We start from the raw sequence: 142218 nt of genomic DNA on the forward strand, positions 1-142218 counted from the left end.
AGAAATGCTCACGCCCACGAAACTCTATCCACTCATGAACATGTGAACGAAGAATTAAAGAGGGGATGGTGGGTAGGTGCACATAGTTAAATAAGACAATGACTTCCTTTTTTTTTTTGTTCCTTCATCAATAAGAGAAGCATTAAGCACAGAGATATTGCTTTACGTCTTAGAACATGCTTCTTGGGCTCCTGGAGTCACTTCAGGTCTGCAGAGAGTTGTTTGCATTTGACTGTCCCAAAATGACCTGAAGTGAATTTCCGCTTGAGAAGGAACTAGGCTCAATAATATGTAAAACGCTTTCTCCTGGTGGGAACTTGAAGCCACTTTGATGCAATTAGTTCCATGTATTTGCCAAGTAATATAATAATTAGTTATCTATCAATACAAAAATTAAACAAAACCATTTCTCACCCAAAGAAAAACGTTCTAGGCATATATGTGCACGTAAACAAAAACATAGACAACTTCTTTCTAGCCACAACCTTGCATCCAAGTTAGTTAGAACCCAAATTCAAGTAAAGAAAAAATTATAGTAACTCTAAATTTTACATATGGTCACTATGGAGACTGAGACAGTTTTAGCGAAGAACCGTTATGATAACGTTAATGGCGGCCTGGTTTCTTTGGCTGATTCGTACCTTGGAGATCCCGTGAAGGATGATTAATGAGCGCGAGGTAGTACGACACATCGTCCGACCAAAATAGACAGATTAGATGGTTGAAGAAATCTATTGCAGGATATTTGGGATTTGCGCGGTCATAACTGGCCGTGGCCGTTTTGAATTGCATAGATTCAAACCAGCACACGTGAAGGACGCATGCAATTAATTTCAAATGGATTCCTGTCGAAACACTACGATGTTAAAAGATAAATATTATAATAGCTGTTATAATGAAAAATAACAAACAATAACAAAACGTTAACAACATTAGTATCCATCAAACTATTCATCTAATTAACAAAGTAATTCTTAAAGGGGAAATTAGTGGAAAAATTGAAAGGATTACATAATGATCGACTGTTATTTAAATATATAATGTATAATACGACGGATACCACCACGCAGTGCCGTTCGCCTCACAGAATCGATCCGCTGAAAGGCATGAAGCCCGAGTCCACCGTCCGAACCCCCCGCACCCCCTCGAGCCACGACAAAAATTCCACTTATTTATTACTCAGAAAGGCGAACCACCAACTCATCCGTATAATAACTAGCTAATAATTAAAGAAGGTCAATATTCTGATAACGTGGATTCCCTCTTTTCTCTGTAGTTTGAAATAATATAAATACCCTTCCCTCCTCCTCCTCTTTTTACTATTCTTTCTCTCCTCTTCATTTCAAAACAAGAGCAAACGAGAAAGATAATAGATAGAGAGGGAGAGAGAGAGAGAGGTGCAATGGCGAGCAATGGAAGCAGTAGTAGGCTTAAGCAGCGACTCGTTCGCATGTTTAAACCTTCTTCTCTTCTCCGCTCCTCCTGCAACGGTTCCACCTCCGGTGCCACCATCCTGAGCTCCACCGGCTCGAGCCGGACCCTTTTGCGCGACGTCGCCCCTGCGCCCGTCTTTGTCCCCCGCCACCACCGACACCGAGGTGTTGACGATGATGATGATGGTATGTTCTTAACCCATGACAGCCTCGGCCGATCTCTATCCTCCTCGATCGCCAATGATCGTCGTCGCCATGCGGCTCCCGTCTTGCCGCTCTCCATAGATTGTGGAGGTTGCCGGCCCACCCGAGACAGGCCTCCTCTCGTTGCCAAGCGTGAGAAGGGGAGACACGGGAAGAATAAGAAGAGGGAGAGGAGAGTGAGAGAGACGGGTGGGTTCTACGAGACCGGAGAGGGGGAGGGGAGGATGTGCCCTCCGGCCTCCCCTTCCTCTCCGTCGAAGAGTTCTTGTTACTACTACTGCTTCGATGAAGTGGAGAAAAAAGAGAAAAAGGAGGAGAAGAATAAAAAGAAACAGAAGAAGAAGAAGTTGCTGTCCAATAGCTATGGATTCAGTAGCACTTCTTCTGCGGACAGTGTTGACGGGTTCGAGTTCTTTACTAGTGAAGAGCGAGAGGTTAAGGAGGAGACCGAGGCATTCTTCTCGTCGAGAAGCTTCTCCTCCGACTCCTCCGAGTTCTACCAACGCCCCAACAACAAGAAGAAGAAGAACAAGAAGAAGCCGTCTCGGTGTCCGCCGAGAAGAAGAACGAAGAATCACGAAAATCGCATTGCCAGCGAGGGGTTTCAGCCCTTGGTTTCGATAGCCTCGAGGGAGAAGAAGGCGAGAAAGTTGGAGGAGGAGGAGAAGAGCGTGTTTGCGGTGGTGAAACGGTCGAGGGATCCTTATGGTGACTTCCGGAGCTCGATGGTGGAGATGATCATGGAGAGGCAAATCTTCGGGGCAGAGGATTTGGAGAAGCTCCTCCATTATTACCTCGCTTTAAACTCTCCACACCACCACCCAAACATCCTCCATGCTTTCTCTGAGATATTGGTAGTCATCTTCGGTAACTGATGTATCAAAGCTGATGGAAGCTTTTGGTGTTTCTCTTATTGTTGGAATGATCATTGTTAATTAACTAGGTATTGGTTACTGACTGTAATATTAGTCCGGTTTTTGCGTGTTATCCTTCTAATTAATATCTTAGCTTGGTTACTTTTTATCATCATTGTTGTACTCGTTGTTCTTCGCATTAGCTTCTCCTCTTCGCTTGTGGAATGGAAATAGTAGTTGTAGGAGTGTTTTTCTATTGGGAAGGTCAGGAGGAATTAAGCTATAGGTTGCAAGTTGCACCACTACCTTGGGATTCGAGCTGCGATTTCTTTCTTTACTCCTTTTAAAAACTGAAAGAGAAGAAAAAGGCTAGAGGTATTGGAACCTTGAGGAGGAGTTCTCGTTACCAAAGTCATGAGGATAAAAGAAAAGATACTTTCGTTTGAACTTTGAATTCGCTCTTCTCTCCATGTGGATGTTTTGTTGATAAAGTATATAGGATTAGGTATATGGCGCTGCGTTTCCAATAAAGTAATGCAAAACCCAAGATCAGCACTGCCCAAATCTTTCGCTATCTTTAGCTTAAAGCAAGCTAGATTCTCTCCCCTCTGCGGGACGTAGCTTCTGGGTTCGGCGAGAAGCTCTCCTTTCTAATGTGACCTCATTCTTCTCACCTTCACTCTGACGCCTCGCAGCACTGCTGCAGAAGTCAATGCTGGCTTTAGCCCTGGGTGCAGGCACTCTGAGCGCTTGGTGAAAAGCCGCATTGCTCCCAATCTAATGTTCTCTTTTCTCCTCTGTGTACAGGACAGTTCATTAACAGCAGCAGTGGTCCTGTAACTTGCTTCGATCAAAAAATATTAGATCCCAATCTAAACCAATAAATGTTTTGATAACATGCAATTTATTGCATACGTGCATATATAAGCACAAATTATGCGTAAATAAGATTTCATAAATGTTAGCATGCATGCATGCATGCTCCTTGGTTCTTAATTGCATTTGGCTGGCATTCAAGTTCTCTCAAATTTTTGGGATGGGCAATTGTCTTGGTAGGTTTGTTTGTTGGGTGGTTGAAACTTCAATTTGGGCTTCTGGCTTGCTGCCTTGTCTAAATGTTAAAATGATTGTTGATGCTCGTGGAGTAGGTTTTGGGATAGTTTAAGACTCGTTGGTTCACAAAAAGAGGATTGAGAAGAATGTGGTCAACAAAAAAAATAAAGAAATGCCTCATCTTTGGCTAGAGTTTTCAAATAAGAGACCTTTTTTATAGAAATAAGATTTCGGCATTTCATAGAAAAGAAAAGTCCATATGAGATATAAAAAAGTTCAATTTGCAGAAAGTTAGAGATTTTTTTTTTTCAAAAATGCCCTTAAGCTTTTAGATGAAATAGGATAAGATTTTTTTCTTTATTAAGGGCATAGCAGTTATTTTACATAATTTTTCTAAAAAAGTAGATGCTCAACCAAAGTTAAGCCATTTTAGATTATGCTACTTTTTTACGGTCAACCAAATATGTAAAAAAAACTAGTTAGGCATCATATACCAAGTATCAATATCTTAGGTAAAATATTTTAGTGAGAGAATTCTTCTGGCAAACCAAATAAGTTCTTAATAGTTATGGACTACTTTAATCACTGAGAGAGTGCAATAAAATTTTAAAAAAAAGTTTAAAAACAAATAGTTATACAAAAGACCATGATAATTGATTTTGAATATTAATTATATAATTAGATGGAAACTATATACAATTATGTCAGAAGAAATAAAAATGAACTACTAATAGATTATATTCTTGTGAAAAAATTGATTAGCTTCACTAATACCGGTCTAGTATATATTGATAAGAGAAATATCAGAGTTAGATGTTGAAGATTCGGATCTAATATCAATGAATAATAATTTTTTTGAAGTATATCGTAAATATATCGAATCATAACAAATTAAAACTAGAATGAGTACACAAGAAAAAACTTGCATCAACAAATCCAAGAAAACAATAAATTTATTGGGATTTGGATTCAATATTTGCTATAGCCGACCAAATCTGATCGGGCCGATTTGCACCCTAACCCGGGGAAAACACAACCAGAACTTGACAAGGTAGGAACCAAGATCGAAAACGACCAATCAAAGGCCGGTATGCTATTTTTGCTCACGGAGGAGGCCGGGTGGCAGAGGAGGGGATAATAACCGCAAGTAGATAAAGGTGGCATGCATGCAGTACTGGTATCTAATTGTCAGCTTCTGGTGCGCTGCGAGGATAGGAACTTTTCATTGAATACATATATTGGCACATATCTATAGGTATAAAAGTTTTAGGCTTTTTATCGAGCCAGATCTAAAAATGGTTTTAGACCCCCCCCCCCCCCCCCCTCCCTCTTTTATTATTATTATTATTATTATTATTATTATTATTTGAGAGAGAGAGAGAGAGGGAGGGAGGGATGGAGTGACAGAGGAGAGAGAATTCGGTACCAGCGGGAGGCTATATTAAGAAAATCTAGGAGAAAGAGAATTCCTTTCGTGCATGCATTAATATGCGAAGCATCTGTGTGTATCTAGTGGGTTGGTGCAGGGGAGATTTAATGGAAGGGATCGATGCTTGGCCAGACATCCCATCAAACAGCCCTCTTTCGCTTCTGTTTCTGTTACCTTCCTCTCGTATCACCTCGGTTCCTGAGCTATTTCAAAAGGACCTCTCTCTCTCTCTCTCTTATATGAGTGAATGTATGATAGTATTTTGGCGGTAACCGTCGTGTCTGATGCTATTCTGGCGTCTGTTGGCGCTACGCAGAGGCATTGAAAGCGATCTATGGAGCTCTTCGGGAGCTATGATGTATGGTTTCTTTGGATCTGGTGCGGTTAGCGCAGTTCAAATTGAACATGCGGGATTCCAGTATGTTATAAGATGGTTTAAACCAATACTCAGTTGAATTGGTACCGAGATCTACAGGAATTGGTGTTTAGTACATATCAATATCGGTTCGAATCAAGTTGAATCGGTCGGAACCATTCAGTTTCGTCCGATTCTAGTCGAAACCAAACAGATTTTCGATTCGGACTGAACCAGCCGATTTGACTCAGTTCGGCTTTTTTGGGTTTAGACCATATTGCTAGAGAGGTATGGGCTTCGTCCTAGATCAATTAATAACTATGAAGCTCTGTTGTGGTATCTTACATATCTGCAATGCAGGCGGGAAGAGGGGCATGCATTTTTTTTTTCCTCTTCGTTCTTCTATATAAAAGGTTAACCATGAAACGCATGTTAATGCACTTGGTGTAAGTTTTTGATTAGCTCTGCTGTAAATCATTAATAGTGCCTGGGCTTCAGTATATGGAGCAGTAAACTGCTAGCTATATGCCATTGTGAACCAAAGTAATGACAGCCAAACAGTTGCTTTGGATCATCATACAAGAAAGTTGCATCCATTTGCCAGCGAGAGGACTCTTAGTGCTTGGGCTTCGGGTGCGCTTGCACTCTTCAACAATGATTTTGGGCCCAAATTCTGAATTCTTAGCATTCAAAATCTGTGCCTTCATAGTAAGAGATACCCCCCCTCCCAACTTGGAAGAATTAAAGTTGAATAGAGTAACTACAAAAAAAATCGAACATTGCCGACGCTTTTTATTATGTACACCAAAGCGTTAATTTTATTAGCAATACTTTAAAAAGCATCGGCAATGTGAACATTTGAAAAAGAAATTGCCAACGTTTGGAGCCAAAATCACTGACACTTCTATCTAGCATCGGCATGTATATGTTGCCATTGTCCCCATTTCTTGTAGTGAGTATGGAGAGGTTCCCACGTCTAACCTAGAAGAAGAAAGCCATGCTCTCTATATGCATAGTGAAGCACATTTCTCGATCAACTGGCTATCTAAAATATCTCAATTTTATCCCAGTTTGGATTGTATGCTGAGTTTAGAATATGCCTATGGAGCTCCTAATTGACCTAATAGTTTTGCATTTGAGGACACGTTTAGTCGTGTTTAAACACCTAAAGTAATTAATTAACTTAAGCTGTAACCAGGCACAGGGTTATTAGATGAAATAATGTTGGTTATATAGATAAAATCTTATAATATATTGTCAACCAAACTGAACTAAGGATGACTACAATCATCGTTCTTCACCTTCATCGGTCTGCAAGTCTCGGTGTGGTATTAAGAACCATAGGTAGCCGACTACCCTTGGCTGGTAGCCCGGTCCATTTGCATCCCAAGTTCCGAGATAAGGTTGTCAAGAGACCAGGCCTAATTCCAGCCCAGCCCAATTTTTTTAGAGAACAGGCCAGGCCGAGGGCATAACGCAAGTCAACGTCGGCCAGCCAACTCAGACCTCTCTGGGGTCCGACTTCAAATTCAAAGTCACCGCCTCCCGTTGGTGGCCATCTTGCTGGGTTCGTCTGTAATAATTTATAACTTTTTTTTACATACATATCTCTCTAAATATTAAAATTTACATAAAATTTTTTTTGAAATTTATATTTACATATATATCCTTATCAAACACATGTTTGTATATATATTTTTTGTGTGTATGTATGTAGCCATACCATCTAATACTGTTAAGAAGTTAGTGGCTTAAAATTAAAATGACAAAAATATTAATAATGGGTAAACATGCAAAAAAAAAATGTTTATAAGGGTACACTTGCAAATAACAATTTTGGAGGATATTCATATAATTTCATATATTTAGGAAGGTATACACATAAAAAATTCTTGGATTTTTGCACAAATATCCTTCTAAATATTGAAATTTGTATGAATGCCCTCTATGTTAATATTTACATGCATGTCCTTACAAAACATTATTTTTATATGAATACTTTTGATATAGCGATTCAGTTAACGTAATTAACCAAAATCATATTTATTTTAATTAAAATTTAATTAAAATTATGAAAGTAACTTTTTATTCTTGAAGTGGGTAACAAGTTAACAAGTCTCATTAGAATTAATATATTTACCTCTTTTGAGAAATTTTTCGATTTCTCTTTACCTTTTATTTACTTCTATGTTTGAAATCAAAATCATTTCCTCGACTCTTTTCTTCATCATAGGCAACCCTTTATTGTATTTTTTTAATATGAAGATGGTTAGGTCCTGCTTTAGTTTTATGAATTATTTAAAAAATAGTATTGTGTGAGATCAACATTTATCTTTTAGTATATGAGATTTGCAACGTTTATCTTTTAGAGTCAGAAAATTTCTTATGTGCAGGCTGGTGGCTGATTAAAAATTACGGTGACAAGATGGACTTTATACACTAGATCTTTTCTTCTAAAAAATTGAAGCAAAAAAAAAATAGCTTAAGGTACACAACGTAAGGAGTAATCTTCTACCACATAGCCACGGAGGTTGTTAATAAGTCTATAAAGGGTTTGAAGTCCTTTAATAAATTTGCTTATGAATGACTGATGCTATTCTTCCACCCCTGAGCATAGCAATAGCAAGGAAACTTCATCATTGTAATCTATCGCGTGTCTTTAAGAAACTTTAATCATTTCTTATATTCTAATGCATGCCTTCGTATATGCATCCATAACAATAAATATTATAAGCTATGTTTCGATGTGGTTGCTATAAATAAAGAAGAATAAAGTAGAATAATCTCATGGTTAGTAAAAGAACTTTCATAATTCTTTTTGTTATTTAATTGCCGAATCAATTATTTTCTTAAATAATATTTTTATGAAAAATATTAAGAAGCAGACAAATAAAACTTTCTAAATATAAAAAATTATATGAATATCCTTATAAAGTATTATTTACATATATATATATATATATATATATATATATATATATATATATATCTTTATGAAATATTTTTTTATATATCTGTCAGTATTCCAATTATTTGAAATTTTAAACCGTTAATTTTTTAGCAGCGCTGCTGGTATGGGCATATGTGTAAAAACACAGACACAAAAAATAAATATTATATATATATAGATTAATTTCATTAAAAAGATATTTATGCAAATTTCATTAGAAGGATGTGTACGCCAAAAAAACCTAATTTATATACCGCGTTCGCCGACGCCTTTCTTTCTCTCCAGTTTCTCCTCTATTTCTTCATTTGTCTGGTTGCTGGTTGATCGGTCTGGGCCGTATGGGAACGCCGGAGACGTCGCGCGAGCCGTGCCCGGACCGGATCCTGGACGACGTCGGCGGGGCGTTCGGGATGGGGGCGGTGGGAGGGTCGGCCTTCCACTTCATCAAGGGCCTCTACAACTCGCCCAACGGCGAGCGGCTCGCCGGCGGCGCCCAGGCCGTCCGCATGAACGCCCCCCGCGTCGGCGGCAGCTTCGCCGTCTGGGGTGGCCTCTTCTCCGCCTTCGACTGCTCCATGGTCTACCTCCGCCAGAAGGAGGACCCCTGGAACTCCATTGTCGCCGGCGCCGCCACCGGCGGGTTCCTCCAGATGCGCCAGGGTGCCGGCCCCGCCGCCCGCTCCGCCCTCTTCGGAGGCATCCTACTCGCCCTCATCGAGGGCGCCGGCATCATGCTCAACCGATTCGTCAGCGCCCCCCAGAACATCCCCGACCCTGCCCTCATGATGCCGCCGCCCAACGTCCCCGCCATGGCCGGCGCTGGAGGCGGCATCCCCCAGATGGGATACCAATCTACTGTCTCGATGGCTGACGATACCACCGGCTCCTCTTCCTCCTCCTCCTCTTCTTGGTTTGGAGGGTGGTTTGGAGACGGGAAGAAGCAGGATGATGGGAAGAGTGGACGTGGAGGAAGCAAAACGGAGATTCTGGAGAGTTTTGATACGCCGAGCACTCCGATCCCGACTTTCGAGTACAAGTAGAACAAAGGAACGGGAATTATATTTGTGTATGAGGTAAAATTGAGATCTTTGTTGATACGAAGTTCTATTAGGCATATCTAATCAGTTGGTGGTAAACTTATTTTAATCCTATAAATCACTGTACGTGCAAAGCTTATCGAAGACTGAATGATGTCTTCAATTTCCGTTTCTGGCCGATGAGTTCTTTTCTTGCAATCATCTGACTGATTTGCTTTATTAAGAAGTGATGTATGTTGGAGTTGAGTACAAATATTTATCTTATGCTTTCATTTTTGCTTTTTGTTTATTCTGAACAATTTCTCATATGCGTACTGTATTGTGCTACACAAATTGTTTGCTTAACTAACATTGAAGTAATAACAATGATCAGTTGTGGCCATTGCATTTTAAGCATCCTAAAAGGCATTTATCACAGAACGAGATTAGATTCTTGGCCTCTGCAAACAATTAGTATAAATTCTTGACTATAGGATGAAACAAGTCACATAAGCTATTAGCCTGTCTTGCAAATTAGCAATAGTGGATAGACTGCTTTACGAAAAGCTTATTTTAAATATAAGGATGGGCTATTATCCCCAGAGAGCTTATCAAATAAGCTTGTCAATGGATCGAGGTTTTTCTACATTGAAACATAGATTAGAAGACTTGAACACACTTTAGAAGGTTGCTTAGACTTGAAAAAAATAATGAACTGATGCAACTAACAAAGACATCAGCTAGGGGCATGCTTGGAACTAGTACATATTGATCTAATGCTTTATTCACATGCAGCACTAGGATGCTGTTGACCATGCGCCAACATTTGGCATGTTTCTGTGCTAGTGCATGCCAAGTGCTAGCATGACGCAATATGTATTGTGTCAGATGTGGGTCGGCACACTAGAACATGAGACTGAAATCTTTTCTTTGCCTTGCCTTTTTCATGTCATACGCGTTTTACATGGGAGTTTAGCATTAGTTCGATAACATTTTTAGGCCTTTTTGGTTACCTTAGTGTGAAGCAGGAATAGATGGATGTGAATTCAAGGGTCCAGATCTAGAAGGCTTTTTGCTCTGTAGTTTCTTCTCCTTGCAATCTCTATATAAGGAGTATTACATGGTTGGAGAGTAGGTTTAGATTTAGAAGGCCTTTTGCTCTGTAGTTTCTTCTCCTTGCAATCTCTTTATAAGGACTATTACATGGTTGGAGTAAGGAAGTAAAAAAACATTAGGCTGTGTCATTCTACCTTCTCCATGTTTTCATAGCTCAAGAGGAAAAAAATGTGTTAGCTCTTATCATTCATAATGATCTTAATTTAAAGAGGACCCATGTCCATCAAGATGAATTATTCTTCCATGCATCATAAAGTCTTCATTGGAAGAATTGCAGAAAGATGCAAGTTTCTGAGGAACATATTACAGACTTACACTGGAGAATTTCTTCAAATTTGTAGATCTATGGCAAGATTCCAAACTTGTGGTTGATGATGTCTCTTTTATGCCTTGAGACCCTTACCTTAAACTCGTATATTCCTCCTCATCGTCTAGAAGAATATAAAGACCCTTTTGATGAGGGGAATATAATGCAAGTCTCCCGTGCATCATAGACATGATCCCTTGCAAGATAACATGGTTTAATAAAGTGATGCAACTTAAAAGAGGTGTGGTGGAGGCGTAATAAATTTGTCTGATCTTCACAATGAAATGACATCAGCAAGGATCTTGGTTGTTGGAGATTAGGCCTGTCAAAGTACTGAGTTTTGACAAGATTGGGTTAATACTTTTAACCTACATGATCTGATAATGACCCGATACGATAACCCAAATATTAATTTGACTGTATTTGAGTTGCAGTCAACTCGATCTAGTAATGACCCTACTTGATTTATGGTATGATTTAACAACTGCATATAATATTATTTACAAAAGGTGAAAACCCTAGTTGTCTAGTATCCACCGTCACTAGCACTCTCAAATCCCAACTAACCCTCATTTCTTTCACCTTTACCCCTCTACCCTTGGCCTCCTCTGCTGACCACTAACCACCTATATCGCCCTTTTTCTCTCACACATACATTACTTCTCTTTACCCTCACCCCAACCTTTCACCCATCCCCATTCTGCTGTAAACTCCATATGTTGCCTTCTTCTGTCTCATTCCCATCACTTACTTCTGAATCTTAAGCCTAATATGAAGTTGGATTGTCTTGGGTTTCCAAATTGATCATTCGAATCTTTAATCTAGTTGGATTTCGGTTATTCTTTAGTTGATTGGTTATCTGATTAAATTGGGTCAAGTTATCAGGAGACAATGGGTTATACTTATCGTACTCCTTAATTTTGACAAATCATTCTTTAGTTATTGTTTAGGTTGAGAAGTTATTTAGTATGGAATATGATTTTATTTTGTTGATTCTAGGGTCTTGCAATTTCAAGGTTAGCTCGAGGCTTTTGAGGTTCTGTAGCATATTATGCAACTTTGAATACAAGAAAAATAAGCTGAGGTGAAGAAGAAGTCGCATATTAGTCTTAGGAACAACCAGCGAAAGTAGGTCATAGTTTGTCCTTAAACAAGAACTGTTGCTTCATCAAGAAGTGAATGTTTAGATATGCTGAAGATTCTAGCATTATTGGTAGCTAAAATGCTTTTCAAATTGGCTTTCCAACGTTGAATCATTTGAATCAGAGTTTAAGGAAGTATGGGAAGATTACTAAAGGTTGCATGCACCTAGACATCTACCCCAAATTCACACAAAATTTCTCTCATCTTTTAATCATCTTGCTTCCATAATGAAAAATTAAGGAAAGTTTTAAACTTTTCAGCCTTCACTAGTCCTGAGATTTTGCACATTCTCTTATAGAGTTGCAGTCCAATTAAATCCAAGAATTGATTACCTGCTTTCAGCCCTAATTCATCCATCATCTCTAGATAAGATTTATTTGAAAAATATAATAAGGTAGAAGATATTTATTTTTCCATACAATTAGGTTCTGCTACAATAATCTAAACCTCAGGCTTATCTCGGACTATACAAAATGGTTCCGAATCTTCTTGAAAATAAATACAAATATAGAGTATGCAATAATCTTTCCACGATCAGAAGATAAAAGATTGAAGGCTATGCATATTATTGTTTCCCTAGGCTTCTACTGGACACAATATGTTCCCTAAGCTTCTACTAGATAAATTCACCAAGTTGTCATTCTCTGCTGAACCTCATCTGTCTAGAAATATCTGGAACCAGAATTAGTAAGGGTCTAACAATATCATCTTTGAAGAAAAGTCTTTTTGATCTGGTATATGGAGGGGTGGGTTTGGTTTGGGTTGGTTAATGGACTTGAAAAATAAATGCAACCTCAGAGTATTTAAGAACCTTTTCCATGATTAAAAGATAACATGATTTGAAACTTGAAAGCTATGCATATAATTGTTTGCTTAAGCTTCTACTGCATGTATTTCACCAACTTGCCATGCTTTGCTAAACCTTATTTGTCTAGGAATATATGGAACTAAAATACATAAGGGTCCAATATATCTCCTTTCAAGAAAGGATCTTCACAATCTGGTATATAGAAGGGTGGGTTAATGGCACTTGAGATTTCAGAATCATATTAGAACCGTAATCTGCTGCAAATTTTAGGTTCTTACTGCCAGTTTATAAGGAAATCCCTTCACCTTTTTTTTATGGTTTTTGTAAAATTCATTAAGAAGCTCACTTTTTTTTGTGTGCAAGATTTCTACAATAATAACATTTAACAATACTTAACCCCATAAGATGTTTGATGTACTAATATAAAATTCATCAGCATCATGTTAATTCTCTTCGAGGTCATCAATGTTGGAATCTCAAGGTTTTCATATGAAGGAGGTAAGACAGTTATATCTCCATTTCTTATACAAGTCTGTAGGACTACTAAATCTTCAGGAAGAAGCCTTTTAATCATGGGAGATTGAGAAAAAGATGGCCGCACCTCATTGTTATGTGAAGAACTTTCAGAAGGCTCTGTAGCACCTCCTTACATATGAAGAGGGCTTCTTTATACAAGGCTATTGATTAGCATTATTTATGATATGGTGAAATGCTTTCCAAACTACCTATCCAAATATTCTTTTTCACTTTGGCTCTATGTGTGTAGTTTGTAGAAAACATCTCTGCTTGAGCCTAATAGAACAAATTTCCATTGCTCAAAGAAACCAGATTGCTCGCCCATCCAGAAAAAAAGGCGACTTGTTCTAATAATGCAAACCATGGGATAGCAATTGTACACTTCGTAATGATAAGCTTCACGGTTCAGTATTAGTAAGTAGAAGATGATAATTAGAGAGAGAGAGAGAGAGAAAAAAAAGAAGAATCTGGAATGAGAACAGTGGAGGAATGATATGGAGTCTACAATTTTTTCTTATAAAAAATTTCACTCTACTTGAACCCATATTCAAGAGTCAAGACACTATGAGGAAAACAGATATTTCTTAATCCTAAAACACTTGTCAACCATCTTGCATTAATATTCAGGCACTTTGAACATGATTCAGGACTCCTAGTCACTTTAAAACATGACTAAGATTTGACCTTACACATTAATTTGACTGTAAACAAACAATATAATAGCATTTAAAAATATCAAGAGTCCAATCTGATAATAATTCTGAAACAGTAAATCTAAGAAAATGATGGATAGTGACCCATCCCTCCTCTCTCTCTCTCCCCCCCCCCCCCCTCTCTTCCTAATGCTTCTTTGTACTAGGCATTTGTCTAGCAAAAGAACTTGGGTTGAGTGGTTTTATTGTTTATACTCTCTCATCTCCCTTCTGGAGATGATATTCTCATCCTTTTTAAGGCTAAAAATGAATATCTCTGGAAGTTTTGATTCTGAAGCAGTTTTGGTTATGTATGTTACTGAATGCATTTTTTTCATAGGGGTTGCATGTTGAGCAGAAGCATATCCATCATCCTGGTAATTAATTGTTTTGCTTTGTCTGTACTTCTCCATGGCCTTTAATTCGTCATTCAAATGCATCAACTTTACACATGAAATAAAAGATGCCCATTAAATACTTCTTTTTTTTGATCTGCAATTAAAACTTCTCATGGGGTCAATTTAAAAACTTCTTTTTTTTTCTTTTATCTGCAATTCTTCTTTAGTGGTAGAAAAAAATCCCATTCAAAGCTTTCCCATTAAATGGGGCCTGTTGTGGGCTCCAAGTTAAGAAAGGTCCAGGGAAGGACTGAGGAGATCCTTGCAACTGGATGTCAACAAAAAGTTAGCCCCCAAACTATGTTCTGCCCTTTGAGAAAGAATATCTTGCTCTATCTTGTCCAGCAAAAATTAGTAAGGAGGGGGCATGGCAGGTTTGCTTTCTCAATTGTAGGTATCTTCAAAAGTTATATTTTGTTCATGTGGGTGGTACACGAGTTCGAGATATGCCTCTATGTGTCCCTTTTCCAGCTGGCCCTGATACCTTTGATAGAGCAAAAGGAAATCACTTGGAATTTGTTTTTAAGAACTGTTTTGAAATTGAATATAGGGGTATGCCTTCTCATTGGAAGTCCCTTCACCTTTGGGTACTTTTAAGTCTAAATTTGTTTGCTGATCTTCTAGTAAACGCCCTTTCAGCTTTAGGGGGATGATTCTGAAGCATAATTTTGGCAAATTGTGGAGATTTTAGGATGTGCTGAAGCCTCTTGTTTTGAGCCTATTATTGTAACTGGGACATGCTAAAGATGGTATACCACATTGAAACTTCATCCTGATTCTTGATTGTGGGATATTTTTAACATGGGCATGTATTTCATTTACTCATAAGGGAGGTACTGGTGTACTCCCTTGGAGCAGCAAGAGATGACGCTAACATGAGAAACACTTTATTTACTTATTGAGGTTCAACTGTCCTTACACCTATTGATACTGTCATTTGGCTTATTCATACACATCATCAAAAAGAATAATGAGACAGGCTTGACAATATAGGCCATGACTATGATTCACAAGACTGTAGAAACAAGCAGTTAATCTTGGTTAGTTAAAGCTCAAGTATTGAAAGCTTTCCCACTTTTGATTAAACTATTTTTTCAGGAGCATATATTCAAATGACAAAATTTGAACTTGCCTCCAGTATTTTTTTCTTGATATACATTTCATCTTGATATAATGCTTTCAATCAGCTAAGTGTTTTAGTTCATTACTTTCATGTCATAAAAATTTTCAATTTTAGCAACATCGGTGTAGATCTGGTTTACAAGTGCAAATAAGGGATAGTGATGACCTATTTACTGCATGTTTTTTGAGGGTTGGTTCTGCAATCTCTCTCTCTCTCTCGGGCAACTTCCATGAATCTCTATGATTTAGCCTTGCATTTTATTGGAATTCAAGAAACATTTTGGGATTCTGGTGGTTTAGCACAGGGCCAATAACATTCATGGTTCAAGTAATTACTAGAGCATATATATTGATGTAGATGTCTGTATTTCTTGTGGTAATTTTTTATTTCAGTTTCTGTAAGAGGAGGATTAATTGTCCTCCTGATTTCATTTATGTTGGTTTTGTAGGGCATCTGATCCAAGATAATGAAACAGCTGTATTTGTCGAGGATCAGGCATCTGAAAAGAGATATTAGAACCAGATTAACTTAATATTACATAAACTATCCAAAAACAGATAATAGAAGCACTTTAACTTAATATTAAATTACATAAAATGAGCTGCCTCCTGCATCTCTACCTCTTAATATTTGTTTGTATGGTGGCTACATTTTTAATGTCCTTAGATACTCTTTAGGTTTAGCATATGTACAACAGTTTGTTATTTGTGTTGTATACTGGGAGGATAAACTAAAATTGAAGCTTTGTTTTTGCCTGTATCTGGATCCTATATAGTTAATATTCATTAAGGGCGAGTTTGCAAGTTCATAAGAGTGGCTCTGTTGTGTTCTGACCCCTCAAGTTCAATGGAAGTACCACTGCTGCTGCAACACCAAGAAGTTGTGAGATTCATCACTATTCTTGAGCTAACTTTCTTAGTGAGCAGGGACCCTTCGCCATTGGCATCAAATCGTGGGAAACCAAAATCTTGAAGAGCTAGCCTTTGAGCATGTGTGGTTTGTTCAAAAATAAAGGCGAATCTCACTGTACTATTTATATGCTTTGCACCTTTGTTTTGCATTGAATTGCCTATATGACTTGGGAGCAGAAATCTCTATCTGAAATGATAGTGGAGTCCTGTGTCACACTTTGAGATGCTTGGGTGATGAGCTACTTTGTTCGTCTATTATTAGAAGCAATATTCAAGGGTTGAAACCTAAGTTGTACAAAGTGGTAGTGGAATCCTGAGGCAGAACTGCTATGATAGTCTCAGAAATCTTTATTAGAATGACAAGGTGATCTAAATGAGCGGATGGTTCCTGAAAATATCTTGTGTTTCTTGTGGAGATGATCTTTCAACAAGAAGTCTGGCTCTTATCATTGCTTCTTTACCTACCCTACCGTCCTTAAAAAGGTTGGCCTTAATGAGGGGCATCCAACAAAAGTTCATGGAGGATTTTGGAATGAAGTTGATTTGGTGTATTATGACCATATTGAAACCCATGTCCACCGTTTCTTTTTCATGTTGCTGAGAGGCTGACATAGCTCTAGTATACGTAACTTCATTGGAACTGTCAAATCGCATGGGTTGATGCGAATTTCTGGAAATATCTTGACACAATGGCGTTGAAGGATGCTGAAGTAGGGCCTGACTCTGTTTTTGAGACCTTGATACAGTTGGTTTGCTTGCATGCGGCGTGAGAGTTTGAAGTAAGCCATCATCTGGTATCTTCTGGAAATTTATTAACAAGAATGATTTTTATCTCTGTCATTTTTTAATTTTTTTCTTGTTTAAGAGGTCATCACTCATCAGTGACCAAACAATTACATTCATCTAGTCACTGTCATGAAAAAAAATTGCAAGAGAAGCAGGAATTGATTGAAGGTGTTGGACTGAAGGATTTGAAATCTGCATTATTGTTTATGCGAGGTATAAGCATATTAATTACTAGATCTAGATGTATCGGTTGCCTTGATTTGTCAAGATCTATGGAAGAGGCTTCTATGGCCTAAAATGATGTGATAGATATACTGGAGGCAAGCAAAATTCTAGGCTTAGATGTTCATCATGAACTTGGTTGTGTTTATGGATACTGGACATAATCAGATTAAACCAGAACTCTTAAAGAAAGATTTTTTTTTTGATATAAAACTCTTAAACAAAGATAGACCAAATGAATTATCTCATTAACATCAATGTTCTTCCGACCAGTGATTGCTTACTGGTGTCCTCATTCGAGCGAAGCTCGGCACTAACAATTCTATTAGGACATCTATGTCACACCTTTTTTTCTTCTTCTTTTTCCAATTTTTGGGCAAATATGAGGTCTGTGCCTGTAGCCGAATCTAGTTCTAAAGAATGGAAGCCTCACCTAGACAACTTTTGCACCGAAGGACAAGCAGCTAGTATCAGCTGCTGGATCTAACCACCCCATACTTTGATATGCTTGTCTCTCCATAATCTTTTGTCAGGCTACATCTCACCGCTGGGCTTATATTTTGGCCCCCGAAACTCAATCTCCACTAGCTCTTGGAATCTTCTCAGACCTCTGCCATGAGGAGGATAACACCGACCTGCTACACTTTGTCCGCATCCAACTTGTTCCATGCTACTTAGCATGCAGAGTCGGCATTTATGCTGCATGAATCATGGTTGCTGGAACCTATGCTAAATTATGGCTGAGGCACCCATTAGAGAGAAGCATATAGGTTGGTACCAAGCCTATGCTCTTTTGATGATCTCCTTTGTAGCAACTGTGAAGATTCACATAGACTTGTGTTTAGTCCCACATCTGCTATGTACTGAATAGATTTTGGATATTTATACAGAATCAAAAAATCCAAATAACATTTTCTAGCTACTTTTTTTTGGGCGAGATTCTGTACTATTACAAATGATATTAGAGAAAACCAAACCCATGACCTGATGATACTGCAATTCATGTTTATGTGGGCTTTAAGGCTTAAATGCATGTCTATGGGGGCTTTAAGGCTTCAATGCATAGAGTACGTGAGAACTCATGCGGGTGTGTGTTTAGATATCTAAGTTCGTTTTTTTTTTGTTGCACGCATGCTCGGATAGGAGAAGCAGTTGTTAGTCGCCACATATGGTAGCTATCGGTGCTCCGAACCAAGAAAGTTTGTTAGATCGATCTGTAACCTAACTGAAGCTCCTTTTTATAAGCTGATTTCCATTTCTTAATTCCATCTGGTTTAAAAAGCGAATTTAGAAGATGTTGGTACAGAGATGCTCTAGCATTCATGAGATGTCAGCATCTTCTCCTTCAATGACAAATGAAACCTAAAGTGCTACCAGAATCGGTTAATAAAGAAATGTACACTTGCACGCATGGTCCTTGAACTAGTCACTAGTCCAGTACCTACACTCACCTTTCAACATGACCTCCTTTGATCTAAAAAGGACTAATATCTGTTACTGGTCTTCTAGGCTATTGACCAAGCTAGTACTTCAAAACTTGAGATCGATGAACTGGAATTAGAATCAGACACTACTACAAATTACATGAACTCCAAGCTTGAAAAAAAAAAGAAGTCTATGAAAGAACGGTTTTACAGGTAATGCCCATTAAGCAACCTCATGTTTGCTCTCATCTCTCTATAATCATTGAGATCTACAAAAAAATAATTGTACTGGTAGTACATATTTGACAACCTAGCCAGGTATGTATACTCTTATTTCTCCATAATTATTGAGATCCATTTCCACACTTGCATTCTCTACAATTATGGATTCTTTTTCTCATATATTTATTAGGGACGAGCATTTTCATCTCTCCATAATCATCATTGGCTTCTATCATTGTATAGATCTTATAGCTATTTCTAAAATTATAAGATTTGTATTTCTAGCTATCACATAAATTATGGAATTTGTGTTCTATAAAATTATATATATCCAGGGAAAAACAATAGAGATGGTCGAGCAATTATTTCTCTTTGCCACTCTTAGAATTTCTTGATTATTCTATATCTATTTAATCTCTTTCTTTATCCTCTTAGTTCCATTACAATAAACGGACCTGCTAGAATGACGTCAGTAAAGTCAGGACAACGTAACCATCCCCTTTGGGCCTGCCCACTGCCGACATAACCATGTCTGTGAGTCCTGATGTCATGCAAGACATCATGCCAAGGGAAGTCCTTGCAAGATGCCTACGTGGTCTGATCCATGGGGCAGAAATTTGAAGTGATTCCCGTCTGAAACCACTTAAAGGCAAGCTACTTTCTCATCATACTTTATGGGGAAGTCGTTTCTCTTTAAGGGCTACTTCCCCATCAAAAAAAAAATTATCAACCATTTCAACTAACACACTACATTATTTTGTAATTGAAGCAATTCATGATTCCATATATTCTTCTTGTTAACTTTGGATTGCTCTCAGGAAAAAAAAAATGAAAAATAGAAGGGAAGAAAAACTTCTTTGTTCTGGTGGCGATGAAGTCTATTTTAATTTCCAATGCATTCTCGCTCCAATGAAATAGATTATTTTGGTTTCCTTTCAGCCAAAGATTCTTGGGCGGACGCCTGTGGTGTTTGCATGCGCACTAACCTCCCTTCACACGAAAGCCATTACATATGCATCGATCTAAATCCCGCCCTTTGTAGTAGTTATTCTTTACGTGGCCATTTATATTTTGCTATAGTGGGATGGAGAGGTGCCAACCCTCTCCCACCATCTTAGTTTTAATTTCCTAGATATCTAAAGTTAGACTAACTTCTACCTAACAATGCTTTATTTTTATTTCGATCAATTGGAGCCTAATAGGTTCTTCCATCCTCTCATTCCACATCTAGAAGGAACCGCCTAAATCAAAATTAGTACAAGTGGAGTTGTTTTATTGTTTATCAGGTGTCTTTTATGGAGGAAGTACAAGTAGAATGTTCTCTGATTTTAGTGCTATACTTCCTCCTTAATTTTGCATCATGAAAAGGATATTGCCACAAAGCAGAAGCACTTACAAATCATGGAAAAGTCATGCCCCCCCATGACTCTAATCGTCCTTTCAATTCCTGTATTATAAGAACTTGACCCTCCGGGATCTACTCCTCTCGATCTCTTCCTTGCAAAAAGCTCACGAGAAGTGGAAGAAATGATGCAGAATGAATTCTATGTCCTACTTTTGCCATGAGGAGATATAAGAAGGGGGGGCAGAGAGAGAGAGGTAGGGATAAGAACGTTAGATTCTACTTTAAGTTTATCTGAATCTTTTCAGAATTCAGGCTCAACTTTATAAAGACTCCACACAGCTTGGTGATGTTTTACTACAACATAGCTTTCTCAACTTGACACATTGTTGAGAACAATTGATGTTCAAGGAACCTTGAAGTAATTTGATATTAGGAAAAGGTTTTAAGAAAGCTAACTTTCCACTAACTATATTGAAAGATATAACAATCATTGAAGTGATTACAGAACAATGCTTTCCTATGCATAAAACAAAAATTATTAATACAAAGGTGGGATTAGGATTTGAGGAATAATATATTTTAAATTTAACTAATGATTTCCTTAGGATAAGTGCTATAAAAAGAGATCTCCATTTAAGAAAGAGAAGGATCATTACTACTGATAATAATATTTTTCTTAATCTGTTGGGCTTGAATTGAAGTTATATTGCTTCACAAGTGGATCTAAGCATGGATAATTAATGGACTAAAGAATATGATGGCGCATTCTTGCTTCGCACCCATAGCATTCCAGTTTGGAAAGATCTGAAATTTTTTAAACTATACATATCCGACGATGAGGCAGATCAACTGCAGGGCACACTCATTTCGAGGAATGCTCATAGGGTCCTTCCAAAGAGCTTTGTTAAATCCCCTATTAAGGCCACCTATTTATTGGTGAACATATAGATCACCACTTCTTGAGTTATATGATCAGTCCTAGTGTTAGGGGAAGAAGAATAATGCAGAGAAAAGAAGATAAGTTGGTGATTTTGAAAATTTGATAGTAATTGTTTCAACAAAAAAAATTTGATGTCTCTTTGTAAATATGAAGGTTTTTAAGTTTGCTTAATTAGGTGCTAGTCAACTTTGGGAATTGTAACTGCATGATACACCATGCAATTTTCAATTGATGCGCATATCTGCATGCGATTTTGCTTCAGTTATAAGAGTTTATGCGAGAATTCTTTTTCTGAAATCTACAGTGAGGAATTTATTTTTTTTCACTTTGCTTAGATCCCCTAAAATTGTTCCACATTCTCTTTTATCTAGAAGAGATGGAACCAAAAATTGGCTTTTGATTGAGATTAAAAATTATACATACTAATCTAGTTGAGTTTGATGTTAGCAAGAGCTATTTATTATTTGCATGTACCTATCTTATTATTAATATTATTATTATTTTGAAAGTTTGATGTGCATTGTTTCTTCCCTTCAAGTTTCTTTTTTTTTTTTAATTTATTCCACGCCCATGTAAGTGCATACATACATACATACATACATATATAAAAGAGTAGGTCTAAATCCAATAGTTCAAATAAACATATTGCCAAATAAATATTTTGTCGTTTATATCTCGACAAAAAATGAATGCTCCAATGTCTAATATAAAATCAAACATCGACTTTTATTATTATTATTATTATTATTATTATTATTATTATTATTATTATTATTATTATTATTATTGTTATTGTTATGCTTTTTAATTTAAAAACATTGTCTACGGCCAACTAACTTATTGTACTTACAAAGGTCACCCACCCTATATATCCTGCAAACTAGGCCGTATACTAGCTTTGAGCTTAGCATCGGCCTCCATTTTTTAAAAAAAACTAAAGTTGGCTTCCATTACATACACGTATCATGCGTTTCACTTTTTTTAAGTGTACCGTACGAGCCTTTCTTCCAGCCAAGCAAGCACTTAAATCACCACTCTCTGATGAAACTGCATCATATCACAATATTTAAGTTCTTAGATCACGATATGGGCGATTGAGTTAATCTCTGGTTTCTGGCTACGCGATTTTATTTCAAGTTACCTCATTCTCCAGGCTACTTTGCCTGCGACTTATGTCAAGAGACGTTTAAGGAGATTGCCAGTAGTGAAAAGTACAAAAGCAAAATATGGAAGTTTGTTCAATGCAGAAAAGATAACAACTTGTTTCCAGCTGTGGTGATTTCTGCTTGTTGGCTAATTCCAATTAAGAATTTATGTTTTTATTCTATTGATGAGGCTTGGAGCAAATACTTATCTCTCTTGAATTTCCTTTGATTAGAAGATTAGTCATGTAAGTCTTTTCCATCCCAATTTGAAAAGTGATAAATATTATATAATAATATCAATGTCAATTATATCACTACTGGAGGTATATTTTTGAAGTGTTGGTGTACAATAATAGTAGTAATATGCTAAATAATGGCATTGTTAAATAGGGAGTATTGAGAGAATTATATAGTATAGTTTTTTCTCAAAAGCCACACACACACACACAAATCGGCTATATTCATCGGTCAATCATTCTTGATCAGCAAATCATTTGCAGCCCATTATCTACCATCCAGACACTTTGTAAGAAAATTGACATCAAGATATGACATGTTTTCTCTCACCCGGACCACTCAGTTTAAACTGCAAAAACTTTCTAAAGCTCTAGTAGTAAAAGATAAGGACTCTCTTTGATGTAAGTAAAACAAGTTAATTTTTTTTTTTAGTATAGTATTGCTACACAACTATTGTTGCTACTGCTGCTTTTATTGCTATTGCTGCTGCTGCTGCTATTGTTCACAAATATAGTAGAGATATCACCGTAAGACTTTGAATCCATTTAGATAAAGACATCAGAAGTGCACCCATCGCCGTATGAGCATGTCATTTAATGATCACTTTATGTTGTAGAAAAAAAATGGTACAACAGCAAAGTTGAAGCACCCTGCTGCAAAAGAACATACTAGCGATCCATAAGCTCCTTGAAACTTCTCTTAGCTACGAAGCACCCACCATGTCACCCGATCGGACGTGGCAATGAGATGGCATGGATGGACTCCAACGTGGCATAATCATGTCTCCATGGATTGGACCGGACGTCGGACAGGTAATTAAGTGAAGGGCGACCTGGTACGTGGGTCCTCCATAGTTTTACTTATGCAGACATGCCGGGAACAAGGATAAAGGACTCATCGGCACATCCCGCTCCGAGATGACATGCCATGCATCGCCGAGGGCTACGCTGCGGGCCACGCTTACGCCTCTGTACCTAACGCACTTGGTGCGGCTCCCCGGTAGTCCCAAAGAATGTTTTCGCTTTTGGGTGGATGCAAGGTATCTTCAAAGTTGGTCGCTTTCTTCATGCTTAAACTCGAGCATTCTAAAGCTCAAAGATTTCAAATTTTTTTGAGTTCACCCTGAACCTGAGGTTAAAAGAGAGAGAGAGAAAAAGGACAGACATTCTTTGGTTCGTGGTTCATCCAACCCACTCAGCCAAGTAGACAAAGGGAGTAGGCTTTTCCAAAAACCGTATATAGGTGTGGAAAGGTGCTCACTAGCCACTTCACCCTTCTATTTTACATTTCTTAGGCCACGAAGATGCTGTTGTTTAAGTCAAACATGATAACTTAGTTTGGTGGGGAGGAATGAAGAATTTGCTTTGTGATCACAGGGTGCAAAGGGGCATCTAACAAAACCCCAATAGCTCGTGGAAGTTCCTATCATAATCTAAACAAGCGCAGCTCATAGGTTGTTCAGCCTTTTCAGTCGTGGTGGCTTCTACTTCTTAAGGAGAGGGGGTGGCATTTTATAGTTGGGGAGCTTCATAGCAGATACTACCTTTTCCACTAGTGTCGGTATATCTTTGAGGGCCGGTTCAGTGCTGTCTTAGTTAAATGTTATCATATCAGTATGGCCTACACTCTTTAGTTAGGATTCGCTTTATTTGCGTAATTATTTAAATTGGTCTGAATAGTATATAAGTAAGCTTTGTTCGCTCTAGATAACTATCAATAGGGTAATGGAATGCGACTTTTTTCATCATCATCTCTCTGAAATTCACCATTTCATTCAATGAACTTACAATCTTTGGTGCTATATTTTTCACTAAACTAGTAAAAATCTAAGAAGCGCCGGACGTGCTTTAATGTGGCTGGGAACTTTTAAGCATCCAAATGGCTTTTTTTTTTTTCGTTTTTTTCTTTACCTTCATTGTTTTAAACAAGATATGCAGCACCATTCTAATTTTAAAGGTTGACGTAGTGCAATTAAAAATAAAAACAATACTGGCCGATGGCCACAGATATTCTTATCAACATGATGATTATGACCCTGAAAAGCCGGCCAGGTTCCAGTTGGTGTGACAATATAAATTGAGGTTAATATTCAACTATTTAGAACTGAAGCAAGAATTTGAAGTTAATTTTACATAGAAATTGATTGTTATGCAAAAATTCGTGCAGATGTGTGTTTAGTTCCATATCAACTATATACTACATATATCTTATGTACTTATACAGGGCTAAGAAATTTAAATAATATTTTCTAGCTAGCTTTTTGAGAAGAGAACCTGCATTGTAATAAATGGTATCAGAGCAGACTTGGACCATGGCCCATGTCAACTGGGGATATTCCAACATGGATCTATTTAGGTTCACCACAAGCTGATCATGGTATTTAATTAGAATTATGCATGTACTTGTAATTGGATTTGAATAGATTTGGATTCTTAATTTGACAAGGATGCCATGGCTTAAAAAAGGAAAATATATGAGAATCAGGCATGTGTTTAGATCCACAATGGTTGTGCAGTGGATAGACTTACTTACAGTTTGGGGAAACCTGAATATCACTTTAAAAATCATGCATATACTGTAGAATGAAATGCTTAGTTCTAAGAAAAAGATGGTAACATGGAATTCTGAAAATGAGTGATGTGGCTGGAGACAAAACTAAAGAAACTCTTCTCAAAGAAATCCCTCAATCATGGATTATCTAAATTTCCAAAGTATCTCGAAACATCAAAATTCATATAATCATACACGAGATTCTAAAAAATCATGCTTTGCAATAGAGAGAAAATTGTGATTTTGCACTAGATATAAATATTGCATTTTTGGGGTCACTTTTGTGATCTATTTGCTTTTGTGGCATATTCAAAAAACCATAAATCAACATAAATAATTGACAGCTCATTTCAATGTTTCAAAACCATACTCGTTATTTAGATGGTCGCAAGATATATTTGGCTGAGATTAAAATGATGAAGGTTTTGCTTCTAGGCTCTCTTTTTTTTTTTGATGGAAGTGGGAGGTGTGACCCACCCGGTAGTTTATTGGTGATGTAATTGTATTTGCAGAAGTTGGTAGTAGGCCATTTGACAAGGGTGGCCCCTGATATTTACAAAGGTGGTGTGACGTTACTCATGTAACATAATGAAGTTTGAGATGCATGTTTACATGCAAAGTTCTGGGTTTTTTTCTGTTTCTGTGTGAGGACTTCAGCTTCTTCTTGATTTCAGCTTGGGCTCTTTTGGTTTGTGTCTCAGCATCTCTTGTCCCCCTCTTTTTTTTTTTCATTCTTTCAGTGCATTTAGGACCTCTGATCGAAATCGGTTTCTTGCTTGCTCTGGAGTAGAGTTGTGTCCAACTCGAGAAGAGAAACAGTGCTTCCTCTAGAGCTATCATGGGAGCCCTAGCTTGGAATTGAAAAACTCTTTTGTTTCTTTCTATCCATATGCTTCAGTTTATCACGAGAATCAAGTAGTCATAAGTTGTTCTTAGTTCTTTCTCTTTTATTTGTTAATTTGATTTTTCAAAATTCTTTCTATACAGTTAGTGTCGCTCAATTCCGTTCGTGTTAGCTTTCTCGAGAGTCAATTGCATCAAAATGTCTCAAATTGTATGTCCGCGTGCGCGCGTGCAAAGAGCAAAATAATTTTTTGCTCTTATATAATAAACAACTAAAAGATCAAATAACAATACATATGGCGGCCATTCCAAGTTGAGAATTTTGCCAAAAAAAATTTGCAACTTTAGTTATAGAATGACGAGCAAATTCCAATCGTCATTAATTCTAATGCCTGTTATACATACAACTGTTATGAATTTATTAATTCAAGCCATGTTCACAATCCTAATCCAATCGTTTTCCTAAACAAAAATGAAATTCAAAATTCTGATCCGGTTGTATTGATCGTATGCCTTAGAGCAAGCGTTTATTTTGTGTGTATGTATGTGCATGAGAGAGAGAGAGAGAGAGAGAGAGAGAGAGAGAGAGAGAGAGAGAAACCTGCGCAAGGTGGGGTGTGACCGTGTGGGCGAGGCGCCGAGGGAGTTGGCGAGGAATTGGGGAGAAGTCGTCGAGGCCAACGGCTCTTGAAAAAAGAGCACATGCGCGCTATTAATTAGATCACGATGATCCTCTGGTGATTTATCGAGTCGTCCGTTGCTGCTTTCATGGATTTAGAGATTTTAGTTAGTTATGTCAGGCGTCTGTCTTCGCATAATAACGATCATCTGCTTCCATCCATCTTGCTCTTAATGCAATGCCATCATTGGTGACCCTTCCCATCTCTCTCTCTCTCTCTCTCCATATCTTTCTTATTAGAACTCATATCATTTGGTGGACCGCATGAATCTCCCGGACGATAGGACTCTCTCTTTTTCTCTCTCTATCCATTTCTACTGTTTCGGGGATTGGACAACTATTTCAAACTTGCTTGATTTATTTGATTTGCCAGTTTGTTGCCAAAGATTAGGGGAACAGTTTTACATGTCCCACTACTAGGGCACATAAGCATTGTGTGCACTCTAATCAAAGGACAATATTCATCAAAATTAATAGTGTTCATATATATGTTACCAACCAGAAAGAAATCTGAACATTAAAGGAAAAAATAAAGAGCAAAGATTCTCTCGGAACTCTCTTTCTCTCTCTGTCCGGCAACAAAAAAAACTTTAAAGGAATGGTTCCCGCGTATGCTCGATTTTATTCATCATATAATAATAATAAGAAGAAGAATAATAGATGTCACACCTACAACTCCACTTAGTACCCATGTGTATAAAGCTAGCAGGAGGAATAATATAACTAACCCAATCCCAGTACTCACTCACTCTCGGTTGCCCCCGCGCTTTCCCTCACTTTCCCCCACCCTTGGGGCTTGGCTCGCCCCCCTCTCCGCTTCCTCCTCCGCCGGAAATCACCCAAAAGGATAAGGCTTTCTATTCCCCTCCCGTTTCCCGCAAAACTAGGAGAACTTCCATGCTTCTCTCGTACCAGCCTAATCCACTTGTGGATAAGTGTCAACCAGGAGACCAAAGAGAACATTAAAAAAAAGAAGAAGAAAGGCAATGATTTCGGGATCTCTTCCCTCTTCCTTATCCACCCTCCCGATTAATACTGCTGCAACTACTAGTGCTCCATTCTAAAGAGATTAGGAGGTACTCGAAATTGATATTTCTTCATGGACTGCTGGAGGGAGGCAGAAGGCAAGCGAGTCCATGACCCCTTGTTCTACCAATACTACTCCGCGGGCGACTCTTACTGCGTGACGATGAAGCCCGCCGCCGCCGCCAAGGTCGAGAGGTGCGTCTGGGTCCCGGTTCCCATCATCGTCGGCGCCGGGCCGTCCGGGCTGGCCGTGGCCGCCTGCCTCAAAGAGAAGGGAGTCCCCAGCCTGATCCTGGAGCGCGCCAACTGCATCGCCTCCCTGTGGCAGCTCAAGTCGTACGACCGCCTCCGCCTCCACCTCCCCAAGCAGTTCTGCGAGCTCCCGCTGATGCCGTTCCCCAGGTGGTTCCCGACGTACCCCACCAAGCAGCAGTTCATCGCCTACCTCGAGGACTACGCGAAGCGATTCGACATCCGGCCGGCCTTCAATGAGACGGTGGTCAGCGCCGAGTACGACGCCGTGCTCGGGTTTTGGAGGGTGAGGACGGCGGCGACCAACAACAAGGAGGAGAGGACGGAGTACGTGTGCCGGTGGCTGGTGGTTGCCACCGGGGAGAATGCAGAAGCCGTCCTGCCGGAGATTGACGGCGTGCGGGAGTTTAAGGGGTCCATCATGCACACAAGCATGTACAGAAGTGGCGACGTGTTCCGGGGGAAGAGGGTGCTCGTCGTCGGGTGCGGCAACTCGGGGATGGAGGTCTGCTTGGACCTCTGCAATCACAATGCCTACCCTTCCATCGTCGTAAGAGATACGGTGAGCTCTTCTTCTCTGCATCGATATACATCAATTAATACACTTTTTCTTCCTCTTTCTTTCACACATTTAGACAAAAATGATTAGAAACGCAATGCGGTTTTATCCGCAAATCATTCAAAAGTGCATTCTCCTAGTGGAAGTCGGATGTAGCTTTCATTGCATGTCATTTTCGGAACCATGAGAAGAGCCCTCTATTGTTATTCTTCGATACTAGTCAAACAAAATTTTCTTTGGGTCCTAATTGCTTTCTTTTTATTTCTTTCGGGCGTAGGTAACTAACTGGATTTGCTTTTGGTACCTGATTAGTGTCATTTGTTTAAAAAATCATCATGGTGTTATAGTTGTGATTGCTGTTTTTAGTGCTAGTGCCATGACCACTCGTTAGGAGCAAAGCAAAACGATAGGTCGGCTCACGTGTTGCACTTCCCCTTGTATTTAAACTTGAAACGCAGTATTTTAAAATTTAAGGGAGAAAGCAAGGTTTTGGCATGCGAGGAAAGATAGATTCGCCATGGAAGTTGTCTTTTTCTTGTGAAAATGTCCACTACCATTCATTTCCAAGCCACAAATTCCAGTCGACCTTCCCTTTCTTGGGACTCATTCCCCGCGAGGAGCACTATTCCTCGATCAGAAACCACTCTATCTGCTCTCATCTTTTTCTTTCCGAAAGTTGATGCAAAAGCTGTACAAAATATCATGAAACATATATGCACAAATGCATGGGCCCCCATTGCCACAAGCAAAGCAACCTTTGTCATTTCAAATCCTAATAAATAAGAAGAACAAATTTCAAGCCATCATACTGGGTATCATAAAGAATGTGTTGGAGATAAGGGCATGAGTAGGCTGCACCAAAGTTGCATCCCAAAGATGTGCTACTGCTAGCAATATGACCAGGCCAGAGGTTGAGGTCAGGGTCCAGTTCATGCCCCAACTCTGATCTGTCCATCATATATATCCTTCGACAGCTCATTCGATCTCATCTCCATGCCCCTTTTTTGATCTCTTTCCCGTTATTTTATTGCCGCCAGGTGCACGTTCTCCCTCGGGAGATGCTCGGCGGCTCCACCTTCGGGTTGTCCATGCGGCTTCTCAAGTGGTTCCCAGTGCAGATGGTGGATCGCTTGCTCCTGCTCGTCGCCCGCCTCATGCTCGGCAACACAGCTCGCTTCGGTCTTGAGCGGCCCCAGGTTGGACCCCTCGAACTCAAGTCGCTCTCCGGCAAGACTCCCGTCCTCGACGTCGGCACCCTCGGGAAGATCAAATCCGGAGATGTCAAGGTCCATAGCAATGCCTCTCATGGGTTCCTGATCCCTCCCCTCCAATTACATCATTGGCTTTTGCTCACGATTGCCGGGACTTCTCTTTCTTGCACCACAGGTCTGCCCTGCGATAAAGAGATTCACAGGACATGGAGTGGAATTTGTAGATGGGAGATCGTCGGAGTTCGATGCTGTCGTCTTAGCCACCGGCTACAAGAGCAATGTGCCATCTTGGTTAAAGGTATACATCACAACGTCCTGCTGCATTTTATCGGCCTGGGTTACCCCTTTCTTTATAAAAGGAAGGATTTAAGATTTAGTTTATCATGAGGATACCGAAGGCTAATTGCCCTTTAAAAAATATTTTTAGATCAAGACTTTGGTGCTTTTTAACTTACAGTGTGATTGATATACCTGTGCCGCAGTTGATATTCACTGTTCTATTGATCAAAATTTCTATGGCTGTTTCTTTTATCAAATTCAGTATTGCTGTTTTATCTCGTATACTGGCCTAATTAGTTTGGTTCGGTCGGTTAAAATCAGTAGGCTTGTGCTGATGAACCTGCTATAAGTTTCTACTGTATATCTGCTCACTTGGGATATTGGTTTGGTTCGGCAGGAGAGGGAGTTCTTCTCGGAGAAGGATGGGCTACCGAGGAGGCCCTTTCCTAATGGATGGAAAGGGGAACGTGGGCTGTATGCTGTGGGGTTCACAAAACGTGGAATTCTTGGGGCGTCAATGGACGCAATGAGGATTGCTCAAGACGTTGAACAAAGGTGGAAAACAGAGGCTAAGCAGCTCATGGCTTTCCATCGCCCCTCGGAACCGAAGTGACGGCAGGAGAGTCTTATAGATTGAAGGAGAACACTGGGCGCCATTTCCTTTTTCCCCATCAAATCACCTTGGAGACATAGTGTCTCATCTCTGATGATGAGACAAGCAAGCTGGCTAGCTGCAGAATGGGAGTGAGTGGGGTTTGGCTTTTTTACTAGTAATTTGTATATGCTGTATATTGCCATTTTCCTAATTGGATTGACTGACGTAGAGAGAGAGAGAGAGAGAGAGAGAGAGGTGGGGCGTGCTTGTGGCTGGGGTTTGACACACTATCTATCAAAGCGAGAGTTATCTCAAATTTGTTCGTTTTCTAAGTGGTGATGCACCAAGTTAGGTGTGGGGGTGAGGGCGAGGAGCGAGCACAAGTTTGATCTCTTCCTTGCCCTCTCTCCATTTTGTTGTCTTCTTCTCATTTCTTATTGAAAGGGTCATGTGATACATTTTCTCCATTTGACATTGACCATTTGATAATGCTGCTTTTAGTCTAAGAGATAAATTGGAATGGAACAATGCTCCGATGACAAATTAATATTTGGCACTTGCTAACAAGGCATATCCGGTGGAATTCATGACATCCTTATCAATTCCAAATCAGTCTCTTGTCCATATCCGCCACTAAGGACCGCCACTACTCTCCTCGAGGATGATAGAAGGATCTATAGCCCACCTTTGAATCAATTCAAACGATAAGATTATAGCTCAAATGGTCAATTTCAATGACTACATGCATACACACTTGCAACTCTCTCTCTCCATGCCGATGAGTTGCCTGCTCCATTGAAAGCCTCTCGATTCCTCGTTCCTAGAAGCACTTTCTTCGGTGGCGAGGAAGGCAAGGAGACAAGCCTGGAAAAAGGAAAAGGACTGTTGCCCGCCATGTGCCACCTTTCCGAAGTTTTGTGTGCGCGAGGTGGGTGTTGTATTCTCTACCAAACGACACTTTGGACTCTTCCATGCCGGAGTTTGAGACAGGAATAGTCAGTCCCATACTTGGAGTTGGAGTCTTGGAGATGGAGAGAGAGAGCTAGGTTTGAAAATTTAATCTTGGTTTCATATTTTTTTCGTCATGTTTTTTCTTTATTAATTAGTTTTGAGAGAGAAAAAGAGAGAGACGTATCTTGACCTGCTGCATCCGCCATGGAATCAATTAATACCGCGTGAGCACAGGAAGCTGAATGATTGAGGAAAGAAGCTGGCATGGTCAAGTTGCGAGTGGCGGTCCCAAAGTACATGATATGTCACCCTTGGCTTGATGTTTATGCACATGCGTCCACTACACCATGAATTGGGTTACCTGACTCAGTTTGGGTGGGATCACGTTGTCAATTGGGTCCATGAGTGGTCCAATGGGCCCGTCAGGTTGTCTACGTTAACACAACTTTGTTGATCCTGTGACCCTCGTGGAAGCTATTCGTACATAGGACAAACCTAGGAACATAATGCATAGGAATTAACAGATATATAGGAAGGAATGACCACATAGGGGAATCCATCTAAGGGCCTTCTTGCATCGTAACCTAACGTTTCCATCTTCACCTCCACATGGAGAGAAGATCATCAAGCAGCTACAAGTTTGCTATAGAACCCCATTATTACCCATTAATTAGCAACAAAGTATCTCCGCGAACAGCGGCAAAATAGCCCTGACAGCCACGTAACACACACTAAGCCATGCAATGACTCGAGAGTGCGCACATGTGGCTGCATTAAGCCAAAAGTTTAGCCCAATAACCTCCATCTTTTTTAAATGGCCGGGTGGAATCATAATGTCCTCCATCCTTTTTCTAATGCGTGGAATCATGAGGCGGCTTGTCTTCTTTCTTGATCTCCTCTGATAAGGAAAAGAGTGTTTGGAAGTTTCTCTCCACTCCCAGTCACTCTCACCGCTTATCATTGCCCATCACTTCCCACATTCCTTGCTTTCCCTGTTCAACTATTATAACAATAGTTCAAGGTATGACCGAGGCCTAAAGTTTAGCGATGCCTGTGGAAGCCCACGGGGCCCGACCAGTGCAATTATTCGTGGCATCCTTGGTTGCCCTGATTGAGAGATCGGGCGGTCTCTCTCTTCTAACTCGTGCTCTCATCGCAACCAAGGAAGAAAGAAAGGAGAGTAGCCACTTTCATCTATTATTGTCTTTAGCCACTTTAGCTGTTTCCCATCTTATTCCCCCTTCCCCGGAGATGGAGGAATCTCGAAGGAATCCAGGATCTTCCCAATGATGAAGCCCTGCCGCCCATTGATTTGCACTCGGTTGTCCTGGATCTTACGCTTGGCCTTTTTCTCTCCCTCCCCGGTCTTTCACTATATCAGTCACTATCTGGCGACAAAAACCAAGCCCAACGGCTATCTACTTGATTTGCTGAAGAAAGCAAGCCAAGCTTTCGGAGTCTCCATGGCTTTCTCCCCTCCACTGGAATTGGCTTGGATCTTTTGGGGGTCCGACTCCGGATGAGGGACATGTGTCCGCATCCAGTGGTAGATCCTTGGGCCACTTTTGGCTTCGGCTTTCCCATTTTGGGGGTGTCACCAACCCCTGGTGGTCGGGCCAGAGCTCACTTAGGTGGAGATGGATAGGTCATGGGCTCTTGCCCGCTTTAAACATCATTTTGGGCCCCCTTACATGATCACGATGTTTTATATTATGCTGTCACAAAGTTTTGGTTGGCCTCCTGATGCTTTGAGAATTTTTGCATGAGGTCACGAACTTTAGGCTCTATTCCTTGCTCCTTGATCATGAACAATTGTATTATTGATAATCTTATGTTATTTATGGTTGCTATCATTGTTGGTTACTGCTATCATGCCTTTTGTATGAGGATCCGTGCGAGCATATGTTTAGTCCCACATTGGTTATTCGCTAATGCTAGGAGATTTTGGGTACTTATTATACGACTAAGAAACCTAAAAATTAAATACCTTCCAAGAAACATTTTTGGATGAAGTTTTGAGTTATGACATTTTGTATATTTGCATTTAGCACATTAATAATACATATTTTTCTTTTACTTTGTTGGTATTTTTTTTTCATTAGTTTTCAATCTTTTGTCACGTTTTTTAAATTTAAACATTCAATCTTATAGCAGATCCGATACAGAGTTGATGGCATCCATGTAGACTCTAGGTTATTAATATGTAAATTTCATTGGACGAACTTAGGATAAGAAGAGGGGTTTCCCTCGATCTACCTCGACCCAACAAGGTAACCTTTCCTCCTACCCAACCCTCAATGGTGTCTGACCCCCACGCCACACCTAGATGATTATTGGCCTATCGAGTTTGCTGAACTAGCTGGGTCAGTTCAAGTGTCCTCCAGACGTGATCAAACTAGGACTGGACTACTAGAGAAAATCTTTTTTTTTTTTTTGGAGAAGTAATGGTAGATGTGAAGAAACACTTCCCCCAAAATTTATTAATGATAAAGATTATGTACTAGGTACGTATAAAAAGTACAATAGGATGATTAATTAAGGAGATAACGTCAGTAGCGAGAGAGTGGATATGAGCTTCTTGTGGCCGGCCATATATCCCGCCACTTGACTTGGTCGATATTTTTCAAAGCCTAGAAGTGCGGAAATCTTCCAACAAAATGCAATCATTAGCTGATCCCAAGCTCTTCTGGTTGAGAGCTAGAATTTTCTTAATTCTCTAAGATCACCAAAGAGATTGAAGGCTAGCTGACCATCCTCTTAATTTGAGATAGATTTTAAGGAAGTAAAGAGATATTTGAGGAATAAATGATTTGTATTCTCCGTTTTGTGCTCCATGCTATGGGCATCCTGTGCTTAATTACTACCCAACTTCCTTGCTAATATTCTTCGGCATGTAATCTATTTTTTCAGAGCCAACCATATGAAGACTCTAGCCTTTTCGGTACTCCAACTTTCTAAATAAGATCATAAAATGGACGTAAATGCCTCCATTTTTAATGAATTTGTAATATTATTTCACTGTAAAGGCTCTAGCTCTACTTTTAGTGAGCTTCACACCGGCTGATCTGCATTCTTGTCCCACTAGAGAAAATCACACAATAGGTTTAGAAATCATTATGACCTGGTCCACGGGCCCGTTCTAGAATCTAAATGATATATATATATATATATATCGTTGAGAGACGGGCCTGATTTCTCAAGTCAAACGGTAGGATGTCAGGTCAAGCAACACAAAGAACTTCCAATTATAAAAGAAACGGTAAAATAAAATGATACCGGTATTGTAGGCTAGATTCTGTAAAATTTGATCTCGGTAGGAGCCTGACAGAATCGACATAGACACAAACCGGATCCTGATTTGCAAAGTCTATATATAATATATATGAGTGACGCGGCTCTCACGACGCATGCGATTAGGACGAGTAAATCCTTATCCAACCTGTACTAAACAACTCCACTCCTGAGTCATGCATGAAGTGAAGACCCTTGCGTCATGCTGTGCTCTCAAATGAAGACTTGACTTCCAATAAGCCTTCTTTCTTGAGCTGCCTGCTCGCCCAACCGAAAGGAGACTCGGCTTGACTAAACCTGCCAAGTGAAGGACCAGCTCTAACTTCAACCATGAGCTCTAGAGCCAACTTTAGAGGCCCACTTGTGGCCCTGCCATTTCCTTCCCCGAGGAGGAACTGTGCCATGAGGTCGGACCCTCGTGCCAAAGACCTTTTATAACCCGCCAGCATGACAAGTGGCACCAGGTACGAGAGTTGGGCCACGCAGCACTACGCTGATATTTAGTTCCTCTTCAACCGCCACATGATTGTTTTGTTTGGTAATCGAGTGAAAAGTGCCGGGTGCCACATTGTCCTCGTCCCGAAACAATGGTATCCAAAAGCCTCCAATCTGATACGGTATTGGATTGAAACCTTTTAGTATATTCCATTTTCCAGGATCTCATTCTTCCAGTCGATCGAGACAGTAGTACAATGTTGGAGATCTGCACTAATGATGGGGCTCATTCATTCGAATCCACTGGCCATTTGGCTTTCACTCTCCATGGCAAAGGTGGCGACGCATAGCTTTCCAACACCAACAGTCCCTCCAGTTGCTTCCAAGTTGCACCCGGCTGTAGTCTTGGAGGACAGCATGCTTGCCTCTGCCCACATGACCAGGTACCCCAGCTATTATGATGGCTTCACTTCAGTATTGCTCTTCCTCTCTCAGCCACTGCCACTCCCACTCCCAGCCTGTATTCCACAGCCATCAATAAGAGGGAATGGAATCTTTGGACATGGGAGCTCCATTGACCACCCGGGATCCCAAAGATCATCCACAAAAGGTGTTCTTCTTCTTGCCATGCATGTGGGCTGCTCCAGCTGCAAGCTCACACATGGGGGCCGTGTGCCAATGCCGGCCCTTGCTGGAATCCCGAAAAGCTAGCGTTGGATCTCGGATGGTGGTCGAGGACGAATCTTGGTGCCTGGATTTGCTTCTCCAGGATTGGAAGACACGGGACTTTTCAGAAGGGGAGGGATGACTTCTCCTCCTCGGGGGGATGTCATCACTTCCAACTCTCCGGAATCTCAGGGGCTCGTGGAAATGTTTCAGTGGCGATGCCACTCCCGTTGCTTTCGATCCATAATGGTGAATCACCGCCCGGACCGGAAGGAAACCATGTGGGTCGCCAGGCCCCACCAGGGTTCTGAAATCGAACGAGCGAACAGTGATGCAGGGGTCGTTTTGCTCGCGGATGCTTTGTCCTAGGTCAACCCAGCCGGTGGGTGGGCGGCTCGGGTAGGTCGGGACCGGGGAAGACTGGGTGGACCCATCGCCGGACGATTCGTTGGAGCAGGCCTGGGCCTTGTAGTATCTGGCCCATAGCATATAGGCATTGTGGGCCTTGTCCTTGGGCGGATCCTAATGTGTTCCGAGGAGGGTACCATGGGGGCATACCTAGCCTACCATATATGGTTGGATAGGAATGCCCGTCTCTTCAAGGATAGTGGGTTGGCTCCGAAGACAGTGGTGGACACGGCCTTTCGCCATGCTGTTGAGGTCACCACAACAGTTGCGTTAAGTTCCTCTGGGATGGCTTGGAACATGTAGGACACCCGCTCCGCTATTTTAGCGCTCAGATTTACCCTTTTCTCTTGGGTGCCCCCACCCCTCGGTCATCTCAAAGTTAACTTCGATGACAGCATGTCGGCGGATGGAGCATATGGAGGAGTGGAATTTGTAATCAGAGACCACCACGGCAAAGTGCAAACTGATTGGGGTAGGAGGTCGGTGATCCCCCGGCTTGACTATCATTGAGACAGAGCTTTGGGAAGCATAGGAGGGTACTTGATGTAGACATGATATACCTCGAGGGGGATTCTTCTACGGTGATCGATTGGATAAGGGGAGTTGGTCGATATGGAGATGGTTATTCACTTATTCTTAAGATTTATAGACTGGTTAGAAGGTTGGCTTCCTTCCAAGCAGCATATGTGTATCGGAAGACGAGCAGAGTCGCAGACTGAGTCGCCTCCTATGTTGCTTGGCACACTAGAGAGTTTTTTTGCATAGTGCCTCAGGAATTTCCTCTCCTTTGTATCATTTTATAGTTTCTAACTTGACAGGCTGTACTCGTGTAAGAGCTATATGAATACTGTTTTTTAACCACACAAAAAAAAAAAAAAATGTTCCAACTTCTAAGGCGCATCGATGCTGTTTTGACCTGGATTGTTTTGTTAGGTGGGGCAGTGGTATTATAAGCTTAGATGCAAAATTCTTGGTCTTAAATGTCGCATATAGACATTGACAATTTTCAGAGAAAGACAGTAGACAATCATTTGTAACCTTGTCTCTTTATAAATCGTTTGTAGCCTGGAGTACGGTTGCTTGTAAAACAGCCAGTGGGAACTCCAAGCATGCTTTATTAACTTGATTCTTAGGGACTCCAATACGACCCTGAATGGCTCGGCAAAAGCCGGCCAAGTCGTCGGTGCGGTTTTATAGTTTGGATTAGGTATTCAGGATCCAAACTGTTATCAGTATAACCTATAAGACCTGTTTATGATCAAATGAAGGAAAAACTACGATTCTCCTGCTTCTATGGGAAAGGTCGGTCGGCATCCACGGTGGTGGGGCAAGTCAAGGATGAAGAGTGCAACAGTTGACTAGGTGGGAGCTAGATGTGTATACTGGCTGCAACTTGCTATGACTCCTGGTAGTCGGTCATTCTTGCTTCTTGATCAAGGATATTTTATATGGGCCAAAAACCCGGCTACATTCTGAAACAGCTATGGGCCAGCCCGTTTACATTGCTGTTCTCAAGGATGGATAGTTGCAACAGCTAAAGCCCAGATGAGAGTTGCCCTGTTTTTAGCCCAGTTGTTGCATTTGGCTACTTGGCCTACTCTGCCCAGATGGGCTTGATTCGGAGCTTCCGAGGCTAGAAAACAGTAGATTATAAAATATAAAATTTGAGCCGAGAGAGAACTCAACAAATACCCATATAACACAGGCCAGATTTAGGATGGATTCCGGAGGCAAGTTGAATGCTCCAAGCCCATAAAATAATCAAGTTTAGTGTCAAGTTTTCCATATATATCTTTTGACCTATCAATATATATGCCAAATCAGCTGGAAATAATAGATCATATCCAACGACTTGAATTATTAACATCAGATCTTTATTGTTCTAATAAGATTGACTATATCCGACTTTAAATATGGTTGGCCGAATTTAATTAAATCCTAGCTAGACAGTGGGAGTCCAATACCGACGATCCAATTACCGGATGTGATTGATAATTTCTATGCTTCTTACAGACTAAAATTCATACAGTCTAGAACCCTAGTCAATATATTAAGTGGTCAACAGATGGATAGTTTAATCAGATTTTATACCTCTGTAATAAGTATGAGAAGGATCAATGAGCTTTCAATTTGTAAATTATTGATATTTATCATTAGCATGAAGCAACAAAACTTTGGGATGGTGGTCTCTCAAATTATTCTTTTTAAGGGGTTAGGGTTCAATAAAAAATTTACTACGTTGCGTTGAAGTCAGGTGTATGAAGCGGTCCATCCGTCCGGTCTGAGAACAGAATTTGCTCTCTTGCAAAGATAATATGGGTTACTTTGTTGCTCAACTGATTGCAGGAATGAATACAAATTTGGTGGAGCCCAATTGCCTGGTCATTTAAAGAACCTAACCCTACCAAGTCATGGTTGATAGAATCAGTGCCTCATGATTAAAGCTAAGACACGCCATTCTTGTTCCAGAAAACAAAGACTTGCACTCTAGCTCACGGGGCTTGTCCCAATTGACGTTAAAATATGGTTGCCTATAGTTTCATGAGGAGCGGTCATGCAGTAAAGAAAATTCAAATTAACAAAAAGGTTGCACAGCTGACTGCTACCCTCTCATTGTCACCATTTTAGTTGGCACCAAAAGATCAACACTTTAGCTATAGTTGATAGGGAAGAGAATCAATAACAAGGTCGGCATGCCATCAGTCCATCCTCGAGATAGGCAAGTTTAACTTTGAAATGGGCAACATGTCGCCCATTCAAGCAGCACTGGCTTTGGTGGTGCACGTGTTTAGAAGGGCTCAAGTTGTATCTCTCGTGAGAAAGAATAATTAATTGAACTTCTTTTACAACATCATTAACATTGAATCAATATTTTATGCCAGAAAGAAGGTGCATGATTCTTTTGCGTGAGTATACAACCCGAACACTATTTAGGATCTCGACTCGAATAAATAATTAGATGGAGAGAATTCGATCGAGCTTGCAATCTCCACACAGTTGAACTTTGTTACCGTGCTGAGTAACCAATTTACCCCAAAAATTGATGAGGAAAGGATCAAAAATATATGTACCAAACTTGACACTAACTTTGTACGTGAGAGAGATCGTGTGTTATGCCGACACTGCTCGTTCAGGAAATAGACGTGGCATGGGGAAGAAGAAGATATCCATGTGATAACCCAAGCCACCTAACACTAAACGCTATCCACAACCAGCAGCGATTGTGGGGGCCGGCAAGGGCAGCCGGGCAGCAGAATAATTGGATCTCGGGCCATACAATGCTCGCCACGTAACGCTCCATGCTATCCAGAAGCGGCAGCAACTGTGGGAGCAAGGGCAGTCGGGCAGCAGAATAATTGGATCTCAGCAGTGTAATTGGATCTCCTCCATGCCCTTGGATAGTTGGATCTCCTCCATAAATCCTTGCCAAAACTGCCGTTTCATGTGCACCAGCCTTCTCTACCTTCTCAGCTTTAGTGTTCAACTACTCTTGGTTTCCTCATCGATACATGCATGGCTCGCCTCCTAGTTTTTCTTTCTTTCTTTTTGGTGAGCGTAGCAGCTTTGGTTTCGTAGCTATCCGTTCCCTTGTTATCTATTTCTTACTTTATCCATGGTGTTCTAATCCAGGGAACAAAATTTTGTTTCAGCTTGCAGTTGGAGCATGTCATGCTGCTTTGCCCGCAGATCTCTACTGGAACGTAGTCTTTCCCAGCACTCCCATGCCAAGTGCCATCCGCGACGTGCTACGTCCTGGTCTCGATCTCTCATAATTCTACTCATCATAGTAGGATTGCCATTGATGACAAGAGCCTCATTAATGAACTAATGAAACTAAGATCGTGGCTCAAAATAATTTCAGCTGAGATGAAGAAATGTCTAACTGAAGCCTAACCTGACTAACTCCTTTATATTTATTTTTATAAAACTCAATTTTATTTATCAGTTAGCAAAAGTTTATTATGTCGTAGCTAGTTTTTTCATATCTCTACCAATCTAACAATTATGGAGTGTTTATTAACGATTTTCCTAGGACAGAAATATAAAGGAAGCGCTTAAACAACTAGTACATATTATGACAGCCCTTAAACTGGTATCTTATAATGGTTGATATTGATTAGAATCACATATCTAGAGAGAAGGGCAATGGATTATCCCAGCATAATCCCTTTCATTAAGTACATGAAAGTACAGCAGCAAAACATCACATACGCACAAAAGACAGATACTAGACAAAAGGAGACGAGAGAAGAAAAAGAGATAAGAAAAGAAACAGGGGAGATAGGACTGATTAGGAAGTGTGAAACAATACCAACCATATTTTAAAGAGGCTCAATCTTCAACTTAACAGCATCCAAGCATTGATAAGTCCAGTCCTTGAGCAAAAAGAGAATAGAGTTCAGGAGCATATCTGCTTCACTATCAAAATGGTGCATGGTTGAAGAGCCTGCACTTTCTGCAACCCCAAAAACCAACATATCACGAACATCCCAATCGCCACTCTGCTTTCATTATGGAGAAAGACCAATCGAACCATATTTGCTGAACAGAAATAACAAGTTTCTCCAATATTTATTCTTGCTAAAAACAAAACATACGTGTCATTAATTTAATCTGTGGGGCAGGTTATGTTTCATTTAATTTTTAGTTCCAGTTGCGTATATTTTAGAGACGCTCTTACCTGTTTGGTCTATGTTCTTTCTTTCTTGCTTTATACATGGGCAGCGACTCGAAATTAAATGACCATGGACCATAAAATTTTGGTTAAATTAGAAGTCCTTTTTTGGCTAAATTAAAAGTCAGGCCAGGTAATAGAAATTAATCTCCCCTTTAAAAAGAAGAAGAAAAAAATTCTGGGTACCTCATACTCTTGTCCGACCATCTAATCTAGTCGTTCACGAGCAGCTTAAGCTCAGCTGAAAGCCTGAAATCTAGTTTAGCTAAGCTCAAATTTTGCTCCAAATGTACACTTAATTAACAATTTCTACGTACTAACTGCATGCAGATGTGATAGCTAATGAAAAGAACGCTGCTGCGGAGCCCCAAGTCCAAGATGACCCTGCCGCTGCCCTCTTCTTCATAGAGAAGGACTTGCGCCCCGGAGCCAGGATGACGTTGCACTTCACCCGAACCACCTCGGCCGCCAACTTTCTTCCTCGCAAAGCAGCTGACTCCATCCCTTTCTCCTCCGCCAAGCTCCCGGCGGTCCTTGCCCGCCTCTCCATCGACCCCAACTCCGAGAAAGCCCAGGCGATGAAGAAGACCCTCCAAGAGTGCGAGGAGCAGGCCATCGACGGGGAGACCAAGCGCTGCGCCACCTCGCTCGAGTCCATGGTGGAATTCAGCACGTCGAGCCTCGGGACTCAAGATGTCCGGGCCCTGTCAACGACGGTGGAGAAGAAGAGCACGCCGAAGCAGCAGTACACCATCGCCAGCGTACAGAAGGTGGCCGGGCCTACTCTGGTGGCCTGCCATGCCGAGAGCTATGCGTATGCCGTGTTCCTCTGCCACACCACCGACGCTCGGGCATACACGGTGTCGATGGTGGGGAAGGACGGGACGAAGGTGGAGGCGGTGGCCGCATGCCATGCCGATGCTGCAGCACTCAGCCCGAAGGCCTTCGAGGTGCTCAAGGTGAAGCCCGGCACTGTTCCGGTCTGCCACTTCCTGCCCCAGAACGACCTCGTCTGGGGACCCAACAAGTAGAGGGCATGGCAGTCCTTTGGGTCGATGAAGCTTTGGTGGCCTACACAAAGCTTCTGCGATGGACATCCATGGCTAGCCTACACTATTCCAGTATTATCCTTGCATGCTTTTGTCTGGTGTGCTATAATAATGAGGTCGCTGTCCTTGTTTAGTGGCACCTTCCTGATGTTATGGCGATCTAAGCCAAATAAGCTACTCTGTTCTCCGGTTAAATCTCGTGCTTGTCCGAGTTTTTTTCATTTTGAGAACCAGGATGGGAAGAAAGTCTGCCAAAATTTAGGATGAGGATAGGATCCTTGGTACCCAACACCCAGAGACATATGGAAAAGGTAGTGGCAGCCACAAAATTGCCATGGCCTAAACAAATTAACAATCTTAGAAGAGTGGACCGGCAAAATCAAGCATCTATATATGCATGCAGGAAAAGGGAGCATAGTTAAGAATGAAGGAAGAAGTTTTTATTATTAATCACGGAATAAATACTGTAAAATTTATTTCTCACTGAATTTTATTTTTTGACTATATGATCAAATAATCAAATTAATGCACAAAAAGGCCCATAAACAGCAAGTGTACCGAGCCTGACACAATAGCAACGGACAAGGTGAGAATAAAATACCCATCAATGGACTATAATATAACTTGAGCTGTCATCTTACCTCTGCATGACACTATTAGGATTTTGAATAGAAATGCAGACAATCTGTTATATGTTTCCGTTTTATTTGCACTTCAGAAGAAGGAAACAGGACAGCCAAAATAGAGTCATGAGTCTTGATTCCAACAAGCATTATAACAAGAAAAAAGAGGAAAGATTAATTGAACCAATCCCAAGTCCTAGAGCTTCCTCTAGACAGCAGAGTATATTTCACAGGTGACAGAAATTTGATCCAACTGAATTCAAAGTCCTTCTTTTGTAAAATTGAAGTCCGGATACCTGAATCTCTTCAATTTTGTGCTACGGTAGGACATGCAGGAAGGCAGTTTGACCCACATATTGGAAGTAGAGCACGTGCAACCTTGACCTAACCTCATGCCTGCACTTATCAACATGATTCATGGTTCATGATTCAGGACTAGAGCCTATCTAAGTAGCCATAGGTCTCATTTGGCATTGCTTTTTGGAAGGCCAAAATATATTTCTTGGAAAGCTGGAAGTTCTTTTGGATAATTTTGATGTGTTTGATAAAAATTTTGAAATAACTTTTTAGCTTCTCCAAAAGTTTGAAAAATGTCTGGTAGAAAAAAAGCTCTACTTAACATGCCATAAACTAATAGCTATTGATAGTTAAATATTATAATAATATAATATAATAATATTTTAATATAATATTATATTATTATAGTATAATAATTATATTATTTTTATCATATAATACTAGTACAACAATATTATATTATTATATTTTTATAATAGATTTAAAATTTATTATCTATTATGTTATTTGGGTTAAATAATACTTTATAAATTAGGAATACAATAATAATATTTTCGGTAACACAAACAGTCGGACAATTGAAAGCACTATATAATTTTATAATAATAGTTTTCGATAATACAAACAATCGGACAATTGGAAGCACTATATAATGTTCTTTATTATATTTTCTAATACTAAAAGCATTTTTTCATCTGGTCATCATTGACGGATGTTAAGTTCTAGTTACAAAATTAAAAAAATATATATATATCAAAAGCTCTACTTAGGGGACTTTGAACAGTCTAAAATTTATAGATAAAAATTTTGCTACTTATAACAATGCCAAACAGAATCTTACAACAGAGAATGGGCCTGGATCAGCTCAGCTATGTCTGCTCACCCATCTTGGATGCAAGGAGGCCCGCACCAAGCAATCCATGATGTAAGGTGCGAATGGCATCAGTCAGATAAGACGTTCTAAAAGACTTAGAAAATTCTTATCATGCTTGCATGCAACTAATCTAATGTCAGTCCATGCGGATCGCACGAATGGACATAGATTCAAACTGATTGCCTTCGTATCGCCCCCATGACTAGCTTCAGTGTGGCAAGTGATCACACTCCAGTCTGGGGACGAACCTCTTCCAGTTTGCTCCGGCCTCGTTCCACACGCTTCCATAGCCCAATTAAATCTTCTTATTCCTTCTTTCAGAAATGCTGAGCCAATTAACATTAAACGTACCATACTATGAAAATGATGAACCCGTGGCTCTACCAGCCAGTTAGCTCCTACCACGTCCAACCCTAGAACGATGCTGACGACACGAGATAGCAGAGCCGCCAGCATACCAGTTTCAGAGACCAAGACATTAATTTGATCGATCGATGTAAACTTTATGATCCATTAGATTGTAACCACGTTTTCGGTCATTCGAGCAGAGTAATGAGAGAGCGAACCGATAATGCTCGTTAGCAGCAGCGGTGTACATCGAATGACAGCACCGGATAACCAAAACACTGTGACAGGTGCGACCAACATTTAATAGTGGAAGGATGGGCAGTTGGGCAGTGACTTCCGTGCCCATTTTCGTGTCAGAATCCGAATCCATCATGGTACTAAGAAAAATTTAAATGTTCAACATATGTTCAAATTTATAAAAAAATAAATATAAATATGAAACTATCTTGATTTATCATCAACTTAATAATATTTTTGATTCTATGACCGTAAATTTTATTAAATCTGATTTATATCCGTATTTATATATATAATTTTAGTATCTGTGTTGTATCTGTTTCTATTTAAAATAAATATGGATATATTTTTTTACATCAAAATAATATCCTAATCTACATGTACATTCGTCAAATAAAATAAATATAGATACAGCTACTTTTATTTGTTTTGGTTTCAGTTGTACGGAGCAGTAGAGGCAATGTGGGTCCTCCTAAGCCCACCGCCCATCTTCTATAAATACACTTGTTTGTATTGTTGCTTTGTGCAACTGAGTTCTAACCCCTCAAGATCCGAATATCCAACTCTCTGGTTCTTGCATCCATGGGACCTTTCCTGCCTCTCCTCCTCTTTGCGGTGAGAAAATTATTAGCCAATTTCAGATTCTTTTAAGTCTATCATATTGCGGGCTCTTAGGTTATATATATATATATATATATATATATATATATATATATATATATATATATATATATATATATATATATATATATATATATATATATATATATATATATATATCTATCTCTGACCCAAATAGGTATTTTGTTTCAGCTTGCACTTGGAGCAAGCCATGCGTCTTCGCCTGCCGAGGACTACTGGCACAAAGTGCTGCCCAACACTCCCATGCCAAGCGCCGTCACTGACCTCTTGCTCCATGGTCTCTCTCTCTCTCTCTCTCACATACATCTCTAACAGTAGGGTTGTCAGTAGAGCAAGGCAACAAGCCCTCGATGACGGCTTCTTTTCAGCTTAAATGACTTTTAAGATCTCATCTCAAGATAGCTCAGATCTGAGCCTAAGAAGTCTCTGCTCAACTCACCGTGCATGGAATATTGCTTGAGCTCGATATAATAATTAACTAATAAATTTATTATTCATGAGTAAGAAATCCCTTTTTTATAGTTATTTGTTTGATCCGTTACTTATCTAGTCGAACTGATGTCTAACAATTGAGAGCAACTTAAAGTTCATTATTTTCATGAAAATGAGTTAATCACCTTGTGCCTAGATTTCCCTAATAATAAAGAGAGGAGTTCAAATTATATACGTAGAAGATCTCGTGGGAACACGACCTCCCTGCAATTTCTCAAGCTAATTAAGCCATTCTAAAAACAACATGAGCTCTGCTTGAAATTAACAAGGCTGGCTCAAGCTCTGGAATTATAATCCAACCATGATTGCATGCCTCCTTAACAATTCCTGCTGGCTGTGCCCTTCTTTTACTTAAATAATTTGATAATGGATTACCCATGCATCGTCGCGTACTAACATGAATGATTACAATAATTCCTACTTAATTGTAGCTGTGGTGGCTGATGAGAAGTCGGGCACAGCCGCGAACGTCGGGAAGGGAGGGGTCAACGTTACGGGCAAGGACACCAGCGTGAGTGTCGGCTACCATGGGAGGCCGGTGAACGTCAACGTAAATCCCTACTACTCCGGCCCCTTCCTCTACAACTACGCCGCCACGAAGAGCCAAATCCAGGATCCCTCCGTAACCCTCTTCTTCCTGGAGGAGGACTTGCACCCGGGTGCCAAGATGACGTTGCACTTCATCCGGACCACCATCGGCGCTACCCTTCTTCCACGCCGAGCGGCCGACTCCATCCCGTTCTCCTCCGCGAAGCTCCCGGCGATCCTCTCCCGCCTCTCCATCGCGCCCAACTCCATCGAAGCCAAGGTCATGAACAAGACCCTTCACGAGTGCGAGGAGCCGGCGATTGACGGAGAGACCAAATACTGCGCCACCTCGGTCGAGTCCATGGTGGATTTCAGCACGTCGAGCCTTGGGACTCGTAACGTCCGAGCCCTGTCGACGGCAGTCGGTAGGGAGGGTACACCGAAACAAGTTTACGCCATATCCGACGTGCAGGAGCTGCCTAGCTCCAAGTTGGTGGTTTGCCACGGTGAGAATTACGCATACGCGGTGTTCTACTGCCACAAGACGAGCGCAGTGGCGTACAAGGTGTCGCTGGTCGGGAAGGATGGGACCAAGGTGGAGGCGGTGGCTACGTGCCACACCAACACCACCGGATTCAACCCCGAGCACGTTGCCTTCAAGGTGCTCGACGTCAAGCCCGGGACGGTGCCGGTCTGCCACTTCCTACCGCAGAACGATATTGTTTGGTCCCGCAACAAATAGAAGCATCTCGCCGTCGGAGATGAAGGTGCGATCGCCCCTAGAAAGCTTCTGTAGAAGATTTCTTTGCCTAGCCTATCCTACGTACATTCCTACTACAGTTTCCAGTTTCCGTTGTCCGGTGGCGCCTATCAGATGTTATGGTGATGTATAAAGTATCCATGTTGTATAAATAGAAGTAGAATTTTCTTTGTATATCGAGGCGCCGAACTCTTTCTGTGCCTTCTATCGTGATGTATATGTATGCCTCTTATATAAATAAAAGTAGAATTTGCATTGTAAGTATGTTAAGGGTGAACTTCTTTTTTATGGCTTTTATTTATTTGATGGAGCTCAAGTCGTTAGCATTTGGACAGAGGCGGACTCGCGTTGGCATAAACTTCTGCCGATCGTAAATGAACTTTGCCCACGCTTTCGAAGCTTGCTGGGCTTTGCGAGGGCTTTCCAACTACCTTTTTTTTTTTGGGACGAGGTCTTGAATTGTTACATGAATGGTCATAGATAACTACTGTATTCTTTATTCTTAAAAAAAACAGAAAGCCAAATTTTGAGAGGAGGTTGCCGCATGAGTTCAGCGGATCAGATTATATATTATTATACTTTTTCTGAATCAGCACACTGCTTAAACACGCCTGGTTAGTGGGGTGCAATGGATGAAAGTCACTTTTCCAAGCTTCACAAGGCAGGCCTTTGCCACAAATTTCGCACTTGTGTCTAATAGCCTATCTTATCTCTCTGCGTCACACAATTTGGGAGAGCAACCGACAAACATATTGCATGCTAGCCTCTCGCCTATCACTCTCCTTTGATTATCCCTCTTCTTCTTCTTTTAGTTCGTTGTTTTTTGCTTACTCTTGTGGTTGCACTTACGAAAGACTTTGAGGTCTCCCTCCCATTTATCCAAAAAAAGTCACTTTCCTAAAAGTGTTTTTGGTCCCATTGCGAGCATTTCACTAAAAGATGAAAGATGATATCTAATTAATCCCTAAAGAGACTTTATTTCAAAAAAAAAAAAAAACCAAGAAAGAGTTAAAGCAATGACTTTAAAACCACTCGAATCCAAAGTCACATGAAAGTGGAAAGGTCGATAAAAAAAAAAGTCTTTCACTTTGTCCCTCCTTTTTTTCATATTCTCAATTACATTTACAGTTTTAATAACAATAATATTAATATCCATTATCTACTTTTAATAATATATAATATTCAATGATTAATAATATTTACATGTAAATATTATTCAATTTTAATAATGCAATTTTATTCAATCATAGCTAATATTACTAATAATATATTATTATTTGTTATCTATGTACTATTACCAAGCAATCTATTAATGGTGGTATTACTAATTATTCAAATATTGTAATTAATAAAAAACAATATTATACACTTAACAATAAAATAAATATTATATTAAATAATGATTAGAACTTGATAAAAAATAATAAGTTATTAAGAAAAGTAGTAATGCTATATATGTAATAACAGGTATTATTCATCTACTGCCATGTGAGGTTATCATGAGGTTGATAGGAGATAAAATTATTGCAATGATTTTCAGCATTTTGTAAAAATGGTTGCTTTAAACTTTGATGTATGTGAAAAATGTTTTAAACTTTGATATGGCTAAATAGTCGAAGAATAAATTATCTATTTATTTGCAAAATAAACTTTGAACTATATTTATAAAATAGAAATAATTTATGCATACATGATTTGCTTTTGACTTGTTGATTATACTGTATTATGAAATACTTATTTTAAAATATCTATTATTTTTCTAAAATGATGCATTAACATAAAAACACTTATACTTGATTTAGTAAAGTATTAAAAGATTTACTTACTGAGCTATCTCACTCATTAACCTTTCTTTTTATTTTTCTCTCTCCAAACAAATAAAGTCGATAAAAACAAAAAATAGTCTAGACATAAAATTCGCACTAGCAAGCTTGGTGATCTATGTAACAGAACAAAATTTTAGTTCTACAAATGATTATGAAATTATAATTAGGGATTTTTCTGAATAGTAAGAATTATGGATTTTTGGTATTTAAATTTGGATTTAGATGCTCTGAACCAAAATTAATTTTTATTTAATAAATAATAAAATTAGACTCATATTTATTTTATTATATTTGAGATAGATTTGAAAACTAAATGTAATATTAGCTTCGTATTATCTTGGGTTGTACCTCTTGATAGTACGGCCATATCATGCTTCGAATCTAGAACACGATAAATCATGCTCCGGATCTCGGTCGTGAAATTTTTAATTCTATTGTATGCTCCACCATATTGCAAGCATTTCAACCAATATAGTAATTCTAAACAGAACCCATGCTCCAGTATCAACCACCAACATGTAGTTTATGCCAGCAGTTTCCATCTTTTCCAGAAAACCCAGTCAAATGGTTTTCCAAACTGCTTCAATATCTCTGCTTATGAAAAACGAAGTTTGTTAAGAGTTCATGTCTCAATTAGAACTTCTCCAAGCCACAAGTTTTCTGCAGCTACCATCGCAATCCCAAAAACGTTCTGACCAACTTCCCTCAAAATATGAAGCCGCTTCTTTTCTCTGTCCAGCATAACCAACAGCTAAGCGGTAAAGTGTTACTACAGGCATTGACATCCATGAAACACTAGCCATTTTTACATCTATCATAAGGCATTACTCGTCACTGCTACAAAAACAATTAAATGGAGCTAGAGCATCACAGCAATTATGCCAAAAAAAAAAAAAAAATCCCACAAGTTGCACACTGCTGATTGTCAAACACAATATCATTTTCGCTGCTAGCTTGCTATTGAGTGCACTTTGCCGTGCAACCAAAGTTTGTTTAGTTTTGGCTTCTCTACAATTTCTGATGTAGCCCGAGATCTTTCCCTATTCCCATTCAAACTACCTATAAACTTCAGCAGTCTTCCCTACACTCAACATGCAGAATTCAACTAGCTTGGATTTGGTTGCAAACACTTGAATACTGAAGACAATCAACTGAAAAGAACCTATGTCCATGAACATGCATCCATAAGATATAAACTTTTGCAAAATTCAGTTCTCCACACACATGAAACAAAATGGTTGGAGCTATATCTTGATTTCTTTCTTCATCAACTTGCCCTTTTGGCCCAAGTCTCACAATGATCTGCAATATCTGATTATATGATCCAACCTGGTTACCTCCCTCCCACACCACTACCCGATCAGTCATCTGTTTTGACATGGCGCACAGAATGGCTGAACGATGCTCAGGCCCACCTGAGAACCACCCACCCCGCATCCATTGCACCAATCATGGCTGCCACATGGGCCTCAGTAAACAAACAGGGAGGAGCAGTATTCTTATCAAAATTGCATGATGAAACACTTGTAGGCCCGTCAAAGAGAGTATTAAATTCACTAACCTTTTACCTCTCCTGTAAAACAGTATTGGGATGTGCTGCAGTGTGGCTCTTTGACTGATAGTCTGTGACTCAACATGAACGCAATTCCTATATCAGACCTTGCCTTCTTCCATCTTCCGGTAGGCACTTTCCAAGTGTAGGGAAAATTGGACCATTGTCTCCCAACATGAGCTTATGGGTAGGTCTACCTACCTGCCAACCAGTCTTATACGTTTCATGGCAGAACCTTTCTTAACCACAGCATTCCTTTGCCACAAAATTCAGAACCATTTAGAAGGTTGATGTCAGAATAAGAGCCAATTGCAGCACTTCCTTAAATTATGGTATAGCATATCTTGAAATTTGAAGCAAAGCACCCAGACAGATGGTCTAAGTGAGATGAGATTGTACCATGAGATAAGGCTGCAGGAGAAATCATCGACAATAAAACTATGGTCTCTACAAAATCCGAGGGGCGAAAAAAGGAGCTTTATGAGGTTATAATGTTTCAAGGGATATACCTTGAAATATAAACAGAATGCACATACATTTTATTGAAATTGATTTAGCCCAGATGGAAGCTTTTGTCGACATCTGAAAGCTCACAGGATCTTGTAGAAATGAGGTCAGTGGAACTTCTCCTGGACCAGGCATATAACATTCTGATGATCAGAACAAGTGTATGAGCCTTTCTTGCAAAGGTTACAATAATCATATCACTCAAAACATACTAAAGCATGTGAGCTCTAAAATAAATATAAGCAGTTAGAATAAAAGACAGAAGAAGAATTTAGTATACTTTCCATTGATAAACAACCTGTAAAATGATATAGCACTGTCCTTTAATGTAGAAAAATTTTGCTGGAATTCCAGTGACCAGATTAAGTGGCTCATTTCCTTAGGCAATCACAGAATGGATGATTATCGTAGTGAGTCGGCAGCAGAGCCCTAGGAAAGCGCCATGTGATTCTTTTAAATCATGGAAAGCACAATTAAAATGCAAACTAAATGCTCTTCTGCTAGCTGACAAATTGAGTTTACAGCTCGCCTCTGACATTTAGCCTCCTATTTGCGGTTTCCAAACTCTATTTTTGATAAAAGGCATTTCTTCCCATCAATGTTTCCATGTACCTGTAGTTAATATGTCAATGTAAAATAAAATTTATCTAATTCATGGCAAGCAAAGAAACATAAGTATAACAATTTGATGAAAGATGCTTGTAGTTCTGATAGACATAATGAAAATGATGCCATAATAATACAAATAATAATAATAACTATTGTTATTTAAAAACATCGAGCAATATGTTATTAATAATTATTTATGTAAAATATAACAATAACAATATTAAATGCCATGTACACAAATTTCACCTTGAAAAAGCAAAAATGAAAAAACAAGTAGCAACGGATATCGAGGAGGCAGTCAAAAAATAATATTTAATAGGAAAGCAAAATAATCTACAAATAAAGCTTCCCATGAGTTAGAATGAGATGCTATCAAAGGCTTATAGCCCATATTTACTTCAGAAACCAACTCATGTTTTTTGTTATTGCAACAAATTTCTAGCTTCTTCATGGTCCATATTCAGAATTTCATAAATCATTTGTTGCATGACGAACTCCATCTAAGAAGGATAAATATAAGTTCCACCCCATGACCAAACTTGAGATCATATTTTTTATTTTCCTTATGGGTTCAACCTAGCTTGGTTTTGTTTTTCATTCATAAGTTGTTTTTCATTTCTTAATAAAGAACTATAAATATGATAAATCATGGCTCCCTACATTGTTAAGTCTGGAGGAGCACAATATTTTATCGTAATTTTTAAATTTTATAGCTATCTTATGGTGAAGCCAAGAGAATTCAATTTCTAGATTAGACTATTGAACATATTCATAAATATACAGTGCTGATATACTTAATAGTGACCAGTGTGAAAGTGGAATACCACAAGCTAACAATGACAAGAAAATATTGAATGACTAGCACCAACAGAAGTGCAGATGAGCTAACACTTTAGGGTGACAAGATGCAACTGCTTCATGGAGCCAAGCAGAAACGCTAGGAAAAGATGCTTTGAGGCTTTGATTTTTCTTCTGCAGCTTCTTGTGAGCTGCATTCTAGTTGCCTCGCAAGGGATTTAGCTCCCATCCCGTACATGTTGCCATATATTGACCCTTTCATGTGCACCATCTCCTGAGAGCTAATGGCAGACTCCAGCTTACTTGTCCCTCTTGCAGCTATCATGATGAAAACATCACCATCTGGCTTGCTTAGAGGTTCAAGCAATGCAGAATCTTTGGAGAAATGAATCATCAATTGCAGTTCTATTTGGGAGTAGTCAGCTGTTAGCAGCAACCAGTTGTTCTGCCACAATGTAACAAAATATAATCCATACTTGTCCCATAGATTGATATAAATAGAAGTGGTGCTGATAAAAAAAAGTAAAGGAAGCATTACTTTTGTAGGGATAAAGAAGTGATGAGCATTAATCTGATGACGACTGACATCCAATACACTCAAGCTGTTTCCATCATAATGTTGGGTTGTGAAGATTACTAAATGCTCAACGTACTACAGAATCATCAATAAAAGATAAATATACATTTTAATCAATAAATTATTCATGTAGAACAGCAAAATAAACATATAAAACTATTAATAGAACAACCTGGAAAAAGGACGTCCTGTAGCTGTTGAGGTCTGAAAACAATGCCACTGTATTGTATGTTTTGGAACTTCATACACAACTGAGCCAGCTAACAAATTGATCCTGGTGTCCTGTTTAAAAGCTTTGTGAAGGTTCTGTGCTCTTTGATTACTGAAACGATTGAAACGATAAGCATATCTTAAGTTTGATAATAGTCAGGAAGGAGGATCAAAAGAGAGTTAAATACTGCGAATATCATTATTTTTCTGACCCCATCTTGTCCCATAATTTTAGCTATCCTTTTCCATTACTTGTAGCAACCACCCAGATGTCACATATATTTAGTTTGCCAGAAGTCCCCAGATCCTCTAAAAAATTGACATGGTGAATTTTCACAAAAGATGGCCAAGCCAACAACTCAGAACATGATGGAAGGTTGCAGTTCCAGTCATTTAAAGAAATGATCATCAAAACAAAATTCTCCAACAGCACCGCATTGACCTAAAAAGGAATCAAATCCTCCAGTAAAATTACTGGCATTAGCAGGGCCTTTATCAGATGTCTCCACTATTGTAGTTGGATTCATTTACTCTGCCCTTGTCTGCTCCCTCTGGATCATAACCTAAAGCTGCATCAGGAGCACCATTTTCACGGCCAGCTGCTGATTCTCGAATTGGAGAATCTCCTGACGTTCCCATATCATGTTGACTTAATTTATGAGAACCACTGGTTGCAGCAGAAGCTTTTACTAACTCTCAGGATCAATGCTGCTACAGTTATGTACAATCACAACTAATACTTGTGTTATCTGCATCTGGCTAAGCAGCAAGATGAGTGTCCCTCTCAGCTTCTGTTCCATCAAAGCATGATAAAGCATCTTAACCAGAAGAGGTAAAGTTATCTTGTCCAAAACTATCCTCATGATGGTAGAAATTAGAGGTCATGAAAACTAGGAAACATGAACTCCAAGTGATTTGAAAACAGAAAAGGCAGCAACTCTTGCTTCTTCTGCTTGATCAAGAATAATTTTACATGCACCATTTTTTATCTTCTTAGCTACTCCCAAATGCATGCGACGAAAGGCTGAATCATCTAGACATCCATCAGCAAATACTTAATTAGCAAAACAAGCTTATACAGGAACAAGCAAATGAGAAACTAAAATGAAACAACAGTACTGTCACTAAGGAAAACACAAATAAACTAAGATACTATCATGCAGAAAAGCAGAAAGCTTTAAAATCAATATTAGCTAGCACAGAAGGCTTCAGAATCAATTGTAGTTCGTCTATGTTGATAGCAATAATGTGCCTGCATAGAATAAATCAAGAAATATATATATGCACTAAAAAACATAAAAACGTCTGTCTAACTCACAATCCAAAGCCATGTGCTCGGATATTTCCAAATCTTTATGCCCGAGAGTTGGGCATGTTGCTGCAAATGTTAAATACCTAACTACAAAGTATTAACATATAAACGAAAACTATCATAACCTACATTATCAAGATACAAATATGAAGGAAAGCACCATACAAGAGCTGTCATATTCATTGATAGACTCACACAACAAGTAGGATTTAATGTCAAGATAGATTGAACCATTGGAGTGGAGTTTTTTCCCAGAACACCCAGTATTACCTCTCACTTTAGACCTCCCTTCCCGACCAAACTCGACACCATTCCACTCCCCTCTTTCTTCAATATCCTCCTTCCCCTCCCAACATTCCTCCTCCCTTCTTACCCACCATTCTTGTTGTCTCAAACATGGAGGAAGAGGGCAACAATGGAAGCAAGAGAGAGAGAAAGAGAGGGGCAGGATGTGAAAGATTGTAAGGAGAGGGGTGACTGAGAAGCATTGTTTTGGTTAAGAGATCCAACAAATTTGACCTTTTTAGACCCTGTAGGGCAATATGAAAAGATTTCTTCTCCACTAAAGAGAAGCACAGTTTCTCTCTCCCTCTCTCACTCACATAACCCTAGTAAATAATTCAGGATTTCGTCAAAAAAAAAAATATGCATCGATTAATTAGCATATTATGCATTGACAGCTATTGATGATGAGAAGAAAGAAAGAAAAGAACATAAGTGATGTAAATCAGAGAGAGAGAGAACCTTGACCAGCTATTGATAAATGAGAAGAATGAAAGAAAAAAATATAAGTCATGTAAATCACAGAGAGAGAGAACCTTGACCAGCCCATGCAGATGATTCAAAAAGAGCTTTTGCAATCTCAGAAATAGTTGCTTCAGCAATGGCAAGAGGAGTGCGCAAACCAGCCTTATAAAGTGCCCTTGCCCGTGAACCCTGTATCACAAGAAAGGCAAAAAAATGGCAAATTGCAAATATCAGCCAAACTGACGATCTAAAGTAAACATCAATCTGCAATGACATAAACCATACAATGAAACAATGGGAGGCAATATTACCTTAACATATGGAATCATAGTAAGCTCCGCAATCTCTGCTCTCACTCCAAATGAGACCCGATTTTGAAACTTGGCAACAAGGCCTTCTAAATCATACCAACCAAGTCTTTCGCAAAATAATGACACCATCAAAGCAAACCTGCCAGCATTTTCTTGTAAGGCCTGAATCATGCCTCTAGCAACTTTGAAAGCTTCACAAACATCAGGAATGGGGACCTCCTACAAAGAATAAGCATCAGAAATCCATATATAACTGTACAAATCAAAACAATGTACAATAAAAAATCAACAAGCTTGTATATAACTATAGTAAGCAGCAATGCAATAATATAAATTAATAACAAGACCAATAACAACAGCACAAATAAGACAGGAGAATTTGAAAGCATTCCGAAACCCACCAGCTGAGAGCATACACGCAGTTACACAAGTATTTCAGCTTAGATGATTTTCATAACCCTAAAGCAACCAACTCCTGAGTCTATTCAGTAATATATAGACTAAGTTTCCACCTGCTAACGCTTCATTAGCACACCCTTAAACATAGTATCCCCTACACTCCTCACTGCTATGATAACATAAGCCAGACTTCTTTCTTGTCTATTTTCATCGGCCTACTTCCCATCTTTGTAAGCTCTTTCAAATTAGTGAAATGTTATCCCGTTATTTCATCAATCAATTGGAAAAAAAAGAGATAAGATTTAAAATTTAAAAAGAGAAGGCCAGAAGTTTTCTTTACACATGAGGACACAAAGGTAATCTACATGCCATGATTGGCAGCAAGGTGAAATATTTGAATAGTATAGTACTTGCAGAGAAGAACTAATACTATCAATCAGCAAATAAATGATTTCACAAAAGCAGGAAAAAAGACACCAGGTTATATAGTCAGTCCAAACTTACAAATTAAGATAACCAAAAAAACAAACATATTTGGTTCATGTACTAAAATCACAGCATCATATGAACAAAAAATATTTTAGCGGTATTATTTAGAACAAGATGACCAAAAGTGTTAGCTGAGCAGAGTATCTGCTTTTTTATAGCTAAAAAATAACTGAATATGGACGCATCCCTCACGTGTAAAGTGGAAAAAGAAGAGAGAGAGGAACAGGGAGAGAGAAAAGTAGAACAGTAAGCAAAACTATATATAGCTAGAAGATAAGGATGACACCTGCACAAGTCTTGACAACATTAGCGCAACATAAAAGCGTTTGGAGACACGAAGTGTCTGTTCATTCAAAATTATGCTTGTGTCAGCGGCTACAGTCTGCGTTTGCCTTCTGCCATGCAGCACACTCTTTCTCCCCCTCAGTTTTTCTTGAAAAGCCATAGGTGCACCATGGGCCATGCGCATCAAGAAAGGTTCCACTACCCCAACTCGATTGCCAACTGACTGCAATTATCAGGTTTTAGAGAAAGTGTTAATGTCTCTTAGAAACACTGTGGACTTAGCAGTTATTAAAATCAACCAAATCAAATCAAATGCTAACACACATGTTTTAAGCTCAATAGAAGTCAGATTTGTGCTTCTGTCACGTGATAACAAGTAACAGGGACCAAATATTCCTCCTTGATCAAGAGTTTCAAAAATTTTCTTGGTCATTTAATGGTTTTTAGGGTAATTTGTAGATTGGTGGTACATCAGAATTCATCCTTAAAAGTTGAATATTTATAAAATTTAAGAATGATATGTTGCAGCATGATAACAAAACAAACAGCAAGTTAAATGCACTTCTACAATAACTCCACACATTATGGCCCTGTTTGGGATTGCTATTAGCAGTAAAACTTTCAGAAAATAGAGCTTTTAGAAGTAAAGTTTTTATTAAAAGCCACTTGCTGTTTGGTAACTACATTTCTAAAGTACTGTAAAACTTTAATATATGTTTGGTAACCAAAATGAGAAAATGCTTTTGGTATGATAAAATGATAATAAAAAATATTACATAATAGAGTATAATACAATATAATATTATATATTATTATATTATTATATATTAAAATATTATTATTTTGTATATTATTATTATAATATAGTGTAATATAATATTGAATACTACAGCATAATAATATAACATAATATGATATGATATGATATCGTAATGTATTATTAGTAGAACAATATTACTACAATGTAATACAATATTATTATAATTATAACATAATATATAATATAATATTATTATAATAAAGCATATAATAGAATATAATATAATGTGTTATAATCTAATATATTGTTTTTATATTATTAGTCGTATTATAATATTATTATTATAACAATATCGTATATTAACATAATATAACTATTATTATTATTATATAAAATTATGATTGTAATAATATATATATATGTCCATATATACATATATGGACATATATGTATATAAATATATATATATATATATATAAATATACATCCATACATAGATATATATCTATACATATATATAGATATATGTATGTACAAATATATTGATATATATATATATATATCTATGTATAATACCTATATATACGTATATATATCTATGTATAATACATATATATACGTATATATATCTGTATATATATATGTATGTATGTGTATATATATATGCGCGCGCGCACAGAAAGATATCTATATGGACACACACATATATATAAATATTATTACTATTATTAGTATTATTACTATTATTAGTATTATTATTATTTTTAGTATTATTTAATTTTTTAGTAATATTACTAATATTAGTATTAATACAATTATTAGTATTATTAGTATGATTACTATTTTTAGTATTATATAATTTTTTTAAATTATTATAATTTTTAGTATTATTACTACTTTTAGAACTATTACTATTATTAGTATTATTACTATTTTGTCATTATTACTATGATTAGTACTATTACTATTATTAGTAGTATTACTATTTTAGTATTATTGCTATGTTAGTATTATTTCTATAATTAGTATTATTACTATTATTACTATTATTAGTGCTATTACTATTATTAGTATTATTACTAGTATTGGTACTATTACTATTATTAGTATTATTACTATATTTAATATTATTTATATTTTAGAATTATTAGTATTATTACTATTTTTAGTATTATTACTATTTTTAGTATTATTACAATTATTACTGTTTTTAATATTATTATTGTTATTAGTACTATTACTATTATTAGAATTGTTACTATTATTAATATTATTATTAATATTAGTTTTATTATTATTATCAGCACTATTACTATTATTAGTATTATTACTAATATTGGTACTACTAATATTATCAGTATTATTGCTATTTTTAGTATTATTTCTATTTTAGAATTATTAGCGTTATTACTATTTTTAGTATTATTACTATTATTACAATTATTACTATCTTTAGTATTATTATTGTTATTAGTACTGTTACTATTACTAGTATTATTATTATCAATAATACGATATTACTACAATATAATATAATATTACTATAATTATAACATAATATATAATATAATTTAATAGAATAATAATCTAATATAATACAACAATAGAATATAGTATAACAGATTAGAATCTAATCTAATGACAGATTATATTATATTATTATTAAATATTATTATATATATTTAATAATAATAGAATATTATTATAATATAATCATATAATAGAATATAATGTAATGTAATATAATCTAATATATTATCTTTTATATTATTAATCGTATATTATAATCTTATTATAATAATAATATTGTATATTATGATAATATAAATATTATTATTATAATAACAATGTAAAGTTATGAATGTAATAAGATGTTATATTATGCTTATAATAAAATATAAGAATATGTTATATTATAAGTATGTATTACTACAATAATATAATATATTATACCATTATAATATAATAATATAATATAATACAATATAATATATTATTAATTCATTATTATATTATAGTATAGTATATTTATAGTAATAATAATATATTATAATATGATATGATATAAGATATAATAATGAGATTTGTTGGTGGGCATTCTGATCCTCAAAAAAATCATTAAAATCAAAACAACTTCCGATATTGGTCAGAAAGCACTTTTTGAGAGAAGCTCCCAAAAAGAGCTTTTCCCAAATAGACCTTTTCAGCTTTGTGGCAAAGCCAAAATAGCTTTCTGATTTTTTACCAAACGCAACTATATCATCCAAAAGTATTTTTGGGAGGCCAAAAAGTGCTTTCTAGCCCTCCAAGAGCTTTACCAAACGGGGCTATATATGCATAATGGTATAGTCTAAAAGTTATAATGTAATGTGGAAGCATGGATTGGAATGCTATAAAAATGCACTGAATCATTGACAAATATCAGTGGTCCAGCACATAAAAGATGAAGGCTATTACAGTGAATAAGAACAAGCTGGATTCGCAGAAACAATACAAAGATTCAGAGCCATGTGCATGGTGATATAATTAACTTCCTCTTCTCAAAGGAAATGAAACAATAGAGCCAGTGAACACATCTCATCTGTAAACATGACAACAGGTCATCATTACCGTAGCACACAGTACAGGGAATTACATGCTAGTACTTAAAACACAACCATTATTTACCTAATCCCCACCACTCCAACCATGCTAGCCACATCCAGAACAATAAAGTGTTTTGATAAAGGGCTTGAATATCCGTACCCAGCCCAATACTGGTTTGTCCCAGGATGGTGCAGTATCAGTATGTTGGGACAGATCAAAACAGTCAGTATTGACAAAAATAGGCTGTAGGTTTACAGCTGGTATGCACCAGTATGAACCAGTTCAAGAGAGACTTGGTATCCCGAACAAATATTGGTACCATTCTTATGTCGGAATGGTACAGTACTGGTGGTACCATACTGAACTGATGGTATTTAAATCCTTGGTTTTGATATCTTACATATGCAATTTTGGGGGAAAGAAAGACCATTTATTAAACTCTTTCCTGTTTTATTTTTCCACAGAATAGCTTTTTGATCACATCTGAATTTCGTGTAATAGAGTTTTAATTCTAAGTGAATAAAAGCTAATGAAGGAAAAGGATAGGGGGAAGGGAAAGTGAGGATCCTCACGAAATACTACCAAGCACCAGCCCTACCCAGGAGCAGAAATTAGTTTCAAAGTTTCATCCTAAAGACAAGCCAAATGAAAGATTACAGTGACTTATCAACACTTTATACAACTTTCATGGTATATATGCGAGAAAGAATGCACGCATGCAACCTTGGTAAGCTAGCAGAATATCAGGCTCTGAATCCACTCTAAAAATTACAAAGCAAGGTATGTAGAGTGAGATGATATAATTACTTGGTCAAGCGCAGATAATTCTATAAACCTTTCACAGTATAAAACCCAATCTGGTTCAACTTCAACATTCATGGGTGTTACCAGGTAAACTAAATGCAAATCAGATGCAAGAACAAATCCTTCTCTTGCTCTTGAAAGATCATCTAGGACGACCTACAGAAAAATAATATGCAAAGTCAAGCAAAAAAAAGAAGTAAATAAAGGAGATATTATACTATAAAATTGGAGAAAATACAAAACAAGATGAGTTGCACAATCCCTACAAGGGATTCTTCAGGTGTGAGAGAGCTGCCAAAAGCTGCACGCCCAAGAGGAGTTGTGCTGTACAACTTAGTCTCTTCATTCCATTCAAGAAATTTTTTATGGCATAACCACCGAAGGGAATCTTGAGCTGATTTTACAACTTTTTGAAATGGAACAGTAGAATTGAGGAGAGTGCATCTAACATATCGATGAATATCACTTGCAGTTTGAACAATCCCACCAGCAACAACCTCCAAGATTGCATGAGTCATCCCATTCTTATCTTCAGAAAGACAAGACTGCAAGGGGGGGCAGCTATCATTAAGAATAGCAGATATTCTTTTGACCTCATCAGGCTTGCATATAAGAATCTGATGATGGTGAAATTTAAAAGGAATTAGAAGATCAATGCTTTCAAACTCTTTATAGTCAACTTCCAGAAGAGCTTATAAAACTGCCAATCTTGTTTTGTCAATTCAACATCAAATTAATATTTACTTTATGTACATTGAGAAATAACTTGGAAACAAGAACAGCTTACACTCTCTCCTCTTGTGTCTATTCCAGTTCGACCTGCACGACCTGACATCTGTCTATAGCGTGTTCCATCAATGAAATCACGACCAATCTTTGGTTGTCGAAATATCACCCTCCTAGCAGGCAAATTAACTCCGGCAGCTAAGGTAGATGTAGCAGTCAAAACACGTACAAGTCCTTTGCGATAGCATGTTTCAATGATCTCTCTCTCCTCAACCTGTAAGAAATTACACAAATAGTTCACTAAAGATGAAGGAAGCAAATTGGCATCTTTTATGGGATTTGCATTTAGCCATTTATGGGTTGCATCACATTCATCAAAATTATTATGATGAAACTCAGATTTGTGATTATACAGGGAAAAAGGGCGAAAGGAATGAATGTAAAGTGAATTGATGTTTACAAATAACATGGCAGGAATATGGGCACACGTATCCGATTGCAATGCAAATTCAAGCTACAGAGTTGGCAAACCTCAAGGATATGTGAGCTTTAAACAAAGTTTATAAACCTAAATACCTCAATCTTCAAATGCTATTTGTATAGTATATTAGGGGGGCCAAAGAAAATAAGTTTACTGAAATCCAGTTTTTTCTCAAGCAATAGCATGTATATATAGAGAGACATAGTACATGAATAGAGTCATAAATAAAATAATGGGCTGCAAGAGATGAACAATTATAAATGGGCATGATAAATATCTAACTCTCTGTCATAGGCTCTACCGTAAGGCCAGCATGATGATAGGCAACACCCAAAGGCAGCGTTACTTCTAATATAGGATCTAAGCCAGCAGGACACCTCTGCAAGGCCTCAATGGCAGAGGAAGCGTCATTGAACTCACAGTCAACTTCATTTCCGCCAAGAGAAAATTTCTTTAAGAACCTAGAGACATGCCTTGCCGTTGATTCACATCCTTTTCGACTGGAACAAAATAATAGCACTGAGTGACCTTCTCGAACAACCTAGATCAAGGTGAATATAGAACAGTAAAATGATGTCATCAACAAATTAAGAAATAAGATTCAACAATTTTATGCAGCAAGAGACCTCAACAATATGCACTTAAATTTTCTACATCTCATACAAAATTGTGAAGTACCTCATTGCACAGTTCCACAATGTGATCTGGGTCTTTACCCCCAAGATCAGCAGTTGGTGGAATTTTTCGGACAATATTCATTTTTTTGTCAAAAATGGTATTTCCAACTTTGATATACTCCTCTAGCGGAACTGGTCGGAAATCAGTCTGGTAAAGTGCAGCCTACAAATTCAAAACAAGACCTTGGTCACAGGAAATCAGGCCAGCTGACTGCAGCAAAGTCCCGAGAAGAGGTTTTAGAAGCAGAAAAAAAAGAAAATAATCCATAAAGCCAACCGTGCATAGTTGGACAAGCTTAGCTATAGCATTCTTTTGCTTTCTTTTGTTATGTTGATAAATATTATTTTTCAAAAAATAATATATTGGACATCCTGGATTTCTAGATTTCTTTTTGAGAAATCCTAGTACTTCAGTAGAGACAAGAACAACTAATCTTCACTAACTTGTAGCCAATCAGCTACAGCAGCGACATTCGGCATGGTAGCACTCATTCCAACAATCTGAAAACCACGAGCAGGGTCAGCCTTCCTGCTACTAGAACCTGAACTTTCTCCACTAGATGATTCTGAGTTTCCTTCACCAGATGCATAACGAAGCTTTGTCAACATTAGCTCCAGCAGATAACCTCTGTGTTGATCACCAACCTATGATGGCAACTAATTGCTTATAAATAACTATGAGCAATAAGTGTTATCTGCCAGGTAACAATGTATGATAACAAAAACAAAAGACATAACAAAGTATTACGAGGCAAAAGGAGAACAACAAAATTACAGTAAGCTACATACTATAAACAGAATGAGTATAGTAAAATCATTTATTACTTCTTTGAGCCAATAGACATTCTGGAGACGAACTAAATTACAGTCAGCTACACACTATAAACAGAATGAGTATAGTGAAATTATTTATTAATTCTTAAAATTTCAATAGAGATTCTGGCATGAAGTGAATATTTTTTCACAAATGTCTTATTTAATTATTTAATGAGTATCATGTTCTTCTAAATGGTACAAAAGAAAACATAAATTTAGAGAGAGAGAGAGAGAGAGAGCTTCAGATTTGGCCTACCAGTGTGATCTAGAGGCAAGAGAGCTGTAAAGAAGAAATGCTGCTGCACAAGACTTATGTATGAAACTATAAATGGCATACCTACAATTTCATGTAAATTATGAATTCTCATAATAGTTCAAAGATATGCGATCACAATGCAAAGGTCACAACTATAATAATTGGCACAAGTGAACCACTTATGTTGATTCTATTCTCAAGTAATGAGATGCAATCACACCTCTAAGATAATGGATGAAATAACTCATAAATGGCATAGGAGAACCAATTATGGAGATTCTAATGTTCTATACTCAATATTCCCTCATTTACGAATAAAATGACAAAGCCGGACCCAACTTTAAAGTGAAAATGGACCTGATTTATCAAAAAAAAATGCAAAAAGAAGTATAGCAGCAAACGATTATGAGAAAGAGAGAGAGTGCAAAACAGCCAAGCAATTGTCATATCATATAACTCGTTGTTGGAAACAGTCTTAAAAGGATTATGATTGTTCCTTAGGGTACGATTAGATATACGAAGTGTCTGGGGATTTTCTGGGGTCACTTAGGCAACGTTGTTCAGATACATATTTTGACGAAGTATACCATTGAAATGTCCCATTTCAGACGTACAAAGTGTTTGAGGTTTAAAGATCTTTAAATGTCCTTACATGGGACCTCATGGGAAACTTTTAACATTAATAGTTATAGGCTTGCAAATTGAAAATACTCTTTTCAGAAGCAGATAAGTTCTGCCGAACACCCATCCTGAGCTAGCAAGAAAGGGATGTCAATAAATGAAAGTTGATTGTTTTGAAAGAGAAATTCATCCAATGTTTGAGGATCAAAGAAATTTAAGCAAGTTATGTTTTATTTATCCATCAAATTTTCTTTCTACTCTTTCTTATGTTCCGTTACATTCTATCTCAGCATGTTTCAAGCAATCCAGACATGCACTGAAAATCTTGGTCTCCAAATGCTTTGGTTTTTTAGCATGCTCTGCCATGACAGAACAGAAGCACTTGCAGCTATACACAGGTAAAGTAAAGTAATCATCAATGAGACACATGGTTGGCAAATTCAAATAGCTAAGGAGTCAAACCCAAAAATAGGATAAATATTTTGAGACAAAAATCTGCTTCAAACTATACAACCTGCAACAATATCTGCTCTACTTCGAAGAAGTATTGCACATGACAGAAAATAATTGTAAATAGATATAAATGTCTTGCATTAAAAAGTAAATTTGAAAACCAAATACAATTAAAAAATGATGAAAATGAAAAGTTAAGGTAAAATTCAAAATTTGGAAAATTTTGATAATTATATACAAGGAAACAGATAAATAGCAAGGTTAAACTGATCTATCTGGGGTTAGTTTTATGCATGATGTTGCCCGATTATCTTATCCAAGGCTAAATCCTTATCAGTTGTACCTTGCCTGAATTATCCTTTTGTAATACACCCTCACTCTGAACCCTTCATACCCTCCAGATCAAGGGATTGATGTCATACAGAAAACTTGGTCAGACCATCTCAGAAAGTTTTCGGTCATTTAATTGCTTACTAGTGATACTACTGAGGAGTAAAAATCATTAAAGAACTTTGACCCTTAACGAGTTTGATCAACTATGCACTTTAACATTTCCATTCCACTTACATTCTCCTCATATCATACTAATCTAACATAGAAAAGATATTCTTATAATTCCAAAGCTATGATTCATGAGGATTTCAGATAGAACAATTTAATGTAGATAACCAAGGAGGGAAAAATGTGACACTATTATAAAAAAGACAAACTAGAGTTGTAAAATTGCGAGGAAAAAAAAAAGTAAGAAACAAGATTCATAGAAGCTTTAATTTACCATATGAAGTTCATCTATCACAATAACTCCAAGTTCTGAAAGGCGACCTTCTTCTAACAATCTGTTAATTAAAGAGTTTGCCTTCTCTATTGTACATACAGCTACCGAAGTATCTTTTGGAAGTGATGCACCACCCTGATTTCCATAAAAACTGCGAACATGCTTGCCAAGTGGCTCAAGAAGTAGTTCCAGGTGTTCAGCCTGTAAGAAAAAGATATAGCCATAGCTATTACTAGCACATCTTACAGTTTCCAGCTTTAATGGGTCTTTAAAGAAACTAATTAGCTACAAATAAGTCAATAAAAGCACCTTTTCAGCACAAATTGACACATAAGGAAGTACGAGCAGAGCCATTTTCCCGGTTGATATAACCTGCCTCAGCATCAAAATCTCAGCTACAAAACTTTTACCAGCACTGCAGTGCAGCATAAAAGATATGTTATAAAAATGCCTCAATGTTCAGGTGCTTGAAATGAAAAGAAGCATGCTGGAGATCATAAATTGGCAAAGAATTACAGTATGTAGTTGAAGGTCTCAACATAAAAGCAAGGAAAGATGTTGATGACACATGTAATCAAATAATAAGGATGTTATAAGACACAAGAAACAGCAGATAACAAATTAAATGATGTTGCTTACCAATCTTAACTTTGTTAAGGCCAACAGCATAAAAAAAGAGTACATATTACCTGTTAAACCAGTTCTGACACCATTTATTGGTAGATTATAGAGGTGAAAGTAGATTGGATAATGTCCATCCTGATTTGTTTTCGTATCCAAAAACTATCCAGATATGGATAGAAATTTGAGTATCTGAGTAATATTTGTATCTGTATCCATATCCATCAAAGAAAATCGGATATAGACAACTACTTGATCCATATCCAATATCCAATTCTATTTGTGACCCTATTTAATTTTATAAAACGCTCATGAAATAAATGACCATATTAACATGCTACTGAGTTGATTTATCATCCACTTAGTAATATCTTTGAATTTGTGGTCATAAAGTTTAATTATCCAACTTGCATTTGTATTTATATTCATATGTCCAGTATCCGATTTGTATCTATATCCGTTTAAAACAAATATAGACATAAATTTATGTATCCGACTAACATCCATATCTGTATTTGTATTCATCAAACAAAACAAATATGGATATGGATATACTAGTGTCTGATCGGTATCCGATCCGATTTCAGCCCTAGTAGATCAACATAACCATCGTCACACATAGAATAAGATTTTTAAAAATAAAACCATATATTCTTAAAGTCAAACCTTTTGTGACCATATAGAGCCTGAGCATAAGAAAATACATCATTAAAACAATGCACCAATATGTTGGATTTCCAATTACCAACTATTTATAATGCATTACATGTTTCGGAGGTTGATATGTTTTGCTCAAGCAAGTTAAAAAAATAAAAAAAAACTCAACCATGCTAATTTTACTTTATTGTGTCTAGATCATATCAACAATCCAACTTTAGGGCAAAAGTGTTGATTCAAACCATGAAATCATTGACTAAATGCATGAATTTTGGAATTACATAAACTGCACAACAATCAGCACAGGTATCTAGGGTGATTTAGGACACTAGATTTTAAACCGATCAAAATTTGTTTACTTGTTCAAAACAATTGAAACACCAGCAGACAGCAGTAAAATATTGTCTTTCAAAAAACAATTGGATGGAGTGATGTATCTTAGCATGCTTAAAGGAAAGTCTTACATAAGCTTTCATATCTTTTGTGCTGGCACATGTCAAGTGTTAGCATGCAGGCATGGTAAGATATTATGCCTAAAAACAAGTACAATATATGATATTTTTAATGCTTGCATTCATCTAGGTATGCTTAACAAGTTGAAACAAGAAAACAAGAAACAATAGACAAGATGAATTCTCATAAACCTTAAAATATTTCCAACAAATACCTGGTCGATGCACAATAGACTAGATTTCTTTTCCCCAGGACGCCATCAACAAGGAGGCATTCCACCTAAAATTTCAACCAATTGAAGTTGCGAAAATTATCAATCTTCTTCTCAGTATTATCATAACTTGAACTCTTAATGACACTTACAGATTTATTGTCCTCCATGCATCTCTCCAGAATTATTTTGTAACTATTATGAAATTTATAGAAGGAAAAAAAATATGTGACCTTACTACAGTGCCCTAGAATAACCATGTCAAAATACAAAAGAGAGAAGCACCATGGCAAGATCAAATATTCACAATATCAAAATACAAGTAGGTCAATGTCAATACACATATACACATACATACATGTATATGCACACATAAGTACGCACTTATGCAAATGGTAAGCATCACAAAAATATTGGAAACTCCAACAACAAAATGGAAGCAAACTAGGTAAATAGTATGGTGACATAAAATTTAAATAAAAAATCCAAAATAAATTACAGGTCAATTTTGAGACCAATCGATCAATATGTATATGAGTAAATATGTGTATGAGTAACGATGTCAATAAATGTACTTTTGTGTATCTATCACACAAAGTCATGTGTACAAGCATAGTGGGACAAGCATATATATCTAAGCACAAATATAATCTAACTATAACTATCCTATTTTTCATCTCCCAATTGCCACCTTCATTCCCCTCTCTTCTCTCCCTTCCACTTGCCTCCACCACAAAGCCACACTGTAAGTGGTGCCAGCCACTTAGCACACTCCAAGATCTCAAACAAAAGGGAATAACATGAACTTGATACGGAAAGAGAGTAAATAAGCATACTCAGAATAAAGAAAAGTGAAGAAACGGAGAAAGAAGCAAAAGAACCAAACAAAATAGACAGGAGGTGAAAATGAGAGCTCGAAAAAAATGACAGAGATAAGAGGTGATGTGAAGGTAAGATAGGTTGAATTAAGCAAAATAGACGGGGAAAGAATTATTTTAACCAGAAAACCTCTACCACTAAAATCAACCACATTAATGAGTGACCAATGGCAGTACAGGTAGAGAAAAATGCCAAATCTCTACATGCACCACAAATGGGACAAGAAAGGAATGTCACATCTAGTTAATTATAATTCACTTTTGCAGAGACACAGAGTGCATATCTAAAAGCAATGTTGAGAAATTGGACATGGATAATGAAAGACCATATAAAAGGGATAATGTTACTGTATTTTCCATCAATGCTTGGTGCTCAAATTGTCAGATTTCACAATCAACATTATTCAAGTAAGAAGCAACCGAAACGGCAAGACAATTGATCAAATCAAGTGGTGGAGATCAATTACTAATGTGCCAAATTCATAAGACTCCAACATGCAAACTCAAGTTATTTGACACAATGAAACCTGAGCGAGTGTTAAATAATTGTAAAAATGTAAATCTACCTATTTGACCATGCACATTTACAACGCTCATCATCATCTCAAGAAGTATTTATGCTTCTTTAAACCTATAGAAAACAATATGTAAGGCAAGACATCATTATTTCTACCTAATCAAGACGTTGGAAATTGGTATATAAGGCATAGTCACATATGTGAGACTACCAATGTGGATGTGTAGTAAATATGAAAAATGGGTAAAAATGACTAGATAAAAAGAAATGCCAGAATTGCTCCAATTAAAGATAAATAGTATGAATTGATCCAGATTGTATAGGCACGGGTATCAATAATACTAGGGAACACAATGAGGAAGGCAACATCAATTTAATCTGTATTGATGGATCATGAAAGAGTTGAAGAACTCAAATTCCATCAATTGAAGATTTGACAAAGTATTTGAAAATAACGATACGATGCTGTTGACAGAACAAGAACCTTTAAATGTACATGTAACCTTCTCATTCTCAATCCTGCTCTCAATCTCATTAATGGCCTCTAACAGATTCTAGAGTATCCCTGCATAACTTATGCTTATAGTCAGTAGACACTAGAATATTGATCATCATACTCTGATGTCCATGTTAAGAATATATATCGTGAAATGTCAAGTGAGATAATGTTATAAGTACTAAAGATAAGAAACATAAAAACTTGCGCATTCACTGTGAAGAATAAATCCGGGAAGCCCCTTATCCTATATCAAATAAAGACAGATATTCAAAAAAATGGAGGGGGACAAAGAAGAAGTCAAGAGACATAGGGTCAATTATGTTACAAGAATATCAAAAAAACAAAAAAGAAAGGCATCCCAGTGCACAAGACTCTCGCTACTGCAGGCTCTTGGGACGGTCAGATGTACACAGCCTTCCACCTTTGTGCAAGGACACTGTTTCCACGTTTCACACCCATGACAATTAGGTCACGATGGCGCAACCTTACCATTGCGCTTAGACCTGCCTTCTGTTACACACATATCAGGAAATTCTAAAACATTAACTTATCTCAGCTGTTTTAGCTTCTTGACTGATATGCTGGAAGAAAAAGAAAATGGAAGCTCACCTGCCAGGGGTAAAGTTTTGATATGCCTTTCTTCATGTATACACTGCATACTTCAGAAGGAAGCCAATTGGTAAGCCTCAAACGATCATTCAATAGCATAGAACTGGATGGAGTTGTGGCTTTTTCATAACGGCCATGAACAATTGATCTACTCAGGGTTTCTTTCTCCATATCATAAGCATCACAACCAGGTAGTGGCAGACCACTAGATAATTTTTTGTCATTGTGCATATGCTTGGATCCGTTCACTTGAATCAGCAAACCACCGTTCCGTTCATGTACAGTTAAATCAGAACCATTCTCCACAATTTGAGGCAAATTTCTAGTTGGATAAGATGAATCACAAGGGCACATATCAGGTGACATATTTATAGAAGATTTAGGTTTTTCTTTGAAAGATGCCCTTTTTTCCAAATCTTCCCAATGATTTGGAATGTCTGAGGTCATTAGACATTTCTGCTTCGTAGAACGGCTATTCGCATGTCCACTCCCTGCATGAAAACCAGCTTCATCTATATCCACATCATGGTGATCTAAATTGTCCTCCTCGTGAGAGAAGTCAAAATGCTTCACAGGCAACGGGGATACTTCATTTTGCTGACTACCTGACAGAGATGTTTTTGGTGCTTCAATAGGCTTCTCTACTGGCTTCACACAACCTTTCAGTACCACATGTCTGGCAGCCAAATCATCACAATCCAATTTAGAAAAACATTTATCACCCTCAGGGACTGCACAAGATGATTTGTCCTGCAATAACTTATCCCCAGACCCTCGACTTCTTAAAAAACACGGGCTTTCAGGTAACTTATCAACTGGAGCAAGTAAAACATCAGCAACTTGAATAGCTTCATTCCAAAACTCATCTCCTGGTGACAACATGGAACTCCTGGATGTACATCTAGGGGTCTCACCGGCACCCAAGACATTTGCTGACAAATCAGGCATGCATAATCTTGTCTTCATTAAGCTAGAATTAGGAGTCTTACTGCATCTTCTCAAGCTTGCACCTTCACCATCACTTTCCCCATTGGGCTTACCACATGAACCCTGCATAACTTTGATTTGTTATATTTCAGTCATCAATGAAACAAAGAATTTGACAAGAAGGTTTGTCAGAACTCACATCAAGATCCTCAAAACGGACGACATCCTCAGGCTTAGAGCTTGACTCAAACTTGGAAGATTTTAGGGGCGGACTGCTCTGATCTATGATGAGTCGCTTCTTTACACAAGTTTTATTGCATGCAACTAAGAGAGATAGGCTGCTGTTTCTCTTTTGAACCTCCAACTCCTCTTCCACAGGAACATTCACAGCAGTTGGGAGATCACTGGAGAAAAGAGCCAAACGATCACATGCAAAACAACAACCAAGACATTTCAAGAAACACCAACTACAGTGCCTTTCCAAGAAATCAATATGAACACACAGTGCCAAGCTACGATAATCATGCTGTCAAGCATATGATAAGAATGAAGTGCAGACTGAAAGCCTGAAGGAGAGCAAAACCATCATTACCTACAATACAGAGAAAGAAAATCACTTGCAAACCTCTTGAACTCTGAATTCCGTCTGCCAGAGCAAGAAACTAATGCCTCCTTTGAAGGATCTTGATTCGTGATACGAACATCACATGGGCCCTTAAGGGCGTGACCTTGCTCTCCAGACCCAATAACATCAGCTGATGCCTCATCCGGCACTCCTATTCGAACCCCGGACAGGCCTTCAACATTGTTCGATGGATCGCCACTTCTTGAGGAACATGTGGTCAAGATGGGCTTCTTCGCCACATCAGATGGCAAGCTGATCTCAGACAACATATTTCTTCCGACGGAATCATGCATCGACAAGGCCATGCCATCGGGAGACTTGACGAGATGGCTATCAAGATTGCATGTGGCACTCGTAGATCCATCGAGTGGCCTTTTGGGATCTTTATCAGACTTCTTCTCATCTTGCAGTACCGGAGATTTTCTCTTTCTTGAAGCAAAAAACTAATCATCGAACCAAGAAGAGGCGATGAGTTGTAAAATCCATAAGAGTTGATATAATTTTGCAGCTATCTATAGCAAGGAAAAGAAACTGTTCTTAATTTAAACGTTACTCGAAAAATAGAATCAAAAAGACATGGTGAGTAGTGAAATCGATAGAAATAGATATTATCCCGCATCTGCTTAAAAATCTCAAGAAAAGAAAGTGTACTTCATCTAAAACAGATAGATTCGCTGGCGCCATTAGAAAAAGAAAGATCTGAGAGAAGAACGGGAGGAGAGAGGGGAAGGAAGGATTGGAAAATTAGGGTTTGAGAGGGGAGGAGAATAGACCTGATCAATGCGAGCTGGAGAGGAGCCCGACGCCATCAGGGATGAGGAGAAGAGGGCCGTCGCGGCCGCGATCTTGGGAGAAAAAGGGTTTCCGGGCGGCCGCGCTGCGAAAAAAATTGGCTGCACGGCCGCTTTTTAAATTGAAGGAACCGCCAACGTCTAAACTCTAAAGCGTCGGAAGGGCATAAATAAATACGTCTACTGCGTATAGATGAGTCTGAGTGCCGACTTCAACAACCAGGACACGCATAGAAATTTCTATGCGGAAGCCAGATTGCCTTCCAACTTCCAATCCATTTGTGTCCGACCGCCATGTCGACGTCAGGCCGAAGCGTCGCTGTTCCTGGGTTGGGACAACGACAATTCCGGTTAATGGTCACCGTTGAGAAGCTTGCGAAGATGTGGTCTAGAGGACAATGTTATTTTCTAGCTATTTGCGTACAAATTGAATACAAACTTGAAATTTTGCACCACCAGGCTCATGAACCCATCTTGGTGGCCACTACTGGAAGGAACCTTTTTCTAGTTAAAAGATGGTAATTTACTTGACCCTATGGGTACTTGACCCGACCTGATCCGCAATGGATCCGAAATCATTGCAGATAATGATAAAACCAATCTTGAACCATAGGGAGAGAGAGAGCTCTTTACAAGTCCTGGCCTCACCCTTTGCACTAGTCCCTTCGCTTACACGCAGTGCTGTTTAGTTATTTATTTTTTTAATTGATTGTCTTTTTTTTATTTAAGAGATGTTTGAGTTATTAGAAATATTTTTGTTTGTTATATTTCTATTATTATTGAAAATTTGGTTTGCTATATTTTATATTTTTAATTTTTATTTTGTTTACTTATATAAAATATTAATTTTTTATATTTTTTTTATTTGTTTGATTCCTATAAAAAAAAAATTGTAGCTTCATGTGATTCAAGCCATTCAACTAGTCCTACCTAACTCTATCCATCTCATCGCATCCCAAGACAAGTGCAGAATGGATATGGGTAATGGCTGACTCGATCCATATTCGACCCATTACCATCTCTATTTCTAATGTATAAGACTAAAGCAACAAAAATAACTTCTGCAAGACTTATAATAATGTCACAAATCCTTCATCTATATTAGACTATATGTTCTGGCGTACAAGAATTTGAAATTTACTATGCATAGTTATTCATTAAACCATGTTTCGAGCAGAAGTGAGGATAGCGCTAAGTATACCTTAAGGCATTAGGATTTAAAATATGAAAAAAATATTAGGAGAAGCAATTATAACAATAACGCTGGCACCGTTTTGCATCAAATTCATTTTCTATTTTCAAGAACAAAAATAGGTTTTCTATATTTATTTTTTTCTAATTTTAAAAATATAAAAATGTTTAGTACAACCAATTATTTTTATAAATAAATGTGATAGGATGCTAGAGATGATGATAGTTACAACAAAAGTAGTAGAGGCGACATTAGTGCTGGTGATAGGCCTACCATAGAGCTAATCAAACATCGGGCTAGTCAGGCTCGGGTTTGGCTCTATAGTAAAAATTATGCTCGATGTTTATGCCTAAAGCCAGCCTGACCTCGACATTGGGTCTCTCTTTTTTATCCATATAGTCTTAGATTTTTCATTATAATACATAATCAGTTAATATAATTTACAAAATATATATTAAATATATATAATTATCTCGAGTTGGACTAGGCTAATTTTTATTTTTTCCAAGCCCATTCTAATTTTTCAAGTCATGCCTTTTTTTTCTCGGGCAAGTCGACAAGCCTATTTTTAGTGTCAATGCTCCCCAAATTTTGGGCTGGGCTGGGCAAGCCGCCATTGGATCCATGATTAGCTCTAGTCCAGTGGCAGCAAAGCAGAGGTAACAATGATAGTGGTGGTGACAAAGGTACTAATGATATGGTGGAGGCAACAACAATAAAGTGGTGTTATGTGGTGAAGGTAGCAACAACAATAATAGTGGCAACGATATTGGTGGTTGTGGAGGTGCCAATGATATAGGGGAGATAGCGATGATGCTAGCAATTGTATGGTGACGATTAAGAGGGTAATAGCGGCGGTAGCGATAGAAGAGATGTCGGTGGCGGTGGTCAAAAGATGATTTCTTATTTTTATAAATACTAGAGGCAAAGATTGCTTGCTTTCATTTTTTTTTTACAAATAATATAAATAATTTTAAAAATAAAATATAAAAATAATACAAAATATATTTTTTATCTCAGTTTCTATAATTTTATTTTTTTAAAAACATAAACCACAAAATAGTTATCTCACCAATAATTATCGTATGGAAATTTTTAACCGTCATATTCTACTCCACGTTAGCAGCAGAGCCTGAGTTCCAACAGCATAATTACCTAGAACTCCAGTGCCAATACCAGATATACTAATGGTTTCTTTTTAATGCAGTGGCATCATCATTGCTCTTCCCTGCAGAAGGCAGCGACTAACAAAGTAGGTACCATGGCCATGCAACTTTTTTAGCTGCCGTAGCTCAGTCCACCTTAATGATGGGTCCAAAGGAGTGGCTGTTTTATGATTTTTTTAATCTGAAAAACATTAATTTAGTCAAGATAAAGTTGACAAGCCTCCTAAACCGACAGCCACCCCCTTTGTGCGAACAAGACAAAACACTGACCATTACAATCTCTTAACCATGATAAAGTTGCATAAGTTTTTTTTTACGGAAAGCATAGCAGGCATTTACATAACGTCTGTTAGGTATGCATTGCACCATTATTTTGACCATTCTATGACATGAATAATGGCCAATTTTAACATTCTCAACTTCTATGTCGTTGAAGTAAAATTTATGATACTAGCTTATTTTGTAAAAAAATACATTCCGTAAACAACATCATAACCGAAAATCTATGTTATAATGTCATTATGATTTAATTTTACCGACCATTATAGCATCCTTTTTTTTTTCAGAAACTTCCAGTCAAAAGCTAGACAAATATATTCCGAGGACATCATCCATAATATTAGATTAAAGCATTATTGAACCTGGAGGAAGATTTTTGTGTCGCTTGGAGATCTAAGAAGATGGTTCCATGGTGTTAAAAGAGTTAGTGATGAAGGCATGCCCCAATTGACCATGGAGTTGTCACAAGGAAACAGAAGCATATTAGTCTGTTTAATGTAAGCGGTAGTATAGAATCTAAATTACTTCAGGTTAATAAAATAGCTGCGCAGAGGCTCTTCATAATTCACACAGCTGTTCTGGGACGATTGCCAGTTCATACAATCTGGAAAGTGAGTGTTGCAATAGTATCTCCTGCTTAGAGTAACCCTGTTTCATAATAATAGTAACCTGTTCCTGTACAACTAGAATGCACCACAAGTCACAACATCAAGATAAGAAGCTGCATGTTTATTGAACTGTGATGGCAAGAAAAGTTGACCTTCACTCAGAGTTTTCTGATATTAGGTTTTCATTAAATTAATATGTATACGACCAATTTACAGGATCACGAACACAGGTGTTGGGTGAATACAATAAAATGGAATTGAAACAAGAAGACAGTTTCAGAAAGGCTCAAAACTGCTACAAATTTCTAAAATAAGAGTGTACCATACAAAATAGTACTGCTTTCTTATCACATAACCATTGTAGCTCCAAGAGCTTTACAAAATATCACAACAGTAAAAATAAACAGGGGCAAAGAAGGAAATAAAGAAAGAAAGAAAGAAAACAGCAACAATAAATTGCCAAAGTTACCGATTCACCCAAGGAAAAGCTGCAGCATACCCAATTATCAAGAAAATGCAACCACCACAGCTTTTGACTTGCAACTGTATAAATTAGAAATAGCACGTTTTCTCACCATCATGATCTCACAGCAGGCTCTCAATTCAGTGCTACAAAGCACTAGTTCGTCCTTCTTGGTATTACCAAGCATATCATGTAACCTTACGCAATTCTGTAGGTTCCACCACTGGTATCGTTTAAAGCTTATGGGCCAAGGGATGAAACCAAAACATTGTGCTCAGTCAAACGCCTCTGAAAATGAGCTAAACGTGCCTGCAATTTTATAATTCCAGCTGCCTTTTGAGAGAGAATGGCATTCAATCTAGAGACATACTCATCTAGGTGGTTACCAGGTTGATCTGCTTCATCCAACAACTTCATCTCCTGGATAAACAAACATAACAGATTCAAATGGATAATCAAAGATTGCTAGGAAGGATTGAAGGAGATGCATGAACAGGGAGTCTAATTTAGAACCATTCAGATTCTCTTGTGTTTTATGTTGTGCTTTCTCTTTGATGTACTGGTACCTTTACAGGGACAACAGCCTGTCAAAGGGCTGAAACCCCAGAGCCAACCAATAATATATATGATGATCAGTCCTCTTTTCAGGCTCAAACACATGAACCACTATGGTTTTTGGAGAAATCCTACATCAAGTGTTGAAGAAAGTGACCTCGGTTTTGAAACCATATACTTTGGATGCCATCTATATTTTTTCCTTTTCCTTTTCCCCCTTCATCTTCAGCGGAGCTTCCTCAATTGTCTTTGCCCACAGACATAAGATGAACCACATAAATCTCCCAGTCTTCATGTTCTTTCTTGATTCTAATTTCTAGTCAACCTATATCTCTTTGCCTGAAGAACCTTAGATCTGGGTAGTTATCATAACAAAAGCCCAGAGTTGAGGCCAGATGTTCTCATAGCTAAAATCTATATATATATATAGAGAGAGAGAGAGAGAGAGATGATCCAGTGATAGTTTCTGGGTGTCAGAACATTACCGGAATGATTGTGTTCTAAGGAATTGGTTATCAACTTTGTCATGCATATGCTTGGAATTTTTATTACTTTATACCCAATCAATCAAAAGAAAGTTAGAACAAAATGGCTTTCATGGGAAACATGGTTGAATTTGGATGAAGATAAATTCAGATGCATCACTATCCAAGGAGAAAATGAAGTGCACAAGAGATATTTGAACAAGAGAAGATGGTCATGCTACATGGGCCACTGCTGCTTTAGTGCTTTAGCAATTACTAACTGTTATAAAAGACAGGCTATTAACGGTTATTCAATCAGGCGAGGTCTGAAGAAGTTGTGAATAGAGAGTGATTAGAATTAAGTTGGGAGTTTCTGAGACAATTCATGATGCAATACTCCTTTGCTTTCCTCAACCCCCACCCAAAAACAACAACAAAAAAAAAACTAATAATCATTGTCATCATTATCATCATCATTTCGCATATAATTTAACATCAAATATTAACAATTCAATGGGGCATACCTCCCTGATAATGTTTATCGTGTCCTCGACTTGTCCCCTATGAGCCATCACTAGATCCTCCTCTTCCTGGAATCATACCATTGTTTTACATATCAAATGTTGAAAAGCTGACAGAATAGAAGCATTAATAAATTCTGAAAGTGCTCCTACCTTCAAAAGGGCATTCAGATCATCATCTGAATGCAAATCACTGGCATCAACCTCAGGCACATTCTTCCACTTCGTGCATGAATCAACTCTCCTCACCCTATCCTCCAAAGGTGAAGCAGAGTATGCGTCTGACTTTCCTTTCTTCGAAGATGGTTTGTCTTGCTCATATGCCTCCTCAGAGTAATCATAATCCTCTACAGCTGTGGAACCCTTAGTCTGCTCCCTGAAATAACTAGCATATGAAGACGCAACAGTCCTCTCTTCTCTACCACTGGGTGCATGGTCTGCATTGTAAGACAAAGAGGTTTCTTTCTCAATTTGTCTGGACCAACCAAATCTGTGGACTTCATTAGCAGTCTCAACATTCTTACCCTCAGGGCTGGAGAAAGCGGATAGAGCATTAGACAAGGGTGCAGCAGTTGATTCTCTTAAATTGGTTGCTGTTGAAATATCCTTCTTGTTGCTCCCCTTTGAGAGGCTTTTCACCCTGAATAAAAGTAAAACCTAGAAGGTTTGAATAAACATATAAGAAATGTAATACTTGCGCACGGAAGAGACAGATTATAATATCACCTATCAGCATATCTCAATGTGTTCAGAGTGTGTTCACATGAACCAGAATTTGGAGAAATGCATGAAATCATAACAGTGCGGGAGTCTCCAATGAATGAATCCCTCAGTACTTCAGTCAATTTACTCCCTCTAAAAGGAATATGAGTTTGGTCATTATCAAGAGCTCTTATGCACTCTTTCAAGGCAAGCAAACTTTTGTTGATCTCGGCACCTTCTATTCTGCATTGTAAATTAAATTTTCAGTTTTAAGACAGCTGAGACTACATTCTTTGCTTTTTAAATAACAACAAAACTAAAATATGCTGCCATGTCAAATTGAAAAATAGAAAAATACTACCTTGTCTGCTTATCATTATCAGTAGTATCTGCACCACGCTCACTGCCAGCAAGGTCGATGAAGGATAGCTTGCCAATTACTCGAGCAGGTTTTGATTCGCTACCATCCACTGACTTCTTGATAGCAAGCTGAAGTATGGCATGAGATCGAGAGGATTCCTCATTCGCACCAGTTGTGCCCGTACTCCTAGTTGCGTTTCCTTTCTCAATAAGCTCCTTGATGGTGTCAACATTTGACACTCTAAACTCTTGCAAACCAACAATGCATACTTGCTGTTTACCATCCTCTCTCATGCAAAGCTTCCTAAGAGAAGTCAAGCTTGGAATTTATCATTTAAAAGAATCTGGAATAATGGGAAAAAAAGAAGACTCTTAAAGAACAAAAAAGATTCTGACTAACCTCCTATCATTTAGCAGATCAAAAAGCTTCCCTCCATAAATCTCAAAGAAACTGAAAAACAATTGAAAGCCTTGATTCCGATATGTATGGTGCATTAGTCTCAGAATATCTTGAGATGCTTTAAGAGGTAAAGGTTGCATAGTGTATGTCTTTCCACTGCCTAAAAATCAGGAGGAGAATTAGCGAATCAACCCAGACATATCTAAATGCACTCTTAAATATTCAAATCAAAATTTCAGTGAAAACAATATAAGATAAATAAATGTAATTTATACATAAACTACATTAAAGCCAGCTTACCTAACAACTTTAAAAAAAATTACTAGAATAAATGAAACAATATAAGCAATGTAAATGAAAGCTAGAATCATATCTATTGAATGCAAAAGAACTAATTCAGGTTTATGGTCAGATTAGTTGAGGTTATTCTACTGAACAAGGTGTCCTGTCAAGCCTTGCTTAATGTGGAACTTGGGGCACATTAACTGAAAGCATTTATTTCTGGAACAGTATATGCACAACTCATCTAGAAGTGCTGAAGGAACCAAGATTATTTTCTCCATGTAGAAGCCTTACAGGATGGGAGTGGTCAAAATAGTGCTGCCTGCTGCAATGAAAGACTTTTTCTAACCATCTATAAACAAATCTTCCTGTCGTATACATAAGAAAAGACTCATTTCAACTTAGAACTGTCACCAAGAATGAAGACCGAACCCAACATAGATAGTATGCACCCATCGGCCTGTGGGTCACGAGTCCAAAGATAGACCATGTTACTTCTTGGGTACAGGTTCATGTCTACTAAAAGTTTATCAAATCCAGACTCGAGACAACCTGATCATAAATTACATTGGGATATGGGCTTAATTCTTTATGAACTCAACCCAAACCAGACTTCACACTTCACAGTTTACCCAGCATATAATGGGAACTTTTCTCTTATATCCCTCATGTTTCTTGCACATATCCATGGCACTTCAAAGCTATGTCATTGGTGAATAGGTTTGAGGGCATGAAGATGATTAAGCTTTCCAAATAGTGGTACCCACTTGAGATCCGGACACAGACAACCCACTTCTTTGATGTGTAAGATCTGGGCTAAAATGTAGGCTCAAACCCCCAACAGGTCCAGGTCCTAGTCTAAGTTAGGAGGTACCAGGACCCAACAGACCTTATTGCACCCCTATCTCAATTGTATTTGAGGGGAAAATCATGAAATTTTGATTTCCTTTAGGCAGTTTGCAAGCCAAATATGAGTTTGGATTTTTCACTTAAAATTTGGATGTTCTATTTTTTATTGCTGTAAACTTGTTCTTGTAGCTTACTACTAAATAAACTGCTTATTTCAAAATCTGTGTTGACTAAAACTTTCGAGGAGCAAAGGCTGGAATGAACAGAAATTTAATCTAATTTAATTTAAGAAGAAATTAGACTTTTCAATCATTAAAAATTCAACAAATTCAAGTTGGCCTGAATAGATATCCTCCAAGACATTGTAATATAAACAAACAAAAGGATAAAAATCCTCAAGAGCATGCATGTTTCATTATAAGTGGAGGGCCAGAATTGCACTTCATTCAGAAGTCTGCAGTTCTGGATGAATGTTTCAGCATGACTTTGAAGTGCGGAGGTGCAGCTTAAGATTCAGCAAAAAATGCTGGACTTGACTTTAGCCTTGCTTTGTTGCAGTGGGGAGGCTCTAAAAGTCAAGTTTGGTGTAAGTGATCAGGGAAATTAAGGCTACTTTAATCCCTCCACCCACTCCTCCTTACAGAAGGGCCATTTAAGATGTATTTAAGTAACAACTATCGCTGAATATAATCTAATGATAATTTCAACATCCAAAAATTGTTCTTCCTGCGTGCAGGCTTCCTTCAAAATCAACAACAGAACTCAAGTTTAGACACTGTTAAAATATGGAAACAAGCACATCATAAAAATAATGCCAGCTTTCATATAAGAAGCAGTTAATGAATTAGTTTATTCTTAAAAGAAACTGCAGATAGAATAGAAAAGAACGATAAGGCAAGACTTTTCTTCTTGGTCTTAATCTGATTATGCATGAGTCTTTAAATAATTTGCCCAACCATTAAGACATTCATGATAGGAAACAAGGGCTTCAGAGCACATCTTTCAGAATGATAGACACTGTACATCATAACTACCAAGGGCAAGTATATTAATACTACACAAACTATGATGATAGCATTGGTGGGATGATATACCAACCAATGCGAGCAACATCTGGTTGACCAGCATGTAGATATATTCAAAGCAATGGGCTGTCATACTAACCAATAAGACCGTGTATTTATGGCAAGAGAAAAGTAGGGATAGTCATTAAAGTTAATAATACTTTACCAACCATTGAAGCATATAAACCAATGGAGAAAGGCTATTGGTCATCCTTATATTCTGTGTGGAATCAAACTACTTGAACAACTAAACTAAAATTAGATGCATCCCTTGATGCTCTAGATACCAGCTAATGTGAAAGTCAACCTTTAAATCACTGGATATGGTGTAACTGTTAAAACTAATGTGTGCCCTCAGCATCACTGATTTTGTTCAATTTTTAGCATGGACCTAAACAAAATACCATAAATGCCCAAAGTAATGCAGTAAGCAGAAAACAGGTGTTGCCTAGTACCACACTAATGCCTAGGCGACAAGTTGACTTTAGTGACAATTTCAAATCCAACTCACTGGACTGAATATATTGGCATTTTAAAAATTGTACAGGATGTTTTCTTAATTTGGAGCAAAAAGACGTAGGAAGCCGATACCACATATACTAAACTTTAAGCAAACCTACTGAAGAGAAGCTTTTTAAGTAACAATAGCTGGATGATCTTGTTTGCACAATCCCAAACAGAAGATTTTTGAGCTACTCTTGACTATAAATTGTCTATAAATCTAGCAGGTACTAAATGATAAAAGCAATAGAGAACTTCTGTTTCATCGTATATAAACTACAAAATCTAAAAATACTAAAGCATAACACAGTGCTTGTTATAAAGTTTCCATTCTATCTCTCGCACACACACACTGAAACACTTGCCTGTTTGCCCATAGGCAAAACATGTTGCCTTTGTACGCTGAAAGATAGCAGGGACAATTGGCTCCACAGTTTCACGATATACCTAGCAAACATAGAAATATCAAAATTGTTAGAGAGATCGTTATTTTGAAACTACTGTGCACATCTTGCATTTCTATCTTGCACTCACTTCATCATTTGAAACATCCTCATCCAGCACCGCATCAAACACAAACTCATGCTTCTCAACATACTCTGTGAGGTCAACCTGAAAATGATATAATATATGAGGCTGGCAAGCATACCACCATTTGATAATGCAGTTATGCAAAACTCATGGATAAAAAACCATTTAATGAAACTCTGTATGATCTCTACATAGCAAAGATTATGTAACAAAAGAAGACATAAGTGAGGCATTTGATGGGATTCATCTTCACTTGCAGTTAAGAATTCGCCCAGGATGCAAGATATCTTGCTTTTTTGTATTTGTAGATAAGTTGTTGCTGTTTAGGAAACCCACAATTTCACGATCTAGAGGGAAGTACCTGTGCTTATAGTCATAGTACTTGCATAGCCTGGCGAGAAGAATGTAAATATTCTTTAAGCAGAGAAAATGAGGTGGGTGAGTGTATATTGACTATAAATTGGGAGCATAAACTAATTATGAGACATGTTTTAAATTACTTGAGTATCCAAGATATTTTTTGCAAAGGGGTTAAAAGAAGATGGATATAGGACCCAAAGGTTCTAGAGCTAGAAAAGGAATTGTAACAGAACATTATGAGAAACAAGTGCTGCGAATAATGAAAAAAACAGATAACCCACTTGAAACTTACCTTCAGTTTAGTCTCATGAACAGTAACAGAGTTTAAATTTTGCTCGATTGTGATGATGTCTTCCTCTTTCTTTGCTATTTCCTTTTTGTTCAGTGGCCTTTTGCGCACCTGCATTATGATCACCACAGGCATTCTTTACGACAAAGCATAACAAAACCATATTAGTGGTTAATATTTGAAAAATATGCTGATAGGAGCACATGCATCCATAGAAGCACCTTTTTCACTAAGAAAAAAAATATAAAACCCATTGTTGCAAAGTTCAATTAAAAATCCAAATTCCCACAAAGACTCCACGTAAGAAACCATAATTATGGTGGACTAATCTGCTGAATTATAAAACTTAGAAATCTCAGGGCATCAAGATCATATCACTATAAAGAAAAATGTAACTGAGGAGTGTCATATAGTTGGAAGCCATACCACTACTTTGATCTTGGCTACAGAACCTGATTTTTCTTTATCAGCTGAAAAACTTTTCAAGAAATTGCTTTCTGGTACAACCCGATTGTTGTTCATCTGTTTGCTTGCAGAAAAGCTCGGTTCCAAATCATCCAAACTTCTGCCTTGAGCATAGCCAAATGGTGCAGCACTTTCATACAACCCAGGAACTGGCATCTGCCAAACCAAAAAAATAATAATAAGAAGAAGAGATGCTAAAAAATTTATTACAAAAATGAAAATTCCATGAGCCAAAGATCACCTCCTATTGGATAATGCTGAACCTGGATGTGAACTGAAATCCAAAACTACCGACTACTGAACCCTAAATATTCATAAGTTATACAATAGCATACTTTTATATCATTCGATGACAAAATTAGAAATTATACGAATCAAGAAATCTTTTAACTCTTCTGGATGCTGCTTGGACCATCAAGAACCATGATTCTTGGAATCACATTAACGAGGATCTTTCAGTGCAAGAAAAGAAGACGAGGGGAACTTTCTTACTTCTGGGAGAAGCTCGGTGTCGAAGGAGTGGATATCCAAGATCCCAGGACTGAGCTCGCTCGGCGACACAACATCCCCATTCTTCCACTGGCTGGAAGACCGCGAGCTCAACGGCGGCGTCGACGGCTCCGAGGAGAGCAAGGAGTCCCCGCTCATGCCCTTCCGCATGCTCCGTAGCATCCTAGAGTATTCCACCTACCCCACCAGCAACGCCAAAAAGATTCAATCTATAGAAAGAAAACGATCCGAAATCACCTGTTTCTACTAGATCGCGATGGGTAAAGGGTGATCCGGTTACCTGCTGGGCTGAAGTGAGGCTGGAGGACTGGAGATGATGAAGGCCGGCGGACTGGAGCCACTTGTTGCCGGCGCCTCCACCGCCGGCTCCAGTGGCGACGGAGTCGAGGAAGAAGTTATCGGACGAGTACTGCCGCTGGCGGTGGCGGCCAGGTCGCTGCATCTGCCTCCCTCCAACCACCGCCGCAGCACCGTTCATTCTTCTTCCCCTCTCCCTCTCTCTCTCTCCCTCTCTTTTTCACTCAAAAAGAAACGATCAGAAGAATCTTCTTTGATCTCCTGCTCCTCCCCCTCTTCCGATGGATCCCAGAGAGGTAGCCGGCGAAGAGGGGGAACAGGAAGAGAAGAGAGATGGTCGCTGGGGTGGGAATTTATTAGTAAGACCGCCAAGGAAGATAAGCAGCAGCGACGGCAATATCTAAAGGGCCATCAGGGTTTCCCATCGCGGACTACCGCGTTCGCACTTCGCAGGCAGGTTTCTATAAACGCCATACAAGTGAACAGGCTACCGTGGCAACACCAGAAGGAACTGCGGACGCATTTACCGGCGATCACATGGAGAGTATATTAGTGTAATAATTTAATAATGTGGGGGGATTTGGATTTCAAAAGTTTGAAATGGAAGGCCGGGGGACAGCTCTCCGAACGAGCAAAAAGAAACGAATGGGAGAGTGACACGTGGATGGAAAGGGTAAGGGGAGCGACGGGCGTGGAGGGGAAGCCGGTCGGGTGTTGGATATCATCTCCAGTTGGGAAGGTGGGTGCAACAAAACGAACGTACGGATGGATGGGGCGGCTCCTTTCTGAGAGGGGACGTGGACCGTTGGTTTTTCTCGTGGCGGGGACCACCAGGTTCGGAGACAAGCCAAGGATGGGTTGCTCAATCTGGTCCGTTCGAATATTTTGAGTGGACTTTGATATAAGTATAAGAAAGAGTGGGTACATGAAAAGGTAATCCAGATTGATTCAGATTTTATTTCATCATCGAAAATGAGCCTTAGCACAACCTTTATCAAAACCTTTAAAACTAATAGAAAATTAGTATAAATTATTATTTATTTGAAATTATAAATTATCCTTGGGTATATTTCATATGATAATATTAGTAGTTTAAATACAATATCAATAGTAAACAATAATATACTACTATAGCATATTGCATATTAGTAAAATTACTATTTTCAATATAATATCAAAATAAATAAGTAATACTATATATTATAATATAAATATTGAGGTATTGTATTATATTATATTATTTAATAAATATAATATAAATAAAACATATTATAGTAAAAGCTTTATAGACAAGGCTCATTATGTACTTAACTTACGAGCTGGTGTGGTAAGCATTATGAGTCATGTCTCCATATATTGTCTCGAAATAAGCAATGTGCTTGATCGGATCATGTTGTTCATTGGGAATTAAAAAGAGGAAAACGAGCAGACAAATGATTAATTTCTATTTCTCATTATCATAGAATTCATCATCATATAACACATTATATAATATTAATTTATACTTAATATTACTAAAATATTGTTATCTAATATAGTACTTTACTACGTTAATAGGTATACATATCATATTGTAATATACTATTAGATTTTGTATAGTGATATATAACATAATATTAATATAATTTGTTATATTATTTTTATATAATATTGCTATAGAAATATAAAAATTGTATAAGAATATTTATTATGAACAGAAGATTGTAAAATAATATTTATTACTAGGTAAATATTATAATAAAAAAGTATGGCAATCCAAATCATTAATTGATAATAACACTGTCGGTATATTTTCATCCAAACTATCTGGCAGCTAATGCTTTTATTCTTTTTTTTTGGTTGAGAAGGAAAAATCTTATTTCTTTAACCAAGCAACATCTAAAGAGTTAGCACATGGGAAATCTTTGAGCCAGGTAGTATAATCGCCCACCTCCAAAGACAGCTTCTCTCTGGAATCAATGGCTTTATTAGCCAACCAATCAGCATTCCTCTTTTCCTCTCCAGGAAGTCTATGCTGTGGAGAAGAAATGAACTCCTTTCAACGACGCCAATAAAAGGTTATAAACATCAACGAGCTCACCCAAATCTGCTCTGAATGTTAAAATATAGCATTGCAGCAGCTAATGCTAATGTTAAGAACCAGTGTTATTTTGCAGCTAAAATGTTGGAGCAAGAAAGGAAATTGGAAAGCATTTGCATGAAGATTGTACGAACCAATGATTTTTTAAATCAGAACTAAACTATAGTTGGAATTAGATTAAAAAAAAATAAAGCTTATAAATTCCCATGGCAATGGATATTATCAGCGATTTTGTACTCTACACAATAAAGCAGTAATCATGGATGCAACATGGCCATGCTAGGTTCCTAATTTAGTTTAATTGTTGCCACAAATGATGAGAATTTAGCATCATCCAACCCAATTGCTGATACCAAGGACAGCATGCCCTGCTAGTCTACAGGAAAACTTGATAGTGTTTAAATAAAAATAATATCAAGCTACATAAGATAATCTAAATTAATCCAAAACATCCCCAGAATGAGAGTAATTTACAACAAAAAAAATTACACATCATCCGATTAAGAAACATCACATTTACAGCATTCACATTTATACTCCATAGATGCGGAGATGAGGGATCGGCATGTGATAGTATGTTGGTTGTCTGGCAAGCTGCCGAAGGATAAAATGTAAGGTTAGCCAGCATTAAAAGGCATAAATGCAGTTTAGAATCATAATAGTCATACATTAGCCAAACATGCAAGACCAGAATTCTCATTGTGCTGAATAGCCTGATGGACCTTCCAATATGTTCCCAAGCAAACCATTTTATGTCTTAGGGAATCCATAACTTCACTCTCCTTCTGTCAGCCTTTCTCTAGACAATGCTTAAGAATAAGGCAGACATTGACATAATGGCAGGCATAATTGTTCAAAAAAGGGGCCAACAGTGTAAAGGGACCAGACATGAAGTGCCAGCTGTGCAAGGACTAAAAGAAAAATTACAGCCAAACAAAGTACCAGGTGTAAAGCTGCACTAAGTTTCAATCCCTAAGACATTGCATGTTAATAGAAGTGCAGCTCTTATACAACCAATCCCTAAGATCACCTCCACTGAATTGACATAGCTAGCAATATTCCAAGTAAACTTGAGGGTAGGCTCTGCACCAATTATAGATCACATGGTGGATGTGTAGCAGGAATTGAAGACGTTGACAAAAGAGCAGCTTTAATATATCCTAGGGCTCAGGAAAGCTGAAGGCAAGAAAAGTTTAAAAAAAATGTTGGGTAATGTGATAAAAGATTTGACAAAAAAATGGGGAAAAAAGAAAAAGAAAAGGCAGTTGACACCGCCCTTACTTACAATGAACTAGAAATGGATGAGTAAAATCAATCCAAACTGTTCTAGCAGTGGTTGTTGTTAAGAGGTACGGTTATTTCAGCAAGGGTTGGTAAACGAATGTTATCTTGTTAATATTTCTAGCTTATTGGCTTCCACCAAGACCAGGCTTAATTAAGCTTCAAATTTACAAAGTCCAACAATTTGAAACCCAAAATCGAGCCCATCCAAAGGGCACTCTTGCATATGATTGTGACAAATAAATCAAAGTGTACTGCGAAGCTTACTTGGCCTTGCTAGTTACTTGAACCGATGGATCAAGACACCAGAACTAGACCTTGCAGATTATTTGGGTGCACTAGTTACTGTTGGGCCTGCACGCTCCAACATGACATCATAAAGCTGCTTTCCATTCTAAGGAAGCAAAATAAAGCGATAACGGTCAGCATGGTGGAAAACTTAAGAAAAGGAGAAGAAATGCATTCCTCTTACTTATCGGATCAAGGTACTCACAAAAAGTACTGGAAAAAAGTGAACTTGTCCTTCAGGTTTTGTCTGTGTCTCTTTAAAATACACCAAGACAGGAAACTGCGGCCACCAAAGCTCCCAGTTGATAAATGTTGAATACCTATGAAAAAAAATATTAGAGATACGAATTTAAACCATCACTCATTGAAAAAAAAAAAGGATAAAAAGAAAGATTGGAGTGGAACAGTGCACTCACTTCCAGCGGTTCTTGCCACCAACAAAAACATTTTCCCCTGACTCCTGAAGTTGATCCCCAGTTTTTACCTCCTGGAATCAAATATCCATCTAAACAATTAAAAGAGGTGATTTAAGAAAAATAAAGTATGTTCATGACTGGTAGCTGTACAAATAGAGAATTTAACGAAATTACTCTTTGAAGATAAATATACAATTTTTCCATCACATTTGTCAAAAACAAGTTCCGTAAGCTCCAGATAATGAGTCCAAACAATCAATTACATATGCTTCTTCTCCTTCAACATAGTCAAAATGCATTTGGAATGACAGATCAAAATCCAAGTGTGCTAGAAAGTTTTTGTGTATTGATGGTCCCTATAAGTTAGAGGCTGAATGCTACCATATCTCCTTCGTCTAGTCGAGAAGGGAAAAAGCCCAGCGGGGAACTGAACCGTAACTCTTCTAAACCATTATATTACGGAGAAGTCCATTCTTGTCATGATCGATCCACATCCTACCATAGTGCTTGGAGAACCAGGCTTGCTTAGCTTACTAAGCTAAGCGCAAAGGAATTTCTCTAAGATTGCACAAGCTAGCTAGAATGTAGCGTAGCTTGCTTCCAGAAGATTCTATAGTGATCCATTGGAATCGGCCTCGGGTGACGCCTCCCTGCTTGGAGAAAGATTTCATCCCTTGGTCGTTAAGGTGGGGTGAAAGCTGCAATTAATGTTCTTTCTCTGTTGTCAGTGTATATTGGAGAATTGATATAAAAGGCAATGTAAGATGCAAACCAGTCCTTCTAATCCATATTTAGCTTCCAACCAACATGAACCAGCTCGGGCACAACAACAGGTCTTGCTGTTTTAATACTGAACTAAGGTTATGAGGATGCTAGGGAAATTTCACTATTATGCGAACTCTAGGAGCTAGCAAAGCATACCATTCATACAACCGATTCGTTCGTATACTAAAAAGTTGTGGACCTGGTCACCTAAATTTCTCAGACTTTCTGCTAAAAAAGCACAGATGTCAAAATTCTTATTAGAGTATAACCTCTAGGAATTAGGATTAACAAAGCTTCTTGATTAACAGAAGATGTTTTTTCTTTTTGGAGGAGGGGTGGGGAGGCAGCAGTTTGGGGGGGTTAAAACTAATAGAGTTAGGCTATTAGCAACCAATTCAAGTATTTTATTCATACAATCCTTCTGAAGTTTTTCCTACTTTGACTGGCAAGTATATTTTCCAGCCACAGACATCAAAGACACACATATTCTTGTAAACTCACCAAGCTAAGTTTATAAAGCTCATTGCCGGTGAATAATAATATGATCCATTAATGCAAATACTGGAGCATACGTGCAGCTGGTTAAAGACGAAGATGATCTCAATAGCCATGTTGAATTAGCTAAATCTTTGCCTCAACCGATACTAACACTGAACCACAATCATATAGTTTGTGACAGAAATTAACAGGAATGCTTAGCCATTTATATCAAAATTATATAAATCTGTATAATTTGAGAGGAAAATGTATGATTATAGCAAGAACTGTTTCATGCTTTGTTGCCGACTAGTGACTTGAAAGTTGAAACAGGCTTCTGCTATTGGAAAATCATGGTGACTCCCTCTGAGTAGTTTTGCTTTGGCAGTTCCCTTACAACATGAAAGATTTCAGATATGATCATACAAGGAATGTGAGCAACCAACATTACTTATGTGATACACATCTGCTTGAAACTTGACATAAAATATGAACTCCTGTTAGCAATTCGGAGAATGGAAAATAAATCTGTGAACAGAAAAAGGTGATGATCAAGCTAAACCTTTCCCAACATAAACTGCAACTCAATATGTCAAAAGCTAAGTCAGCATCATTTCAGGCTACCCCTATATAACTATGAAAGCAAATCTATGATGAAATACTTGCACACGTTAAATTGCATAATTGTGCTCTTTGTTGTAAAACATTAAATCCAAACAAGGGTAGAGTGAACAAACCAGGGCCTCTTCATCAAAGACGAACCTCACTCTAGTAGTCTGAAAGGAGTAAATAAATGCATTAGCTGGTTCAACAAGAACATAACATCAATAGAAGTCAAAAAACTAAAGCCTAGACAAGGTCTTGTGTTCATAAAAGCCTTAGGGGAAAGGTTCTGAAGATGATTTTTTTTTAATTCTCTAATCAAAGGGAAATAGATGCATTTGGCTTGACCCTGAACTGCAGTTTCTTATGACATATATATGCCTACAGAATTGGAAGAATGATAACTAATTCAAAAAGCAGCTAGCACTAATATGTCTACCAGTGATATTAAATCAAGAAATGCAGGATTTTGGCTACAATCACATATTTCCAACTTAACAGAAAAAATAAAAAGGATAAAACTTACAAGAAGTCTATATTTTCAATTATAATTTGCAGGTATGGCAGTATAGGAAGTCATCGATCCAAGAGCCTAGTTAACATCCCAGAGACCAGGTTGCAGATTATTTTTACAGAGTAAATGCACAACATTGTGAGCTTCTCCCACAAAGGTCCGGACAACAAAGAGGCAGGCAGAAAGCACAATTCCATACTTGCACATTTACCTGGATCAGTAGTAATAACCCAAGCAGACCTATTGGAGCAGCTGGTAGTAGATTGTTTTGGTACGCAAATCCACCTGCTATCCCTGTTTGTTTAACAGTTATAATCAGCAGCAAGAAAATCCTAATAGCCTCATATGAATTGAAATTTGTTAAAAGAATACTTCCAGCAGCATATTGAGAATATAAGCAAAACATGCTATAAAAAGTATCTGCAAATGAATCCTGTTACAACTCCTCTCTAACAAGAGTCAAGTTTATGAGCCATCTTTCCATCTCTTAACGCTAAAACCGATCCATAATCTTAAATTGTTTCCTGATAGTGGGGTTTGCCTTATTATCGAGGTTTAAACTAATTCCTAATTTGAATGTTACCTGATAGCAGAGTTGATTTCATGAAGGATACTCTTTCTTGAAGCTATTTCACCAAGATGCATAAACAAAATTATATTCCTTTTCATTTTGTTAAACAATAGTGGATTTATAAACCATAGGAATGACCTTCCTTCAAGCTTTTGTTTTCTGATATTGAGAAGCTCTCTTCCTATTTGGATTCTATGAAATGCCTCAGTTCATCAAGATCAAGAATTATCAAGGGAATGGATTTTTCAGTCTGAATATCCTTATCCTCTCTCCCTCTTTCTCTCTCTTTCTCCTCCTGAATGGAATGGAGGGGAAGGACCCCATAGAGCATCCATATCCTTTCTTAACCCCATGAGAAATAAGAGAAAATATTCATAACAGAATAAATGCCAACTCTTTTATGGACATGTCAACTTGCAAATAAACTGCAGTCCCAGGTCCAAAGTAGGCAATAGAAACAACAATAAGAAATTAACCATGCTTTGCTGGGGCTTGTTAAATACTGGCTTCCATACTTAGAGCACTTGACATGGGTGAATTTAGTAAGTTAAATTCTAATGGTTGATGCCTGCAATTTTTTATCATACTTTATGGGCCCACTAATATCTCCCTGCATAATTGGTAAATTATGTAAGTTGCATTCTCATGTTTGAAGAGATAAAAGCAGGAACAACAACACATGTAGTATTGTAGTTTCCTATGATAGCTAATAGGCCGTCCAATAATATCTAACATACCTAATTATCCAGTGTATGATGCTTTAAGCAAAATCAACAAAAGAATAGATTTAATTGCTGTTTTGAACTTAAGATATGTAATTGATGCTCAATCTGAGATCACACAGACCAAGAAAGTATATACCCCACCTTGCTTATCTTCCCAGAAGGTGTGGAAGTTAGGATTGCAATATTGTGAAAGAATATACCCCTGTAAGGCATTTTAAGATTAATTGTAACCAAAGCTCAGTCTACTAATAAGCAGACTTTCAAAATCATTTGATAAAACAAAAGCACTCTGTATTCAGCTGTCTCAAATAGGAGCAAGCTTCCTCCTTGATAACTCAATGTATTTTTTTTTTTCTACTGATAATATGCGAAAGGAAGCATGCATAATGAGGCTTCAGATCAACTAAAATAACCAACGCATTATGTTGATATAATCTGCTTACTGACTCAAAACTCACCAAGTAAGACAACTGGTATCCGATAGTCTGGGTCAGGGACTACAACTTCCTTTTTCTTGGCCTTTCTTCCAACCTATCAAACAAGCAAAGAAATCATCCACCAATTGAAGACTTCAACTAAACTGAAAATAATTAAAAGCTATTTAGCTTGTGAAACCTTGCTATCAGCAAGCTCCAACTACCATGCCTCAACTTTAAAACCACCTAATGTTTATTTTAAAATCATGCTTATAGATATGAAAGCATGATTTTTTTTTTTTTTTTTTGTTTTTTTTTTTTGGGGGGGGGGGTTTAAATCGGGAGGGGACCCTCAAATTCTATAACCATCTGATGTTGATTGAGAGGAAGATTTTTTTTTTTTCTTTATGAAGTTGTTTGAAGATGATATGATATTTGACAGACAAAAGTGACTATGACTGAAGTGAAAACAGAAAATATGAAAATACTTTGGAGGATAACAGTTCAAGACTCTTCGAAACTAAATGAAAGAATATCAAATGAATTTTAGTGAATACCAAATGAAAATGAAGCCTATTGGAACATTTATAGCAAAACTGTACATTAGTGTTGTCATTTTGATTAGTTCTATATTAAAAGGAAAAAAACAAGCTATTGATAGAAAGATGTAGAACAATTAGATATTAAAGCATATCTCACAAAATTATTGCAAGGTAAATGAAATGAAAAGGTCCTTGGAAGTGGTGCAACTGCCTAACGCATTTTGAATCTTGAAAGAAAAATTAATATCACAATTATAAGGCCTGCAGTTTTGTATGGGTTAAAATATTGGACTAATGGATGCTAATTATTTTGTTAAAATAAGACTTGCACCTATAGAGCATAAAGCAGATGGAAGTTAACTAAGATGATATGATCATGTCTAACAAAAAAACAAGGCCAGGTAAGTGGAGCAACCTAGAGCTGTTTATGGATGTCAAGAAAAAGATGACAAAATCATAACATGGAAAGAAGTGAAAGGATTTGGGAAAGCCAATAGTGATGTTGGATGCATCCCTTAGCAAGAACGGCAAAGAATCATTTCATAAAACTGAGCCTGAAGAATTGATTATGGCTTGATCATGTTAGTTACGGCACTACTATCATTTCTGCCACTATTCTTATGACCTGCTACATTATACCTAACAAAGTTTCATCCCATTCATAAATCTCAAACTTTGCATCTAGCGTCAATTTTCAACAATGTGAGATATCTAAAATTTATCCAAGATCTTACTTATGTAACAAATAATATATGCCTTGTTAGCCTCCATTATTATTCTGGGCAAATTGAAAAGGCAAAAAAAAGAAGAAATGAGAGGACTGTTACAGCTGGAACTAAAATAGTTAAGACTGGTCCTTCAAAGGAACTGTTTGCCCAAAGCACACGTAAGTTTTGGTGAGATGGTACTGGTAACATGTACAAATGGTTTTGAGTCAGATCTGAGTTGGATGATATATGGGTACCCAATTTTTTTACCAATAAGGCTGTGGAGATATGAAATGAAATGTAATATGATCCAGATGTAGCTGAATCCAGATTCTGGTCCCAACAAGAAAGTTCTGAATATGCTCCAAATCCAAATCCAGGTGCAACATACAATCTGATCTTTTTCTAGCCACTATGCCATTAAAACATGAGTGTAAGGATGTGGGATCTAAATTAAATACAGTAATGAAGCTAATGTAGCTGAATTCGGAGTCTGGTCCTGACGAGAGAGTCCTAAATCTGCTCCAATCAAAATCCAAGTCCATCTGACATAAAATCTGATCATATCATGCGTGTTATGTCATTAACAAATATGACATATATGACAGCATATAATGAGATGTCTTGTAATTACATTTTTATAAACCAGATCTGAAACCAATTCATAAGGAACCTGATTTTATTTTTTTAATGCTGGGGAGCTGACAAAGTTATCATCCTAAATTGCTGTCCATAATAACCACCCCTCCTTTCTCCTTTTCTTTTTTCTGTTTGATCTCAGTGGCTGCTCCCATATTAATTGGAAAGAAGCTTGTGTTGGTGAAGTAGTAAAAACCATATATAATTCACAGAATCTGGTTATTAAAGAGACTGGAACCACATTAGCAGTGGTCTACTTCGTGAGGAGGATTCCCAAAGCAATGGTGCATCAGAGGAGAGAATAATTCCTTTAGTAAATTGAAAAAAATATGAAGATAACTATTGAGATTCCATGGTTCAAAATTCTTCAATGATGAATAGAGAAGGGAACAATGTATGAGTAGAGATCACAAGGAAATAACCATGCAACAGCTATACAATTCTAAGATTGTACTGATACATTGTCTGTAACTTGATCTTCCACATGGCTCATATAATTTACTTCTTCAAGTAAACGTCTGATTTGTTAAAGATAATATAGAAACCATAGCCATCAATCACAACACCCTATATTGCGAGTCAACTTTATAAATTATATTGAACTAAGAAGATGACTACCTGTATGAAAAGAAATAAGGATGATAAACAATATGAAATAAAGTAAAATTATCAAGAAAAGAAACCATTGATGCAATTGCAGCATAGCTTCCATGATTGGAGGCATTTTTCCTTGTAATGAAGATTTTGGTCCATGGATCTGTTCTGCACAATGAATTATGGATATTGTGTCCATAAGGTACTGTTCCTCTAGCTGCATAGGAAACAGAAATATTTAAGGGAAAAAAAAGCATCAACAAAAGCATGTGCAATACCACCCTTCAAGTATTCAGAAAAAGATAAGAACAGAAGACTGCTGCATATTATAACCTTACAGTGTCATTTTCTCATGTCACTTTGTAAGGTTACAAATGATCATTCTTGTGTCTGATAAAAAGCTTATTTTAATTTAATATATTTTTCTTTACACTAAAATATTACGTTCACAAAACAGGTTGACAAGTTGAATATCCAAATGTCAACCTGAACTCAGAATCCAGCCAAGAACCACATGTTCAATCAAGCAAGATCATATCAGTTTATTGGCAATCTGAGGCATAATTTACACTTTCCCAAGCTTTTGATTGTTAATGCAATCATAGATGATGTCAGACCAAGAATCAGGAGGCCACTAGGATTTTAGCTTGTATATTTTCTGGTTGGACATTCATGGGGCTTTGACATTGAGTTCTTAAGCCTTGAAGAAAGTGTCAGCGCCACTTATGCATGAAACAAGATGAGGGAACTGCTGGTACAGTTCAGGAGCAAGGGTTGTCAAACCCATGAAAGCTCTAAACACCAGCATAGAATTCCTGAAAGAAAAGTCGATGCAGCTGGCTAAATTGAGGCCAGCTTTCATGGATAGCTGCATGATGTGCTCTGTCGATGGGCAATTTAGCCACAGACATGCAGTGGCAGATCTAAGCGAGCAAGAAGGCAAGTCAAACTTGTGTAAGGAAAGCTCTTGCTTAGGGCAGTTAGCTAACCACTTTGTACTTTATGATTTTTTTAAAAATTGGGACAGCGGCAATCATAAATTAGGTAGGCCACCTAGTTTCTTTATTACCCCCAAGTACAGAAAGATATTACCAATTTTTGCCTCAGACAAGTGAAGCTTGAAAGATACAGAAAACTAATTTTAAACAAAAGTCCAGAAATTCATGCTGCATGATTTCTGTTCTTGGCTCATCATATTGGAGCTAGACACTGACCAAATACCAGATCCATCTTTGATCCTAAATATTCTCAATGACATGCAAACATCCGAAAGCTAAGTATTTCAAATTCAAACTGCAAAGCTAAATTGTGCAATAGCATAAGTAGGCACCTTACGGTCCTGCATGAAACAATCTTGAAATAAGGGGTTCATAGGTCTCTACCTGAAGGACAAGTGTACTTCGAGTTCCTCCTTGGTGTGTGATTTAATTAAAGATTTTCATGGACTGAAGCATCTTACTAGATCTGGTCTGTTAGAATTTTCAAATATGCTGCTGATTCTACCAAGTATATGATTTGGTATTCATGAACCTTCTTTACATATTAATCTTTTCACATACACTGAAAATTAAATTCGTCACTCCACCTCTTTGCATGAGAGATATTGGTTCTATGACCTATTGCCTTGAAAAAGACAAAATAATGAATCACCTGATAGTCAACTTGTTCTATTTTTTTCTCTTATCATGCAGTTATCAGTGAAAACAAGTTGAGGACCTACTCAACAGGCTCTCATTTATTTGAAGCTGAACTCCTATTCATGTTCAATACCAGTAGTTGGTTCATGGCACGTAAACTCCCAAGCTTTCGAGGTCCAAAATATCTCCTATTCTAAACTTTAGGCAACACGAATGTGAAAATCTAATTGCAGCCACGACCAGTCTTCCACGAATGCACTGAGATTATGCGCATCATTTGTTCAGAGAAAAGACTCAGCTAAGCCATATTTGTCGATATCTTGATGAAGGCTATGACTCATAGCCTCCCTATTCTCTAACTCTCAAACTGGTTCTACCCACAACATTTAATATGGATCATTGTGCACGATAGATTTGTTCCTTTGCTCTTGGATACCAGTGCAAATTGCCATAATTTTGTGCAGCTTCAAGTGGGAATCATCGGAATGAAGTGAAAAAATTTCATCAAATCCACTATGCTAAAATTAACTGACAAAAGAAACTTCAATTCAACGAGTTCCATGAGCAAAAGCCAAAAATTTAGAAGTCGGCCTCTCTTACTCTCAACTCAATTGTTCTGCCGGAAAAAAGTTCAGATCGCACAGTACTACTCATTACAAAAGAAAGAAAAAGATAACAATAGGATCATCAGAAAAAAAAAGACGAGGAGGATACGCCCTTACTGGGACGATGAAGAAGATATCGTGGAGGCGATAAGAGGGCGCTCGCCATTTTACCACCGCTTTTCTTCCCAAGACTTCTATCTTAATCTACTGGTGGAACGGCGAGGTGCGTGGTTTGGGACGAAGTTCCCACTTTGGCCCCCGGAGAACCGGACCTCGCCCGGTTTTTTTCCCACCACTCGAACCTCTTACTTGCTCGAAACCTAAAGTCGTTGAAGGCAAAGCCGACTATATTTAAGTACCTGTATTTTTAACGGACATACCATGATTAGTTTAATTCTTACCCTAAGGTGGAGAAACAAGAGGTGTAACTAGCCAATATAAGGAAAGCATCTATCAATCTCACATGGTATCTTGCACGTGGCCAAGCATCCTACCGTCGGCAAAATGTACCTCGTTGTTTAAAGACTCCATCTTTTAATAAATCATCCCAAATCAACATGAGAAATACCAAATCATTACAACGGGAAGAATGATATCAAAGGATGATGAAAACAACGATGTCTAAGAATGATACTGTAAAAGAATACTGTAAAACCCCCAAAATAGGAAAAAAAAAAAAAAAAAAAAAGAAAACAAAAAAAAAAGGGGCGGTTGGGCCGGCCCGAAAAGACCGGGCCCAACCCCCTTATCACGATCGTGCCTAGGGCACGATCGTGGAAGAGAGGGGGAAGAAGGGGGGGACGACGGCGGCGGCGGCTTGGAGAGGCGACACCGGAGAGGAGACGAGCGCCGGAGACCTGAGATCCGGCCGGCCGCGGGGAAACCCTCCTCTTTTCTTCGGTGATTTTTTTTTTTTTAATCCGGGTTGCTCACGGATTCTTCCACCCATCTCTCGCCGGAAAGGTCGCCGGAGCACGCCGCCGGACCGAGGTAAGCTTGGTTCCCTTCCTTTGCGTTCCATTTCTGAATTTTGGGAGGTGTTGGATTGGAGATTTGGCCGGTGAAGCCGTCGAAGAGGGATCCGAAACAGGGTACCCCTGTTTCGGCCCCTTTCTTTTGGATTTCGCCACCACCGGCCGCCGGGATTGGCCGGAATCTATGGCGATGGGGTTGGCCGTGTTGGTGTGGGTTGGTTGAGGGGGGATTTCTAGGGTTAACGGAAGATGGGAAGTGTGGATCTGAGGCTCTCTCCCTCGTGATCCCATCCCCTTTCCCTCTTCCTCTCGTCGGTTGGCCGCCGGCCGGTGACGACGGTGAGAGCCACGGTCGTTGTCGTCGGTTGGGGGCCGAGCCACCATCACGGTGGCCTTTCGTGGAAGAAATGGAGGAAGGGGGAGGGGTCTGTGTCGGTTGGAAAGAAGAAGAAGGAGAAGAAGAAGAAGAAGAAAAAGGAGGGAAAATAATAATATAATAATAGTAATAAGAGAAGAAGAAAAAGAAGAAGAGGAAGAGACTTCTTCCTCTCTCTTTCTCTTAGCCGGTTACCATCGCCGGCGACTGCAGCAGGGGCGGCCGGCGATGGTTCGGCCAATGGTGGTCGAGGGTGGGGAGGTGAGGGCACAGCCACCCCGACTGTTGCCCTTGGACCAAAGAGGTGGAGGAAGAACCCTTCTCTATCATCCACCCTTCTTTTGGTCTTTTCATCGGGACTGGCCATCGTCGCCGGCGTGGCAGCGGCCACGGCTGGCGACGACATGGGCCGGTGGTACGGAGTGGGAGTCGGGCCACCCCGATTGCCCTAGATCTGGAGGGATTGAGATGTTTGGGGACCTGGTGATGGACCCCATAGCAGATGAGAATTATAGTTCAGAATATTTTAATATTAAATGATTTAGTTTGTGATTTGTGATTGATGCTGTAGGGGAGGAGACAGCGGTGCCAGGAGGTTTTGATCAGGGGACTCAGCACCCCAGCGCGTAGGTTGTGATTCGGACTGTGTTTGAGTCAGTCTACAATTTCTGTAAGAATCCCTACATCTGAGCACTTCTATGCATATATTGACATTTTGGTTGGATTTATTTTACGGTTGTGTTGTTATTGCTTGTGAGCTGATATGACACATATGAGATGAATGTTTATCAACATATTTTCATTATTATGTTGTTATTGTTTATGTGTTGATGCGGCACCTATGAGGCGTGCATGTTGTTTTTAATGAATATATTGAGATATATTCATTTGGGAAGAAATAACATATTTTTGAAAATTTATGAAAATATGTGATGTGATGGGAATGTGATCGAACATGTAAAACTGGACATGTAATATGGGTTGGACTAACCTTGTCATGAGATAGCGGCCACGAGCTGATGCGTGGGATAGCCTACACGGGCTTACGGATAGCGGCCACGAGCTGATGCGTGGGATAGCCTCCACGGGCTTACGCGTGGGATAGCCTCCACGGGCTTACGGATAGCGGCCACGAGCTGATGCGTGGGATAGCCTCCACGGGCTTACGCGTGGGATAGCCTCCACGGGCTTACGGATAGCGGCCACGAGCTGATGCGTGGGATAGCCTCCACGGGCTTACGCGTGGGATAGCTGCCACGAGCTTATGCGTGGGATTTGTACAGTCTTGGACTGGGACATGATCTTGGTTAGTCCAACGCCAGAAATGAAAAGTTTGAAAACTTTGGAATTTGAGTAATATGGGAATGGATCACATAATGTGAAAAAGGATTTGTGTATATGTACTGATTACATATATTTGTTGTTTGTTGAGCTTTTGAAATGATGAAATGATATATATTTTGATACTTGATTATTTTATGATTTTGTTGTGTGTGGCTGTTGGGATTCTTACTGGGCTGGAAAAGCTCATACTACACTTACATTTTTTTTCAGAGGCACTGGATTCGTAGAATCTGTCGGATGGGACAAGAAGTGAGCTCGATCTGGATTCAGACTGCTAGATAGTTAGAAGTCAATTTATCTTTGATTTATGGACATTTGAAATTATGTAATAAATCAGTACATTGTAGCTGGATTTGATTGAATTCCATTAATCTTTGATTTTGGCATTTATTGGAATTATTGGAATTATTTGAATTGTTGTTTATCATAGGCCTTGCATGATCTTTAGGGCATTGCTCTAGGGATCATGCGGCCGGTCGCGTGCCGGACCCGGGTGATGGGTTTCGGGGGCGTGACAGAGTGGTATCAGAGCTTAAGGTTAAGGTATCCTAAGGTTTATGAATCCTAGGGTTTAGGCTCGAGTAAGCCTGAGTGGGGAAAATCACTAAATGCATAAGATATTAAATGGTGTGATTAGCATATGAAGGATGCGAAATTTTCTTAATCTGATGATCTTGATGCTGGAAAAATTGTGTAGGTTGATATGGCGCGAGGGCGTGCCCGAAAGCCGACCCGATTTGCAGATGGCTCCACGGCTTGGGCACCCTCTGGACAGCAGGAAGATACCTCATCCACGCCGACTCGGAGTGTGCCACAGCAGGAGCACACTATGGACCCTACTGGTAGTACTCCAGAGATGGGAGCTCCGGAGATTGGGACATCCGAAGGACCAAGTATTCAGCATGAGGAGACGATAAGTGCTTCACAGTTGATGCAAATGATGGTGCAACAGCAAGTTGCTGCCAGGGAAGACATAATGAGGATGGTAGAGGTGCAGCAACAGTTCTTGCAGCAACAGTTGCAGCAGCAGCAAGCTATGTATCAACAACAGCAGCAACAACAGTTCCAAGGCACTACAGCTCAGCCGGAGCACCGAGTCAGTCTGTTGGATTTTCAGAGGTATGCACCCCCAGCATTTAAAGGTACAGCTGACCCGATGGAGGCTGTGAGCTGGCTGAAACAGATGGAGAAAGTCTTTCAAGCTCTGAGGTGCCCTGATGAGGAGAAAGTTCTTTTTGCCACATTTATGTTACAGGGTGAGGCAGCTGACTGGTGGGAGATGGAGAAAGGGAAGCTTGGTCCGGATGATGCCCCCTTCATTTGGGAGGAATTTAAAAAGGTTTTTCATGAGAAGTATTTTCCCCAGGGTATCCGATTCCAAAAATATAGGGAGTTTGACCGACTGGAGCAGGGTGATATGACAGTTGCTCAGTATGCAGCAAAGTTTGAAGAGATGTCCCGATATGCTCCGACTTTGATATCAGAGGAAAGTGATCGAGCAAGGAAATTTGAAAATGGGCTCAGGGGAAGGATTCAACAACAAGTCGCTGCATTTGAACTGTCCAGTTATAAAGATGTGGTTAACAAAGCCTTGGTGATAGAAAAAGGGCTTGACAATGCCCAGGCTGCCAGAGAAAAGAATATGAAGAAAAGGTTTCGATCCACTGATTCTCCGAGCCAAAATAGTAGACCCTTCAAGTCAAAGGATCAGAAACCGAATCAAGTTGTCACCAGAGATAAAGGACAAGCTCGAGGTGCTATTAGATGCTACCGCTGTGGAGGACCTCATCTTAAGCGAGACTGCACCTGGATTGGGGGGCCATGTTTTTCTTGTGGTCAAGAAGGGCATAAGGCTGTTGTTTGTCCTAGTGGGAAGGAACAGCAGAGGCGACAGGCACCTCAGTCTTCTCAGAGAGCCCCTGGAAATCGAGCACCTCAGGAGGGACAACAACAAGAGGGAGGGCAGCAGAGGCCTAGGACCCAGGGTCGGGTTTATGCACTCACAGAGCAAGATGCCAAGGCTTCTAATTCAGTGGTGACAGGTACTAAATCCATTCCTAATACTCTCTCTTGTTTGGCATGTCATAAATTTGGTTGGGTTATATATGTTTGTGCATGTATGGATAAAGATTGTGATTAGGTGCCTTGTGACTATGTACAGGCATGATTAGGTTAATGTCATATGATGCAAATGTATTATTTGACTCTGGTGCTACCCACTCATTCATATCGGCCAATTTTGTTAGAAAGAATACTGAAATATCACCAGTGCCATTAGAATTTGATCTTTGTGTCTCAACGCCAAGTGGAGATGTTATATTAGTTAATTCAGTTTGCAAGAACTGTATTTTGGGCGTTGAGGACAGGGAAATGAATGCAGACTTGTTGGTCTTAGAGATGAATGACTTTGATTTGATTCTTGGAATGGACTGGTTGGCAGCATACCATGCTACTGTTGATTGTTTTGAGAAAACGATCAAGTTTCAGATCCCTGGTCAGCCAGTGTTTGGGTTGGTGGGTAGCAAGTCACCTCATCAAATGAAATTAATCTCAGCTTTACAGGCTAAGAAGCTTCTCACAAAAGGTTGTGAAGGATTCTTAGCTGCTGTGTTAGATACCCAGAAAGAGGAGCCCAAGTTAGAGAATATCCCTGTGGTGGCAGAATTTCCAGATGTGTTTCCAGATGAATTGCCAGAATTACCCCCTGATAGGGAGATTGAATTCTCCATCGACTTGATTCCTGGCACTGGACCAATTTCAAAGGCTCCATATCGAATGGCTCCAGCTGAATTGAAAGAGCTGAAGGAACAACTACAGGAGTTACTGGATAAGGGTTTTATCAGGCCTAGTGTATCCCCTTGGGGCGCTCCTGTATTATTTGTGAAAAAGAAAGACGGTAGCCTCCGACTCTGTATAGACTACCGGGAACTAAACAGGGTGACAGTACGGAATAAATACCCACTACCAAGGATTGATGATTTGTTTGATCAGCTGCAAGGGGCTCAGATTTTCTCGAAGATTGATCTTCGTTCTGGCTATCACCAATTGAAAATAAAGGCAGAGGATGTACCTAAGACAGCTTTCAGGACCAGATACGGGCATTATGAATTTTTGGTCATGCCTTTTGGTTTGACGAATGCACCGGCTGCCTTCATGGATCTTATGAATCGGATATTTAAACCTTATTTAGATCAGTTTGTAGTGGTGTTCATTGATGATATTTTGGTGTATTCAAAGAGCTCACAGGAACATGAAGAACATCTAAGGGTAGTATTGCAAATTCTTAGAGAAAAGAAGTTGTATGCAAAGCTATCAAAGTGTGAGTTCTGGTTGGATAGTATTTCTTTTCTTGGGCATGTGATCTCCAAAGAAGGTGTCTCTGTTGATCCAATGAAAGTGGAGGCAGTGGTTGGGTGGTGTAGACCTACCAATGTAACTGAAGTGCGCAGCTTCTTGGGATTGGCTGGATATTACAGAAGATTTGTTGAGGGATTCTCCCGTATTGCCATGCCTCTAAGTCGCTTGACTCAGAAGCGAGTAAAGTTTGAATGGACAGATGACTGTGAACAGAGTTTTCAAGAGCTGAAAAAGCGTCTGGTGACAGCCCCAGTGCTAGCTATTCCATCTGGAACAGAAGGCTTCACCATATACAGTGATGCATCTCGTAAAGGACTAGGATGCGTTCTGATGCAGAATGGGAAGGTGATAGCTTATGCCTCTAGACAGTTAAAGTCATATGAACAGAATTACCCTACACATGATTTGGAGTTGGCAGCGGTAGTTTTTGCTCTGAAGATATGGAGGCATTATTTGTATGGAGAACACTGTGAGGTTTTCACAGATCATAAGAGTTTGAAGTATATCTTCACACAGAAGGAGCTGAATTTGAGGCAAAGGAGATGGCTAGAACTACTGAAAGATTATGACCTGACTATTAGTTACCATCCAGGGAAAGCAAATGTAGTGGCTGATGCTTTGAGCAGGAAATCCTCAAGTGGACTGGCAGCATTGATCACTACACAGAAGCATATTGTATTAGACTTGGAGAGATCAGGGATTGAGATACGGTTACATGATCCTAAGATACATTTGGCTACCCTCACAGTGCAACCTACTCTGATTGAAAGGATCAGGATGTCTCAGAGAGAGGATCCAGAGTTACAGAAGATCAGAGAAACAGTAGAGTCAGGTGTGCAGTCAGAATTCCGGGTGCATGAAGATGGCTCTTTAAGATTCGGGAGCAGGGTATGTGTGCCAAACGTGCCAGAAATGAAGAAAGAGATTCTTGATGAGGCCCATAACTCAGCTTATACAGTGCACCCAGGAGGTACTAAAATGTACCGGGACTTGAAGGAAAAATTTTGGTGGAGTGGCATGAAGCGAGATATAGCTCAATATGTTGCACAGTGCTTAGTGTGTCAGCAAGTGAAAGCTGAGCATCAGAGGCCTGCTGGACCACTACAGTCTCTTCTCATTCCTCAGTGGAAGTGGGAACATATCACCATGGATTTTGTGACTGCTTTGCCTAAGACTCCTCGGGGTAATGATGCAGTGTGGGTGATTGTTGACCGACTAACCAAGTCAGCACATTTCTTGCCTTTTAGAGTTGGTTTTTCTTTGGAGAAATTGGCAAGTATGTACATAGAGCAAATTGTGAGGCTGCACGGGATTCCAGTTTCAATTGTATCTGACAGAGATACTAGATTTGTGTCACAATTTTGGAAGAGCCTTCATAAAGCTCTTGGTACAAGACTGGACTTCAGTACAGCTTTTCATCCACAAACTGATGGACAGTCGGAGCGCACTATTCAGATCTTGGAGGACATGTTGAGGGCTTGTGTCATGGATTTGGGTGGTGCATGGGATAGTCATTTGTCGCTGGTTGAGTTTGCCTACAACAATAGTTATCAGGCCAGCATTCAGATGGCTCCTTTTGAGGCACTGTATGGCAGAAAATGCCGATCTCCAATTTGTTGGGATGATGTGGGAGAAAGAAAAGTATTGGGTCCAGAGATAGTACAACAAACTGTGGATAAGATACAGGTGATTAGAGAACGGCTCCTTATAGCTCAGAGTAGACAAAAGAGTTATGCTGACAATAGGAGAAGAGAACTGGAGTTTCAGGTTGGCGATCATGTTTTCTTGAGAGTATCTCCTACTAAAGGTGTGATGAGGTTCGGAATTCGTGGCAAATTGAGCCCTAGGTTTGTTGGTCCGTTCGAGATTTTGGACAGAGTTGGAGAAGTGGCATATCGTTTGGCTTTACCACCAGCTTTATCAAGTGTGCATAATGTATTTCATGTTTCAATGCTGAGGAAATATATTTCGGACCCGAACCATGTGGTAGATTTTGAGCCTATAAGTCTGCATGAGGATCTGATTTATGATGAGTACCCGGTACGGATTGTGGACAGAAAAGATCAAGTGTTGCGACGTCGGACCATTCCTTATGTAAAGGTGCAATGGAGCAACCACTCCGAAAGAGAGGCCACTTGGGAGCTCGAAGAAGAAATAAAAGCCAAACATCCTCAACTCTTTGGTATTCCAGGTACATTAATTTCGCGGACGAAATTTTTTTTAGGAGGGGAGAATGTAAAACCCCCAAAATAGGAAAAAAAAAAAAAAAAAAAAAAGAAAACAAAAAAAAAAGGGGCGGTTGGGCCGGCCCGAAAAGACCGGGCCCAACCCCCTTATCACGATCGTGCCTAGGGCACGATCGTGGAAGAGAGGGGGAAGAAGGGGGGGGACGACGGCGGCGGCGGCTTGGAGAGGCGACACCGGAGAGGAGACGAGCGCCGGAGACCTGAGATCCGGCCGGCCGCGGGGAAACCCTCCTCTTTTCTTCGGTGATTTTTTTTTTTTTAATCCGGGTTGCTCACGGATTCTTCCACCCATCTCTCGCCGGAAAGGTCGCCGGAGCACGCCGCCGGACCGAGGTAAGCTTGGTTCCCTTCCTTTGCGTTCCATTTCTGAATTTTGGGAGGTGTTGGATTGGAGATTTGGCCGGTGAAGCCGTCGAAGAGGGATCCGAAACAGGGTACCCCTGTTTCGGCCCCTTTCTTTTGGATTTCGCCACCACCGGCCGCCGGGATTGGCCGGAATCTATGGCGATGGGGTTGGCCGTGTTGGTGTGGGTTGGTTGAGGGGGGATTTCTAGGGTTAACGGAAGATGGGAAGTGTGGATCTGAGGCTCTCTCCCTCGTGATCCCATCCCCTTTCCCTCTTCCTCTCGTCGGTTGGCCGCCGGCCGGTGACGACGGTGAGAGCCACGGTCGTTGTCGTCGGTTGGGGGCCGAGCCACCATCACGGTGGCCTTTCGTGGAAGAAATGGAGGAAGGGGGAGGGGTCTGTGTCGGTTGGAAAGAAGAAGAAGGAGAAGAAGAAGAAGAAGAAAAAGGAGGGAAAATAATAATATAATAATAGTAATAAGAGAAGAAGAAAAAGAAGAAGAGGAAGAGACTTCTTCCTCTCTCTTTCTCTTAGCCGGTTACCATCGCCGGCGACTGCAGCAGGGGCGGCCGGCGATGGTTCGGCCAATGGTGGTCGAGGGTGGGGAGGTGAGGGCACAGCCACCCCGACTGTTGCCCTTGGACCAAAGAGGTGGAGGAAGAACCCTTCTCTATCATCCACCCTTCTTTTGGTCTTTTCATCGGGACTGGCCATCGTCGCCGGCGTGGCAGCGGCCACGGCTGGCGACGACATGGGCCGGTGGTACGGAGTGGGAGTCGGGCCACCCCGATTGCCCTAGATCTGGAGGGATTGAGATGTTTGGGGACCTGGTGATGGACCCCATAGCAGATGAGAATTATAGTTCAGAATATTTTAATATTAAATGATTTAGTTTGTGATTTGTGATTGATGCTGTAGGGGAGGAGACAGCGGTGCCAGGAGGTTTTGATCAGGGGACTCAGCACCCCAGCGCGTAGGTTGTGATTCGGACTGTGTTTGAGTCAGTCTACAATTTCTGTAAGAATCCCTACATCTGAGCACTTCTATGCATATATTGACATTTTGGTTGGATTTATTTTACGGTTGTGTTGTTATTGCTTGTGAGCTGATATGACACATATGAGATGAATGTTTATCAACATATTTTCATTATTATGTTGTTATTGTTTATGTGTTGATGCGGCACCTATGAGGCGTGCATGTTGTTTTTAATGAATATATTGAGATATATTCATTTGGGAAGAAATAACATATTTTTGAAAATTTATGAAAATATGTGATGTGATGGGAATGTGATCGAACATGTAAAACTGGACATGTAATATGGGTTGGACTAACCTTGTCATGAGATAGCGGCCACGAGCTGATGCGTGGGATAGCCTACACGGGCTTACGGATAGCGGCCACGAGCTGATGCGTGGGATAGCCTCCACGGGCTTACGCGTGGGATAGCCTCCACGGGCTTACGGATAGCGGCCACGAGCTGATGCGTGGGATAGCCTCCACGGGCTTACGCGTGGGATAGCCTCCACGGGCTTACGGATAGCGGCCACGAGCTGATGCGTGGGATAGCCTCCACGGGCTTACGCGTGGGATAGCTGCCACGAGCTTATGCGTGGGATTTGTACAGTCTTGGACTGGGACATGATCTTGGTTAGTCCAACGCCAGAAATGAAAAGTTTGAAAACTTTGGAATTTGAGTAATATGGGAATGGATCACATAATGTGAAAAAGGATTTGTGTATATGTACTGATTACATATATTTGTTGTTTGTTGAGCTTTTGAAATGATGAAATGATATATATTTTGATACTTGATTATTTTATGATTTTGTTGTGTGTGGCTGTTGGGATTCTTACTGGGCTGGAAAAGCTCATACTACACTTACATTTTTTTTCAGAGGCACTGGATTCGTAGAATCTGTCGGATGGGACAAGAAGTGAGCTCGATCTGGATTCAGACTGCTAGATAGTTAGAAGTCAATTTATCTTTGATTTATGGACATTTGAAATTATGTAATAAATCAGTACATTGTAGCTGGATTTGATTGAATTCCATTAATCTTTGATTTTGGCATTTATTGGAATTATTGGAATTATTTGAATTGTTGTTTATCATAGGCCTTGCATGATCTTTAGGGCATTGCTCTAGGGATCATGCGGCCGGTCGCGTGCCGGACCCGGGTGATGGGTTTCGGGGGCGTGACAAATACTGACGGATGATACCGAAGAATGATAGGGGCGAATAATGAGGAGAGATAATTATGAAAACCGATTGGATATTTCGGATGAGAAAGAAATGTTTTTGAATCCAAAAAAAATCTTTTTTTCAAATAGAGAAAAAGAAAAAAAAAGCTAGAAAATTAGGGTAGAGAGGGAAAGTTAGATATGTGATAAGTAGTGCATGCCATATCTTTACTAGCCAACCACAAATTTATATATCTAAGCCATTTATGTGATGTAAGCAGTTAGATAATTAGTAGAGATTTTTGATAAAAGAAATGATTGGGATAGTAATAAATAGGGATTGAATTTAATTTTTTGAAGTTTAAAAATTTATAAAAATATTTGATCAAAATCTGGTGGTCTAAAAATATAATATATTTACCACCAAAGTGGTAGCCCAGTTGGAACGGGGCGTTTGCTTCTAACCAAGTGGTTCCAGGTTCGAAACGCACGGGCGTCGATTAAATCTGGGACCGGATGCCCCGCGCCTGGACACGGGGTTTGGAAGTGCTACTGGTCGGCTGGTAGCCTGGGTGGTGCCAGGTATGACGTACTCACACGGGGTACTCGTGCCAGGGCCCAGTGGGGTAACTGAGCCGGGGCCACGGGTGGAGAGGGTATGAGTAAAATATGGCTGGGGTCTGGTGAGCTGGGTCTATACCAAACGGTCATTCTGCCCGCATCGAACATGCTCCTGGCGGGGTGGGGGCCCAGTGTGGGGCTGCTACGCGGGGTGGGCTTGCCCTTCCCCCCTCTTCCCCTATTTTATTAGCAAAAAAAAAAATATATATATATATATATAATATATTTTAAAAAATTAATTTGTCTGAGAAGAGGTGACGAGACTGGCAACGATTGAGCACCACCGAACCGATGCTACACGTGGACGGTGGCTAGCTGGTCCAGGCGAAGGCTGCGCACACGTGGCTTAATCACAGTCACAATAACACCAAACAAATACGAGAGTTAATGTTCAAGGAGGCAAAGGCACGGCCTGTCCACGGGTGGCTTCGGCAGTCCCAGTTATTCCTTGCGACCGAAACAATATAAATAATTAACTTGTATTTCCCCGCAACGCCCTAGTAACGTACTCCTTTGCTTTTGACCCTAGATTTCGTATATTAAGCCCACGCCTCAAAGCACACAAGCCAAAAAAAAGAAATAAAAAATATTATATGAAATACCCTTATCGGACATTAGTGCCCACATAATATTACGCGGTATCATATTTGTTCGCCTTCCAGAATCAAGAAAACTTGGGGAGGCCGCGTCGGCATCCTACGGAGACTCTGGTGGCATCTGATGAATCCCCACTCTTCTTGATTCCGGCGACGACGGCGGCGATGTCCCCTTCCTTCCCCCTCTCCCCCTCATCGTCCTTCTCGGAGAAAGCCCGAGACGGTGATGGCCCCCCGTTCCTGCACTCCGCCGGTCGCTCCTTGCAATCTCTCACCGCCAATATCCTTTCTTTCCTCCCTTTCCCTCCACTCAACCCCAGTCGCAACACCACCAAAAAGTCGCCACCGCCGCCGCTGGGGGCGGCGGCGCCGCCGGTGTGCCCGTCTCTTTGCACCTCCTCATCGCCGCCTTGCTCCTCCGCCGTGACGGTGCCGCTCCTCCTCCCTTTCTCCTCGGCCTCCTGTTCGTCCTCCTCCGATTACCAGAGCCAGAGCCGGAGCTCGGCCACGGCCTCGCCGTCGTCGGCCATCAGGAGCCTGTCGCCGGGCGTGAAGATAGAGGGGCTCAGCTCGAGCTCCAAGGGCGGCGGGGGCCCCGCCTTTGTGGGGCAGGTATTCAGCATGCTGGATCCCTCCGGCAACGGTCTCATGGCTGTCACCACCCACTTCGACATCCCCTTCCTCTCCAAGAGGTCGCCCCTTTTTCTGTTCTATTTTATTTCTGGTCGAAAGATTTCATTTTCACTCTTGAAGTCCTCATATTTTCTTTTCCGAACAGAAGGAAGTAGAAGTGAAAAGATTCACATTGTAATTTTAGTTTTTAGGTCGAATCCTGGAGAAATAAAAAAAGATTGTTTCTGGTAAGGATTATTGTGTTAAGCCTGTGAAATTTTGAGCAATCTTTGAGGGAGGAGGAGTTGGATTCTTCATTTCATCACAATATCCATAGACTTCTTGTAATTTTCGGACTACAACCATGAGATTTTTCCTTTGGTAACGCAGGAATGTATTTTGTTTTATAAAATTTACGTTTTTCATTGTTGATTTCTATAGATTTAATTTGCCATATCCGAGGCAAGTCCTCCATTATGATAAGTATACTATCACATCCGACCATCCAGTCGTAATCTGGTAATACTTTCTAAGGGACTTCGTTGCTTAGAACAATCAATGGTGAAGCAAGAAGAATATGTTAAATGGGAAGCTATGGATCCACGCCCTGGTATCCCATGCTAAATCACCCCGCCCTCTGATTGGGAGAGATCAGTTGTTGTGATTGCCGAAAATTCTAAAATTGCCCATCTTAACTTGTTCTCTATTTCTTGTATTTTCTCTCCCCAGGCCCTCCGGTCCTCCTGTGGCTCGTTCCCCTTTTCTGATCCATTAACTGCGAGCCACTTTTTTTTTTCCAGCATCAATGCTAAGCTTGACGGGTTGTTGTTGCAATTTTAGAGCTCACATATTTAAAAAGATATTACTATTTATCAAGCTGGATGAACCTGGTACCTTTTAAGGGGATAAAAAACTTCAATCCATAGTTAATGGGAGAAATCCCTCCTTTGCTCTTCTCCTCCAGCTCATCCACTGCCTTCCAATGGAAAATACCATGAGGAAGGTGCTGAAATCCCCTCTTATCTCTCAAAGGCAGTGGCGCCCCTTGATTTCCTTTTCACTGCTTTATGTACGAGTGGAGTCATTTTGTTCAGTAGAGAACGAAACATAGGCATGTTCATGGTGCCATAAGGGAATAATGAAGGAACTATAATTGTTTGACAGAAAAATGCAAGGTCAGGATGAACAAAGGAGCTTTGCCAATTGAAGTAGAAGCTATTTAGGCTTAGAAGACCCCACAAGCAGAAGGCAACACAAAAGATGGATCACAAGAAGAAATTAGAGGAACAGATGCCTGTGGGAGTACTAGCAAACCTTGATATTGAGTGAACGATGAGGAACTCCTAACCAAGTGATGGAGGAGAAGTGCAGCATTCTTCTTGTCTCTTATTTTTAAGATCTTATTTCCTAATTTGCCCTTTAAAAAGAATTCTCCTTGCCTAAGAACAGCAGGTGTAAGAGGGGAATAGATATAAAATGAATTTCCAAGGAAAGAAAAGATAATAACGATGCAGCGGTAGCACTAATAACAATGGGTAGTTTTAAAATTCTGTTAATTACAGTTTCTAATCGAAATCCAACAGGCCTCTGCCAATCAGAAGGTGAGGCAATGTGGCATGGGATGCTAGGGCATGGCTCCCTTGCATCCATCATAACTTAATTCAATAAGCATTGCCATTTACATCCATGTTTATTGATTCAACTTTGCTGTCAAATCCTTTCCAAGGCCAGGTTCTCCAAAACAAAAGGTAATATCAAATGCAAGGGTTGAACATGGACTATAGTGCGCATAGTTAGATCATCTCATACCATGCACAAGGTAGTTATCATGATCTTTGAGAAGTTGATGCATTTTATTTGATTAGGATAGAGGTTCATGGCTTGCATAGTTTCAAGATCTTCCAATCTAGGTTGGTTTGTCCATTTTGACAGTTTCTTGGGTCTAATTCCCCAAAGGAATGGGGCGCCATCTAAAGTTATGCTTAGCTTTGAGATGGCCTGGTTAATTTAAAGACAAAGACCTTGAAGAGTGATAATGAGCTTGATGAGCATGGATTTTTGTTATGATGAAACCTTCATATTTGGTTTATGTAGATTTTTTGTTTATCTATTATGTGTAATCAATATATTCCATGGAGTCCTTGGTGTTACAGAGGGTTGATAAGTGGCCTTTGGGATGTAGAAAATGTGATGATGCTTTATCCTTGTCCTACTATCAAAATTTGAATGTAAGCATCAGAGATAAAGGATGGAGGACCAACCTATGAGTTCAAAAGAGTATCCAAATTTTATTTGTTATCTCAAAGATTGTAGTAATCTTTTATTTTGACATATTAACAGAGAACATGTTCTGTTCAATAGGTATTTTTGAGAGCTGAGACATTTGGAGGGAATTGATAGGAGTGAAAATTCGGAATTGTTGTCTGATATAGGCCAATATTTCCCCTCCCTCCTCCTCTTCTTCTTCTGAATTGTTATCTTATGTAGGCCAATATTTTCCCTACCCCCTCCTCCTCCTCTTCTTCTTTCAGCTTCAGGTTCCTTGCTCTGTAAATTTTTCATTTTTTTGGATGCATATGTCTCAATGACTTCAAATTTTGTTAATCTCTTGAGAATTATGGGATCTAGATATTGAGATAGAGGAACAAATAATTGAATGTTATTTTTGTAGTCAAAATTTGTAATTTTCTGAACAATTCTTCTGGTCGTTCCGGTTTTTCATTTGGGACTATTCTTTTTGTTTACAGAACACCTGAGTGGATCAAAAAGATGCTTGCAACAGTTACCAAGAGCGAACGGAAAGGTCCTGTTTTTCGCTTTTTCATGGATTTAAGTGATGCAGGTATGTCTTATGCTTTTGTTCAAGTTTTGCTTCACATTAAAATTTGCTGAATCAATGCACGTGTAATGATGTAAACACTTGCAAGCGAGAAGATTGTCTGTTCTTCTTCCTTGTCTTCTTATTCAGTTGGGGGGGGGGGGGGAAGAGGAAGCTTATATACTGTAAGTGCAATCAATGCATGGAATAATAGGGAAAAAATAAAATAATTTTACAAAAAAGAATCTGCAGAATTATACTTCTCAAAATGATAAGTCCTAGCTATACAAAATTTGTTCCATTCCAGCTAATTATGTTTTTCTCCTTTATCCATCTGTGTCTGATTACAAAACTTCTTTTCACTGTGTTTTTTATCATTCACATTACTTTTTATTTTACCGATGATTGTGCTGTATTTACTTGACAGCATGTGTGTTGATGTTTTGAAAATTCTATCTGTAAAAATTTGTCGGATGTGAAAATTTGTTTCTTCTATAATTTGTAACTCACCTAACCTTATAATTTTTGCTGAATTGACAGAAATACCAAATTTCTGCAAGGCAGAGTATGGATTTTGAATGCTATAACTGTGTACTTTAAGAACTTTATATACATATCCTGGATGTTCAAAATACCTTGTCTATGGGTCACTAAATTATCTATTTAACTTAACAGCAGATTGAAGATTTTTATTATCTTCGTTATTTTGTCAAATACTGTACTACTTCAATTAAGTAATCAATTGAAGATGATTATGTCCTAATTTATTTCATGAGAACATGATGCTTGTCTTACAATATGATTAACCAAAACTTATAATTTCTTTGCACAACAAATATGTTCATTTTTTATTATTTCTATTAGTTCATAACATTTCATTTAGTGAATATAGTGGTACTGCATCGTCATAACAACTGTATGAAGGCATTATTGGATGCTTTATGGATAATGTTTTATTTCATGAATGAGGAACTGCAGTCTGACTTATATTTTGCTATCTCAGTTGCACATGTTAAACGACTGAATATTCCAACTGGTATGGTCGGTGCTTGCCGACTTGATGTAGCTTATGAACATTTCAAGGTATGGCTATGCTATCATTAGATTTTGCAAAACTTTAGATTTTAATTTTGGATTTTTTGCCTCTTTAAAAAAAAAGAATAGTATTCAATTCTAGAAAGCATATGTATATTATTGTCATCAAGGTTCACTGTCTCGGTACCGGACCCTGTACCGGTGCCACACTGCTATAGTATCGGTACGGTATGATACAAAATTTTTTGGCATACCGAGTGTCGGTACGCCATTCATACTGGGTATCGGTACTGAATTGAAACGGTACGATACGCCCCATGCCATCCGGTTCGGCCGGTACGGCATACCTTCGTTGTCATGATATTACCACTATGGGTATAGTGATTCTTGTTTTGTATTAGTGTCTTCTTAAAGCTATATGCGCTATCACTATGGTGAAAGATAGCTTTGAGATTTGTATCTAGAGCACAAATAAGTTAAGATTGTCTTTTAATTTAAATATGAATTTTAATTTTGTTCATAAGATTAATTTAGCTACCCACGTATCTCAAATTTAGTAGCTTGAATTTAACTCTCTGCCTAAACTCATGCATATTTCTATTATCCGACATACTTATCTTGATCAACCCCCACAACATTCTTAGTCTAGTACTTCATTAGTTTTACTGGTGCTACACTTGTAAATGACACCCATCGTCAGTTGTGCCACCTGTGACTAGCTTTCCAACATTTGTCATTCTGCTACCTGTATTGGGCTACTGTATCTATGGTCATAATAAGCGTAAAGTTACTATCAGGAGAGTGAGATGGTTACATAAAAGGATCCTTCAAGTATCGGAAAGCAATCTTAGTGTCTGTATTCTCAAGTGTTGGACATAGCAACCTCCAAAACCCTATGCACATGACCACAATGTCTGTGTCTTCAAGAGTTTTCAAGTGTAGTTGGATTACACACTTTTGAGTTAATAATTCAAAATTAATAATGGACTATCTAAATTCAAGATCCAAACTATTGAACATAATCTATACTACAAAAAGGCCTAGAAACTAAAATTCATGTATTTTGGTAGTCTCTAACCTAATCATCAAGTAGGTGTCAAAATGGATGATTTAAATAGCATGACACTATGTTTTACTATTTGATCATGAAAACCTATTTTTTAAATCTATTCATATTTTAAAATATGTAGATCATTATCCAATAAAAATAGATTTCAATTTATGTGCTCTATCATGTATTTTACCATACTAGTCGATCAATATCGTGTATTTTTGTATTGATTTGATGCATAGGTTAGAGACCACCAAAATATATAAATTTTAGTTTCTAATATCTTTTGAAATGAAGATCATGTTTAGTATCTTGGATATTCAATTTGAATGTCTTATCATTGGCTTTAAAATTGTTAACTCCTTGTACAAGGAGTTAATTGAAAGTGCAGTCCAACTCTATATATGTGTGTGTACACACACATGTATTTGTTTTTTGATGCTTATTTGAAAATGGAGAAACTCATAATTATAAATGCTATCTAGAAAATAAATTCAATGGAATATCTTAATATCCATGAGTTTGCAAATTGTTTAATTTATCCCTCCGGAGGTAAAGGAAAGGTCCTTCCCTTTTTGGAAGGTTGTGAGCGAGGAGGGATTTGAACCCTTGATATCAGGGTTCATGGCCACATGTTCTAATCCTCTAAGCTACAAGCCCTACCTCATCTCCCTGGATCTGTTCCTGAAAGTATCCTAAAAAACGACCGTTTTCTCTCTTCAGTCATTTCGGGTTAAAAAGATGTGAAAGCGTGTTTCTTTTTATAAGAACAGTGAGTTTTGAGGTGTTAAGTGGGAGAGAAGAGGTAATTGGGGTTTTGAATAAGACGGCCTTTGTATTTTGGATTTTTATCTTTTTTCTGTTTAAAAATATTTTAATAACTAAATAAGAGGTGTTAAGCTTTTTATCATTCTGGCATTCAATAGGTTTATTTGAAGTTATTTAAGAAGTGTTGAGATACTTAAATTGATAACCAACTATGATGCATTTATATTTAAACATAATTGCGTTTCACTTAAAATGTTCGAGTACCTTTGACAACTTTATATAAAAAATATAATGACACTTTGTGGAAATTGTCCATAGACTTGATAACTTCATATTAAAAACCACAAGTACACTGACTTTTTATGTCTAGAATACCTTCAGGACACCTCACTTAAAAGTGTCCAATACTTCTAACTAAGAGTCCCTTGCATGACACTCCAAAGAAAGTGTCATGTCAGGAACTTTTTACTGACATGAGCAGGACATTTCAAAGAAGTGTCTAGCCACGTCATGTTGCATCATGCCACAGCCAAGTGGCTAAAAGTGTTGGCATTTCCAAACGGCTCAACAATGGAGTGTCCATGTAATGTAGTTAGAGAGTAGTGATTGAAATAGTATTTTTGAAATTCCTTGTAAATTATGATAAAGAATCCTCACTTTATGATCGAATGCCTAGGCATATAGCAGTGATTCAATATGAAAATGGGAATGATGATATTAAACTTAAATGGCCTTGCTTGGGTTGCTAAATGTAATTGATCAAGTCAATCAATGCTATTGATTCCTTTTTGTTATTTTTTAAAAATTGTTTTGAAAAATTAATTTCAAATTTACGTACTTGTTGTAGTTTATACATGAAGAGTATTTGTCTCCCATAGAAACCCATGTAAAACATTTATGTGTATGTAATTATATATTTATTGCCAACTGAGGAATTGATGCAATGTACCTACAACCTACTGGTATCAGTTCTCCACTAGAAACTAACTGCCATCATGAATACCTTCAGCATTAATAATTTATTTATTCTCCGCTGATGTTGCCAGAGAGTATTGATATGTTTATGCAACTTGTATTGACTCTTTTAGGGGACTTGCACTTGCTTAGCACATAGTTTCGTTCGTTAAACTAGCCTTTCTGTCTTCTAATTTCTTTCAGTTGCCTCTTTTGTCTTACTAAACTTCCATATGCTCACTTGTCCTTATATTGTAATCGATTAGTCATAGTATTTCTACAAACCTTTCAGATTTCTCCTTATAAGAGAGAGAAAATTAAATTGTCTTCACCTGTTGCAAATCACAACTAAACTTCTTACCAAGGTTTGCTGTACCGATCGGTACCAGTCGGTACCAAGCGTACCGTATCCGTACCGATGGGTACCGGTATCGGTACACCAATGTCGGTATGCCTGGCGTACCGCATACCGTACCGTACCGACACTCAGTATGCCTATACTAGTGCGGCACCGGTACGGAGTTCGGTACCGGTACGGCGAACCTTGCTTCTTACTATCTTAAGCATCATTACCTGTTGAAAATCATGCAATGTTTCTGTATAAAAATGTTTAAAATTGATACTGGTGCTAAAATCTATATATTTTTTACCCCTTTCGAGATGATGATGCTCTATCCTTAAGTTCTCTGAATTTGACATTTAGGTTCCACTAATGCATAGCTATATGTGAAGGATTTAATTAGATTTTTTTTTTATTTCTTTTACCCAATATGACCCAATCTCCCTTGTGTATTTGATTTTTGCAGCAATTATGTTTGTCTGTCGATTATCCTGGTTAAGGGTTAATGTTGCCCCATCATGCTGCATCTCTAGGCTCTCTACTTTGCTGAGTTTTATTTTAAAGTCTTATCTGGGGTTTGGATTTAGATATTCCACTATCCTTTTTGCAGGAAAAGCCTCATATGTTCCAATTCGTTCCAAATGAAAAACAGGTGCATAAAAATGATCTTGTTATTTTCAGTGGTTATAAGCATTTCAGTGCAATGATTTCCTACTCATGCAGGTTAAGGCAGCCAATAAACTTCTTAGGAGAATCCCACAAAAACGTGGGAAAAGAAAGATTGGTGGTGTTCCTGTATTCACAGCTCGGAATTTAAATATTGCAATAGCAACAAATGATGGAATAAAGTGGTATGCAGTTCTGTATATATGGGTGTCATGGCCTTTACATTTTAAATTGGAACATTTTTTTCTCTAGATTATGGCTTGTTTGTTATTTATTTCTGCTTTAACAGTAATGTTCATTATGTTTTTTGTGCATCTTGTCCAATCCTTCTTAGAAACTCATACTTAGATTATGAGAAAAAGAGCTGCTGAGGTTTCCCTTTCTTCCCTCATGCAGTTAAAAGACGAGGAAAAAGGAAGAATCATCCTCAACGAAGATTTGAGAATCTAATAAGTTTAACAATAGGTGTTGGTTAAAATAAAAGCAACAAACTTGCCTTCAACTTCCTTGTAACTTCAGCAAGCATTTTTAGAGAACAATGTTGTTTCTGGTAGATCAAAAAAGAGAAAAAAAGGAGGATAGATGTGGCCTTAGGTTAAGGTGAAGACTTTTACTATTATGCATATAAATGCTGCTTATGCAAACTTTTTTTTCCTGGATACATAATAATAACTTGCTGAGAGCAGCACTAGATGAGCATTTAACAAATGAATTAAAGTAGAAGCTGCATTCCTACTTCCACTGTTTTTTCATATTTTGAACTTTTTCTTTCCTTTTTAATTGCCATGTATTGCCCTTCTCTGTTATCTGGACTTGTTCTGTTATTTCTCTGGTGTTGCACTAATAATTTTTTTACTGGTAGAAGGAAACGAGAACATAAAAAGTAGTCTGCAACACACTCCTATTGCACTTCATAGGGGTAGTAGGATCATAAGCTGATGCTCAATGCTTGGCTGACTGCAGTGTACACTCTTCTTAACATGGAAAATTCTTTTTGATAGGGTATGTTTTTGGTAATTAGATAGGTGTTGTGGAAGTAAAAAATTAAAAGGTTTATTTGATCTTGAGCAGAAGTGATGATTATGATAGGTAGCTGTGACAAGAATAGTGTTTGTAGGTGCATTGAGCCTCATGAGCTATGTTCTTTTTAAAGAGTGCGGAACATGAAGCTGTTGTAGATAAACTAGAAATAGGCCTAGACTAAGCTCAACATGATAGTTATCTATCAGAATATTCATTTTTCATCTTGCTTAAACAGTAAATGCAATGTGTTTTGTGGACTACTAAATACACAGCACGTTCAAAACAATTCTGATTCCTGCTTTCAGCTCAAGTACCCGCACTTGAATTCTTAATGCACTAGTAGTTACCTCTCCAATGTGTTTCTACCTAATATCTATCTTAATGGGAAATTGGAGTTCTAACTTCGCCTCTGAACCTTCATCCCTAGCAAAATAATTTTAATTGTTAATAGTGTTTAATGTGTTTGTCATTCCAGGTATACACCTTATTTTTTTGATAAAAGCTTGCTAGACAATATTCTTGAGGCTTCAGTCGATCAGCACTTTCACACATTGATCCAAAATAGACACAGACAACGACGGCGAGATGTAATAGATGATGGCCTGGCTGCAGAAGTTGTTGAGGAAAATGGGGACAGCTTGTTTGAACCTCCAGAGGTATTCTTCATAACTTAGTTTTTACAGCTGCATTTAGAAATATTACTGTCGCTGCTTATAGATAGACTGTCTAGTCCTTTTTTTGCCATGCTTTATTATGTAGTCTTTGCTCAAACTATTACTTTACCTATTGTGATTGCTATTATCTTGGAAATCTTGGCTTTTGATGCATTGCAGGTTCAAGAAGTGCTTGATGAATTGGGTCATTCTGGAATACCACTTAGTGTGATATCAAAAGCTGCTGAGATTCAGCTCCTTGATGTTGCTGACAAAATACTTCTTGGTAATAAGTGGTTGAGAAAAGCCACTGGGATCCAACCGAAGTTTCCTTATATGGTAGACACATTTGAAGAAAGGTATATACACACTGTACATGCAATAGTACAATAATATTCAGATTCTGATGGCTTGTTGGAAATGCTAGTTTATTTGTATTTTACACTTGAATCACATCCGGTCATGCGGCTGTGTCACCTAAATAGGCTGTTCTTTGGCCAAGTTCTACCCGAACCTGGCTTGAGACATGAACCACCAAGGCCTGGGTAAGGCCCAAACCTTAGATAGGCCTAAACTTATTAGGCTTGAATCTGGATTAAAAACCATTTAAAATCATCAGTCTGTGTCAGTCTCAGAATTGGTCCTATCTCTATTTCTTCAAAGCCCCATGCCAAGGCCCAAGTTAAGCCTTGTTCCAAGATATGACCAAGTAGGGCCAGGTATAGCTTGTGTCTTTAATTTTCGAGTGTTGTCCAGAAGCTTCTGTGCGAGTTTGGTTCTTGGTGCCAGTCTCAGAATGGAAGGAAGGTACCTTTTTGGTTGACGAATAAAGAGTATTTTGACATGTCAACCGGTTCCTTTGGAATCCTAACTGGTGGTGTTCGCAAAAATCCTTAGCAAGGTACACCGTACCGGCCCGAACCAGGTGGTATGGGACGTACTATACTAGTTTGGTACCGGTACTCAATACGGATGGCATATCGATGCTCGGTATGTTACAAAAAAAAATTTGTACCATACTATACCGATACTATGCTAGTGTAGCACCAGTACATGGTGTAGTACGAAGACGGCGAAACTTGATCCTTATAGTATATGTCGTCCTAGTCAACAAAATGGACAACGAGAAGTTGCTTTTCATACATTATGATCTTTGCTGGCCTGTTAGCGTCTTCTTATAGATGTGTCTTACTCCTGGTATTTGCGGGCATCTTTTTAACCGCCTTCTGTGGCACACATATCATGGCAATTGATGGAAAGGTCTTAATAGATAGCTGAGTTCTAGAATTCTCTTGCTCCATTTGCTTTGATATTTCCTAAGTGAGATGCATCTTGTGCTTTTGTTATTGAAAGCATTGTTCCCTATGTTCTTGTAAGCATTTCAATCTTGTATTGGATTAGATTAGAGATCACACTTTGTTTTCTGTATTTATTCATGCTGGCACCTTAGTTTCTTGTGCTATTCTTTTTGTGGATGATGATGATTTCAGGAGTGCCGCTTCATTTTCAAAGGCAACCGTGTCCATCCGTGGCACTGCTAACTTGGAAGGTGCTGATAATGGCCAGCCCGATCAGCAACGTGGTGCTTCAGGGCTCAGTTTAAGTGAAAATGCTGAAGGAGACCATGGCCAGTCAACAAGTCACACTGATTTTCAGTTCCCTCCCGGCAGCTGGTTTTCAAATCCATGGTCAAAAAAGCATGGAAAACAGCAAATACCAGACAATAAGATCAAGTCGGGCACAAGGTGTGCTATTTCTGTCCTTATTGCTAGTGTGTGGAATTTATTTTGATTTGGACATGATTATTTATCTTCATGCAGCATGGATGGAGATGGTATCAATGAAATTCCGCTGAATCCCCTACTCCCAAAGATTACGATGGTTGGCATCTCGGTGGGTGATGGGGGGCAGATGAGCAGAGCCAGCTTGAAGAAGACAATGGAAGACCTGACAAAGGAGCTTGAGCAAGCAAGTCAGAAACCAACAGAACTTAATGAAGACAAGGATCCCCTGTTTGTTGCAAATGTGGGTGACTACTCTACTATCACAAGGATGGCCTCTTCATGACAGGCATTTCTTGGGAGAGAATCAGCCAGAATCTCCACCTTACATCGTGTTCTGTGAAGGACCAATGACATGCATGCACCAGCTCCTTTAGGAATGCTTCTCATTCTTTGGATCGCACCATACATTGAATCTTACACAAGAATCACATTTTGATCAGAAAGATCCACTACGATCCTACTTACAACAGGTGGTTTCATATAGATTTGAATTCGTTGGAACCACCAAGTCTGCTATTTCTTCAGCCAATTCAGGAAGTCTTGGTGGGAGTGATGGGAATAGCTCGAAATAATTCCACCGTTCATTTGTAGTGTGATTTGGTAGTGCTATAGCACAGTGTAGCCACATTCAGGTGCCTGCAACTTGGTGGGCTCCAAAACAGTGTTAGTGCGTTATGGAATCATTAGTGCAGGTGGTATTTGGTCCGGTTACTTTTATGTTTCCAGGTCCCTTAAGTGCATCTGTAACGCTTGCTTTCCTTTCCCTGGAATGGTTAAGCGGTTGTTTTTATTTTCTTTTTTTGTATGAAAAGGGGAGGCCAGAAGCCATCTGAGATTAAGCGGTTATTAACGGTTGCGAAGTGTCACAAGTATCTGGCCTTTCGAAATGTTCATTGGGTCCCCTTCTTTTAATACACAGGCAAGGCATATACGGTATCTGTTCGCGGCTTTTAAGCGTCGTCATGAAGGATTAATAGGTTATTGCACTACCCTCAGATTCCTCTTCTTTTCCTCTCTTTTTTTGTTCTTTTGTAGTGCAATGATTCTAATTCCCATCATTGTCACGATGCTGTCAGCACAGCACAACATGGATCAATTTAGAAGAGAAATACTATATGTTGGATTCTGAGAGGATCTTGGAGTTCATGGCCGCCCACAACCTGTGTGGGGAGACAATGGGGAGTGGGGTGCTGGTACCGCTGGAGTGGAACCTTCCTTCCCCTCCCTTTTGGCCACAATTCCACTAGAAAGTGGTGTGCACTTTTTTGATGAATGTATGGATTAGAAAGTGAATGGCTGGTTGTACATGCATCACATTGAGAGGAAGAGGAAGCCCCATGTTTGAGTCTGACGAGTGCCAAGCTTCAACTTTTCTACTTTTCAAACTTTTCTATTGTTATATATCTGTAGTCCGGTAGGTTAAAATGTTGGGGCGCTTTGTAGGTAGACCGAGAGCAGACTGGATTAAGTTGAATCCAGAAAAAGCACGTCCGAAGATAATTAATTCCAGTATGTACTGTTTCCAATTGCAAAAGAATTAACCAACTCCAGCTCATGTTAAACAAGCTATCAGTCCAGCGCGCTGCCTCTTGCAGTACATCCACATGGACATGACATGGATAAGATATAATTTAGTAATGTTCTCTCACGTGGTAGCAGAATTTTGTTACAGTTCACAGGAAATTGGTGAGAGTAGTAGGAATCAAAGCTAACATTGGCTTTAGTCATAAGAAATTTGAGACATCATATGTGATGTATTGGAAAGATATCCTGCTAATGTAACTCCCAATATAACAGTGCACTAAAGGCTAAAGCATTTACTATATCCAACTCAGCTGAAGTACCTTCGATCTCACTCAAAAAAATAATTGTAATAATAATTCAGAGTGCATGACTTGGTCCAGCCTGCTTGAAGGGGTTATATTTTTTCATCAACTTGGTTAACAAATTCTTCTACGTGATTAGTTAGGCCGAGATAATTCTTCGCACCTGCCCGACCGGCTTACAGTCCTAGAAGTTCTAGACTCGACTAGGTTGGGCAGACATTGGCACGTTGGTGTCTGCTTTGACCGCAAGAACGTCGGCTGCCAAACCTATTCATGGAAAAGACCAGGATATGTACCCTAAAAGATTTGAAAGGAAGAGACCGGAACCAGAACAGAGCCCTCCCCGAGGAGGAGTGCTGTGCTCTGCGCGAGATCTTAGCGCCACCCCAACACGTAAACAAGTACAGCATTAGAGTATATGGCTCAAGTGGTGTGTGGATCTGCCCTTGTTTCTACCCCCAAAGAAGCCCGGCCGCAGGAGCCTGTGGAGCCTGGAGCTACGCCGCGCTGAACTCCTGAAGGAGGAGGGGGGGGGGGGGGGGGGGGGGGGGCGCGGGGCGCGTGGGGCCCGGACAGGAGGAGGAGAATGGGCGAGGAACGAGGCGGTCTTATCAGTTGGCAGCGTCGGTGGCACCGCCTTAGGTTTGGATAGCGCTTGTCGTTTCCATGGTTACGCTAACGATGTACGGCATGCACATATTTTTCTTCTAAAATGACTTTTCTCCTTTAAACTATGGAAACTGGTAGGCATGCTGATGGGGCAAGCGGTGGCCAAAGTCTATTTGTTTGACTTGACTTGGTCTTGTATTCTGGAATCCTGACGTGATAAGTGTGACATAAACACGTCCGGTGGTATTAACATTTCAGACACAGCTGGCAGCAAATAGTTAAAGAATGATGATGATATGGTGCCAATTTTGAGAATAGAATAGATGAATGATCTAGATGGGAGTGGTAATGGGTGGAGAATGGCCTACTGGTCGAGATGATCCGATCTTTTGGGGTGTGGGATAGGATTGTTTGTTCGTAGAGGAGGGAGGAAGGGCCCCCGGTTCATCCTAATAGAGAAATTATTAGGTGAATCAGAATAACCATAGATTTAAGATAAAATCATCCTAAATTATTGCTAGTTCATATTAAAAAGTAAATGGAGAGAGAAAAATAAAATGATTTTATTCTAAGTCTACGATATATCTGATCTATCTAATAATTTTTCATCCTAACGTATTTATTATACCTGTTGTTTTGTCATGATCCTTGCTCGTGCGTATGCTACGCCACTGCATCGTATGCAGGGGCGGCCCAATACATTTGGGGGCCTAAGGCGAATCCAATAGATGAGGCCTTTTTTTTAATAATAAAATTTTAAATAAGTATAAAATATTTTTTAAAAATGATATAAAAATAGATAGTAATCAAGTATAATATTCCAATAAAGATACACGAATCTAATAAGGATAGATAAGAAGTCTTTTCAATTTAATATAATTTTTGAATGAAAATATAGAAAAGTAATTAACCTAAGAAAAGAGCCATGAAACTGATTAAATAACTGAGATAATGCTTAATAATACTTTTATTCTGTCAAGTAAGAGTAGAATAGGAAAAGATCATCCTATCACTTCATGGTCAAGATAAAGAAATTATGGAAATTATGGTAAAGCAAGAGCAGAATTTGTCCAGGCCTTTTCTAGAAAAGAAAGTAGGGGCATTATGGAAAATTCACCCGATCTAATTAATAAAAATCCCATCCCACCATCTCCCTTTCAAAGTGAGTACCCTTACTTGGTGAGTACCGAAGCAGCTACTGCAGCATCACAGCACAGCAGCCATTCAACACCCCCCCCCCCCCCCTCTTCCCTCCTTTTCTCTCTCTACCCTCCAAGAAGTCCATCTCCAATCCCCCTATCTTTCTTCCCGATGGCCCAGGTGGATCAGGAGTATTGTGAGGGAAGGAAAACCAAGACCAAAACCAAAAAAGAGAAGGGATGAAAGATAAGAGTGGCTTCAGGCGGGTATCAAGCCAACCAAATCCCTCCTCTCTCTCTCTCTCTCTCTCTCTCTCTCTCCCCCTCCACCCAAAACAAAACTACTGTCCCCAACTTCCCAAATTGCTCCTCTGCAGGCCAGAAAACTCTCCACCTCCCTTCCATCAAGGGGGAAGACTCGTAGCCAGCTCCTGTTTCTGTTTTAAAAGGGGCCTTTGCTTCCTTTTGATCACGGTGCCAAAAACTTCCCCCTCTCTCTCTCAATTTCTTTTCTCCCTTCACCTCCCGGGGCCTTCCATTGGCCCGGGGCCTTAGGCGACCGCCTCGATCGCCTAAGGCTCGGGCCGGCTCTGATCGTATGCGCTTGAGCTTGTTTTATTAGCCTATACACCATCTTTCATCTCCACGTGGGAGCCAAAATTATACCAAACTTTTAAGGCTTGAACTATTTCTTATGCTGTATCTATTTCGCTATGGAGAGAAAGAGTAAGTAACCTAAACGCATGTATTTAACTTATCAAACAAACGGTGCTACGTGTCTTGACTAAGGATGGTGTCGCATGTGGAGATTTTTTTTTTATTTTTTTTGTTGATAAGAGCAATGCATGATGCATATAAAGTTGTTTATTGAAGGTAGTGCATAGGCCTAAGTACAAGTTTGCTATATAAAATTTATCTTTGAGGTGGAACATAGATCGAGTCTAACAAAAATTCTGCCTTCATGATGAACATTGAAATATTTGAGTTATTATTTTTCTATAATAGCCTACATATATATGATCTTTTAATATTTTATCATTACACCGAAGAGGGTTTGTTTGTGAGGACTTGGCTGGTGGCTTCTCATTCAGTGTACATATACACCGGAATTTGGTCACGCGAACTAGCTCCAAGTTGGACAATGGAAATCAGTGGGCAAGGATAAAGGGTTGGTTCTCGTCAACAATTATGATGCAATTTGTACAAAAAAAATAGTTGACAATCAAATTATAAAAGATTTCAACACGAGTACACAACACCATTAAATATTGCACAAAAATCACCGGTGTATCAAAAAATATTGAAAGCAAGCCCCTATGAGATTTTAATGATCACGCGCAATACTAAACCTAAATCAAAGCCAAAAATAATTGTCTTTCTAACTTTATTTCCCTCCTATTTATGAAAGTGCTTACGAGAATTAAATACATCGATCTGTTCGCCGAAAAGCAAATGTGTAGCTCTTAGACATCTATTAAAATTCAACCATGATGATGTTTAGCATGGAATGCATCTTGCTATCAATGCATGCTTATATTAATGGATGGTCATTTAAAAGACCTGGTTTGCTTTAGTTTTTTGTAAGCAATTTATGGTGCAACATTCAAAGAGCATGGATACAACTATTTTTGGGATACTAATTGATAAAACGACGACTGCTTGATGCTACTCGGCTACGCTTCTATTATCATGATTATTAATTATAGCATCTTCCCCTATTTAAAACAATTTGCATCAATGTGGGTCAAAAGCCTCCTTCAGTACCCTCTCCCTAGAAGGCATAATTCAGATTTAAGTGCACATGTATTATTGATTATAATAATAGTATAAAATGTTTTAAAATATTAAATTTTGAATATTTTGGTGTAAACTTATTTCAAGCTTTTACATTGTTGACGCATTTCCTTTCCCCCCAATGGATGGATGTGAATTCAAATGATAGCTTTTTTTTTTCCCTTATCAAACACTTAATTTTGCATGAATACATCTGTACATGTCATAATCTAATGATTTATCCTAACTGATAATTAATATCATGCATCAAAAAATAAAATTCCAATCATAGAAAAATTATCTTCTCTCGTACCGTCAGCACATCCATCCTATGATCTTGCAGCCCATGTGCACATGATTTGGCATAAGCCTTTCCATCAAAAATTCATGGGAATCATTATAATTGGGCCCACCGATCTTGAATGTTTACCGCCAGCTGTTCGTTTTTTCCCCCCAAAGAACCGTTACCTGGGGCCCACTAGCTGGCCGGCCCACGTGCGGTGCACGTGTCCAGATCCCCGTTAACCACCCTCCCTCCCTCGCCCCCGCGTCACTGTAGCCGCGGGGCTTGCTGCCACCGCGGCCTCCGCAGCCGGGTCTTCGAAATATTAAATTAGCGTCCGAATATCACTGTCAGACTTATTAACTAAATGTTATCTTTTTCTAGAGGACCGAGGACCGCTCGCGTGGAAGTGGGTGGAAGCGACGACTTTTTTTTTATTATTTTTCTCTTCTCAGAGGCACAGCTCTATCCCACTCTCTCTCTCTCTCTCTTCTCACCCCTTTGACATTTTGGCCAAAGTCAAGTGGGAAACGCAAACCCGGTTTCCGGGCCTTTGAAAAAAGACCGGCCGGTTTTGGCGACTTTAGGGGGATCCAATGCCCACCTCCACCTCTACCGAGCCCCACTCTTCCCCTTTTGCCCCTCCCCCGTATAAATTCCAACACCACTCTCTCTCTAAGAAAGTCAGCGCCGCTCCTTCCTCCCCTTCTGCCTTCCAGACCTCTTCTCTCTTCTCCTCTTCGACGCGGCCGCTTTCGTCCGTGAGATGGTTATATAGCTGGACTCCGAGGTCACATCTCGGGCCAAGCGCGAGTTCCAAGGCACCGGCTTTCTTTGTTTGATTTGGTTTGTTCTCTGCGGTGGCGATGGATGACGACAACTGGGATCTCCATGCGGTGGTGCGGAGCTGCAGGTTTACGGGGCCGGCGGCGACGACGGACCCGTTCTCTTCTTTCCCTCCGCCTTCGGACATCAAGGTGGAGGAGACGGGGCCGCTGGATGGAGGAGAGGGCTGCGGCGGCGGCTTCCCTTTGTGCTTCCCGGATATGCTGGAGTCCCGGAGCGTGCTCCAGGAGCTGGAGGAGCTCTGCAAGCCCTTCTTCTCCAAAGCCGAGCAGCAACCGCAGCGAAGCGGCCCTTCCTCGCCGCCGTCCTCCGCATCGCTCGCCGTCACCGGCGCCGGTTCCCTGGTCCCCGCCGTGGGGGCCACCCAGCAGCAGCACAGCAGGCAGCCCCACCGTCCCCCATCCCAGACCTCCCGCTCCAAAAGAAGGTAAGTGCTCCAAAAGAAGGTAATAAAATTCATTCGTCTAAAAAAGAGAAAAATGGGATCTTGGGCTTAAAAATCGGATCTTGATGTGAATTCCAGAAAGAACCAGCAGAAGAGGGTGGTGTGTCATGTCCCCGCCGACGGCCTCTCCTCCGATATGTGGGCCTGGCGGAAATATGGCCAGAAACCCATAAAGGGCTCGCCTTACCCCCGGTTAGTGCTGCATCCCATCCTCCCTCCCTGATTCCTTCTTCTAGTCTTTCTTGCTCCAAAAGAGAAGGGAAGTGCCAACTTTGCGGTGCGTCTTCTCTTGAAACAGGGGATACTATAGGTGCAGCAGTTCCAAGGGATGCTTGGCCCGGAAGCAGGTGGAACGAAGCCGGACGGACCCGGACATGTTCGTCATCACCTACACCGCCGAGCACAACCACCCGCTGCCCACCCACCGCAACTCCCTCGCCGGCAGCACCCGCCAAAAGTTCCCCCCTCCTCCCTCCTCCTCCACCGCCACCCCGCCGCCCGCTGCCGGCGACGGCGAGCACCTCCCTCCCGTCAATCCATCCTCAAGTCCACCGTCGTCCTCCACCGCCGCGGGCCTCTCCCCCACCACCCCTCTCACGGCCTCCATGGAGGATGAGCTCCTCCGCCGCGAACGCCCGCCCGGCAAGAGGGAGGACGGCGACGAGGTAGACGACGACGAGGAAGAAGAGGAAGAGGGAATGCTACTGGTAGAAGACATGGAAGTGATGGGCGAGGACAGCTTGCTCCTCATGGGCTTAGATGTGCCTTCCGGTGCCCCGACCGCCTCGGCTCCCATCTCCACGGCGGCGACGGAGGCCGTCGCCTCCACCTTCTTCGACGATGACGGCGACTTAGAGGAGCACTTCTTCCCTCCGCCATGGCTGTCCACCAGCAACAACAACGCGGCGGCCGCCGCGGGCGGTAGCTGATCACAACCCTCTGCTCCTCCTGCCATCAGACAGCACACACACACAGAGAGAGAGAGAGAGAGAGAGAGAGAGAGTGTGCAAGAGAGCATCTGATCCGTCCGTTTATATTTATCAAATCCCCTACCCATGCCTAGCGTTTTTTAGTTTAATTAAACTACATACAGAAAAAAAAGGCCAGAATTCCATGATTTCATGCTCTCTCTCTCTTTCCTCTCTCTCTGGAGCTAGAAACGGCAAAGCTTGTAATTTTGTTGACCTTTTTTTCTTTTGGTAAATTGTTCCTGTGTAAACATTACTTCTGTGATGATTCGGTCGCTCTTGTCCGATTGCTTTCCTTGGCTGTATTTCGGTTTAATTTTTATATTTCTCTGTGTTTGACTTTTGGTGTTGTCATGGATTCCCTGTGGGGGGAGTTTGGGTTGAGGGGGAGGCCATGGCCGGTCAACGCGGATCTGTGAAGCGGTTGTTTGTCCGTTTGTTAGTCTGGCTTTGAACCCACTGTTTTTAATGTTCTCGAAGAAATTACGTAATTGTTTTAATTGACTTGAGTTATCAATAAAGAAGAAAAAAAAGTCTTGCAAGACAGTTGTCGCTCTGGGCCCCACGCATAAAGGACTGGCCTCGTGTTGCCACGTAGAGACTCAGATGGAGGGATGGGGACGGGACGGGAGCCGGCCCGCCTTCACGGTTTTCTTTTTGGCAATCTCGCTGCCAACGGTTTTGCATTAATCTTCCGGTCATTAATTAGGAGATGACTAATTTAGTACTCAAATCGTTTGGTTTTGCTCGAAGATTCCATCACTCGCGGCTATATGACCGTTAACATAATTTAAATATCAGCTTTCGCATATTAGAATAATTTGATCGACAATCGTGATTGTATTAAACGATGCACATTCTGATCTCACTCTTGATCTATTCAAATTGCCATTCTCTGTGATTCCAAGCCAAATGCGCCAAACTCAACTTGTTGCCATGTAGCCATGTAGGCAAGCACCCACACATCTCTTAATTCTATCTCCATAAGGGAAAAAACTTATGCCTGCAAGCATGTATTTTAAGAATAGCCTCTATGAAGCTCACCCATGGCCAAACCACATCGTGCGCAATTTTATGCAAGCACGTAAGCATTGCAACACTCTTCACCAAAAATTACACCCATGCAACAGGTTTGCTTGGATTCATGCATTGTCCGCATATAAAAGAAATGGTTAGATAAAATTACTTTTTTTTCCTTTTTATCCTCACCAAATTTCGCAATTACGTAGGATTTTTGCCCTAGATTCTCATGTTATATTATTATGTTAACATTAGAGCCACCTAGTCTGACTACTCAAGCTCCATGCATGGTTAAATGTGAAAGATTTGCATTAAAAGAAACAAGCAAAGAATGTATGATCCACATGCTCGAGCAAATAAAAGAAGGGGAAAAAACACTCTAAACAAGTGTGGTTACCAAGATGTAAGTCAAATATGAAAATTTGAAATATGCAATGACTCATTTTAAAAAATTTTCAATTTCTAGTTTTTTTCAAAAAGTGCCAATGGATCCCACACAGAGTTCATATGAGTAAGGAAACTGTGAATAGACTGGCCAGGTTCTTATATTTTAAAAAATCAAATTGATATTTTCTCTCCTCTTGCCTAGAAGAAAAAGGGCATGACAACTTTATTTAGTGGATAGTATTTTCCCATTCTTTCCAACAAAAAAATATTTCTATTCTCGATAAATAAACCTTCTTGGTTCTTTTTTACTCTTTTTTCCGAACTAGAATATATATGTTTATGCGGGTGAAACAAAAGTGAATGCTGGACACTTTTTGAAAGCAGTGCTAATTTGAAAAAGTGAAAATTTTTACTTTTATTTTGTTGAGAAAGTAAACATTGATAAAGTGCACTTTAGTCATTTTGAATATTTAGCTGTAAGATAAAAAAGTCACTTTAAATATGTATTGAATGAATAATATATACTTGTTTTATTATCAATTTATTCTATTAATATTTAAATAGTATCATTTACAGTGTAAGATAATAATATCATCAACATTTATTATCATAATATAACAATCATAGTTAAAATAAAATAATTAATAATAATAAGTTAACAACAAATAGCGATTAACCATTATAATAAATAACGTTAAAATAATAATATAAATATTATCATATTCTAATATAACATACTATAATAATAATATTAATAGTAATTATTATAATATAATATTTATCAATAGTAAAATAATCCATCTGTCCAACCCTCTCCCTTCCTTTTTTTCCAAAAATTGCTGAAATTCATTTTAGGCCCCAAAGTGATTTTTGGATCTCATTTTTGCAGCCAAGTGACTGCAGGTGGTTGAAAATTCACTTTGTAAAAATGACTTCCTACATTCTCAGGGCTAGCCAAATACACCCCTAAAGAATTAAAGCACACCTACCTAATGTGATTGTATGCTAATCAAGTCTTGTACATGAACCAAAAAAATTCTTTAATTATTTAGAAGATCCCAGCTATCAATCTCGCTCTTGCATTTTTGCACAGGTCTCACGCTAGCATATGTATTGGAGGGATGGAATGCCTTTTCGAAGAGATGGGCTCTACGCCATCACCGGCGTCCTTTGCTCGTACGTAACAGAATTCTTTGCTCTTAGCCGCCGCTTTTTTTTTAAAAAAATATATTGGCGGCTCATATTACTCTCGCAAGATCACAAACAATTACATTACTAACAAAAAGACTACATAAAGCAGAAAGAATGCTCACACCTAAACACTCCGTTGTTTAATTACATTCTAAAGCCAGAATTCACATGCTCCCTCGTGCTTTGTTGACACGCTTGAGCTGACGATCCGCACGTATTTGCACGCAGGCACCATGCACCGCGCCCGTTTCGCACAAGCCGGCATTAGATGGCGGTTAGCCTGCATGCCATGCGACCAGGGGCGGCCCAATACATTTGGGGGCCTAAGGCGAATCCAATAGATGAGGCCTTTTTTTTAATAATAAAATTTTAAATAAGTATAAAATATTTTTTAAAAATGATATAAAAATAGATAGTAATCAAGTATAATATTCCAATAAAGATACACGAATCTAATAAGGATAGATAAGAAGTCTTTTCAATTTAATATAATTTTTGAATGAAAATATAGAAAAGTAATTAACCTAAGAAAAGAGCCATGAAACTGATTAAATAACTGAGATAATGCTTAATAATACTTTTATTCTGTCAAGTAAGAGTAGAATAGGAAAAGATCATCCTATCACTTCATGGTCAAGATAAAGAAATTATGGAAATTATGGTAAAGCAAGAGCAGAATTTGTCCAGGCCTTTTCTAGAAAAGAAAGTAGGGGCATTATGGAAAATTCACCCGATCTAATTAATAAAAATCCCATCCCACCATCTCCCTTTCAAAGTGAGTACCCTTACTTGGTGAGTACCGAAGCAGCTACTGCAGCATCACAGCACAGCAGCCATTCAACACCCCCCCCCCCCCTCTTCCCTCCTTTTCTCTCTCTACCCTCCAAGAAGTCCATCTCCAATCCCCCTATCTTTCTTCCCGATGGCCCAGGTGGATCAGGAGTATTGTGAGGGAAGGAAAACCAAGACCAAAACCAAAAAAGAGAAGGGATGAAAGACAAGAGTGGCTTCAGGCGGGTATCAAGCCAACCAAATCCCTCCTCTCTCTCTCTCTCTCTCTCTCTCCCCCTCCACCCAAAACAAAACTACTGTCCCCAACTTCCCAAATTGCTCCTCTGCAGGCCAGAAAACTCTCCACCTCCCTTCCATCAAGGGGGAAGACTCGTAGCCAGCTCCTGTTTCTGTTTTAAAAGGGGCCTTTGCTTCCTTTTGATCACGGTGCCAAAAACTTCCCCCTCTCTCTCTCAATTTCTTTTCTCCCTTCACCTCCCGGGGCTTTCCATTGGCCCGGGGCCTTAGGCGACCGCCTCGATCGCCTAAGGCTCGGGCCGGCTCTGCATGCGACCAACATGAGGTGCATTCCAAGTGTACGGGAATCCATGCGGAAAAGTCTAAGCTCACAAGCCTGCGACACCTTGTAAGTTGTAACAGATCCATCTTTTCAAGGACCGAGGGATGTACTAAATGGAATAAAATCCATGCCTCAACAACAGTTGATAGGATAGCTGTCAAGGACCAATAATCATCTCTCATGCTGAAAGTTAGGTCAGCTCTCTCACACGAGGTGAAGCGAAATTTGTGATCAGAAATTCCTATAGTCTAATTTTCGACACCTCAATTCCTAAAGTGGAATTGAGGACCAACTTTGGCAAGCATTAGCTGTGCTTGGCATGCCTTGAGAGCGGACTCCATTCTCGTAGCAAGCGACTCTGCCACCGTGATCTTTTGAATCGAGAAGCAAGCTAGAACGATGGGTACATATCCCTTGTTACAGAACATTTGGAACCTATTAAGAGGGAGCACTTATCTATCGTGAGACATATCTATCACGAAGCAAATGGTGCTACAGACTAGGTAACCCCTTTTGTAGCTCATCACTTCGATAATGTGCTGTGAACAGATTGTTTCCTTGCCTCGGGGGCATTTCAGAATATATAACTTCTTTGTTTCTTTAGATGGATTCATACTAAAACAGTGTGAATTATCTATTTTAGAAAAGAAAAAAAAAAAGTAATCTCAAAGAGTGAATTTAAAACACAAGAGTATGCAACAGCCTACTAAAAGTGATGATGGCACACTGCTTAATAAGGATTTGCAATGGAGGTGGACGGCAAAGATTGTCAACTCGAGCATCAGTTTCAGGAAGTAATATGGACTACTATTGGAGCTGGATAAAGATATCCATCAACAAGAGCATCAATTATTAGAACCATCTCGATCCCAGGTCAATCCAAGGATATCCAACCTGACCACACACTTTACAGGTAAAAGATTCAGCAAAACATTGGGGTGGATTAAAGAGTTAACAAAGATATTCTGAGTGTTAAAAGCATCCAGATAAATAGGCAGGCCTCAGCAAATTTCAACAAAGTATGGATTGCCTATGAAATAGAATAAGAGAATGTGTCTATTTCACTAAGTTGACAAAGATATAACATCAGGAAAAGAGTTACTTAAAACATTTGAGAGAAAAATGTATTGCTTTTGATAGCTAAAAATATCAAGATGGGAAGGCTGATAGAGGTTGGAAGGTTTAGTTTATTTAAGTTGCATCAAATACCTACACAAAAACCAACAGTTGCTTGCGAGAATACGTTCACATATATCATGTAAGTATTTACACCAAGACATGGGGTTAATAGCAACGATATCATCAATCTTTGTGTTGTCAAAAACTTTTCATGTGTAACAACAGCTCAAGAAATGAGGAGACCTATATGCTTTGCAACTCTCAATGGAGTATACCAAATTAAGATTTAACTGATTTGAATGGTGAGTGGGAGGATTACAGGATCATCGTTAAGTCCTATACAAGAAGGTATATCACCCTTCAGCTTCACAAACAACAACATTAGATAAGTAGACAACAATTGCACAAAACTTTGACCAAAGGTGCCGCTCCATATGAATAACATGGTCCCCAAGTGATTTGTACTTGAAAGGCCAAAATAGCCAGCATTCATATTATCTTCCCAGCCTATCCCTTTCTCCACTAGTTGTAAAGAAGATAAAACTGACAAGAACCCAATACCAAATCTTTAAGACAATTGCATGATGTCATCCTCATAATACTTATGGGACAGCATCAATAAGGAGCTCTAATGGATTCCAGGAGAAAACCAAAAGTTTCCCAGTTAAATCTGGCACTACATAGATCATTTGTAGCTTGACTCCAGGGGTGGCAATGAACTTAAAACTCACCATGTAAGGAGCTTTAATGGAATCCAGGAGAAAACCATCAGTAAGAAGCTTTAATGGTGCGACAGGCTATCTAACTAGCTTTAATGGTGCACCATCAGTAAGAAGCTTTAATGGATTCCAGGAGAAAGCCAGGAGTTTCACAGTTCCAATCTGGCATACTATGTAGATATTTGTAGCTTGTCTCCACGGATTGCAATGAACTTACAACTCACTATGTCCACCTCCATCCTATGATCACCACCACAAGCAGCAGTTGTTCTATTATTTGGACTTTTATAGGCTTCCGCAGAAAGAAGTTTTCTTCCTTCAGCAAACAGACCGCCAAAATAACTGAAGTAACACAATCAGAGATCCTTCCATCTAGCTGCTATGTATCATTAGTAATTTACATTTTGGTGCATGACAAACAATGATTTTGAGGATTATTCACTACTCCCTCATTCATCCATTCTGTATTTCTCCAGTACCAGTTGGTTCTTCTAGCACAATACTTATGACACCCAAATCAAATAAAAACAAGTCCCACCTAGCAATGATAAAATTTTCAAAGAATTTGACCATTAATCTCAAGAATATATAATTAGCTACATCCAATAATTCTGATAATAATAACAGATATATACTATGATGAGTCTCACTTTGAACCAGGTCAGCACTAATGCCTCATCTATATGGCAAGAATTGCATAATGACTCATGATGATTCCTGGTACCTTAGGGCACGATGTTGAGCCAAATGCCCATCTCTATACAATATAATACAAGGTGCATCGTTGATAAATTTTGGCATCTAGATAGCCCACAATAGGGATGCTGGTGAAGAAGGCCGATTGCATTGTCATCCAAAACTTGGACTTTTCTTAAGAAAGTGGAGAAGAAAATGAAGGGGCAGGATTTCTGCTTGATGATCGTCTTGATAAGCAAAACAGAATGAACACATAGGATATTGTGAAAAGATGATCATGCAATGAAGACATTAAGGGAGTGGAGACTGGAGACACAATAAGTATATCAAGGAGCACCAAGACAATGGAGAAAGAAAGGAGAGAGAGGAACTACAAGCTGAGGAAGTAGGCTTAGCAAGTCTGCTAAGTTGCAAACTTATGATATCGTCCTCCTTTTATCATGTCTTAAAGCCGGTTGCCTTCTCTCTCCCTAACCAAATCTTCTCACAACCGCAGTTCTACTTCATGGAACTAAAACTTGGTCATTCATCATCTAAAAGTTTTCTGGAAAAAAAAAAGATTCAATGCTAGAAACATAGAAAAAGATGTAACGGCAGAGGCTAAAGATTAGTCCCAAGAAATCGATATGTTTCTAGGCTTCATAGCAAAGACCTCCAAAGGATACATACATGCATCTAACTCGTTGTCCTACCCCCTGGAAAAACAAATACCACTCAGCTCAAACCAAAAGCATTTGTATGACAAGCTTTCAAAGAACACTTTCATGCATTTTAAGAGTGCGAGAAACAAGCCAATTTATTACTTTCAGGGAAGATATAAAGTTAGATGGTTAAACGTTTTTTAGTGTAAAATAAAGAATATTATAGTAAAAAGATTCATATCCATTTCCATTCTTCAAGGGGCAGCTTTTTCTTGGAAAAAAAAAAGTGCTGAACCATCCATGCAGAGGAAGAAGAAAAAGAAGAAAATGTCAGGTAAAACTAGCAGAAAGACCTGGTTGTCGAAAGCAAAATTCACACTTAGCATGTGTCTTCCGATGGTCTCCCAGCTGTCTCAACATTCTCAGCAGCAGCAGCTGCTGCTGTGGCAGCCTCATACAAGCCCATTGTCTGGAGCTTATTCAGAAACCTGTCAACATCAGCTGCACTTATTCTGTATGGTGTGTAAGCTGCACCTGAAAATGATCGGCTTTCTACTTCTTGTTTGTACTCTGATAGAGCCTCGTTGATGGCAACCCCCACATGTCCAAATTGTTTGCAGAATTTAGGAGTAACCTGCCAGCATCTAGAAATCATTTCGGATTCTGAAGAACACGAAGAATAGAGTTCAGTACTAACCTTAGCATGATGAGGGTGTTGTAACATGCCCAGCAAGTCATGGTAAACTAGCACCTGTATGGGATGGATGTAAATTGGTGTAACTATGGCATTAAAATATGTTTTGGAGACTCAGCAGCAAAAGAAGAAGCAGGATGAGGAGGAGGAAAACTTCAGCATTCAGAAATACAACCAAAATATAAGTTCAAAAACAAGGTTAAGTTTACATATTAGAAAGCCTACGAGACAAAACATTTTGACTACTACGGTTGAAATCAATTCGTACATTGTCAGTTTCAGTTATGTCATCAAATGAGATAACAGACGTCTTCAAGTTCCTTATCAACACAACCTTTCACGACGTTCATCTACAGTTGAAGTCCGCAATCCTTTATTCTGATTCTTCCAAATCCACCTCTCATATTATCAAGATAACCTTTCTTGTTAGACAAACTAGTAGCGGATAGCATGGTAGCAGGATTGTACTTCCCAACTCAAGTTCATGGGCACGAATAATAAATTGCCAGGTCTTGTGATTTTAATATTTTTCCTCCAAGCATCTAACAAAATTTAGAAAAGTTTCAGCTGGAATCCATATAGCACTTGATAGCTGTACAAAACCAACCAAAGGTGGCGAACTGCCACTCTTTAAATTAACAATAAGCAACTTCAGCACAAAACAGCAGGCTAAAGAATGAACTAACTGAGGCACGGCACAAAAGCAACAAGGGTGCAATAACCCCTCCCCCACATCCAAAAAAAGAAAAAAATGGAAATTGAAGAGATCTCTGATTTTCAGAGATCAGTTTACTTCTCTTGAAAGTGACTAGAGAAGGAAAAAAAATGGAGTTATACCCCACGAAGAACAAAAAGAATGAGTCACATGATCAGAAAGTAGTCCCATAAGCCTAACTGAATGAGCCCTTAATAACTTTTTGTCCTACCCCTAGCTTATGAAGACTAACAAATCTTCAAGATCACAAATTCTATAGAGATATCAATTGTTCATCACTGATTCCCTAAAATATGTACCCAAGGATTCTAATCACACGTTCTGATCATGAAAACCATCTGTATGCTAGGTGTACCTAATAACATCATCTCTTTGGTAAGAGAGTCTCAAAATGTTGAAAGTCATTAGCTTAAATTTAAGCATAGTTTTTAGCTTCCCAGACCTTACTCAATTCCTTGTAAAGGGAAATTCTCTAGTCTACATATTCAGCTTATGAATTGAAGTACTCCACCACTGCAGATTCGAAATCCAACATTTCGGTAAGGAAATACTTTCTTTCCAAAACAGGTAGCAGAAAGAGCTTCAGATCCTCCAATAATGTTTCCCATCCTCTAACACGAGCATCCAAGGGCATATTGGTTTGATGTGCGTCTCTGGCATTTGATTATATTCCCGAGTTACCTCTTGCACCTTTTCAGTTTTTTTGTTTTGCTGCAAGGACCACTTCTTCCTCTCATACATAATCACATGTTCTTTTATATTGCTCTCTTTGCCCCTTTTTTTTCACTTCATCCTAAAAACTTCATGTAATCATGTTTTGCTTTTCAGAGTACTTATCCATGCAATAATAGTACTAATGACAGTTATTTCATTCTATTAGCGGCTACCAAAGTAGTTATTTCACTGGCTTCTTGACTAATTAAAATCTCTCTCTCTCTCTTTGGCGACTACATCGCTTGAATCAATGCAAGTTTGGTTGACCATGCTCCATGAAACCTTCATGGCCGAAGCTTTCAATTTACTTGTCTGCAGTTCCTGTTTCCGGAATGGTCTGCACCATGATCATCTAGTACTCCAAATTAAAGACGACATTTCTTACACATAACTCTTACCACATCTAACAATTCTACTTTAAGGGTTTAGGAAATAAGATTTCCAGTCACTAACTTAGAGAAAACAATTCATCACTCAAATACAATAATATTATCACACTACAAAAAAATTGCCACAAGCAACAGATTGTGCATTCTACCCTCCCCTATAAATACACCCTTTAGCAATCTAGCAATAGATTGGCCTTTTTTTTATTATTCTTTAAGACACTTTCCTGCTAGAACTACTTGGACATTCTATCATACATTGCATATGGCAAAATAATCAAGCAAGCTCCTCATTAATGTTCCAACTCTTACAAGTCCTCTAACACTCATGCCTAGTAAAATATTATACCGATTTCACCAAGCATCCATCCGCAAATATTTTCACCAGGCAGCAGTACAATTGTCAATTTTTCTTTCTTTTATTTTAATAAAAAAAGAAGTATCTAAACAATTGCTACAAGCTATGTGACACTAATAACCATATTGATCTTATAATAGGTGTTCTCCATGCAATGATGATCCAAGAGGATTATCAGTCGCGATGTGGACTACTTTGGCCATTATGGTAGAGTTGAACAGAGTTCACAAGCGAGATTCGCTATATCGGAAAGCCGAATCACGAGCCAACTTTTAAAGATCATAGCTTGACCATACAATATTTAATTGAGATGATCTTTTTTTATAAAAAAAATCGGATACCTTCCTTAAATCGCGAGCTATTTTTTTTGGAAAAAGACTTTGATCAAATGTATCTTCCAATTTAAGAAGAATTAGGCAGAGCCACAAAAGGCAAAGTTGACGTAGAAGTCGAGAGATACCTTCTGTAAAATTTTTGTCTTTTTTATGTTTATTTCTACTAGTTATGTCTATTTTTGGAAAGCTAGTCCTGTTCGATCTAGAAAAAAAATCCAACCCAAATTATGTAAGAGCAGACCTCACTATCATACATAGAGGCTATATATCTTAATTTTTGGAAATCATCAATGAAAGAAAAGAGACGCAAATCCTATTTTCACCATTTTTTTCCACTTTTTCATAATTCTTGATAGATTCGAGTTAAGTGGATTGAAGAAATTGTTCCTCTCCTCGATCGAATCAAATGATCAGACAACTCTATTAGTACATCTCAAATTTCCTCTACCTCGATCAGGCTGTATTTTTCCTAGAATCTTCCTTGGTATCTTCCTTTTTATACTTAATTACTTTTTAAAAAATGATGATGGATTGGCATCAAGTGGACAGATTGTTCCGACTAAATTATAAAATAATTCCTAATTCTCTTTGTCCCTGGTCAAATAAAGAAGACAATCTGACTCCATGGCACCACAGGCGATACAAGTTTAATACCACCTAGTTAATGGAAAATATCGAACAGAAAAAGGAATCATTTATTCACTATCTCCACAAGTAATCTCAGAGTACAATCATCTTTTGCAGTCATCAAATGGATTAGGCAAGTCTTATCAAGCTATTCCACAAGCAATTTAAAGAATCTACACTTAACAAAAGGAAATATCAGTCTCAGTCACTGGATTCTAAGCATCCTAATCTTACAACATCATAAATGTATAAAGTGCCCCAATTGTAACATGTTTGGTTGTTTTGGACTTATCTATGTTGAGGAGCCACAAAGGATAGATACTTCTCATGTTCTTGTGCTTAATTTTGTTATATAAGAAACAAGATTAAAAGGATTTCTTATAGCCCTTTAGGTGAGAAAATTGGGGGCTGCAGATGAACGAACCTGACCGCTGCAGAATGGCCCGGCCCCAATGCCGATTGTTGGAATCTTGAGGGCAGAAGTAGTTGCTGCCGCCACCGGTGCGGGCACACACTCCAAGACAACCGAGAAGCATCCGGCCTCCTGCAAGGCGAGCGCGGTCTCCACAACCTGCACCACAGCCTTCCACTTACCTATTAAATCCAAAAAAGATGGACCGTTTAACCATCAAAGTGGCTAAAAGGAGAGACCTTGACGGCACTGGCGACCGTCTTGCCCTAGGGCCTGAAGCCGCCGAGCACGCTGATGGCCTGCGCAGTTAGACCGACGTGCCCCATGACCGAAATCCCGGCCTCGACGATCGCCTTGGCCGCCGTGATTCTAGAGGGGGCGCCCCCTTCTATCTTGATGGCGTCCATCCCCCCTTCCTTGAGGAACCTCACCGCCGTGTCCACCGCCTGCCCTTGCCATCAGTCTAAGAAAGATTAACAAGAAACGAAATTTAAAAAAGGGATTTTCTTTTGCCCTATCCGAGAGAGGGGAAGAGGTGAAGACCTGGGAGGGAGAAGATTCATAGGAGCCGAAGGGAAGGTCGCCGACAAGGAGGGGGCAGGAGGCGCCGCGGGCGACGGCGCGGCAGTGGACGAGCATCTGGTCGACGGAGATGGGGAGCGTCGTGTCGTGGCCGTGGACGACCATGGCGGCGGAGTCGCCGGCGACGCAGACGTCGATGCCGGCGGAGTCGATGTGGACGGCCGAGGGGTAGTCGTAGGCGGTCACCACAGTGATTGGGTCGCCACGCCGGTGCTTCTGCCGGAGGTGGTTGACCGTCACGCGCTGGCTCGGGCTCTGCGGTTTCGGCCAGGCGTAGACCGTGTTCTCCGGCAAGTTGCTCGTCAGCCGCCTTGCCATCCGCCGCAGCATGTTTTTTCGCTTTTTGTCTTCCTTGGTTTTAGCCTGCACTTCTTCTTCCGCTTCCAGCTCGATTTGGATTCGGCTCCTACGTCTTAGCATCGGGCTTGTTTAGACTTCAGATTTTAAGCAAGAGAGAGATGGATGGAAGTTAAATATTATTTATAAATAATTATAATGTCTCATATGAAAATACACATAATATTCTTACGTTACTCTCCTAAAATTTCCCTGCAATTTTATTCTTATTGGATGTGGGATAAGTCACACAAGAGCCCTTTTTTTTAATTTTGAGGGGATTCTACAAAAAAGATCGGGGTGCTCGACCACCTACTTCTAGAGGACATTCGGCAGCTATTGAGGAAGTTGCTCGTCAGCTATTGTGCACGTATTCTGGAAGATGAACAGAGCTGTTAATTAGATCGTCTTTCTTGCTGCTTGTCATTCTAGAGATATTTTATGGATCCACTTTGTATTTGTTTCTCCATCTCTGTGTAGTATTTTGTTATTTAATTCATATGACAGTGTTCACGCAAGAGTAGTATGAGCTACCGAATGTACCAAAAAGAATAATAAAATAAAAAAATGTATTAGAGTGTAGCATCAAATCTTCTTGCTCTCGGTGGCCACATTGGATCTAAAGAATGTCCTCATGGCTTGTGTGGGCATCCTTTGTCTCAACTGTCCATGTTACTGTTATCAGCTTATGCTCATCCATTGCATTTCTCACAAACGGAAGCCATAAGACGCTCTCTCTTTCTCACTTTCCCCCTTTCTTGCCACGATCACGTTACATAGACTCCATTATATAAGTCCATCTCACCTTAACCTCTTTCTCCACTGTGTATCATGCGTAAATATATGATGCATGGTCACTACTGGCTCAGTAGCCAGCTCGGAACAATCGTAAGCACATAAAAACTGCTTTAGCATCTAACATCAAATCTCGGTTACAAGGAAGGGTCTTCTATCTTTGGTATGATATGATATATATGTATATATTGTACTTTAATTTTTATATATTTCTTATATATGTATATATTGTACTTTAATTTTTATATATTTCTTTTTTTTGGATATATATATATATATATCTATTTTTTTCTGCTAAATCATATCTTCATCTTTCATATGCATGGCTGGTTTGCTTATATGTACGCATATATTAATTAATTCTGCTTATATTTTGAATGGTTACAGTACCGTAGGGATTAGTAAAATTTTGGATTTGGCTATTACCAATGTCGGATTGTATCTTTGGTGAGAAAGAATGATTTACATTCTTTCACAATGGCAACCATTAGATTGCATAATGGCTGCTTCGAGAACTA

General features: G+C 39.0%; 11 protein-coding genes across 23 annotated transcripts; 7 read left to right on the forward strand and 4 right to left on the reverse strand.

The window, feature by feature from the left end:
- The first annotated feature begins 1312 nt into the window (after positions 1 to 1312).
- On the forward strand, positions 1313 to 2627 carry LOC103701428 (uncharacterized). The gene has a single exon (XM_017846704.4). It carries the CDS (start codon positions 1403 to 1405, stop codon positions 2510 to 2512), a length of 1110 nt encoding a protein of 369 aa, XP_017702193.2. The 5' UTR covers positions 1313 to 1402; the 3' UTR covers positions 2513 to 2627.
- A 5884-nt stretch (positions 2628 to 8511) lies between these two features.
- Positions 8512 to 16208, forward strand: LOC103713066 (mitochondrial import inner membrane translocase subunit TIM17-2-like). 4 transcript variants are annotated; one of them, XR_005513396.3, is made up of 3 exons: positions 8523 to 9351; positions 14217 to 14253; positions 15846 to 16208. XR_005513396.3 is itself a non-coding variant. In XM_089926620.1 (2 exons), exon 1 carries the CDS (start codon positions 8617 to 8619, stop codon positions 9316 to 9318), a length of 702 nt encoding a protein of 233 aa, XP_089782746.1. In that variant the 5' UTR covers positions 8512 to 8616; the 3' UTR covers positions 9319 to 9351; positions 15846 to 16208. The 4 variants fall into 4 exon arrangements, 2 of the variants coding, with proteins under 2 accessions (XP_089782746.1, XP_089782747.1); XR_015972343.2 differs by having other exon boundaries at positions 8524 to 13166; XM_089926620.1 differs by lacking the exon at positions 14217 to 14253 and having other exon boundaries at positions 8512 to 9351.
- An 11218-nt stretch (positions 16209 to 27426) lies between these two features.
- LOC103701421 (indole-3-pyruvate monooxygenase YUCCA2-like) lies at positions 27427 to 31129 on the forward strand. The gene is made up of 4 exons (XM_008783457.6): positions 27427 to 28541; positions 29576 to 29824; positions 29925 to 30047; positions 30426 to 31129. Exons 1-4 carry the CDS (start codon positions 27801 to 27803, stop codon positions 30639 to 30641), a joined length of 1329 nt encoding a protein of 442 aa, XP_008781679.1. The 5' UTR covers positions 27427 to 27800; the 3' UTR covers positions 30642 to 31129.
- An 8634-nt stretch (positions 31130 to 39763) lies between these two features.
- Positions 39764 to 42293, forward strand: LOC103712986 (BURP domain-containing protein 6-like). Its single transcript, XM_008799761.5, has 3 exons — positions 39764 to 39923; positions 40025 to 40130; positions 41380 to 42293. Exons 1-3 carry the CDS (start codon positions 39888 to 39890, stop codon positions 42078 to 42080), a joined length of 843 nt encoding a protein of 280 aa, XP_008797983.1. The 5' UTR covers positions 39764 to 39887; the 3' UTR covers positions 42081 to 42293.
- Positions 42294 to 44999: 2706 nt separating this feature from the next.
- LOC103701411 (BURP domain-containing protein 6-like) lies at positions 45000 to 47163 on the forward strand. Its single transcript, XM_039130268.3, has 3 exons — positions 45000 to 45092; positions 45291 to 45396; positions 46043 to 47163. The coding sequence occupies exons 1-3, from the start codon at positions 45060 to 45062 to the stop codon at positions 46879 to 46881; spliced, it is 978 nt and encodes a 325-aa protein (XP_038986196.3). The 5' UTR covers positions 45000 to 45059; the 3' UTR covers positions 46882 to 47163.
- Positions 47164 to 49503: 2340 nt separating this feature from the next.
- On the reverse strand, positions 49504 to 72408 carry LOC103712928 (helicase and polymerase-containing protein TEBICHI-like). Of its 4 annotated transcripts, XM_088709331.2 has the most exons (22): positions 72247 to 72408; positions 71441 to 71916; positions 71048 to 71252; positions 69922 to 70971; positions 67422 to 67486; positions 65786 to 65891; positions 65477 to 65677; positions 63000 to 63200; positions 62557 to 62718; positions 62180 to 62419; positions 61459 to 61671; positions 60938 to 61288; positions 60675 to 60827; positions 56523 to 56744; positions 55349 to 55567; positions 55109 to 55226; positions 52941 to 54011; positions 52730 to 52843; positions 52283 to 52636; positions 51083 to 51396; positions 50814 to 50927; positions 49504 to 50688 (listed from the first exon to the last, which is right to left on the reverse strand). In XM_088709331.2, exons 1-17 carry the CDS (start codon positions 72280 to 72282, stop codon positions 53869 to 53871), a joined length of 4161 nt encoding a protein of 1386 aa, XP_088565457.2. In that variant the 5' UTR covers positions 72283 to 72408; the 3' UTR covers positions 49504 to 50688; positions 50814 to 50927; positions 51083 to 51396; positions 52283 to 52636; positions 52730 to 52843; positions 52941 to 53868. The 4 variants fall into 4 exon arrangements, with proteins under 4 accessions (XP_088565457.2, XP_089782728.1, XP_038986198.3 ...); XM_039130270.3 differs by lacking the exons at positions 49504 to 50688; positions 50814 to 50927; positions 51083 to 51396; positions 52283 to 52636; positions 52730 to 52843 and having other exon boundaries at positions 53200 to 54011; positions 60938 to 61216; XM_089926602.1 differs by lacking the exons at positions 49504 to 50688; positions 50814 to 50927; positions 51083 to 51396; ... (1 more) ...; positions 52730 to 52843; positions 63000 to 63200 and having other exon boundaries at positions 53140 to 54011.
- Positions 72409 to 75783: 3375 nt separating this feature from the next.
- On the reverse strand, positions 75784 to 84676 carry LOC103712847 (kinesin-like protein KIN-13B). Of its 2 annotated transcripts, XM_088709340.2 has the most exons (13): positions 84106 to 84676; positions 83808 to 84002; positions 83277 to 83471; positions 82854 to 82961; positions 82205 to 82282; positions 82032 to 82117; positions 78975 to 79130; positions 78576 to 78878; positions 78239 to 78457; positions 78037 to 78152; positions 77666 to 77949; positions 77516 to 77581; positions 75784 to 76392 (listed from the first exon to the last, which is right to left on the reverse strand). In XM_088709340.2, the coding sequence occupies exons 1-13, from the start codon at positions 84301 to 84303 to the stop codon at positions 76213 to 76215; spliced, it is 2184 nt and encodes a 727-aa protein (XP_088565466.2). In that variant the 5' UTR covers positions 84304 to 84676; the 3' UTR covers positions 75784 to 76212. The 2 variants fall into 2 exon arrangements, with proteins under 2 accessions (XP_088565466.2, XP_089782878.1); XM_089926752.1 differs by having other exon boundaries at positions 77666 to 78152; positions 84106 to 84611.
- A 1903-nt stretch (positions 84677 to 86579) lies between these two features.
- Positions 86580 to 97257, reverse strand: LOC103712782 (uncharacterized). Of its 3 annotated transcripts, XM_039130271.3 has the most exons (9): positions 97100 to 97257; positions 94830 to 94957; positions 92301 to 92373; positions 90758 to 90840; positions 90167 to 90205; positions 88188 to 88258; positions 87977 to 88091; positions 87751 to 87877; positions 86580 to 86796 (listed from the first exon to the last, which is right to left on the reverse strand). In XM_039130271.3, exons 1-8 carry the CDS (start codon positions 97146 to 97148, stop codon positions 87809 to 87811), a joined length of 627 nt encoding a protein of 208 aa, XP_038986199.1. In that variant the 5' UTR covers positions 97149 to 97257; the 3' UTR covers positions 86580 to 86796; positions 87751 to 87808. The 3 variants fall into 3 exon arrangements, with proteins under 3 accessions (XP_038986199.1, XP_089782879.1, XP_089782880.1); XM_089926753.1 differs by having other exon boundaries at positions 94830 to 97177; XM_089926754.1 differs by lacking the exon at positions 90167 to 90205 and having other exon boundaries at positions 94830 to 97186.
- Positions 97258 to 108998: 11741 nt separating this feature from the next.
- On the forward strand, positions 108999 to 121602 carry LOC103712700 (Tic22-like family protein). The gene is made up of 9 exons (XM_008799328.5): positions 108999 to 109721; positions 112389 to 112483; positions 113463 to 113542; positions 117218 to 117259; positions 117331 to 117458; positions 118772 to 118952; positions 119130 to 119308; positions 120440 to 120694; positions 120770 to 121602. The coding sequence occupies exons 1-9, from the start codon at positions 109195 to 109197 to the stop codon at positions 121014 to 121016; spliced, it is 1734 nt and encodes a 577-aa protein (XP_008797550.4). The 5' UTR covers positions 108999 to 109194; the 3' UTR covers positions 121017 to 121602.
- A 5418-nt stretch (positions 121603 to 127020) lies between these two features.
- LOC103712469 (WRKY transcription factor 22-like) lies at positions 127021 to 128962 on the forward strand. The gene is made up of 3 exons (XM_026805235.4): positions 127021 to 127636; positions 127733 to 127846; positions 127953 to 128962. The coding sequence occupies exons 1-3, from the start codon at positions 127230 to 127232 to the stop codon at positions 128581 to 128583; spliced, it is 1152 nt and encodes a 383-aa protein (XP_026661036.3). The 5' UTR covers positions 127021 to 127229; the 3' UTR covers positions 128584 to 128962.
- Positions 128963 to 133938: 4976 nt separating this feature from the next.
- LOC103712556 (3-methyl-2-oxobutanoate hydroxymethyltransferase 1, mitochondrial) lies at positions 133939 to 141075 on the reverse strand. Of its 4 annotated transcripts, none has more exons than XM_088709345.2 (5): positions 140531 to 141075; positions 140227 to 140450; positions 140000 to 140146; positions 136444 to 136497; positions 133939 to 136380 (listed from the first exon to the last, which is right to left on the reverse strand). In XM_088709345.2, the coding sequence occupies exons 1-2, from the start codon at positions 140987 to 140989 to the stop codon at positions 140415 to 140417; spliced, it is 495 nt and encodes a 164-aa protein (XP_088565471.1). In that variant the 5' UTR covers positions 140990 to 141075; the 3' UTR covers positions 133939 to 136380; positions 136444 to 136497; positions 140000 to 140146; positions 140227 to 140414. The 4 variants fall into 4 exon arrangements, with proteins under 4 accessions (XP_088565471.1, XP_088565469.1, XP_088565470.1 ...); XM_088709343.2 differs by having other exon boundaries at positions 135928 to 136380; positions 140227 to 140433; positions 140531 to 141058; XM_088709344.2 differs by having other exon boundaries at positions 135928 to 136497.
- Positions 141076 to 142218: the final 1143 nt, after the last annotated feature.

Source organism: Phoenix dactylifera, chromosome 12 (assembly GCF_051530095.1).
Source record: "Phoenix dactylifera cultivar Ajwa chromosome 12, Ajwa_hap1_PhDact_Kaust_v1.1, whole genome shotgun sequence".
In the NCBI taxonomy this organism is placed as follows: domain Eukaryota; kingdom Viridiplantae; phylum Streptophyta; class Magnoliopsida; order Arecales; family Arecaceae; genus Phoenix; species Phoenix dactylifera.

Bases quoted from the DNA above. Each gene is read 5' to 3' on its own strand.
- LOC103712928 (XM_088709331.2), bottom strand. From the start codon at position 72,282: ATGGCGTCGGGCTCCTCTCCAGCTCGCATTGATCAG. The intron at 62,719-62,999 runs GTTAGTGAAGAT...TTGAATTTGTAG, and splicing joins CTGTAGCTGATTGGCTACAA to GCTGCACTTTACCAGACTGA. The intron at 56,745-60,674 runs GTAATTATATCA...TGATAATTGCAG, and splicing joins AATTATCTGCGCTTGACCAA to TCAGTTGGCAATCGAGTTGG.
- LOC103712986 (XM_008799761.5), top strand. From the start codon at position 39,888: ATGGCTCGCCTCCTAGTTTTTCTTTCTTTCTTTTTG. The intron at 39,924-40,024 runs GTGAGCGTAGCA...ATTTTGTTTCAG, and splicing joins TTTTTCTTTCTTTCTTTTTG to CTTGCAGTTGGAGCATGTCA. The intron at 40,131-41,379 runs GTCTCGATCTCT...AACTGCATGCAG, and splicing joins CCGCGACGTGCTACGTCCTG to ATGTGATAGCTAATGAAAAG.
- LOC103712700 (XM_008799328.5), top strand. From the start codon at position 109,195: ATGTCCCCTTCCTTCCCCCTCTCCCCCTCATCGTCCTTCTCGGAGAAA. The intron at 117,459-118,771 runs GTATGCAGTTCT...TTGTCATTCCAG, and splicing joins ACAAATGATGGAATAAAGTG to GTATACACCTTATTTTTTTG. The intron at 119,309-120,439 runs GTATATACACAC...TGATGATTTCAG, and splicing joins GTAGACACATTTGAAGAAAG to GAGTGCCGCTTCATTTTCAA.
- LOC103701428 (XM_017846704.4), top strand. From the start codon at position 1,403: ATGGCGAGCAATGGAAGCAGTAGTAGGCTTAAGCAGCGACTCGTTCGC.
- LOC103712469 (XM_026805235.4), top strand. From the start codon at position 127,230: ATGGATGACGACAACTGGGATCTCCATGCGGTGGTGCGGAGCTGCAGG. The intron at 127,637-127,732 runs GTAAGTGCTCCA...TGTGAATTCCAG, and splicing joins ACCTCCCGCTCCAAAAGAAG to AAAGAACCAGCAGAAGAGGG. The intron at 127,847-127,952 runs GTTAGTGCTGCA...CTCTTGAAACAG, and splicing joins AAGGGCTCGCCTTACCCCCG to GGGATACTATAGGTGCAGCA.
- LOC103701411 (XM_039130268.3), top strand. From the start codon at position 45,060: ATGGGACCTTTCCTGCCTCTCCTCCTCTTTGCG. The intron at 45,093-45,290 runs GTGAGAAAATTA...ATTTTGTTTCAG, and splicing joins TGCCTCTCCTCCTCTTTGCG to CTTGCACTTGGAGCAAGCCA. The intron at 45,397-46,042 runs GTCTCTCTCTCT...ACTTAATTGTAG, and splicing joins CACTGACCTCTTGCTCCATG to CTGTGGTGGCTGATGAGAAG.
- LOC103712556 (XM_088709343.2), bottom strand. From the start codon at position 140,989: ATGCTAAGACGTAGGAGCCGAATCCAAATCGAGCTGGAAGCGGAAGAA. The intron at 140,434-140,530 runs GTCTTCACCTCT...TGGCAAGGGCAG, and splicing joins ATGAATCTTCTCCCTCCCAG to GCGGTGGACACGGCGGTGAG.
- LOC103712847 (XM_089926752.1), bottom strand. From the start codon at position 84,303: ATGAACGGTGCTGCGGCGGTGGTTGGAGGGAGGCAGATGCAGCGACCT. The intron at 84,003-84,105 runs GTAACCGGATCA...CTGGTGGGGTAG, and splicing joins GCCTCACTTCAGCCCAGCAG to GTGGAATACTCTAGGATGCT. The intron at 77,582-77,665 runs GTAGGAGCACTT...GTATGATTCCAG, and splicing joins ATCTGAATGCCCTTTTGAAG to GAAGAGGAGGATCTAGTGAT.
- LOC103712782 (XM_089926753.1), bottom strand. From the start codon at position 95,009: ATGCTTTTGTTGATGCTTTTTTTTCCCTTAAATATTTCTGTTTCCTAT. The intron at 90,841-92,300 runs GTGAGTTTTGAG...TTAAACAAACAG, and splicing joins GATACCAGTTGTCTTACTTG to GGATAGCAGGTGGATTTGCG. The intron at 88,259-90,166 runs GTTTGTTCACTC...ATTTGATTCCAG, and splicing joins TCTTTGATGAAGAGGCCCTG to GAGGTAAAAACTGGGGATCA.
- LOC103713066 (XM_089926620.1), top strand. From the start codon at position 8,617: ATGGGAACGCCGGAGACGTCGCGCGAGCCGTGCCCGGACCGGATCCTG.
- LOC103701421 (XM_008783457.6), top strand. From the start codon at position 27,801: ATGGACTGCTGGAGGGAGGCAGAAGGCAAGCGAGTCCATGACCCCTTG. The intron at 28,542-29,575 runs GTGAGCTCTTCT...TATTGCCGCCAG, and splicing joins CCATCGTCGTAAGAGATACG to GTGCACGTTCTCCCTCGGGA. The intron at 29,825-29,924 runs GTCCATAGCAAT...CTTGCACCACAG, and splicing joins TCAAATCCGGAGATGTCAAG to GTCTGCCCTGCGATAAAGAG.